Genomic DNA, 144,179 nt, shown 5'->3' with positions numbered 1-144,179 from the left:
CTTATCATAAATTCTTGGGATACTTGATTCATAATGGTTGTATTCACAGTTCTTGTTACTATTGGCAATTATTTTGAATATGTGGTCTTTAAAAACAGTGCTAGTATGAACATCTTTATATACAAAGCTTTTTCATTTTTCAGATTGCTTACTTAAGTTGGAATTTGTCCTATTTAATACCATCTGCTGGATATATTGTATCTACACATGTTAACTGTTAACCTGGGAGATCCAAGGGCTGGTCGTGACCCTTGCACTTCTCTTGAGTAGGGGGTGCAAGTGGAATTACTTCTCAACAACTTAAATCTAAGGCACCAAATGCACCTGTATTCTAATGGCATTTTTCTTTTGCTTCCTTACTAGCTTCCACTGCGATTCCAAAGACTTGGGCACCTAGTGGCTCTGATGGCCCTACTGTGTGGGGACCCAATGAAAGAGGTGGCCGAGGAGGCTGCAGAGGGCACGCACTACCTGCTGCATATTATCCTGAGACTGAAGTGTAAGGCACTGCTGAAGGCAGCGAGGCCCTGAGTTAATTCTCCAGCATAACACGAGCACCAGCCCTCCTTGTGCACTCACTTCCCACATTCTAGAAAGACTTTTACAGTAGTACATAAAGAGAAAGGTACATACTCCATAGGCAAAGATAGAGCAACACTGACTTAATAATTCGAAGCATAACACTGGATCAGACCCAGCAGTGTCAGCCACCTGCGCAGCCACGGAGTTGGAGTAGTAAACACGTGGCCCTGTGGACAAGCTGGAATGATTAGTTTGGTCGGAAGTAGAAGTTCTTGCCATCATTTGGGCCTGAATTTATTTGTTTATCCCATAAATGTTTACTGAGTACTTACTCAGATCTAATAGTAACCAGAAAATAAGTGGTCCGGTCCTTACGTAACACATAGTCTAGTGCAGGAGTCAGACAATCAAAGTATCAACAGATAACTCTTCTTATAAACAAAGATGGCTGCTATGAAGGGAAATTACAGAGGCCATGAGTAAGAGTCAAATCTAGTTGTGGGGTTCAGAAAAGGCTTTTCTGAAGATAACTTAAAAAATAAGGGACATTTAGCCAAGTGAAGTGATAAGAAGAGCATATTAGGCCGAAGGAACAGCATGAACAAGGGCACTCAGCAGGTATGAGCTTGGGGAGTTTGAAAAACAGAGCGAGAGCCACTGTGGTCAAGGAATGAATCACTGACGCCCCTTCAGTTGGAAGAGACTTCAGAAGATATCTAACCCAGCATTCCCCCGGTGTTTGAGTCTTAGTCTACTCTATCCCCACCAAGGAGTTGCCCTGCCTGGGCTTGCTCATACCAAGGATAAGAAAGCTCTGTTCTTCCCAAAGCAGCAGTATCATCTCTGGGCAGCTCTGAGTATGAGCTTTGTCTACCAAGACATATAGCCATGGATATACGACTGGTTGTTCATTCAGCAAATATTTATGAAGCACTTCTTGTTCGAGGGATGCATTGGTGAGCAAGACAGGCAAGGTCCCTTCCCCCAAAGAGCTTATAGTTAGAGAGATGGTATCCTTAACCAAGGGCTCAAATACTTCCTATAGATAAATTTCCAGTGAACATGAGTCACAGTAAAACATGAGGAAAACAAGGCACTGTGAGGGAGTCTGGGCAGACTCAGTAACCAGCAAAACTAGACACATGGAGAGTTCTGATAGCAGAATTATCAGACAGTACAAAATTGTGTAATTTTTTATGGGGACCTAAGCTTCATAGGGAGACTGCTCAAAAGTCATCACCAATGGGGAAATGAATGGTTTAGCTTGCCTTGTTTATTATACTCCCAAATCACTCAGAAGTTCTGCTCTTACAAAAAGCTCTTTTCTTTTTCTTTCAGCTCTTTTTATATATTGCTGTACCACAGAGGGGAAACATATCAGATAAACACACACTCCTTCCCCCAGGCATTTTTATTCAAGTGAAAAAGACAAGAGTGAGACTAGGGATTCACTTCAACCTGGAGATCAACCATACTTGCAAAATCAAGAAAAAAGAAATAAGCCAGAAAGTATAATATTTTATGTTTTTTCTCAGATATCACTCATGACAAGAAAAATCACCAAAGCTTGAAAAGAACAATGAAAAAATGTCAAGAACTCCTAGAACTCTACAGTATTAAACGGTTCTACAGTTGTCCTTTCAAAATTGCCCAGGTAATCAGAATGGCTAAAATTATAAAGACAGACAGCTTGAAATGTTGGAGAGGATGGGAGACAACCAGAAGTCTCATACATTTGTTCATGGGAAAGTGAAATGGTAAAACCACGCTGGGAAGAGTTCCGTTAACTTCTTATAAAACTAAACATACACGATTGCCCAGAGAATTTGCTCTCTGAATATTTCATAGTTTGGAGACGAGACACCATGGCTATGACTCTTACACACCTTGCCCTGTGAGTTTAGTGGTTTATGTCAGCCTGTCAGTGAGGCCAGTATCACTGTTTGGATATCTCTTCAGTCAAGCTTTGCTCTCATTGATTGCTGTCCTAACCCTAGCCAGCCTCTTGCAAATGTAAACCCTTGTCACAAAAAGGAACTTAAAGAGAGTGTAGTTGATCCAACAAGCCTTACACTTTTTAATTAATTAAGGTATTTATTCAATATCCCACAAATATTAAGCATCTACTAGGGACCAGGCACTATGCTAGGTGATACAGAAAAAAACTTACAGATCTTACTCATGTAGGGTCAAAGGTTTCAGGTAATTTAAATTGTCTTTACATCAGTTTCCTCAACTGTATGATGAGGATCTGTAAAAATTGGGATAATTCAATTGTTATAAGAGTTAAATGAGATACAGTATAGAAAATGGTTTGCTTAGTGCCTGTCACATAGTAAATGCCCAGTAGATTATACCTATTATAATTATGTGAAAGACTTTATACACTGCCAAGTATAGTGAAAAGCAGAATGACACATTCTTTTAATATATTATCTCCAGGCAAAGTATTTTAGCTAGGCGTGGGTCCCTGTCAGCCGTATAGCATTAGGGCCTTTCCTTAATTCCTATTCCTATAAAAGTGTCACATGTCACTCTTTCTGAGGATCTCAGTAATCAAGGTTTTTTTTTTTTTTGGCCTCACCGCTCACCTTGCGGGATCTTAGTTCCCCAACCAGGGATTGAACCCGTGCCCCCTGCAGTGGAAGCACAGAGTCCTAACCACTGCCAGGGAAGTCCCTCAAGCTTCTTTCTAAAAGTCAGAGCTGTAAAAGACCATGCATATTCCCTAGCATGGGACATTTGGGTTGCTTTGAGTTTTTCACTTTTGTAAACAGTATAGAAGTAAATAGCCCTGTACAGGTTTGTATGCTCCTCTGATTGTTGACTTAGAATCTATTCCTTGTTCAGGACTCTTTCTGTCATACCGTGTGTCTTTAAAGTTCATTTTCCCTAAATCATCTCAGGTCTTTGAAGTTTTTCTCAATTCAAATGAACTCTGCCAGTTTGTAATGACTACATTGGATGGCCTGAAAAACCTGAAACATCCCTGCACCCAGCAGTCAGCGGGGGAATTGCTGATAACATTGGTGAAGAATGCAGAGTCCTGGTTTGAGAAGGTAAACAGCTCAGTGATCATTTCCTGGGTTTAAAATGCTGGCAAGAACTCTCCCCTCCTACAGATGCTGAGGTCTCTCCTGCTGCTCCTATGCAGCTGAGAACAACTACTGAGGGGGACCAGGGTCAAAGCCTTAGTGTGTTTGGTCAATGTTGAACAATCATTCATTCACCAAGCATATAATTAACAACCACTGTGTATGCAACTAGGGAGGGCAATTTTTAAAAATCTAGGGTGTGGTCCATATTTTCCAAAAGAATATAGTTTTTCTGGGAGGAAACACATATGAGAATGGTAACTCCAATTTAGATCCTCATTCAGGTTAGAGGTATATAATCTTTAAAAAGTCAAGCCATCAGTGATCCTAGAAGGAAGCCAACTTTGTAAACTTAAAATCAAGAGAATTTATTTAAATGTATCTAAAATTGATACATGAAGAAATAGCAATATGGTTATACCATCTAAAAATATGGAAGGACATACTGGAAGAGGTAAATGGATGAAAGTAGTTGTCTCTGGAGAGTGGACCTGGGGAATAGGCAGGAGAGATCCTTGAAATACCACTGGACTTTTTAAATTGTGTGCATGCTGCACTTTGATAAAAATAAAAAACAATTTTAAAATGATGAAAACCCATTTTTTAACCTATTAAAATAGCAAAGATGCAAAAAGATGAGTACTGTGGTGAAATGGGCACTTGTATCATTTGGGTGCTTTCAGTTGTAAAAAAAAAATCAATTATGAGACGCTTAAACAAAGGGTTTATCATCTCATACATTAAGAAGTCTGGAAGTAGAGTATATTTTCTAGGATTGGTTCAGCAACTCAACAGTGTTATCAGAGAGCCAAGGGGTTTTCCATCATTCCAGCTTTACCTGTTCATATAGTCATAAGATAGTCACCACAATTTCAAACTTTATGAGCAGATAAGACAAGACTACCCAGCAAAGAAGAGAGAGGTTGCCTCCCTTTAATCAGAGAGAAAAATCTTTCCCAGAAGCCCTGGTAGATTTTCCCTCATGATTCACTGGCCAAAATTGCATCACCTGCCCATACTCAAACCTGTTTCTGGCAGCTGGTGGTAATGATGGCCATTTTATATGAGGCTGCTAAGGACCGCCTCTCTGAGAAGGTGACATTTCCACAGAGACCTGAAGCCACGAGTCTATGAGCAGGAAGAGCAGTCCAAGCAGAGAAATGGACCAAGGCCCTGTGGCTCCTGTTTACTTTACCTGAACATGATAAACATCTCCAGGAGGAAGGCGTGTATGACTCCTCTGCCATTCTCAGAGTCAGAGTGGAAAAAACCCAGCTTCCTTCCAACACTTTCATTAGTTTGTCTTATTATAAAACGACTACAGGGACTTCCCTGGTGGTCCAGTGGTTAAGACTCCAGGCTCCCAATGCTGGGGGCCCGGGTTGGATCCCTGGTCAGGGAACTAGATCCCATGTGCCACAACGAAAGATCCCACATGCCAAAACGAAGATCCCACGTGCCGCAACTAAGACCCAGAGCAGCCAAATAAATAAATAAATATTAAGAAAAAAAACAATACATAATCTTTAAGGAAAAATTAGAAAAAATATATAAGCCAAAAAATAAATATCCCATCACTCAAAGACATTAATATCTTTGTATATATGTATATATATATGTATGTTCTTCCAAATCCTTTTATATGCATATACATTCATACAGGTATATTTTAAGTAGTTTTGATAATAATACACTTTTTAAAAATAATAAACATTCTGTTTTAAAAGTCGCCCCGAGGACCTTTTAAAAATAGCCACAGTATCCTCAGTAACTATCAGTGTCCTACAGCATTAAGGTCTTAGTGATTTCTTTTCTTTCTTCAGGTGCCAGAAATTATGGGAGTTATCTGTGCCCTGCTATCCATAATCAGCCAGCCTAGAGTCTGCCAGCAAATCATAAATACTGTGAGTATGTTTATCTCCAGGCCCAAGTATACAGATATAGTGATCAGCCACCTTCTGTGTCACCCAGGACCATATGACAAGTAACAGAATCTGATACAGCCTCTAGCTTAAATTGGGGTGTGTGATACAGCTCTGAATATTGTGGAACGTGGTTGCCCTCAAAAATCTAATGATGTTCTTATAAGATACAGACAGCTGCCTTCAATATAAATCAGAATATAATGCATAAAATAAGGAAACAATCTGGAAAATCCAGAATGAAGAACATTTTACAAGATAGTTGGACTGAACTCTTCAAAAACGTTAATGTCATGAAAGAAAAAATTGTGCTGAGGGCACCGTTCTAGGTAAAAAGACACTAAAGAGACATAACCAAATACAATACATGACTTTGATTGGATCCTGGAAGAAAAACAAAAACTGTAAAAGAAAATTCTGAGGAGATTTAAATATAGACTCTATACTAGATTACTAAATTAACATAATTTTCTTAGGTGTGAAATGATAATATAGATATATAGAAAAGTGTCTTTATTCTTAGAAGATAGATAATTTAAGAGACAGAGATTTAGAGGTGAATGTCATGATATCTACAAAGCACTTGAGAAAGATTTAGCCAAAAAATAACTGTATACAAAGAAAAGAAAGTATAAATATATACATAAATAGGAACAGAATCATAGAAAGGAACAAACAAGAAGCTTCTTTTAGATTAGTGGTTTTGAATTGGAGCCACCTTGGAAGTTCCAGGAAATGCCTTATGGGGAAGGCAGTGAGGCATCAGGCCCTTCTATTTATCTGCTTTATATAGTACTGTGATTCTGGGTAATTATCATATTGAAGGAAAGATTTCTCAGCTTTTTTTTTTTTTAAAGTATAGTTGATTTACAACATTGTGTTAGTTTCAGGTATACAGTAAAGTGATTCAGTTTATACATACACACACACACACATATTCATTTTCAGATTCTTTTCCATAATAGGTTATTCCAAAATATTGAATAGAGTTCCCTGTGCTATATAGTCAGTCCTTGTTACTTACCTATTTTATATATAGTAGTGTGTATCTGTTAATCCCAAGCTCCTAATTTATCCCTCCCCCCTCACTTTCCCCTTTGGTAACCATAAGTTTGTTTTCAGTGTCTGTGAGTCTATTTCTATTTTGTAAATAAGTTCATTTGTATCTTTTTTTTAGATTCAATATATAAGTGATATCATATAATATTTGTCTTTCTCTGTCTGACTTACTTCACATAGTATGATAATTTTTAGGTCCACCCATGTTGCTGAAAATGGCAATATTTCATTCTTTTTTTTTTAAATTTATTTATTTTTGGCTGCATTGGTTCTTCATTGCTGCACGCAGGCTTTCTCTAGTGGCAGCAAGCGGGGGCTACTCTTCGCTGCGGTGCGTGGGCTTCTCATTGTGGTGGCTTCTCTTGTTGCAGAGCACAGGCTCTAGGTGCATGGGCTTCAGTAGTTGTGGCTCGCAGGCTCAGTAGTTGTGGCTCATGGGCTCAGTAGTTGTGGCTCACGGGCTCTAGAGCGCAGGCTCAGTAGTTGTGGCACACAGACTTAGTAGCTCCACAGCGTGTGAGATCTTCCCGGACCAGGGCTTGAACCCATGTCTCCTGCATTGGCAGGCGGATTCTTAACCACTGCGCCACCAGGGAAACCCTCATTCTTTTTTATGGCTTAGTAATATTCCATTGTATATAAATACCACATCTTCTTTATTCATTCATCTGTTGATAGACACTTAGGTTGCTTCCATGTCTTGGCTATTGTAAATAGTGCTGCTATGAACATTGGGGTGCATGTATCTTTCTAAATTAGAGTTTTTGTCTTTTCCAGATATATGATCAGGAGTGGGATCACTGGATCATATGGTAACTCTGTTTTTAGTTTTTAAGGAACCTCCATATGGTTTCCCATAGTGACTGCACCAGTTTACATTCCTACCAACAGTGAAGGAGGGTTCCCTTTTCTCCACACCCTCTCCAGCATTTATTATTTGTAGACTTTTTGATGATGGCTATTCTGACCAGTAGGTGTGAGGTGATACCTCATTATAGTTTTGATTTGCATTTCTCTAATAATTAGAAATGTTGGCCATCTGTATGTCTTCTTCTTTGGATAAATGTCTATTTAGGTCTTCTGCCCATCTTTTGATTGGGTTGTTTGATTTTTGGTACTGAGCTGTATGAGCTATTTGTATATTCTGGAAATTAAGCCCTTGTTGGTTGCATCGTTTGCAAATATTTTCCAGTCTGTAGGTTTTCTTTTTGTTTTGTTTATGGTTTCCTTTGCTGTGCTACAGCTTTTAAGTTTGTTTAGGTCCCATTTGTTTATTTTTGCTTTTATATACTTTTGCCTTGGGTTACTGCTGTAAGGGAATATTGCTATGATTTATGTCAAAGAATGTTTTACCTATGTTCTCTTCTGGGAGTTTTATGGTGTCCTATCATATTTAAGTTTTAAGCCATTTTGAGTTTATTTTTTTGTATGGTATGAGGGAGTGTTCTAAATTCATTGATTTACATGCAGCTGTCCAGCTTTCCCAACACCACTTGCTAAAGATTCTCAGCTTTAAACTGTTTGAAAACTGTTTGAAACTGGTTTCAATGAATGGTTCTCATATAACGTCTTGGTGTAGCTCTGATGTTTTCTGTAAGCTGAACTTAGACATTTAACCACTAAATCAAATAAAGGAGGACTTTTACCCATCCAGGGGAAAAATGAGTTAATATAGATTTTTTTAAAAACGTTCTTACTTTTGTGTATTTCTCTGATACATTGTTTTTACATCTTTACTACTTACCTCAGCTTACCTACACTAGAGTGTTATGTACAATATATGATTTGGTACAAAATATTAAATATGTCCAGTTGTTTTAAATGTAATTTTAGCATTATTTTATTTTTGGGGTTTGTTCTAGCTCTTGAAGAACTTTGAAAACTACAGCTTTAGATCATATGAGAACTGTGGAATCTGTTAGAAATGGAAAGGACTTAGGAAACTTCATTCTGATTATATTTTTGGTTATTTACCTGAAGACGTTAGTTGATTTACATGCAGATTGGGTGATTGCTCTTAGGAGTCTGTTCAGATCATCTACTATGTACATGTAGATGGGGAAATGATGGACAGGACATGGACCCTGTCCTTAAGCAGCACAGAGTCTGGTAGCAGACATAGACAAATAACAGGATTCCAAAGCAGAATAAGAGACTTCTGTGGAAGCCCCTATGAGGGGACGGGACTCAATTTGATGAAGGATTGGGGAAGGATTTCTGAAAGACGGGCTGTCCCAAGCTGAGTTTCTAGTGTAAATTGGCCAAGTAGACAGTGGGATGGGGGAGTGTAAAAGGCATTCTAGACAGAAGGAATAGCAAAAATAAATGTAAGGAAGGTATGAAACAGCTTGGTGAATATTCATTCTCAAAGGGATGATGGTCAAACAAAAACCATGTCACATCACAGAATCAGTATCACTGGAGGTGAGACCTGTTCCATATTTTTTACAAACTCTCCAGTTGATATTTTTCACACTAAAATTTGTGAACCATTGGCTTATAGGCCAATGTGTGTGTTTTCCTAATTCCTAGCACACTTACAAATTTGCAGCAGTCCAAAAGCATTTTTGAAACACTTCTTTCACAATGAATAGCTTCTCAAAGTACTTCATTTACTCTTTAGGAATTCAGAGAAAAAAACAAGGGTAGGTAGATATAGGAATTTCCTAATTTTATCCCAGGAGTGACTGTTCATATTCTACAATCTATTTCCCCAGCTATGAGCCTTTACAGCATCCCACGTTGCCTCTCTGTCCTTCCCTTTAGGAGTCCTTTAAGATCATCTACTTTGTTTTATTCACAGAGTGGAAATACCAGAGCAGGGAGTGAAATGTTGGAATAGCCTTTAAGCCTCTCAATTTTTGTAGTGATTCTGATGCAGGTAATTGGAAGACCAAACTAAAGTAAAAAACACTGACTCTCGCATGCAGAGACATCTAGGTAGATTCCAAAAATAAGACAATTGATTAAAAGCATGAGTAACTCCCAGTCTTCCCCCTGTAATGCTCCTCCACAATGTTTACATAACTCTCAGGCCCTACCTTTAGGTCGATGATGGAAGAGAAGTTATTACATGCTACCTTTCTTTAAGAAGAGATCTCTTCTAAGTAGGATCAAAGCTTTATTTCAGGGCTTGACCTTAGCCAAAATTTGAGGACCATAGAGTAGATTGAATAAATACGTCTTTGAATGTCTTCTGTGAGCCTGGCATGGTGCTAGCCCCTAAGAGATCCATAGGAGAAAAGCTGGACATAATCCCTGCCTTCAGAGGGAAGAGATAGACACACACGGAGAACCGACAGTAGCACATGTAAGATTGAGGCAACCTCTATAAAGAAGAAATTTTTAAAGTGTTAGGGGAACTCTCATGAGTGACATGGTAAAGAAGCAGCAAAGACTTCACAGAAGACATGACATTGGAGCTCGACCTTGAAGGATTTTGATGGGCAGAGAAGAGTTTTGGAAAGGGCCTTCCAGTTTAAAGAAATGACATAAGCAAAGATATAGGGTTTTCAAAGTCCATTGTTCGTTTGGTAAAGGTGAATAGTCTGGGGTAGCTAGAACACAGAGTATGTGATAGGAAAGTTGTGAGACTGAAAAGGTAAGTTAGGACCAGTTTGCGAATGGTCTTGAAGTCCATGCTGAGGCCATGGGCACTTGCATTTATGAAACCTTGGGAGTTACTGTTATGACATCAGATAGTAAGTCTTGATACCCTGAAGAACCAAGCATCAGAGAGGAAAACCTCTTATAGAGTAGATTCCAGACAGATTCTAGGAAGCTTGTGGTCATGGTTGGCCTAGGATAAGCCATTCTCCTGAACCCTCTTACTCTGGGATTCTAGGCATCTGGCTGAATTGTGGAGAACTCTGGAGGTGGAGCTGCCCAGCACAACCTGGATTCTCTGGAGGCTCGTGAGGAAGCTGCAGAAATGCCCTGATGTGCCCCCCCAGGAGAAGATGCCCTATGTGGCTGTCACTCTAAGCCACTGGGCCCTGCCCCGCCAGTGTTAGCCCACCATGGCCCCTCCTGGGTGACTGACCCAGCACCCCATCTCAAGAGTGTTCCTTTTGCTTCCTCTCGAAGTTTGCTTGTCATCCATTTATAAATCTACCAGTGTCTCCACCAAGGGATTGATGTGGAGGGGGCTGGGATGAGTGAAGGAGTCAGTATGGTTTAATATGTTTTAAACACTCCTTTCCTCATCCTTTAAAAAATGTATATCATCACAGTTAAGAGAATGCAAACTTGTAAAAAAAATTTCAAATAATATAGAATATAAAATAGAAACCAAAGGTCCTGCTTGAGCAAAGTTTGGCAAACTTCTCCTGTAAAGGACCAGATGGTAAATATTTTAGGTTTTTCAGGTCACCTATAGTCTCCACCACATATTCTTTGGATATATTTTAAAATAATCCTTTAAAAATCTAAAAACTATTCTTAGCTCATGGCTATACCATCTCCCTGAAAATGAACTTTCTAGAAGTGTTTATAATATATAAACTTGTTTTGTGTGCACTTGGCATACTTTTTCCCTCCATATTTTTCCTTTTAAATAAACTTTTTTAGAGCAGTTTTAGGCTCATGGCGGAATTGAGCAGAAAGCACAGAGAGTCCCTATACATCCCCTGCCCCGCTACATGCACAGCCTTCCCCATACCCACGTTTATTTATCTTATTGGAGTAGAGTGGATTTACAGTGTTGTGTTAATTTCTACTGTACAGCAAGTTGACTCAGTTATACATGTATATGCATTCTTTCTCATATTCTTTTCCATTATGGTTTATCACAGGATACTGAATATAGTTCCCTGTACTATACAGTAGGACCTTGTTGTTTATCCATTCTGTATATAATAGTTTGTATGTGCTAATCCCAAACTCCCAATCCACCCCTTCCCCATCCCCTTCATGACTACTTTTTACTTTATTTTCTTCCCTACCAGTTTATGGTTCGTCTTTCTCTGGCCTAAGGTATTATCATACTTTTTTTTTTTAGCTTTCAAAATTACTTTGTCTCTATTCTGCTATTGTCTCCTCTCTTATTCTCTCTGTTCTTGTGAGTTTATGCCTTTTTAAAAATCCCTGTAATGTCTTTTTAGTTCAGTTTTAGGAGTTAGGGCAGATAAAGCTATATATTTAATCACATTAGTCTATAAAATTATACACATGTATTAATAAGATCATAGTACATATAGTTTGATGACCTGCTGTTTTTCATTTAACAATATATGAACTGCTTTCCCTATCAATATATAGGGCTCTCAGTTATCCTTTTCTTGGCTGCATAGTAATTTGTTTAGTTTTAATTACCTTTTAAAAAATAGGTAATACATGATACAGAACTATTTATTTCATTATTAAGTTTCTTATTAGTGAACATTTTGACAATTTTCAAACTTTTGCCATTAAAACAGTGCTGTAGCAAACTTAATCATGCATGCATAAATTTTGTTATACATACCCAATTATTTTCTTAGGCTAAAGTCCATTGAAGGGGAATTTCTGGGCCAAAGGGTCGGCTTATTTAAACTTTTGATAATGTTCCCAAATGGCCCTCTAGAACACTGCCCTTCTACCGTTGTGTGTGAGCATGCCCATATACCCTCACCACACTGAGCATTGTTGTCTAGCCAATAGGTGAAAAAGGAACATGTTTTAATTATAATTTCATCATTGGTGAGGTTGAACATTTATATATGTTTTTCAGTTGGTCATTTATGTTTCTTTTTCTTCATGTCCTATACACCACTGCTTCTCAATTTTCATATACACACAAACCACAGTCATCTGAGGATCTAACTGAAATATACATTCTGATGCGGAAGGTTTGGGGTGGGGCTTGCGATTCTCCATTTCTACCAGCTCCAGGCGATGTCAGTGCTACTGGTATGTGGCCCACACTTTGAGTAGCAAGACTTTTCATTTTTTCTTCCTGATATGTAAGGGCATTTTATATATTAAGAATATCACATTGATGCAAATTATTTGTTGTCCAGGTTTGTTTATGAAAAATTTTGCCCTGGCTTTAAATTTGTATGTGGTCAAATATGTTAATAGTTTCTTTATAGTGTACTTCTGGATTTCAGGATGCCCCTCACTCTGGCAACTTTTAGTGACAACTTCACTCCTATTCCTTTTCCCCCTCACTTTCATGTCCCTGCATTGATTACCGCTACCATTCTGCCTGTGGGATAGTAGAACCAGAAAGCATGTTCTGGCACAAGCAGAAGTAAAACAAAAGTAAGGATTAGGGCTAGCGGGTGTTCAGTTCTGCTGTGTGCCTTTTCTCCCACAGGCGACAGATGCCCTTTATGAGGTGTTTGTGGGAAACAGGCTCCGAGCAGCTACGTTCCGACTCTTCCCTCAGCTTCTCATGACACTGCTCATCCAGATTCACCACAGCATTGGCCTCACCATGTCTCATGTCGCCATCCCAAGTGGCCTGTACACAGAACAGGAAGTGTCTTCAGAGGTCACCCCTTGTGGTACTGCCCATTGCGATTTCACATTCACTCGATTCTTACTAAGCACTGGGCACTGTGGTGGCTGCAAAGATAGCCAAGATGTGGCCTCAGCTGTGGGAGAGCTCCCGTCTGCTACCTTCATGAGACATCAAGATGAAATGCCCGGGAATCATTCTGGGCTCTCATTGGTTGTCTTTGGTCTTACTGGTACCAAGGCAAATTTGGCTAGCTGGGTCCAGATGCCCTGCAAAATAATGTGTGATAGTATGCCAGCCCTTTCTTGATAAATCAGGTAGAGACAGAGACAAGCGAAACAGCCTTAAACCTACCTCCAAGACCATACTGATCCACAGTTGAACATTTTCTCATTTCTGCTTCATTGCGTGGAGAGGTATTTTTAGTTCCCCATTAGGGTTTCAGTAGAAATTTCTCAGTGTTGCTGGAGCAACATGGATTTCTTTCCATGTTGGATACATGGATTTCTTTCAGAGGAAATGCTATAATGTGGAATATTTAAGAACACCTGACTAAGAGGCAGGAGAACTGAGTTCCAATTCTCATTCATTTAAATAACTATGTACCCTGGGCAAATCTTTCTGTTGTTCCATGCCTCAGTTTCCTTATCTGTAAGTGAGATCAGGCTAGATGTTCTCCAAGGACCCTTCCAGCTTTAAGATTCTCTGATGTTGGGCTTCCCTGGTGGTGCAGTGGTTGAGAATCTGCCTGCCAATGCAGGGGACACGGGTTCGAGCCCTGGTCTGGGAAGATCCCACATGCCGCGGAGCAACTGGGCCCGTGAGCCACAACTACTGAGCCTGCGCGTCTGGAGCCTGTGCTCCGCAACAAGAGAGGCCATGATACTGAGAGGCCTGCGCACCGCGATGAAGGGTGGCCCCCGCTTGCCGCAATTAGAGAAAGCCCTCGCAGAGAAACGAAGACCCAACACAGCCATAAAATAAATAAATAAATAAATAAATAATTTAAAAAAAAAAAGATTCTCTGATGTTATGTCCAGGATACTAGTTCAATAAGTAATTTTAAAAAGCAGTGGGGGTAAATTTCATAGGGGGTAAATTCTATCTAAATAAAGCTTAAAAAGAAAAGCAGTAAAAAAAAAAAAAAGAAAGAAAAGCAGCGAATATCAGTTTAGCATCCTATATCATTTGTTTTATCATAGATTTCTTTCCATACTCCCAGGGAAACAAAATTTAGTTAGATTTCTTTATGCTTAGAATTTGTGTGAAGGACCTTTCAAGTTATTAAAGCATTGAGTCTTTTGGGAAATCTAGAAAGAAGAGAATTACAGTCCAGCAGCTATCAATGCATGGCCCTCCTCAGTAAGAGCAGGGTGATTTTTTTTTTTTTTTAATATTTACTTATTTGGCTGTGCTGGGTCTCAGTTTCTACACGCGGGATCTTTTTAGTTGCGGCACACGGGATCTTTTTAGTTGCGGCATGCAGAATCTCTAGTTGCAGCATGCAGGATCTAGTTCCCTGACCAGGGATTGAACCCCGGGCCCCCTGCATTGGGAGCATGGAGTCTTAACCGCTGGACCACCAAGGAAGTCCCAAGAGCAGGGTGATTTTATGCTCATAAGTTAGAGGGACCTGCACTGTATTCACTTGTACTGTTTTTGTTTGATTAGCTTTGCCATACAGGCTACAAAGACTCTCCTCCTCAGAACATTCTGCTGGCAGGAATTCAACATCATGGAAAAGAATAAAGGATGGACTCTCCTGGAAGGAAAAGATTGCCGTCTTCAGGGAATATCCCTCCTTGCCAAGTAAGGCTCCCTTGCCATGCATACCTGCTCTAAATCAGGAGTGTCTTAAGGTATTTTTTTTTCCCTTTTAGTTATCACAGCCACCAAGGTTGAATAACCTTCTCATCACAGGGTGGGCAAATGCCCATAATGCCCACCAAATTGTTCAGAGGCGCTGGCCCTGCCATATCCTCCTGTGCACCTGAAGCTGAGCAGAAACTTCAGAGGGTGCCCCCCGACCCTGGGAACAATGTTCTCTGAACAGGAGCATTTCTAAGAGTTGTTCTGTCGGTGTTCTGTTTTACAGTGCATTGCCGGAGGGAAATCACCTCCTTGCACATAAGGTCATGTACCTGCTAGTCCCTCTTCTTAACCGAGGGAATGATAAACATAAACTCACATCTGCAGGCTTTTTTGTGGAGGTAAAACTCATTCTTTAGAAGCTGGATTCAGGAAGCCTATAAAGCAGCAGCACCTGCCTTCCTAGGCCTTATCCAACTTAGTGGCAGGCTGGGATCCTATTCAGACATGGGATAGAAATAGTTTCAGATTTAATCCTATTGAAATTCTTCTGCCCACATATTCAGCGTTCCTTATGTACCTACAGTGTAAGCATCACCCTGTAATGCATGTGCTGTATAGTAGAGGATTCAAAGGAAAGTATGTGTTTTGGAGTTGGTGGGAAGGTGGCTCCCCTCATGAAAAGGGCTTAAAGGTAACTTCTTTGGCTGATTTCTGGGTTCTTTCAGCTTTTCCAGAGTCCAGTGGCTAGGAGACTGCCCAGCATATACTCTGTTGCCCGCTTGAAAGACTGGCTACTTCATGGAAGTAATCTCTTTAAAATTCTTGCCCTGAGGGGACTGCACTATCTTATCAAACACCAGGAGATGGTAGGACCCCTGATTCTTCAGTCACAAATAAAACATACCCCAGAAATATACCCAGGAAACTGGTAACAGCCGAAAAGGAAAATTGGGTAGCCTGGGAACAGGAGTGGGTGGGAGTCCATCCTCTGTACATTGAATTGGGAGTACAATTGAATTTTATGCCTAGGAAATATGGAAGTACCGACAATTAAACATTTAGTGAAATTAAAAGAAAGTAGAAGTCCAAGTCACATATATTTATAATTTTTGAAACCTGCAGTTTGTATAGGAGGTATCCTCATTATCTTCACAACCTGGGCAACATTCAGGTGTCCTTTTATGCTTTGTACCATGTTGCCCTATGGTGTAAATTTGGTAGGCCATTGTACCAGTTCCCAAGATGCTTATCATCCAAGACAAAGATCACCCACATTCATGTTGGAAGTTTTCCACAAGCCTAGCTAGAAACTATTGATAAAACTAGGTCAGAAGAGAAGATTAACCCCTGAGCCTTCAATTTTATCACTTGAGTTCTCTTTCTTTTATGTAAAAGATAGACAGATCTGAAACAAAAATGGCAAATGTTAACATAAGTTAATTCTGGTTGATTAGATACTTGAATGTTTGTTGCCTTATTCTATTTACTTTTTAACATGTATGATTTAAACTTTAAAATGCTGAGACTGCCTCCTTTTGGGGGTTTCAGAAGAGCAGAATCCCAATTCAGAATTTAATTAAGAATGAATTAAAATTCAGTTAATTTCTGCTTGAATTCCTACAAGGAGTCTTTTAGCCTCTGTTTGGATACACCTTCCATGTTCAGGAATTGCTATGACCTGAGCTAGCCATTCCACTTTCTCTCACTGTTAGGAGAGCAATTCCTTATATTAAGCCCAAGTCCGTGTTGCTGGACCATCTCCACCTAGTCCCACTTCTGTCCTGTGAGGCAACTCACAACAGCTCTGCTCCCTTCTCTACATATCAGCCCTGCCAATACTGAGAGAGGGCATCAGGCCCTCTTTACTCCTTCTCTGTTCTTGACTGGCCAGCACTACCAAAAACTCAACAAGCACCAGGTACAGGGTACAGGCGGGAAGCCCTACTTTGGTACCAGATGAAGTGCTATCAAGAGGGGTGGTGATATGCTCCCTTTGGGCACACAGAGGGAAGACATCAAGAGTTTATTGCCGTGCGTCTTAGACTTCTTATATGAATCCGACGAGAAGATTGTTTGTTGGCCATTCAGATACTCCTGCAGTTCGTCAGGATGATGGATTTCACCACCCCAACTGCCATGATGAGGACCCTCTTCTCCTTATTTGGTGATGTAAGACAAGGGGAGAGGAGAGACTTTCCTAGGGGGAAGGTAATTGGCATAACAGCAAATAGAAGTTGGTAATAAATATTCTCTATTTTAGATAGTACTTTTATGTTCAGAGCACTTTCAAATCTCCTCTCTTAAGACCCTTCCAGGTAACCCATGATGTTGTTAGGGCTGGTGTTACCGTTTTTCAGATTTAAAAAACTGAGACATAGAGACTTCCCAAGGTACTCCCCTGCTTCATGGGATGAGGAAGGAGTTTATATAAGAAAAGACATCGTCTTTCCTTTCAAGGAACAATCAGAACTGCGTCAAGATGGTGGACTATATGTATGTCTCCATCCCAAATCCCAAAGACTTCTCAAAAAGAAATACATGGGGAGACTTCTCTGGCAGTCCAGTGGTTAAGACTCTGCACTTGCACTGCAGAGGGCGCGGGTTCGATCCCTGGTTGGGGAACTAAGATCCTGCCTGCTGCAAGGTGCGGCCAAAAAAAAAAAAAAAAAAAGAAACACATGGGGCACAGTGAACCACATTCTGAAGAGTCAAATATGCCAAGGCTGGGATTTTGAATTTCAGCAAAACAGCTTGCATGAATGGTTAATATCAGGAGCAGGTACAAGCTGTGATGACTACAGGTAGGAGTGACCTGTTTCTCATTTGTAGAGTGAGAGATCAAGTCGTGCGAAGCAGCAAGTATGGCTATCTCCACATATATTTGGTTTCTTATCCTCAGCTACCGACAGCTAAATATCCTTATGTTGGGACTGACATTTCAGCTGACCTAAAGCTCTTACACGTTAAGCATGAACACTTTCAGTGAGTCGCTTCCCTTTGAACACTCCCTTCATAGGTAAGACCTGATGTTCGTCGTTTCTCCATGACCCTCTTTGGAGCCTCCATAAAGTCTGTGAAATACACAGATAAGAAGGGTGTAGAGAGCCAAGTCCTGGACAGCTTGGTCCCACTTCTTGTGTATTCTCAGGATGAAAATGATGCAGTAGCTGAGGTAATGTCTACGGTCAACTTCTTTCGGCCCTGAAGAAGTTCAAATCCAGAGCCAAATGTGCAAGCAGGTTTTCATGTCTTTGAGGGCAGGGACTTTGTGGTACCATCTTTATCTCCCATTTCCTCTGGCACAGGCTTCCTTTCAACTATTTTACCTAAGTGAACAGCGTGAAAAATCTTACTCCTTATTTCTGTATAGCAAATCATGGCCCTTTGTGGGTAAGAATCATGTATTATACCTTTTTGTAGCCCCTCCCCAATATTCAACCTAGCACAGAGCCCTAAACACACTGCCCAATTCAAAAAACTCTTTCTGTTAATGATGATAATATTCTATTGTCTTTCCTCTTTTGTTCAAGAACTGTCTCGTGGCCTTGAGACAAATAGACTTGTGTTGAGGCTAAGCCAGAAACAGTAGCTTCTCTGACAATCTGGAGACGGCTTTACCTCACCTTAATCTTTCTGCCATAAGAATTGTGGGAGGGATGTCATCATCCCACTTGCTTTAGAAGCCCACTTGCTAAATTTTGCTCAAGTATGGCGATCAAGAAAGGATCAAGAAAGGATTGGTACTCTCCAAAGTTTCTTCCAAGCTAGAGATTTCACAAGGACTGTGAGAATGGGAGCTACCCTCCCCTGTGTAGAGTGAGAGGAAAATGACATAGGAGCAGCAAGTGGGCGTAGGAGCCCTATCTCCAGAGCATGGGGTAGTGGGAACTCCTGCCCAAATCTCTGGTCTGGGTAATACACTTGATAGCTCTCACTTTTGCCCTAGACCAGTGGTTTCTACATCTTCCCCAGAACCCTGCAGATTTTATGGGTTCTCTTTAGGGACTGTTTGGGAAAGTTGAAGGAGGGCAGAACTCTGGTTCCTTTCCATCTCCCCCCTCACTTCAACCAGGATAATTCTGAGTTTATTAGCTTTTCATATTGGACTTCAGTGTCAGTTTTATTCTAAGAAAGGTAACCTCAGCTGAAAAATACTGATCTCTGATAATCCTTTTCATAGGAGAGCAGGCAAGTCCTAACTATATGTGCCCAGTTCCTGAAGTGGAAGCTGCCCCAAGAAGTGTACTGCAGAGATCCCTGGTACATCAACCCTAGTGAAGCTGGAACAATCTGCAGGTTCTTTGTATGTGAACAATATGGCTTTGCTAACTCCTTAATATGCTGACATGCTTATTTTTTTCAGACATAGTTTTTAATGGAGGAATATGACATAAAGGAAACACTTCCCATCCCTTCTCACATCAACAGTTGATATCTATGAACTGTCTTGTTCTGTGAATCCATTTTTCCATAGCTTCCTCCCAAATGAATCAAAATTCACTTTCAATTACCACCCTTCCTCACAAAAAAGACTGGTGAACTCTTAGGAACTCCACTAACCTGGGTCAGAGGCTACAGAGTCAGGGTGATAGTATATGCTCAAAAAACTACTTATGGAGTGAATGGAAATGAGGTTATGTATTGCCTTTGCAATGATCTCTAATCCTTTCCTTGGATATAGTGGATTGTTTACCCCCCATCAGAGCATGAGCCCCGAGCAAGGGATGCCGTGCTGTTGTACGCCATGCAGCACGACAGCAGCATGCCACTGGCTCTGCCAGGACCCAGATGGCATCCTTTCTCTTCACAAACTTGACAGAGGCTACTGTGGCTGATCTTAGGGGCAGGTTTGAGCCAGGGCAGCCCAAGGAGGCCCATCCTTGGTTTTCTAGACAACTGAGTCTAGAACCACTGGGATCCTATTATGAAGTCCCTAGGACTGACTATTCCCAGGGATCTTCCATATGTGTAGCCATTTAGGACCTAGTATGGGCTCCTCTGACCAGACTTGCAGGAAGCCCCACAGTGCCGTCATGTCAGGCTCTCCACTGGGGATTATCTCTCTGACCTGCAACCAAACCTATAGCTGATATACTGATGACAGCATTTGCAGCAAGAAATTCAGTGCTCTCAATGGATGAGACTACAGCTTGTCCATGTTAAATTGTAAGTTCTATGAGAACGAATTCCTGTCCTCCTCCTTCTGTCCCTGAGGTGCCTATCCTTGTAAGAGATCCACTGAGGGGTGAATTCATTCATCCAGTAAGCATAACACATCCAATGTGCAACAGGCCGTGGAGAACCCAGAAATGTGCCAAGGATTAAATCTTCTTAAGCGGAGCTTACAAGCTAGTGAGGGAGATCAAACCTCTGTGAAACACTGAATGGAAAGTCAATGTGGAAAATTGGTATGTGCCAAGAGAGGAGGACCTGCAAAAAGCTCAGAGCAGGGTTAGGTCAGGACAGCAAGAGCTGGCGGGGAAGAGCTCATAGGGAGGCAGAGCTCAAGGCTGAGCTTAGAGGCCCGAGAAGACTTAGGTAGAGAAGTGAAGGCAGATTAGAGGCAGTACAGGCACAATATGCAGAGTGAGTGGGTGTGAGCAAGATGTGTTCAGAGGATTTAACATTGCCGAGGGCCTTGGTATTGTGGCATGATACTCGCTGAGCAACTGTAGTTATTTCAACGACGATATTCTATATGTGTATCTGACGTTGTCCCTGACTCTAGAAACTGTAGTGAGGCTGACAATAATAGTGCTGCTACTTCACTCCTTTATACTCTGACTTTTTTTCCCCACTTAGGGAAAAAAATGCAAGGGGAAGGTTAACATCTTAGCCCAAACTTTGACGTTCTCCAAGAATGCAAAACTTCCTATCAGAAGAGCAGCAGTCTTGTTTGTAGGTACAAAGAAAATCCTTTCATTTTTACAGTCACTTTTATCCTGCACTTTCCCAAATGGTGTTTCTGATTATCCCCATTCTTTATGAAGATGACCTTGAAAATACTTCTTTGGAGAAAGGGGCTATGTTATCTATAGGTAACTATCAGGCACTTGGAGGAGTTCAGTTTTTTTTTTTTTTTTTCAAACATCTTTATTGAAGTATAATTGCCTTACAATAGTGTGTTAGCATCTGCTTTATAACAAAGTGAATCTGTTATACATATACAATATGTTCCCATTTCTCTTCCCTCTTGCATCTCCCTCCCTCCCACCCTCCCCATCCCACCCCTCTAGGTGGTCACAAAGCACCGAGCTGATCTCCCTGTGCTATGCGGCTGCTTCCCACTAGCTATCTATTTTTCATTTGGTAGTGTATATATGTCCATGACACTCTCTTACCCTGTCACATCTCACCCCACCCCCTCCCCATATCCTCAAGTCCATTCTCTAGTAGGTCTGTGTCTTTATTCCCGTCTTGCCACTAGGTTCTTCCTGGCCTTTTTTTTTTTTTTTTTTCCCTTAGATTCCATATATATGTGTTAGCATACTGTATTTGTTTTTCTCTTTCTGACTTACTTCACTCTGTATGACAGACTCTAACTCCATCCACCTCATTACAAATACCTCCATTTCATTTCTTTTTATGGCTGAGTAATATTCCATTGTATATATGTGCCACATCTTCTTTATCCATTCATCTGTCGATGGACACCTAGGTTGTTGCTTCCATGTCCTGGCTATTGTAAATAGAGCTGCAATGAACATTTTGGTACATGACTCTTTTTGACCTATGGTTTTCTCAGGGTATATGCCCAGTAGTGGGATTGCTGGGTCGTATGGTAGTTCTATTTGTAGTTTTTTAAGGAACCTCCATACCGTTCTCCATAGTGGCTGTATCAATTTACATTCCCACCAACAGTGCAAGAGTGTTCCCTTTCCTCCACACCCTCTCCAGCATTTATTGTTTCTAGATTTTTTGATGATGGCCATTCTGACCGGTGTGAGATGATATCTCATTGTAGTTTTGATTTGCATTTCTCTAATGATTAATGATGTTGAGCATTCTTTCATGTGTCTGTAGGCCATCTGTATATCTTCTTTGGAGAAATGTCTATTTAGATCTTCTGCCCATTTTTGGATTGGGTTGTTCGTTTTTTTGTTATTGAGCTGCATGAGCTGCTTGTAAATCTTGGAGATTAATCCTTTGTCAGTTGCTTCATTTGCAAATATTTTCTCCCATTCTGAGGGTTGTCTTTTGGTCTTGTTTATGGTTTCCTTTGCTGTGCAAAAGCTTTTCAGTTTCATTAGGTCCCATTTGTTTATTTGTGTTCTTATTTCCATTTCTCTGGGAGCTGGGTCAAAAAGAATCTTGCTGTGATGTATGTCATAGAGTGTTCTGCCTATGTTTTCCTCTAAGAGTTTGATAGTGTCTGCCCTTACACTTAGGTCTTTAATCCATTTTGAGTTTATTTTTGTGCATGGTGTCAGGGAGTGTTCTAATTTCATACTTTTACATGTTCCTGTCCAATTTTCCCAGCACCACTTATTGAAGAGGCTGTCTTTTCTCCACTGTATATGCTTGCCTCCTTTATCAAAGATAAGTTGACCATATGTGTGTGGGTTTATCTCTGGGCTTTCTATCCTGTTCCATTGATCTATATTTCTGTTTTTGTGCCAATACCAAACTGTCCTGATTACTGAAGCTTTGTAATATAGTCTGAAGTCAGGGAGCCTGATTCCCCCAGCTCCATTTTTCGTTCTCAAGATGGCTTTGGCTATTCGGGGTCTTTTGTGTTTCCATACAAATTGTGAAATTTTTTGTTCTAGTTCTGTGAAAAATGCCAGTGGTAGTTTGATAGGGATTGCATTGAATCTGTAGATTGCTTTGGGTAGTAGAGACATTTTCACAATGTTGATTCTTCCAATCCAGGAACATGGTATATCTCTCCATCTATTTGTATCATCTTTAATTTCTTTCATCAGTGTCTTATAATTTTCTGCATACAGGTCTTTTGTCTCCTTAGGTAGGTTTATTCCTAGATATTTTATTCTTTTTGTTGCAATGGTAAATGGGAGTGTTTTCTTAATTTCACTTTCAGATTTTTTGTCATTAGTGTATAGAAATGCAAGAGATTTCTGTGCATTAATTTTGTATCCTGCTACTTTACCAAATTCATTGATTAGCTCTAGGAGTTTTCTGGTAGCATCTTTAGGATTTTCTATGTATAGTATCATGTCATCTGCAAATAGTGACAGCTTTACTTCTTCTTTTCCGATTTGGATTCCTTTTATTTCTTTGTCTTCTCTGATTGCTGTGGCTAGGACTTCCAGAACTATGTTGAATAATAGTGGTGAGAGTGGGCAACCTTGTCTTGTTCCTGATCTTAGTGGAAATGGTTTCAGTTTTTCACCATTGAGGACAATGTTGGCTGTGGGTTTGTCATATATGGCCTTTATTATGTTGGGGAAAGTTCCCTCTATGCCTACTTTCTGCAGGGCTTTTATCATAAATGGGTGTTGAATTTTGTCAAAAGCTTTCTCTGCATCTATTGAGATGATCATATGGTTTTTCTCCTTCAATTTGTTAATATGGTGTATCACATTGATTGATTTGCGTATATTGAAGAATCCTTGCATTCCTGGGATAAACCCCACTTGATCATGGTGTATGATCCTTTTAATGTGCTGTTGGATTCTGTTTGCTAGTATTTTGTTGAGGATTTTTGCATCTATGTTCATCAGTGATATTGGCCTGTAGTTTTCTTTCTTTGTGACATCTTTGTCTGGTTTTGGTATCAGGGTGATGGTGGCCTCGTAGAATGAGTTTGGGAGTGTTCCTCCCTCTGCAATATTTTGGAAGAGTTTGAGAAGGATAGGTGTTAGCTCTTCTCTAAATGTTTGATAGAATTCGCCTGTGAAGCCATCTGGTCCTGGGCTTTTGTTTGTTGGAAGGTTTTTAATCACAGTTTCAATTTCAGTGCTTGTGATTGGTCTGTTCATATTTTCTATTTCTTCCTGGTTCAGTCTCGGCAGTTTGTGCATTTCTAAGAATCTGTCCATTTCTTCCAGGTTGTCCATTTTATTGGCATATAGTTGCTTGTAGTAATCTCTCATGATCTTTTGTATTTCTGCAGTGTCAGTGGTTACTTCTCCTTTTTCATTTCTAATTCTATTGATCTGAGTCTTCTCCCTTTTTCTCTTGATGAGTCTGGCTAATGGTTTATCAATTTTGTTTATCTTCTCAAAGAACCAGCTTTTAGTTTCATTGATTTTTGCTATTGTTTCCTTCATTTCTTTTTCATTTATTTCTGACCTGATCTTTATAATTTCTTTCCTTCTGCTGGCTTTGGGGTTTTTTTGTTCTTCTTTCTCTAATTGCTTTAGGTGCAAGGTTAGGTTGTTTATTCGGATGTTTCCTGTTTCTTGAGGTAGGCTTGTATTGCTATAAACTTCCCTCTTAGCACTGCTTTTGCTGTGTCCCATAGGTTTTGGGTCGTCGTGTCTCCATTGTCATTTGTTTCTAGGTATTTTTTGATTTCCCCTTTGATTTCTTCAGTAATCACTTCGTTATTAAGTAATGTATTGTGTAGCCTCCATGTGTTTGTATTTTTTACAGATCTTTTCCTGTAATTGATATCTAGTCTCATAGCGTTGTGGTCGGAAAAGATACTTGATACGATTTCAATTTTCTTAAATTTACCAAGGCTTGATTTGTGACCCAAGATATGATCTATCCTGGAGAATGTTCCATGAGCACTTGAGAAAAATGTGTATTCTGTTGTTTTTGGGTGGAATGTCCTATAAATATCAATTAAGTCCATATTGTTTAATGTATCATTTAAAGCTTGTGTTTCCTTATTTATTTTCATTTTGGATGATCTGTCCATTGGTGAAAGTGGGGTGTTAAAGTCCCCTACTATGATTGTGTTGCTGTCAATTTCCCCTTTCATGCCTGTTAGTATTTGCCTTATGTATTGAGGTGCTCCTATGTTGGGTGCATAAATATTTACAATTGTTATACCTTCCTCTTGGATCGATCCCTTGATCATTATATAGTGTCCTTCTTTGTCTCTTGTAATAGTCTTTATTTTAAAGTCTATTTTGTCTGATATGAGAATTGCTACTCCAGCTTTCTTTTGATTTCCATTTGCATGGAATATCTTTTTCCATCCCCTCACTTTCAGTCTGTATGTGTCCCTAGGTCTGAAGTGGGTCTCTTGTAGACAGCATATGTATGGGTCTTGTTTTTGTATCCATTCAGCCAGCCTGTGTCTTTTGGTGGGAGCATTTAATCCATTTACATTCAAGGTAATTATCGATATGTATGTTCCTATTCCCATTTTCTTAAATGTATTGGGTTTGTTATTGTAGGTGTTTTCCTTCTCTTGTGTTTCTTGCCTAGAGAATTTCCTTTAGCATTTGTTGTAAAGCTGGTTTGGTGGTGCTGAACTCTCTCAGCTTTTGCTTGTCTGTAAAGGTTTTAATTTCTCCATCGAATCTGAATGAGATCCTTGCTGGGTAGAGTAATCTTGGTTGTAGGTTTTTCTCCTTCATGACTTTAAGTATATCCTGCCACTCCCTTCTGGCTTGCAGAGTTTCTGCTGAGAGATCAGATGTTAACCTTATGGGGATTCCCTTGTGTGTTATTTGTTTTTTTTCCCTTGCTGCCTTTAATATGTTTTCCTTATATTTAATTTTTGACAGTTTGATTAATATGTGTCTTGGCGTGTTCCTCCTTGGGTTTATCCTGTATGGGACTCTCTGTGCTTCCAGGACTTGATTAACTATTTCCTTTCCCATATTAGGGAAGTTTTCAACTATAATCTCTTCAAAAATTTTCTCAGTCCCTTTCTTTTTCTCTTCTTCTTCTGGTACCCCTATAATTCGAATGTTGGCACGTTTAATGTTGTCCCAGAGGTCCCTGAGACTGTCCTCAGTTCTTTTCATTCTTTTTTCTTTATCCTGCTCTGTAGTAGTTATTTCCACCATTTTATCTTCCAGGTCACTTATCCTTTCTTCTGCCTCAGTTATTCTACTATTGATCCCATCTAGAGTATTTTTAATTTCATTTATTGTGTTTTTCATCATTGCTTGGTTCCTCTTTAGTTCTTCTACATCCTTGTTAAATGTTTCTTGCATTTTGTCTATTCTATTTCCAAGATTTTGGATCATCCTTACTATCATTATTCTGAATTCTTTTTCAGGTAGACTACCTATTTCCTCTTCATTTGTTAAGTCCAGTGTGTTTTGAGCCTGCTCCTTCATCTGCTGTGTGTTTTTCTGTCGTCTCATTTTGCCTATCTTACTGTGTTTGGGGTCTCCTTTTCACAGGCTGCAGGTTCGTAGTTCCCGTTGTTTTTGGTATCTGTCCCCAGTGGCTAAGGTTGGTTCAGTGGGTTGTGTAGGCTTCCTGGTGGAGGGAACTAGTGCCTGAGTTCTGGTGGATGAGGCTAGATCTTGTCTTTCTGGTGGGCACGTCCACGTCTGGTGGTGTATTTTGGTGTGTCTGTGGCCTTATTATGATTTTAGGCAGCCTCTCTGCTAATGGATGGGGTTGTGTTCCTGTCTAGCTAGTTGTTTGGCATAGGGTGTCCAGCACTGTAGCTTGCTGGTCGTTGGGTGAAGCTGGGTCTTGATGTTGAGATGGAGATCTCTGGGAGATTTTTGCCGTTTGGTATTACGTGGAGCTGGGAGGTCTCTTGTGGACCAGTGTTCTGTAGTTGGCTCTCCCACCTCAGAGGCACGGCCCTGATGCCTGGCTGGAGCACCAAGAGCCTTTCATCCACACGGCTCAGAGTAAAAGGGAGAAAAAATAGAAAGAAAGAAAGAAAGAGGCTATAATATAGTGAAGTAAAATAAAGCTATTGTAAAGCAAAGCTATACAGACAAAATCTCACCCAGAAGCATATACATATACACTCACAAAAAAAAGGAAAAGGGGAAAAATTAATATCTCCTGCTCCCAGAGTCCACCTCCTGAATTTGGGATGATTCGTTGTCTGTTCAGGTATTCAGCAGATGCAGGTACATCAAGTTGTTTGTGGAGCTTTAATCCGCTGCTTCTGAGGCTGCTGGGAGAGATTTCCCCTTCTCTTCCCTGTTCGCACAGCTCCCGGGGTTCAGCTTTGGATTTGGACCCGCCTCTGCGTGTAGGTCGCCTGAGGGCGTCTGTTCCCCGCCCAGACAGGACGGGGTTAAAGGAGCAGCTGCTTCGGGGGCTCTGGCTCACCCAGGCCGCGGGGAGGGAGGGGTACAGAGGAGGCGGGGCGAGCCTGCGGCGTCAGAGGCCGGCGTGACGTTGCACCAGCCTGAGGCGCGCAGTGCGTTCTCCCGGGGATGTTGTCCCCGGATCCCGGGACCCTGGCAGTGGCGGGCTGCACAGGCTCCCGGGAGGGGAGGTGTGGAGAGTGACCTGTGCTCACACACAGGCTTTTTGGAGGCGGCAGCAGCAGCCCCAGCGTCTCACGCCCGTCTCTGGGGTCCGTGCTGATCGCCGTGGCTTGCGCCCTTCTCTGGAGTTCGTTTAGGCGGCGCTCTGAATCCCCTCTCCTTGCGCGCAGCGAAACAAAGAGGCAAGAAAAAGTCTCTTGCCTCTTCGGCAGCTGCAGACCTTTTCCCGGTCTCCCTCCCGGCTAGCTGTGGTGCGCCAACCCCTTCAGGCTGTGTTCACGCCGCCAGCCCCAGTCCTCTCCCTGCGATCCGACCGCAGCCCGAGCCTCAGCTCCCAGCCCCGCCCGCCCCGGCGGGGGAGCAGACAAGCCTCTCGGGCTGGTGAGCGCCGCTCGGCGCCGAGCCTCTGTGCGGGAGTCTCTCCGATTTTCCCTCTGCGCCCCTGTTGCTGTGGGATCCGCGCTGATAGCCGCGGCTCGCGCCCTTCTCTGGAGTTCGTTTAGGTGGCGCTCTGAATCCCCTCTCCTTGCCCGCCGCGAAACAAAGAGGCAAGAAAAAGTCTCTTGCCTCTTCGGCAGCTGCAGACTTTTTCCCCCGGACTCCCTCCCGGCTAGCTGTGGTGCGCTAACCCCTTCAGGCTGTGTTCACGCTGCCAGCCCGCCTGCGATCCGACCGAAGCCCGAGCCTCAGCTCCCAGCCCCGCCCGCCCCGGCGGCTAAGCAGACAAGCCTCTCGGGCTGGTGAGTGCTGCTCGGCATCGAGCCTCTGTGCGGGAACCTCTCCGCTTTGCCCTCCGCACCTCTGTGGCTGCGCTCTCCTCCGTGGCTCTGAAGCTTCCCCCCTCCGCCCCCCGCAGTCTCCGCCCGCGAAGGGGCTCCTAGTGCGTGGAAACCTTTCCTCCTTCACGGCTCCCTCCCACTGGTGCAGGTGCCGTCCCTATTCTTTTGTTTCTGTTATTTCTTTTTTCTTTTGCCCTACCCAAGTACGGGGGGAGTTTCTTGCCTTTTTGGAGGTCGGACGTTTTCTGCCAGCGTTCAGTGGGTGTCCTGTAGGAGCAGTTCCACGTGTAGGTGTATTTCTACTGTATCTGTGGGAAGGAATGTGATCTCCGCGTCTTACTCTTCCGCCATCTTCTCTCGGAGTTCAGTTTTTAGAATCTAATTATCAAAAGGCCAGTTCTACCAGCTGCTTAAAGCCACATCCAGATCACAGACTCACTGACTTTATCCTGCATTTAGGGCTCTTATCAAGGTACATGGATCACAGTGAGCTCAGGATGAAGGGCACTGACTGGATAGAGGATGGTAAGTGATAAACACTTGGGTTTGGGGTGCCCCATACTTTGGAAGGTATCTGAGGCAGTGACTGTGGGCAGGCTCTGTGGCAGAGCTGAGCCTCTGGGAACCAGAAAGCCTGACTTTTGTGGTAAAAAAGCCCTTGAAGAATTTAACTGAATGCCAATACAATTCCTGAACTTTGTCAGAAAATAAGAAACTATGTGGAAATACTATCTTAGTAAATTATGATGACACCCTATAAGTACCACAGAAATTGACTGCAGCACTATTGTCTATAAGTGGCAGTTGTCCTGTAAGGTGGGGGGACTTGCTAAGAGAGAAGTTTTGTAGTCATGTAAGGCAATCATCATGCAAATGATTTTCTATAATTGTACAGCCTTGAGGATTTAACACTCAAAGAATTATCTATTTCCATTGAATAAGTAGTCCTACAATTAGAAAGTGCCATGAAATGCTAAGTCTCACTCTCCAAAAGCATGTACTTTGAGAACCAAATTAAAGTCATGAGCAATTCACTTCTTTTAAAATAAAAAAATGTAACTGGTAAAAGAGGCAGAAGCTAAAACTTATTTAAGAAAGATCATGCCACTTTTCTCTAAGGTCTCCTACTTCCTCACAGATATCAGAAGCAAAAAATAAAGTAAAATACAATAAAATAAAATAGGAAAAGTCAGATTATCTTATTCTATGAGGTAGTTTTCCACGTGGTTGATTCTGGTCAATTAAAAGGAAATTATTTTCTAATCTAAAACACTGGGGAAACAAAGTTCCTTTTCCATTCTAAAGTTATCTATATAGAAGATTTAGAATATGTATATTTAGGATATGAGCCACAGAAAATTGCCATTTTGTAAAGCAAAAACAGTCAAGTATCAGCAATCTCACATGGTTAAACCTAATGGAATAATCCCACCCTCTTTATTCCCTAACAGTGGTTTATCTGTCTTAGAAATAGGGTAGAACATCCTAGCACTCTATTTTGAAGAAGTTTATGTCATTTATCACAGGTAATTTTAAGTTAAATTTAAACAAAAATAACAAAAATTTAAATATGACTTTAAATCAATTTCATGACAAAATAGGTTTCAGTTCCTTTGGATTCCAAAATTGACTTCTGCTCTCTTGTGTTCTGCGGAACATGGAGACAGATATTAATGCAAGAACTGAAAGAAACTAAAGACTAGTCAGATATTCCATTTTGGAAATAAACGTGATGAATGTAAAGACTAAACTACTACTTAAATTAAAAACTCCATCTATGGGGCTTCCCTGGTGGTGCAGTGGTTAAGAATCTGCCTGCCAATGCAGGGAACACGGGTTCGAGCCCTGGTCTGGGAAGATCCCACATGCCGCGGAGCAACTAAGCCCGTGAAGCACAACTACTGAGCCTGCGCGTCTAGAGCCTGTACTCCGCAACAAGAGAAGCCACGACAATGAGAAGCCTGCGCACCGCGATGAAGAGTAGCCCCCGCTTGCCGCAACTAGAGAAAGCCCACGCACAGAAACGAAAACCCAACACAGCCATAAATAAATAAATAAATAAATAAATTTATTAAAAAAAAAAACAAAACTCCATCTATGAAGAGGTCCTGAGCACTTTTGAAATCTTGGAAAATTAGAAATTAAAAAGAGAGCTTTTTGTAGTATGATACAAACACAGATGCATAAGGTAAAGGAATGATAAATTTGTCTATGTAAAAATTTTAAAAACCAATTTTGAAAAAAAAAGAAACATAAAATTGAAAAATTATTAATAATATGGGGGGATATATTTGCATTATAATAAAGGGTTAATATCCTTCAAACAAATCAGTACTTCCTCAAAAGAAAAGTGGCAAACAGTATGAATAAGTAGTTCATAGAAGACAAATAGCCAATAAGTATATGAAAAATATTCAGTATTACTAGTAATCAAGTTTGCGAAACGAAACGATGATGAGATAATAGTTTTTGTTTTTCTTTCAAAATGGCAAAGATTACTAGTTAATACTCAACATTGGTGTGTTAAGGGAAAACTGACATTATCATACACTGTGCTAGTATGAGCATAATTTGATACAACTTTTTTACAGGGAAGTTTGGCAAATATGTATCAAAACCCTTTAAATAAACATATACTGGACTTCCCTGGTGGTGCAGTGGTTAAGAATCCGCCTGCCAATGCAGGGGACATGGGTTCGAGCCCTGGTCCGGGAAGATCCCACATGCCGGAGCAACTAAGCCCGTGCGCCACAACTACTGAGCCTGTGCCCTAGAGCCTGCGAGCCACAACTACTGAGTCCACGTGCCACAACTACTGAAGCCCGTGTGCCTAGAGCCCATGCTCCGCAACAAAAGAAGCCACTGCAATGGGTAGCCCACACACCACAACGAAGAGTAGCCTCCGCTCGCCGCAGTAAGAGAAAACCCTCACGCAGCAGCAAAGACCCAACGCAGCCAAAAATAAATAAATAAATTTTATAAAAAAATATATATATACTATGACTTATCAATCCCACATCCAGGAATTTAAGCTATGAAAATAAGCAAAAATTGTTATAGGAATGTTCATTTAAGTGCTATTTAAAATAGCAAAAATAGGAAACATCCAAGATTAGAAAAAATAGGAAATTAGTTAAATAAATTAGAGTATATCCATATTGTAGAATCATGTGTAACCGTGAAAAATATTGTAGAAAAATGTTTAAATGACTTGGATAAAAGATGATGCAATATTATTAAATAAAATAAGCAGTGATTAGATAATATGTATAATATGGTTCCATTTGGACAAAAAATAAAAGCATACCTGTGTGAACGAATGAATAGAGAAAATACCAAAAAGGTAACAGTGGTTTTCTCTGGTGGTAGGAATATCAGTGACTTTGATTTTCTTCTAGTGCTACATGTATGTATTGTCTAAATTTTCTACACAATGAACGTGTATTTCTTTTGCAATATGAAAACATATACAAAATTTTTTAAAGAAAAATTAAAAGGGAATAATGATTTAAGAGTAACCTCTAGGACCAACACAGGAACTCAGAAATTAACATTGTTACACATAGCTTGGCAGGTCCATATTATTTGACTCTAGACTACTTGGCAGTGTGATTATTGTAAAGGAGTAAAATATTTGGCAACTCGGAAACAAGTAAGTTTTGTAGGTCAAAAATTGGAATTGATCTACAAATGTACAAACTTTCACACAGAGGCTTGGAAAAAGTTAGGCCTTCATCTCAGCTGCTCTAGGCATATTGGCTGTTGTGTCTGGACCAGTGATCATTTCCATAGATCTTCACCTCCGGCCTGGGTTTTCTTGCCACTTTAGATCTGAGAAAGCTGCTACATGACCCTGAGCCCTCTCTACGCATCATCGCCTCCCAGGCTCTGTTCCGAGTCCAGAAGGTGGGGGCTGAACCAGATCCCAGGCAGACAGTTTGCAGGTTGAGGAAGCTCATAGGTTGTGTTCCTACCTAGAAGTGCAAGGCAAGCAACAACAGGTAAAAACTAATCCTTTCAGAAGCCACGGAAGCAACTGGTGCTCCATTAGCAAGAAGCTTCCTCCAGCAATTTAATTACCTCAGAACGTATTTTTTGCTGTCAAAACCTTTAAGGAATTACAATATATAAGAGAGAGCAGCTCTTGGTTTACATTTGCAAAATGCACTGAGTTTATGAGGCATGCCAGAACATCTGTAAAGTTCTAGTCTTCATAAACACGTCTAGGACAACTTCAAGAGATTCTAAATCAATGTTAACGTTGCAGTGTTTGTATTGTTGGCTCTTTTATCAAGGCCCAGTCTACTTGTCAATAATCTTAAGAATAAAGTAACAACCAGCTCTTATAATATGATACTAATGATGATTTTTATAAAATTCCTTACGGCCTTTCTCCTTCCTTTCTCTTTCCCTTAAAAACATTCAAGCAAGAAAAATTTTCTGAAGCGGTGTAATACTAAATCTATTCCAATATATGTGAGGTTTCCACTCCTTACTTTCCCTTTTTTATTTTCCTGATTCCTCTCCTACAACTGCTGTCATCAGATCCTCAAATGGCTCTAGGATGGGAACTATTATTTGTTGAGTACCCACTGTCTGCTTGAACCTGTAACCATAGTTGGAGAAAACTTTCTTACAAGTATAAATTTTCTGAGGAAGAGATTAATTTGTACTGTGTGAATACTTTGATAAGCTGCAGGTGGAAGAGTGGAAACTCCCTGAGAGGTATGCTGGATTAATTAGAAATGGTCTGTAGTGGTCTAATTCCCGGGCTTTTGTTTGGTTGAGGAACGTAAGTAGAGAATCGGAGCTGAATTATTTAAGGCAAGGGAGAGGCCTCTTGGAGGCGGTATGGGAAAAGAGAAAGGAAATGAGGCAACTGGCATATGTAGAAGAGACACATCCAATGGTGAATTACTAAAGTTTTTGCTGTAAAGTGAGCAGTATGAATCCTTACCCCTATCCCCCCACCTTTCACCCCATCCCTCTGCTAAGACATCTTTAGAAACAAATTTCTCCATGATTCATGGTAAGTTGGATATGTTTTGAGGGATGTGACAGAATGCCAAGGGTGGCTTCAGGAGGATTCCTGCCCAAGAGAGGTCTTCATATTTGGGACTAGCAGGAGTTTTGAGCTAAAATGCAGGCCGTGCCCGGCTGCCTATGGACTAACTCTCCACCCTTGAGCAGAGCTAAGAGTACACCTTGAGGTTGGCCATTGATGCTAAACTTCAGTGCAACGAGCACATTTGAGTTACATGCATCCCTCACCGCTTTCTCTTTGGTCTTGCTGCATGCAGCCAACTCCACTCTCCACTTTTGAACTATCCATTTTGTGGATCATGCAATAAAAATGACTAACGTTTATTGAGTGCTTACAGTGAGCCAGACTCTAAGTACATTATATGGTTAACTCTTTTAATACTCCAACCACTCCATTATTGGAGTGTGTATTATGTATTATTATTTCCATTTTGCAGGTGGGGAAGCTGAGGGACAGAACGTGAAGGTGACTTGCCCAAGGTCACACAACTAGTAAATGCCAAACGCAAGTAGTCTGGCTCCAAAGCCCACATCCTTGGCTGGTCTGCTCTGTTCCTCTCCAGTCTGCTTTCCCTTTAGTGTGAATAAAGGTTTCCTCTACATTTCATCTCAGTTGCTGAATTCATGCCCCAAACTCATGTAATCAAACAAATGTTGTAAAATGTCATTGAGCCTCAAATTATAAAGTTTGAACACTTCTTACCTAAAAGTTAGTGCACCTCATTTTATTTTTTAATGGGATAGAATGCACATGCTACACTGTAAAGAGTGGAGTTAGAGCAAAAAGTGGTGGTTATTCTTGAGGAATATTTTTGAGTCCTTGGTTTGATTTCATGAACTATCTGTGTCTCACTGCAGGAAAGAGACCTTTAGTTTTAGGATGCAGCTTAAACCTCCAGTGACATATAAGAGGTTCAGTGAATCCTTTCTCTTTACTCATATTTACATTGGTGTCCCTTTCCCTCCAGGTGGTATGTTATTTTCTGAGTAATACCACTAACAGGGAGTAGCAAGCACACCAATGCTTATTCTATTTTATTTATGCTTTATTGTGTTAAAATTCACAGAGAGAAGCATCCATTAAGAGACAGAGGACTGCTCTTTACTGAACTACCTCAGCAGTTTGGGAAGGGCTGAAGAAGCGCTTAATAGTGATTGTGTTAACAAGTCTATTCTAAATATCTCCATTACTTTTATATAAGGCTCTCCTCAGAGACAGGTTTATGTTTTTATGGAATTTTTTTTTTAATTTTTATTTTTTATTTTTTTTAAATGGGGATAGTAGTTCTTTTATTTATTTATTTATTTATTTATTTATTTATTTATTTATTTATTTATGGCTGTGTTGGGTCTTCGTTTCTGTGCGAGGGCTTTCTCTAGCTGTGGCAAGCGGGGACCACTCTTCATTGCGGTGCGCAGGCCTCTCACTATCACGGCCTCTCTTGTTGGGAGCACAGGCTCCAGACGCGCAGGCTCAGTAATTGTGGCGCACGGGCCCAGCTGCTCCGTGGCATGTGGGATCTTCCCAGACCAGGGCTCGAACCCGTGTCCCCTGCATTGGCAGGCAGACTCTCAACCACTGCGCCAGCAGGGAAGCCCTTTATGGAATTTTTTAAACATACAAAACAAATATTTCTAGACATTTAATTTTGTTGTAATATGTTGATATAAAAGTTCATATAATTAAATATCATTTTGACTTTATTTTCATCATATACTATTAAAATGTATTGTTCGTCATCTATTACTGGCCCAACAGTGTCTTTATTATTTTATATTTTCCCTTTTTTAAAACTTTGAGTATAGCTTTTCCTCCTTATACTGAGATACCTATTTTATAAATTTTTCTTCTCTTATTGAAAGATTAAACTATCATCTAAGTAAAAGATGGGATTGGGGAAGGGGAGAATCTTACAGGCATCAGCTCTGGCAAGTAAAACTGTAGTAGATAAAGTTGTAAAACAGGTCAAATCTCTGCGCCTTCCAGCTTTCCCTTCTCCCTTCTCCCAGGTTCTGTGCTCCATGCTCTTTTTTTCTCTCTCTCCCTCTCAGGAAATAATCTGATGAACTTACTGTTGTGTAAGTGATTAATAATGTGAGACTTAATGAGGTTAACTCTTCCAGAGACTTTTGCTTTTTAACAAAGCAGAGTTCTTAAGCTAAGGGCATGAACCTCTAATTGAGAAAGTTTAGGCATTACTGAGCAGGATGCAGAGGGGAGGTATTTGGAGATGAGGTTGGAGGTGATGGTGGGGAACAGAGATTTTTCCTGTCATCCCTGAAACCATATCACATAAGCAGCTGCTTTCCCTACTTCTTCCCAAACTGTCCTCAGAACACGGCAGAGGAAAGGGTAGAAAGAATAATTAAGAATATGCAAAATACAAAGGGAAGTGCTGGAGTCTATCGTTCCTGAAAAATGGTGATGACTTCCCCTTCTTAAACACCAAGTGCCAATTGCCAAATGATTCCATTATGTCTTCTTCACTTCACTTCTCACTTTGTAGTTTATCGTTTGATGTACAAGGAAGACAGAACTGATTTAAAATGGTTCTTATGGATACTGATAAAGTTAATTTATATATAAGGACCCACAAAATGGAGGCCACCCCAGTGGCCTGACCCACATCACAAATCCTTGATACCTGTCAAGGAATCCTAAGATGATGTACCAATTACGATCTTCCAACTCAACTTTAGCTAGCTTAACCTTATCCTAGAAAATAGGACCTGCTAGCCTTATAAGGAAATCCCCAACCTCCTAGTTAATCATGCTGTTTCCACGTTGCCTCTGCTAATTCTATAAAACTTGCTCTTGCCCCAAATCCCTCAGGAACGGTGCTCTACTACTGTGAGGCACTGTACTCCTCCAATCCATGAGCTGTTTTCCCTTGAATAAAGGACATCAAACTTGTTGCTAAATTGTGTTGTTTTTGTCACTTGACAATACCAGAGAATCTTTATGAGGGAAATGTCACACACACACACACACACACACACACACTTTAACAGAAATGGTGGCGTGAATATAGAACGGGAAAATTTATTTTATTTTATTATTTTTTTAATAAATTTATTTTATTTATTTTTGGCTGTGTTGGGTCTTCGTTGTGTGTGGGCTTTCTCTAGTTGCATCAAGTGGGGGCTGCTCTTCGTGCCGGTGCGCAGGCTTCTCACTGCAGTGGCTTCTCTTGTTGCGGAGCATGGGCTCTAGGCCTGCGGGCTTCAGTAGTTGCGGCTCGTGGGCTCTAGAGCGCAGGCTCAGTAGCTGTGGCGCACGGGGGCTTAGTTGCTCCACGGCATGTGGGATCTTCCCGGACCAGGGTTCGAACCCGTGTCCCCTGCGTTGGCAGGCGGATTCTTAACCACTGCACCACCAGGGAAGTCCCAGAAAATGAAATTTTAAAAGAGAGCAGGAATATGGGAAGAGGTTTGAGGAAGATGGAGCTGGGAATCTAGAAAGGATGTCCCCCTGTGAATGAGATTAAAAGGTATAAAGTTTTGATACTATAGAAGAGACATCAAAATAGAGTCTAGCCTTATTTTCAGTAAAATCTTACCCCAGACCACATCAGAAGGGTGGGTAAAGACTGCTTATATGGCATGGGTTTAAAAGATTAGGTCACAGTCCTACACATGCCATTTAAGGGTGCATCTCCTGAGCAAGTCTTTCAACCAACCAAACCAAACCCACTAAATCCTGCTGAATTTAAGTTCTGATTGTGTATTACTTGATCTCAGGAAATCATTTTTGTGGCCAGAAGGGCATGACACTAAAAAGGAAAAGAATTTATAGGCAGTTAAAGTGTTGTGACCTTAAAACTAAAGAAGTTGATTTTTCCAAGAAAGACCTCAAAGCTTTCCCCTGCGATAGCCTTGGTGATTTCTAAAGAGTCTTTGTGTTGTATTATTGCCCAGATTATGATTTCAGCTCAAGACCCCTTAGAATTATAAAGTCTGGCCAACCAATCCCACTGCATTTTAGTAATTTTATATGAAAAAATTTTTTGCAAATAGGTTTTAAGCCAAACACATTTCTGTAACTTCCTTTGTGGTAATCTGATTTAGAGCTTCAAATAGTCTTGTCAGGGACTTACCTGGTGGTCCAGTGGCTAAGACTGCATGCTCCCAATGCAAGGGACCTGGGTTCAATCCCTGGTCAGGGAACTAGATCCCACCTGCCGCAACTAAAGATCCGCACGCGGCAACTAAGAGCCCGCATGTAGCAACCAAAAGATCCCACATGCTGCAACTAAAAAAAAAAAAAAAATCCTGCATGCCTCAACTAAGACCCCACCCAGCCAAGTAAATAAATAAATAGATATTTTTTTAAAAAATAAATAGTCTTGTCAGGTTGTTGTTGTTAAGATTTCTAAGCCAAAAGTTCCTTGCAAAACCATTTCTATCCACTGCATTATTAAAATAATTGAAATTATTATTTAAAAAATTATAAAAGGATTTTCTAATTCAGACCTTCAAAGTTTTTACTATTTAACAAGTAATGAGATTGCTACAGCATCCTTATTGCTAAAAGAACCTTTTAAGATGTTTGAAATATTATACCACCCAGGCCTCATCACTGCCAAAAGTGAAATAAAAGCATGAAATAGACATTAGTTAAGTGGTCTTGTGTTGAAACAAAATCAGTAAATGACTGAATCTGAAAATAATCTCAAGTAGTCATCTCTGCATCTGATTCCCTGTATGAAAGCCCTGACCTCAACATTTTGTTTTGAAATCAGAATATTAAGTCAGTTAGGGTTATTTAAAATGAAAATACAGTACTTAAAAAGCGAAAAAGAGAGAAGTTCAGAAAACACTTTTGTTTTTCTTATTACAGATTTATTAAAGTGGTAATGCGTATATATGTTCAAAATGCAAAAGCTATAAAATATTCCCAGCCATCTACTTCATCCTCCTGAAGCAATTATACTCCAATAAAGATTTTAAAAAAGACATAATTATGCATTTATGAGCAAATATGTACATTCTCTTCCCTACTTTGTTTTCACAGATTATAGTATTTTATATATACTGTTCTGTACCTTGCACCTTTTCTCCTTAATATCTGAAATTTTTCCATGTTAGTCCAAAAAGAGATTTCATTCTTATTTCCTGCCCAGTACGTTGCCTTTATTATATTACTGGACATTTAGGTAACTTCCAATCTTTGGCACAAACAATACTATAGTGACTACAGACATATGTATGTCATACATGGCCAAGTGTATCTTCGGGATAAAGTCCTAAAAGTGAAATTACCAAGTTAGGATATGTCATTTGTATTTTCAAATTAAAATATTGCCAAATGACTTCCATGGAGGTAGTTAGGGTTACACCCCAGGGATGTAAGAGCGTGCTTTTCTCCCCACATTCTGGCCAGCACAATGTGATATTCATTCACTCTGCAAAGATTTATTGGACTCTGGCTATGGGCCAGGCACTGTCCTGGGTAATTAGGAAACATCAAGGAATAAAAGAGAACGAAATCCCTGCCCTAGTGGGGTTTATATTCTAGCAGGAGGAGAGAAATAATGTATAATAATATACAATACAAACCAAACATAACATCATACAGTATGTTAGAAGCTGGAATATGCTCTGGAAAAAAGAGCAGAGTATGTAGAATCAGGAGTGTGGTGGTTGTGGGGAGGAGGGGCTGGAATTTTAAATAGGATGGTTAACAGTAGGCTTCATTGAGAAGGTGATATTTGAGCAAAGACTTGAAGGAAGTGAGGGAGGTGGCTATGCAGATCTAGGGAAAGAACATTCTGGGCAGAGGAAATGGCCATCTCAAAAGTCCTAAGGCACTAGGGTTGCCTAGGGTAGTCAAGGAACCACAAGAAGGCCAGTATGACTAGGGTGGGGTAAGAAAGGAGAGAGTAGCAAATGAAGGCAGAGGGAAGTGAAGTTATATAAGGGACCAGGGTCCAGATCCTTAGTGACCTGTAGACCATGACAAAGAGTTCACCTTAACTCTGAAAGAAATGGGGAGTCACTGAAGCATTTTCAAACTTTTGGATTTTTGCCAATTGAATAGTTTAAAAAAATGGCTTTTCAGTGGTTTAAGTTTGCATTTTTTATTAGAAAGGTTGAGCACCTTTTCGTGTCTACATGCCATCTATATTTCCTTTTCCTAGACTGTATTCAAATCCTTTCCCCATTTTGAGGCGATTTGTTAGTCTTTTTCATGTTGATTCATAGGAGCTTTTCATATTCAGGAAATTAGCCTTTGGTCTGTTACTTTAGTTACAAATTCATTTAACACCTGAAATGGTCTGACCACATGGGTTTTGCTTTTATGTGTTGCATTTCAAACTTTAGGACCTTAGCAATGGCACTGCGATTGTAAATGGAAATTAATTCATGATTCTCCACCCCTGTGTCAAATCAAATATACAGAGAAAAATCCTTTCTTAAATGACAAAATGCTAAGAAGTTCCTAGGTGCAGTTTTTAATTAACTGAGCTTATCAGTAAAAACAGGTATAAAAAAAGTATCTGAAGTATCATAGCATACATATGTGATGGTCTCTTCCCTTTATTTTATAGCATTCATTTTATTTATTAAGTTAGTTTTTGGTGTAACTACAAAGTTCAAAAGATAAAAAAAGATACACAGTAAAAGTAACTTTATTTTTATCTCACCACTATTGAATTCCTCTTCCCTTACGCAACTACTGTTCCCACTTTCTCATGTATCCTTCCAAGTATTTTATACAGATACCTATGTATATATAATCTTCGTCTGTTTGCTCTAAGGGAACCCATTCCTAATCTCAGTTAATCTGCATTTAGGAATCAGTTATATTGATTGAGATGACACACTTCAAGATGTGGAAACAAAGTAGGTTAGAGTTGGTTGTAAAGCAGCCACTTGTTTCTGGTGCAGTAGAAAAACAGTAGAGGAAATAGTTATAATTGTTCTTCGTATAGAACTTTCATGTTATTTTTCTACCTTGCATTAATTATGTAATTTAGTTATTATTATCGCAATTTTACAGATGAGGAAACAGGCTCAGAGAGGTTAAATAACTTTCCAGAGAGCACAAAATCAGTAGGCAGCAGTGCTAGGACTTCTTAGACTCAAATCTCTTGATTCCAATCTTCTGTACCTTCTTCAGTAGCTCCCTAGGTAATAGCCTTAGCTGTTTCAAAGAAGAAAAGGAAAATACCAATTTCTCTAAACTGAATGAGGAAATCGAAATGAGGAAAAAAGCAATAGGGATAATCTCGCAAAGACTGTTCCTGCTGTTGCTATCTTTGGGTGTTACATATATCCCTCTCATATGAATGACTTTTCCACCAAGACCTTCTGATTAAAAGGCTATTCTCTGGGGGGCGGTAGGGGGTAGGTTAAACCAGTGTTCACTTTTCCAACTTCTCTGAGAATACAGGGGAGCAGGATTAACATAAGTATGTATACATTCAGGAAACAAAAGTGATCCTAAGTTTTGGTTCTAGGTAGAATGAAGTCTGTGTCAGGACAGTCTCTTAGAGGAAAACTTAAAAGAAAATGCTATTCTGAAATATCTTCTTGTGACTAAATCGAGTGCCCTGGACATAGATTTTGATGGATAAATGCCTTAGAATTAACATTAAGTTAAATTGGGCTTTTTGGTTTTTAATTTCTTTATCTAAAGTCTAAGCGAGGTAGAAAAATCATTAATTATCCTTTTGAGTAGGGCTGGCATTACTTTCTCTGTAGGGACTCAGCTTAAGGACCACCACGTTAGTTTTTCCTTTGAGGAACAAGAACCATAAGAATGATGAGGGCTGGTCTTGCCCCTCCCTGACAACTATTAACTGCTTTTTTTTGACAGATAGAAGGTTAGCTGGTAGTAGTTTTTCCTAAGAGGGGCATGTGCAGACTAAGTAGTTGCTTAGGGCAGAACAAAGTTTGGGAAAAAAAAAAAAAATTTTTTTTTTTTTTTTGTAAAGAATTTCAAAATGAAATAGTCATGTTGGGAAAAATAATCACAACTTTGTTGTACTTTCTTACCCTTATTTTGGGGTTTGGAATTGTTTATATTTTGAATTACATTTGGAAGGGTGTATACTATCATCTTTTTAGTCTTGGAGCCTCTAAAGGTCTTCATCAGGCTCTCGACACATGCTCTGGGGAACTATGAAATACTAAACCACAACTGGGAGGCTAATCATAGAGGCACAATGGGATCAAAATAGAAACAACCTTCATGATGTATCTGGATCAGAAATGAAGGGCAGAGTAAATCTATCTCACCACCCATACTTCATTTTCTATTCAAAAAAGCTCAGTTGAGTGTTAACACGGCAGGCCATTGGATAATAATGAAAAATAAAACCCAACATGTACCCTGAGAAAAAGTAGGGAGAGCATATTGACAAAAGAAAAAAAAAAAAAGCATGCAGGTGAGGCTGGACCTGACAGATGTGCTTCAATGCTTAGCTGCCTAAATTTGATTCAACTGGTAATAGTGAAGCCCTGAAGAGTCTTGAGAAAGAGACACGTTACAAATGCTGCTTGAGAAAGACTAGTAAGTAAACATAAGATGGACTGTAAGAGAAAATATAACATGTTGAAAGACAGCTAGAAATCTGGTGGAGGAGGAATCCACAAGATTTAGTAATTAGGTATAGAGGATGAAGGAGCAGGGGAGTCAGTGATAACAAAGAGGACAGCATGGGCTGGGTTTTTTTTTTGGTGAGTTTGGCAGTACTGTTTACTAAAAACCAATGATATAATAGCAGAGGGAGGAACACTCCCAAACTCATTCTATGAGGCCACCATCACCCTGATACCAAAACCAAAGATGTCACAAAAAAAGAAAACTATAGGCCAATATCACTGATGAACATAGATGCAAAAATCCTCAACAAAATACTAGCAAACAGAATCCAACAGCACATTAAAAGGATCATACACCATGATCAAGTGGGGTTTATCCCAGGAATGCAAGGATTCTTCAATATATGCAAATCAATCAATGTGATACACCATATTAACAAACTGAAGAATAAAAACCACATGATCATCTCAATAGATGCAGAAAAAGCTTTTGACAAAATTCAACACCATTTATAATAAAAACTCTCCAGAAAGTGGGCATAGAGGGAAGCTACCTCAACATAATAAGGGCCATATGTGACGAACCCAAACCAACATCATTCTCAATGGTGAAAAACTGAAACCATTTCCTCTAAGATCAGGAACAAGACAAAGGTGCCCACTCTCACCACTATTATTCAACATAGTTTTGGAAGTTTTAGTCTCGGCAATCAGAGAACAAAAAGAAATAAAAGGAATCCAAATCGGAAAAGGAGTAAAACTGTCACTGTTTGCAGATGACATGATACTATACATAGAGAATCCTAAAGATGCTACCAGAAAACTACTAGAGCTAATCAATGAATTTGGTAAAGTAGCAGTATACAAAATTAATGCACAGAAATCTCTTGCATTCCTATACACTAACAACGAAAAATCTGAAAGAGAAATTAAGGGAACACTCCCATTTACCAATGCAACAAAAAGAATAAAATACCTAGGAATAAACCTACCTAAGGAGAAAAAAGACCTGTATGCAGAAAACTATAAGACACTGATGAAAGAAATCAAAGACGATAGAAACAGATGGAGAGATATACCATGTTCCTGGATTGGAAGAATCAATACTGTGAAAATGACTATACTACCCAAAGCAATCTACAGATTCAGAGCAATCCCTATCAAACTACCAATGGCATTTTTCACAGAACTAGAACAAAAAGTTTTACAATTCATATGGAAACACAAAAGACCCCGACTAGCCAAAGCAATCTTGAGAAAGAAAAATGGAGCTGGAGGAATCAGGCTCCCTGACTTCAGACTATACTACAAAGCTACAGTAATCAAGATGGTATGGTACTGGCACAAAAAGAGAAATATAGATGAATGGAACAGGATAGAAAGTCCAGAGGTAAACCCATGCACATATGGTCACCTTACCTTTGACAAAGGAAGCAAGAATATACAATGGAGAAAAGACAGCCTCTTCAATAAGTGGTGCTGGGAAAACTGGACAGCTACATGTAAAAGAATGGTATTAGAACACTTCCTAACACTATATACAAAAATAAACTCAAAATGGAGTAAAGACCTAAATGTAAGGCCAGACACTATAAAACTCTTAGAGGAAAACACAGGCAGAACACTCTATGACATACATCACAGAAAGATCCTTTTTGACCCACCTCCTAAAGAAATGGAAATAAAAACAAAAATAAACAAATGGGACCTAATGAAACTTCAAAGCTTTTGCACAGCAAAGGAAACCATAAACAAGACGAAAAGACAACCCTCAGAATGGGAGAAAATATTTGCAAACGAAGCAACTGACAAAGGATTAATCTCCAAAATATACAAGCAGCTTATGCAGCTCAATTAAAAAAAACAAACAACCCAATCCAAAAATGGGCAGAAGACCTTAACAGACATTTCTCCAAAGAAGTTATACAGATTCCCAACAAACACATGAAAGGATGCTCAACATCACTAATTATTAGAGAAATGCAAATCAGAAGCACAATGAGGTATCACCTCACACAGGTCAGAATGGCCATCATCAAAAAATCTACAAACAATAAATGCTGGAGAGGGTGTGGAGAAAAAGGAACCCTCTTGCACTGTTGGTGGGAATGTAAATTGATAGAGCCACTATGGAGAACAGTATGGAGGCTTCTTAAAAAACTAACGATAGAACTACCATATGACCCAGCAATCCTGCTACTGGGCATATACCCTGAGAAAACCATAATTCAAAAAGAGACATGTATCACAATGTTCACTGTAGCACTATTTACAGTAGCCAGGACTTGGAAGCAACCTAAGTGTCCATCGACAGATAAATGGATAAAGAAGATGTGGCACATATATACAATGGAATATTTCTCAGCCATAAAAAGAAACGATATTGAGTTATTTGTAGTGAGGTGGATGGACCTAGAGTCTGTCATACAGAGTGAAGTAAGTCAGAAAGAGAAAAACAAATACCGTGTGCTAACACATATATATATGGAATCTAAAAAAAAAAAAAAAAAAATGGTTCTGATGAACCTAGGGGCAGGACAGGAATAAAGATGCATATGTAGAGAATGGACTTGAGGACACAGTGGGGGCAGGGGAAGGGGAAGCTGGGACGAAGTGAGAGAGTAGCATGGACATATATACACTACCAAATGTAAAACAGATAGCTAGTGGGAAGCAGCTGCATAGCACAGGGAGATCAGCTCCGTGCTTTGTGACCACCTAGAGGGGTGGGGTAGGGAGGGTGGGAGGGAGACGCAAGAGGGGAGGGGATATGGGGATATATGTATACATATAGCTGGTTCATTTTGTTATACAGCAGAAGCTAACAAAACATTGTAAAGCAATTATGCTACAATGAAGATGTAAAAAAACAAAACAAAACAATGATATAGTTTAGTTACAGTCCAAAAGAGGAAAAAAAAAAAGAGTACTGCTTAAATCTGCTTTATTTCATAAGGGAAATAAGGGAACTCAAGATTTTTTTCCTTTTATCGTGACCTCATTTCCAAGGCCTGCACTTCCTAATAATTCAATTCAGGACAGTCTGAGAATTACAACATGGCAAAAGGAAAAGTCATAGACGTGAGTGGTTAATTGGATGTAAAGGGTTACAGATCAGATGAATCAAAACATAGGAGGGGAAAATGGAAGGCTTTACATATAGGATATGACTTACTGAAAATCCAAAGTTAGAGCCCAGATTCACTCCTGAGGAGAAAACAACAACAGATAGTGTTTCTCAGTTTTTGTTTGTTTGGTGGATGACCTTTGAGAGGTGTTTCTTCTGTTCTTGGATCATTTTCAAGCCAGCAATGCCCCTCAGTTCAAGTCTGGATGATCTGAAAGTCACAGCAAAGGAAGAATCAGTATCTTACACATAGCAGGCATTCAGTAAACATTTTTGGAATGGAGAAATGAAGGGTTTTCAGGACTTAGTATGCATGAAGTGGGACAAGAATCAGGAGAATCAAATCCAGCTGCAAAGAAGAAATGGGCTATAGTACGTACTGCAACTCACTGAAAACCCACTTACTAAAGGGATGAAAAATGGGGCAATGAGTCTCAGGTTCTATTTGATTTATAATTCCTGAGAGCTGTTTCCTTTTATCTTGGTTTCTTTTCAAGGCCAGAATGACCCTCTGAAGTTCAGATATGGATAAAAAGGAGATTGATTAGTTATGGCAAAGGCAAAAAACTTGAGGCTTCTCAGCTCTTGTGATCTTGTCCAGGACTAGCTACGAAACCCAGGATCTCATGGGGTAGACTTACTTTTACTGCATTTTTCCTCAAAAAATTCCAACCATGATGTCTGCATTTGACAGAGCCAGTGATATTTCTCAAGTTGTTCCAAACCTTTCCCACTCTCAACTCCCAACGCATGTTGCTATTTTGCTCTCATCAGAGCACCTAGGAGTTCTGCTTAATCTAGATGTGAGGTGACCCCCTTCCAGACAAGAGCTATGAAGAGGAAGGGCAGGCTCTGGATCCCCGGCTTGGCCACTTTCTCCGGAGCCTGACTATATTGATGATCTTTTTTTATTTTCAATCTCTGCCTGCTGCCTGTCTCTGATTACTCGCATGCTTGCGTTTCCCAGTCCTAGAAAACACCCTTCCATTTGGCTCTCTTCCACCAGACTACTTAAAGAGAAGTTTTTACTTCCTACTTCAACTTTCTGACCTTCCTCCCATTAGCCCCTCAATCACAGTAATCTGGCTTCCATTCCCACTGTGCTAAAGGCAGCTGCTTCTGGCAAAGGTCACTGAAAACATATGAAAGATAATACATGAGGTCTTCTTTGAATTCCTCATCCTATTTGAATTCTCTGTAGTGTTGGTAGTACTCTATGGAGTACTTCTTTCCTGGCCTCTGAAATATTGCTCCTTGTTTTTATACCTCTCTGGACAGTTTTTTTTTTTTTTTCATTCACTCCTAAAATTTTGCCCATCCCTGAAATGTTGGTGTTCCTAAAGGTTCTACCCCTGAGTCTCTTCTCATGCCAACACATTCCCTGAGTGATATGAACCTGCTCCCTTAGCTTCAGGTACTGCCTGAAAATTCCCAAATCTTCATGTCTAGGCTGTCTCCACTCCTGGAGCTCTCTCTTAAAGAAGCACAGTAGGTTAATTAGAAAACAAATGAGCCAGTACAGGAAGACCTTCATCCATGTCACCTCCACTAATCCTGACATTTTTTTGCTGACAGGAAAGGAAGTTAGGAGGAGGGACGATAAGCCCTGTTACAGAACCCTTGGCACTGGCAATAGACCTTCCCTTAACGGCCCATAACCTCTAAGTAAAATCTCATGGGAGGTAAGTCTCTGTACGGACACTATGTGCCAACATCCCTTTCAGAAAATAATAATGAGATGGCCCTGAAGTCAGCTAGAAGAAAGCAGTTGCAAGTACCACATGGGTGGTTCAGTTTGCGTTTGAGTTTTTAGGGGGAGTTTGAGTTTTTACTCATTTGAGACCCAGCTTGCCACTGGTTCCCAAGTCCCACCCCTCCCCACGTGTGGAGAATGTAGAAGACTGGGAAATTGCCCAGGAGAGAGGGGCTACGCTCCACGGTCCAACAGCCTCCTTTTAAACTGCCTGCAAGCATCCCATACACAACAGTTCCAGAACTGATCCTATCCCTCTGGCTGTACTCCCATTCTAGTTGACAGTATCACCTTTCACCCTCTTGGCCCAGATGGAAACCTGTTATTGGAGACTTCTCCTCTTCAGTAGTGCCCCCTTCAGTTCTAGGACACAGATGTCTCTCCAGACTGGCTCCTTTCTACGCTGGACCAACCTCCCACCATCTTCATCCCTCTACTCTCTACCCCATCCAATCCACGTGTGACACTGCAGCCAGAGGAACCTGTCCAAAACACATACCGATCATTCACCTCCTTTCATTAAAACCCCCACTGATAATGTGCACACTTTTACCTTTATGAGATCCTTTGCAACCTAACTTGACCTGTCTTCCATTTTCATCTCTGGTGACTCCTTCCCTCATCCAAGCAACAAAGGTTTTCTTTGTAATTTTTCAAACACACCATGCTAAGTACTGAGTGCCAACTACAAGTTGGCCACTCATCTATAAACTTTGGAATACAGTGAACATGAAAGGAAGGCCCCTGCTCTCATGCAACTCACATTTTAGTAGGAAGAGCCAGCGAATAAACAAATAGGATAATTTCAGATAGTGATAAGATGCTATGAAGACAATGAAATGGGGTGGATGGGGGGAGATGCGGGTCAGCTATTTTAAATACAGTGCTCAGGGGTGGCCTGACAAGACGACTTTTAGCTAAACTTGAAGGATGAGGAGGAGCCAGACAAGCAAAGATCTGGCAGAGAGTACGTGGGGCTGTTTGAGCAGCTCGAGCAAAAGGCTCTGAGGCAAGAACTAGTTTGGCAGCTTGGCATTTCCAAGGTTCCAAAACAAAGCAGTGAGGTTGGATCTTGTTATATACCTGAGGAGGGGGACTATGCCCTAGATGAGGTGAGGCCAGATCACATGGGGCCGTATAGGCCAGGTCAAGAAGTCTGGATATTATTTTAAGGGCAAAAGGAATCTACTGAAGGATCTTGAGTGAAGTACTGACGTGCGCTTATTTACCTTCTCAAATGATCACTCTGGCTCTTCTCGGAGAAGGTGTTTTTGGTGAAGCGGAAGGGTAAGCCTCGAGACCAGCTCCATGCCTTCAGGCTTGTGCTCAGGCCATTCCTAAGTCTGGAATAACAGTCTTTACTGGGTTCCAGGGTCCCAGCTCCCAGGAAGCTGAGAAAGTGGCCCCTTACTGCATTTCTTTCAGCCCAGGTCAAGCCTCGTTTAGCGATCAAGAAGAGATGGACAGGTATCCCCCAATAAACCTTGCCTCACCAACCCTTCAGTCATTCAAAAGACCACTCACTAGGCGCTGGAGACACTGAGAGTCCGACGAGGCCCTCCCCCGCCCTCGCTGTCGAGAGACCACTTTTTTCAGGTCCCTCCTCCATCTCCTAACTCAAGGGGCAATTCTCGACCAGACTGTGTTTGGCGTCCCGGGGCAGGGACAAACCCAGGCCCGTGGGTTGGCCGGGCAGAAGAGGCTTCTCCCTAAGATGAACGGGGCCGCCTCGCAACTGGCAGCCCAGCAGGGCCCAAACCAAAGAGCCACCAAGAAAGGGCGGCGCAACCGGCTCCAAGGCAGGATACGGACTACAACTCCCAGCAGATCCTGCGCGCGGACCGCCGATCCCTCCGCTCCCAATTTGCCCTGCCGGCTGTGTCCACCGCTGTCCGCCAAGAGCCAAGTCCAGGTTTTCTAGGCCCCGAAGTCCGCCTTCTTATCACATTTCCGGAGAGGGACGGCTGGGAGCCCTGGAGGAGAAACGGACCTTTTTGAGGAGAAACGCGGATGCAGACCATCGAGGAGACGTCGTGCTGCGGTCCCCGATTTTCGCGCGCTTTTGGCGCGGGGGGTTGTGGGTAGCGCGCCCAGGAGGGAGAAAGGAGCTGGGGGGCCTGTGATCGCGCCGCCCGCCGGGCCTGAGGGGATGGACGAGGACGATCCCCACGCTGAGGGGGCGGCGGTGGTCGCCGCGGCCGGGGAGGCGCTGCAGGCCCTGTGCCAGGAGCTGAACCTGGATGAGGGGAGCGCGGCCGAAGCCCTGGACGACTTCACCGCCATCCGGGGCAACTACAGCCTAGAGGTGAGCGGCGGCAGGTGGGGCAGCGGGACCGAGCTCGCCAGGCCCCACCCCCGCCCCGCCCCTACCCCACCCTGTGGGGCGGTGGGAGTTTCCCCACCGGGAAGGGTCTCTGCCCAGCCCCGCGCCGAGGAGTGCGGAGCTGGAAGGGCGAGTGTAGATCAATCTCTCCATTTATTTTGAGGCGGGAAACCGAAGTCCGGAAAAGGAGTGGCTTGTCCAAGGTCACACGCCACTCAGGGGTCCCCTAGTCTTCAGACCAGTGCCGCAAACGTCATGGGACTGCCCTTAAATCTGCTTAAACAGTTACTCTAATGGCAGAAGCTTACGTGAATTGTGTGCCCAGACGCCACTGCCCAGCGCTTTAAATATGTCATCTCACTTGGTTCTCGGCGCCACACCTCTTCGAACATGTTGTGATCCCCGTTACACAGATGGGGAAGCTGAGCCCCAAAGAGGTTAAGCGCAAGGTCGCACCGTTAGAGATGGAGCCGGAGTAAGGAGTCTGAGCCATAATCTCTCCACCCTTCCGCCTCGAGGTGTGGGTTGCTCTTTCGGCAGTATTGCCGCTGTACAGCAGTTTGATCAGAGCCAGTGTGCACACAATGCTTATCTCTCGGCCCCAGCTTCCTCCTCTCTCAGATGAGGATAATTAGGTTATCCTGATGCTAAGCACAGTGTCTGTCTCTAAACAAATTAAATGTAGGCTATCATTAGATTTTCCCCAACCGTTCTTGCATTAAGTCCTCACAACAGCCCTGTGAACATGGCAGGGCAGCGAGTATTAAACCTGCTTTGCAGGCAATATTATCAAGGCCCAGAGGATTGTCTTGCCCAGGGTCGTTCTGCTAATTGTCCTAGGAACCCAGACAAGCATAAGCCCAGTATAGAGGTAGAATGGTGGTGGAATGTATTTGCAATTGCTCCAGCAGCCTTATGGTCAAAGGTTTTCGTGATCCAAGAGGGCTGGACTCACCCAGAGTGCTCTGCTGACTCATCACCTGGTGAAATAATTAATCGGTGGGCTCTAAGGCATAGAGTTGGAAATTTGGAGGTGTGCGTGCGTGTGTGTGTGTGTGTGTATGAGGGAGAAGAAGAGAGACTCTTGCATGTCTCCAGGGTAGGACTGGATAGACTGGATGAAGGACAGTGATGTGCATCTCTGGGTGACACGAGAGGAAAGCTGAGGAAAGAATAAGAAACTAAGGGAGATTATAAATTATGTCCTCTAGATTGGAAACAAACTTTTTAAAAGTCTGAGAAAGCATTTCTGACATCGAGTCCTCATTTGGTCTGTCACTGAAAAGCACTGCTGAGTGCAGACGGTGGTCAAGGTATTAAACTGGGCACCTCTTTCAGATTCTTGAATATGCCCAGCTTGTTCCTACTTGTGTGCTTTCTCCATGCCAATCCCTCTGCCTGGAAACTTTTCCCTCACTCCCGACTCCAGTGAAAGTTGAAGAGCTGAATCTCCAGTTAGGCTGAGTTGATCAGGATATCTTAAATGTTTGACCGAATTCACAGCTGTGTGAATTAAGATTTTGTGAGTGTTTATTCTATCTAGAGTGTTTTATTTTCCTCTTCTTTTATGCTTTGTTTTTGGTGGAGGGCATTTTTATATATCTGCTGCTTCCTAAGAACCCCTCTGCCCAGCCCCTGTCCCCTCTAGTCTACCTGACAAGCTCCTGCTTACCCACCCCACTTCCCCCGTACATTTTGGTGATTTTTCACCACTTACCACTTTTGTCTCCCTCTGTGAACCCTTCCCTGACCCCCAGTCAAAATCAGTAACTACACTATATTCTCCCGTAACACTTTCTCTTCAATTCTTTTTAAAACATATATCTCACCAATTATAGATAATAGTATAATATCTGTTCCTCTTAGCTCTACACTTGGAGTACCCTGAGGTTAGAAACTGTTTTTGTATTTCTAAGGCCTAGCATAAAGGAACTAAATTAAGTACTATAGGTGCTTTTTTTTTTAAAGGAAAAAAAATCAAAGCAGTAATTTTGGTTCTTAAATTTTCTCTGTCTTAATAGTGTTTTCATCTAGTAGCCTGTATCCAAAAGCTGTAGAGTACTTGGATGCTATACCCAAACAGTTAGTTCATCAAGGCTTCGAAAAGTATTCAACCTTAAGCTTACCTGCCTCCTTTAATGCCTTGAGCAAAGGAGACTTTTCACTATAGTACTTTAGGGTAGGAACATTAGGTAGCTTTATTGGTGGCTACCCATTTCTACCCACCCCTTTTGGATTATTGCGAGAAATCTTTATCAATCATTTTATTCTTTTAGAGTCTGATCTTAAAGAGGATCTGCACAACAGTATTGTGTTGTGCTATGAGATTTGAGTCTAGCTCTTAATTTTATGTAAAGCTCAGCAGTGAAGTCATAAAGTGAATCTAGCTTGGATATCTCAAGCCTAAAGCAGAGAATTAAGTGTTGAATTCCCAAATGTCACCTTTTTTGTAGCATTGTAAATTGAAGTGTCTGCTAAGATAGAGAGCCATACTTACTATTTTAAAGATTAGGGTAAATAATTCCCCAAATTTTTACCTCACAAAACTGACGGTCTCCTTTGTGTTGTGATGGGTATTAATTTTTTTTTTTTTTTTTTTTTTACAAATCTATCAACGCGAAGTTAGCTTTATTTATTTATTTTTTAAATTTTTATTTATTGATTTATTTATTTATGGTTGTGTTGGGTCTTCGTTTCTGTGTGAGGGCTTTCTCTAGTTGCAGCAAGTGGGGGCCGCTCTTCATCGCGGTGCGCGGGCCTCTCATTATCGCGGCCTTTCTTGTTGCGGAGCACAAGCTCCAGACGCGCAGGCTCAGTAATTGTGGCTCACGGGCCCAGTTGCTCCGCAGCATGTGGGATCTTCCCAGACCAGGGCTCGAACCCGTGTCCCCTGCATTGGCAGGCAGATTCTCAACCACTGCGCCACCAGGGAAGCCCCTGGGTATTAATTTTTATATGTGTAATTCTCTTGCCATCTTCTACTCTGTTCTTTCCTTTCTCTGCCAAACTGGTTAAAAAAGAAACCTAAAACTAAAATGGTAGGAACTTCAGCATCATCAAGGCCATGACTGGTGTTATAATATTGAGAAAGCTTATGCTGAGAAATTGAAAACTCTTCAATAATATTAGATTTGGGGTATAGGTGAGAGATCTATCTTTAGATTAATACGGATTTAGCATGTTACACAGGACTAAGAGTAAGGAGTTTTATACCCATTACTGCAACCAACTAAGTCTTGTGACCTTGGGCAAATATCTTCATTTCTCTGGCCTGTTAATTAATACAGGATGAAAATTAGACCACATAATTCTAAGATGTCTTTTGATTCTAGAATTCAAACGTTTTAACGTAGTATATCCATTTTGCTGTTTTATCTTTTCCCTGCCAGGGAGAAGTTATACACTGGTTGGCATGTTCATTATATGTTGCTTGCCGCAAAAGCATTATTCCCACAGTTGGAAAGGGTATCATGGAAGGAAATTGTGTTTCACTTACCAGAATACTACGTTCAGCTAAATTAAGGTAAAGCACTTTGATTTTTCAAACATTATTTTATAAGTACTAAATTTAATTTTAGGATTTAATTTCTCTCTATTTTAAATCATTTAGCTTCATCCCATTCGAAGTTTGTTATCCATATAGGTATCCTTTCCCAATTCTCACATTCTTTCTCTGCCTTTCTTCCTTAAATTCTAACTTCAACCAGAGGCCTCTAAATCTTTTTAGATTTAGAGGTTCTAAATCTTTTTTCTCTGTAACTTTTTCATTAATATTTTAAATTTGAGAATAATTTCAAGCTTTCAGAAAAGTTGCAGAAATAAGAAAACTACAAAGAACATCCATGTACCCTTGACCTAGACTCACCTTTTATTGATATTTTACTCCATTTGCTTTATCATTTGATCTTTTTCTCTTGAATAGTATTTTTTTTCCTCAGCTATTTCAATTTAAGTGGTGTCCATTATTAGCCCTTTACCCCTAAATACTTCGTGTGTATTTCCTTAAATAACTGCAGTACAGTTATCAACTTCAACAAAGTTAACATTGATACAGTAATTTTATATAATCTAGCATCTGTATTCTAGTTTTATTGGTTGCTCCAGTAACATTCTTGATAGCATTTTTTTCCTTCAAGATCCAATCTTAAAAAAAAAAAATCCAATCTAGGATCAGGTATTGCATTCACTTACCATGTCTTTTTAGTCTCCTTTAAACAAGAACATTTCCACAGCCTTTGTCTTTTATGACATTGACATTTTTGAAGAGTATAGTTCACAATCACCCTGCCCCTCTTTTTAATAGATTGTTCCTCGTTTTGGATTTGTTTCATGTTTCCTTATGATTAGGTACAGGTTTTACATTCCTAGATGGAAAACTACATAAGTGATTTTGTGTCCTCAGTATATCACATCTAGAGGCACATGATATCCTTCTGCCTCTCATTGGTGATGTTAATTTTGATCATCTGCTAACGATGTTCTCTTGTTTCTCTACTGTATGGTTAATATTTTGTCCCTTGCAAATACTAAGCAATTGGTGGGTCTTAGCTATAGCTTTTACTCGCTCTGGTATCAACTGTATGGAACTATTTGCCTGAATACCAAACAACAGAAATGGAGTGATTCAGATTTGGATAGTTGCTAATGTTCATAATGACTATTTGAGGTCATTGTCTATTTGCTATCCTGGGTTTCCAGGACAGAGGCGAAAGTGTAAAGCCCTATCCAGAGAGGGTTAAGTTTCACTTCATGCTAAATTAAAAAAAAAAAAAAAATCCTCAGAACAATTTTGGTTTCTATAAATGGAAAAAGAATTAAGTCAAGACAATTTTTAAAACTTTAGTAAATATAATTTTTGTCGTTCATGATAAAAACAAAATGAAAATATAAGATAAAAGGAGTTAAGGTAATTTTTTTAAATTGAGTAAAACCTTGTCCATTGTCATATGATCTTTTTCTATTGATGTTTCTCTTTTAAATTTATTTATTTATTTATTTATTTATCTATTTATTTATTTATTTATTTATTTTTGGCTGTGTTGGGTCTTAGTTTCTGTGCGAGGGCTTTCTCTAGTTGCGGCAAGCGGGGGCCACTCTTCATCACGGTGCGTGGGCCTCTCACTATCGCGGCCTCTCTTGTTGCAGAGCACAGGCTCCAGACGTGCAGGCTCAGTAGTTGTGGCTCACGGGCCTAGTTGCTCCGCGGCATGTGGGATCCTCCCAGACCATGGCTCAAACCCATGTTCCCTGCATTGGCAGGCAGATTCTCAACCACTGCGCAACCAGGGAAGCCAGGGAAGTGATGTTTCTCATCACTGACCATATTAAATTTTTAAATCTTTGTAATAATAAGTTGTTGCGGAAACTGAACAGTACAAGCTCATGATAAAAATTTCAAATAATGAAAAGAGTTCTGGAGGTAGATAGTGGTAATGGTTAATGCCACTGACCTGTACACTTAAAAATGGTTAAAATGGTAAATTTTATATTGTATATACTTTTACTACAATAAAAAAAAGGTTTAAAAATTTTCAAATAATACAGGAGGGTTGAAAATAGAAAGATATCTCTTTCTTTTTCCATCCCCCAGAATTTACCACTATTAGCAATTTACTGTTATTAAATTGTTAAGCAGGAAAAAATCTGTTTTTCAGTTTTTTGCGTTTATTTGTAAGCATAAATGAGATCATTGCTATATGTATTTTTCTGTTGGTTTTCTTACTTTATATTCTGGAAATCCTTCTATATCACCATGTATAGCTCTACCTCATTAATTTTTTTTAATGACTGTGGGATATTTTAAGTTATAAGGATGTTTTATATATTTAGCCAGCCCCCTTATTGATGAGCATTTAGATTATATCCAGTCCCTTGTGATTACAGACAAGTGAACATTATTGTAAGTGTGTATTTCAGATAAATTCCTAAAAGTGTAATGATGAGTCAAAGATACTTTTTAAAATGTGGATTGGTTTTAAAAAAATTGTTTAAGTGTCACATTCCTAATTGCTAAAAGAGCAGTTGACCAACACCAATATGTTCATTCAGACAAATAAAAAAGAATTTCAAGTGATCATTATTATTTACATTGATTTATAATAATTTGGACTATTTTCAAAATTTCAACTTTAAATGTAATTTTAAATGACTAGATCTTTATAAATATGGGAGAATATCCATCAAATATTGTTAATAAATTATACTGCAAAATACTGTTTAAGTATAGATTTATACATACACATGTAAAACTAGCAAATTTTTATTGAATATTTACCTGTGTGACAGACAATATGTGCTAATAGTTTGCATATCTTTATTCATTTAATCCTCACAGTAATTGTATTAAATAAATCTCATTTTAAAGATGAGGAGGGCTTCCCTGGTGGCGCAGTGGTTAAGAATCCGCCTGCCAATGCAGGGGACACGGGTTCGAGCCCTGTTCCGGGAAGATCCCACATGCCGCGGAGCAACTAAGCCCGTGTGCCGCAACTACTGAGCCTGCGCTCTAGAGCCCGCGAGTCACAACTACTGAAGCCTGTGTGCCACAACTACTGAAGCCCGTGCGCCTAGAGCCTGTGCTCTGCAACAAGAGAAGCCACCACAATGAGAAGCCTGCGCCTCGCAACAAAAGAGTAGTCCCCGCTCGCTGCAACTAGAGAAAGCCCACGTGCAGCAGCGAAGACCCAATGCAGCCAAAAATTAAATAAATGAATAAATAAATTTATTAAAAAAAAAAAATGATGAGGAAACCAAGTCACCAAGAGATTAAATTACTTCCCAGAGGTTATATACCTAAGAAAGTGGCGAGCCTCCCAAGTCATGCTGTGTTACATATGTATCTATATACAAATATACATTAGTATGTCTCCTTTTGAACTGTATCTATATTCAGCTTCAGTCTACAAAACAAAAAAAATTTAATCAAAGCAACTTCCAACTTAAAAAGAAAGTTTCATGTAAAAATTTGTTCTGCTATTAAGGGTATTAAAAAATTATATCTATTTTATAATTTGAATTTTAAATTCATTTTAATAAAGCAGTTAGTTGTCTACATCTTATTGTTTTAAGTATTGAGAACTAATTTTTCCATATTTTTTACAAGTTTTTCAGTAACTTAAATCAAGACAACTTTCATTCATTCATTATTTTGTAGTATAATAATACAACCTGAATGAAAAATGAGTTTTCATAATTTTAATTGGAACATTGATGATACTAATTTTTACAGAGTAATTTTCTTTTTTTTTTTAAATTAATTAATTAATTTATTTATTCTTGGCTGTGTTGGGTCTTCGTTTCTGTGCGAGGGCTTTCTCCAGTTGCGGCAAGCGGGGGCCACTCTTCATCGCGGTGCGCGGGCCTCTCACTATCGTGGCCTCTCCCGTTGCGGAGCACGGGCTCCAGACGCGCAGGCTCAGCAGCTGTGGCTCACGGGCCTAGCCGCTCCGCGGCATGTGGGATCTTCCCGGACCGGGGCATGAACCTGTGTTCCCTGCATTGGCAGGCGGATTCTCAACCACCGCGCCTCCAGGGAAGCCCCCAGAGTAATTTTCTCTTTTATCTTTTGCCATTAAAATTAGGTATTGTGCCACTATTGGAACATATATTCCATATTACCATCCCTACTCTATACTTTGCTTTTGGTGGCCGGGTTTGGGGGAAGTGTATGTGTATGTGATAAGATATGCATTACATAAAATTTACCATTTTAACCAATTTTAATTGTACAGTTCGTGTCATTGAATACATTCACATTGTTATTCAACCCTCACCACCATCCATCTCCAGAACTTTTTCGTCTTCCCAAACTTAAACTCCATACCAGTTAAACAATAACTTCCCTCTTCCTCCTCCTCCTAGCCCTCGACAACCACCATTCTGCTTTCTGTCTCTCTGAATTTGACTGTTCTAGGTACCTCACATAAGTGGAATCATACAGTATTTGTCTTTTTGTGACTGGCTTATTTCACTTAGCCTAATGTCTTCAAATAACAGCATAATATCGCCAAGGAAGGACACAACAAATGAATACTTAGCCTAATGTCTTCAAAGAAATGGCTGATTCAGAAGCTGGGGCAGACCTATTTTTCTAACAAACCTGGAACAACTTATGCCAGAAAGTAAGGAAGTGCTCAAAAAAATGTTGGGGACATGTCCAGGGGACAAAGGAGCTAGTTTGAAAAGGCTCCCATTTGTAACCATACCTGAGATAACTTGAGCATCAGAATGAATAGGGACAGTAATGGATTATAACTCACTGAATAAAATCTATACTGATGATAAATAGGGGAGAAGGGAAATCTCTTCCTTATATTAGAATGCCAACTAAATATTTACATAATTGTAGAGTATCTCCCGACAAGTCACTTATCAATTACAAAGGGAAAAATAGTAACTTTGAAGTGGAAAACCTGGCAGATACCACCTAAATCAAGTACAGAGTTATTATCAATGATGGGACAAATGGTTATGACCCACTGAGAAGGATATAACATCACTTATGTAGTACTCTGTCAAAAATACATAGCCTAAATCTAATAATGAGGGAAGCATGTAGTGACATACTATAAAATAACTGACCTGTCCTCTTCCAAAATGTTGGTGTCACAAGAGACAGTCTAACGAACTGATGTAGACTGAAGGAAACTAAAAGGAAATAACACATAAATGCAGTTCATGCTACTAGATTACACCCTAGATTGGGAAATTTAAGATTGCTGTGAAGAACATTCTTGAGACAGTTGGTGAATTTTAAATTTAAATATGGACTAATAGTATTTTATCAATATAAAATTTTCTGATTTTGATAATTGCACTTAATCATGTAAGACCTCTTTCTCAGGAAATAGAAACTATATTTTTGAGTAAATACATTTTCTCTTTATGAAAATAGAAGAGAGGGCACGATATCTACACCTTACTCTCAAATGCTTTAGAAAAAAATTATATGTATGTTATATTAGGGTTTACCAGAGGAACAAAACCAATAGAATGTGTTAATATGTGTGTGTGTATATATATATATGGAGAGAGAGAGAGCGCGCACGCACGCAAAAGAGCATGTACACACACATGCACAGGTTGGGAAGAGGAGAGGGAGAGGGATTTTAAGGAATTGGCTCACATGGTTGTGGAGACTTGGAGAGTCTAAAATATGGGGTAGGCCAGCAGGCTGGCAACCCAGGAAAGAGTCGCAATTTGAATCCAAAGGCAGTCTGCTGGCAGAATTCCTTCTTACTTGGGAGGAGGTCAGTCTTTTTCTGTTAAGACCTTCAAACTGATTTGATGAGGCCCACCTACATTATGGAGAGTAATCTGCTTTACCCAGAATCCACCAATCTAAATGTTTATTTCATTCCAAAAAATACCTTAATGGAAACATTGGAATAATGTTTGACTGAGTATCTGGGCGCCCATACACATCTCCTTACGCCATACTTAATCTGCAAATAAAAGCCATAACAAGATCATACATTAGCCTAACATGACATAAGTATCCTTTGTACAACCAAAAATGTCTTAACCCTTTCCCCAAAAGAGGATGCAAAATCCTTGGGTGATGTTTACTCTTCTTCTTGATATCCTGTAACTTAAATACTCGGAAGTAAAGTTAACAATACTGTGGTATAAAGTCAGTACATGCTATGTTACGTAACAAGTGGGTAAGAGAGGAAGGAATACAAAGATTTAATACATGCACACAAACACTTGTAGCAAAATAAGAAATACTCATTACAATTAGAGTCCTCGTTTTGTAGCTGGTCACGTGGTTGTAGTTGGTATTAATAACCTTCTTCCACTGCCCGCTCCATATTTCCTTTGCCTTCAGCAAGCACCTCAGCTGGTTGTGGTTTTTTACCTGGTGAGGTGACCCGAAACCTTCATTCCTGAAGAGTCTGGGCCATTAGTAGTCCTGCCTGGATTAGATTGTTGTAGTTTTCCATTGACTTCAGTCACAGGGCATGGTAATAGTAAGAGCTACCCTAAGGGATTCCTGTATTCTATTCTTTACCTCCATTCTGGAGTAGCAATCCAATTTCTCCTTGGTCATCAGGATCAGTGACTCCAGCCAGCATAGTAACTCCCTTCTTTGCCTGTTGCTTTAGAGGCATGAGGAGCCCAAAGTGGTTGGATGGCAGTTTTAACTTCTAGTTCAATGGATTATTGTTGTATCTCTTGGTGGAAGCATTACTCTCTCTGGAACTAAGACCTCTAGGCCAACAGAGTATAATGTGACAGGGACAGGAAGCAAAAATTTTGCTGGTGGGTCAATAGGGGTAATAGTGAGTGGTGCCACTCTCCCCCCACCTCTTGTTTCCTGGACCTGTGAATCCTGGCTATGGAAGAAACAGCACTATATTGTTTGCTGATTCAGAGCATATACAGCCTCCTAAAGAACCTTGCTCTGCTGCTGGCTGATTGGGCACTCAGCAGTGACTGTAGGCAGATTGGCTTTGGTCCAGATTGGCAGTGGAAATCCATGAGCCCGTACATAACTTTTCTAAAAAATTTTAATCTCATCAAAAAAACATCTTCACAGAAACATCCAGAATAATGTTTGACCAACTATCTGGGCACCGTGGCTCAGTCCAATTGACACCTAAAATTAACCATCACATGTGGATACATATACAGATGATGATTCGACTTAAGATTTGTGACTTGATGGTGTGATACTGTCTCATGATGCTGGGCAGCAGCAGTGAGCCATAGCTCCCAGTCAGCCATGCAGTCAGGAGGGTAAACAACCAATACACTTACAACCATTCTGTACCCATACAACCATTCTGTTTTTTACTTTCAATAGAGTATTCATTAAACTACATGAGACAGTCAACACTTTTTTTTATCAAATAGGCTTTGTGTTAGATGATTTTACCCATCTGTAGGCTAATGGAAGTGTTCTGAGCACATTTAAGGTGGGCTAGGCTAAGCTATGATGTTTGGTAGGTTAGGTATATTAAATGCATTTTCAGCTTATAATATTTTCAGCTTACAGTGGGTTTGTCGGGATGTAACCCCATGATAAATCAAGGAACACTTGTATGCACATATATACACAGAGAGAGAGATGGATGACAAAGCAAATACACAAAATGTTAATTATTGGTGAATAAAGGAGTTCTTGTATACTATTCTCACAACTTTTTTGTAAGTTTGATGCTATTTCAAAATAAAAAGATTAAGGGATAAAAGGGAATGTTTAAATACATTTATGGTACATTCATATAGTGGAATAAAATGCAGCTCTTAAAATTATGGAAGGAGTATAACATGAACTGATATAAAAAGATCTCCAAAATAAATTACAGGGAAAAAAATGAAGTGCAGAGTATTGTAGGTAGTATGGTATCATTTGAGTGGGAAAAAAGTTTAAGTAGGTATATGTTTATAAATGCCTTAAAAAGCTCTGCAAGGATAAATAAGTAACTAGTAACAATGTAATTAGTCACTAAGGCAAAGTTGATTGCTTTAGTGGAAAAAAACTGGGAGGGCGGTGATAGCAGACATCATATATCCTTTAGTACCTTTTAAATTTTGTAATTATGCATATTACCCGTTAAAAAAAGAAAGCCAGAAAGGAGAATTCTCACACACAGGGTATCATGATATACTTTTTTTTTTTTTGGCTGTGTTGGGTCTTCATTGCTGCACGCAGGCTTTCTCTAGTTGCAGCGAGCGGGGGGCTACTCTTCGTTGCAGTGCGGTGGCTTCTCTTGTTGCGGAGCATGGGCTCTAGACGCATGGGCTTCAGTAGTTGTGGCTCGCGGGCTCCACAGCGCAGGCTCAGTAGTTGTGGTGCACGGGCTTAGTTGCTCTGCGGCATGTGGGATCTTCCTGGACCAGGGATCGAACCCGTGTCCCCTGAATTGGCAGGCAGATTCTTATCCACTGTGCCACCAGGGAAGCCCTGATAAAGGTCTTTTTAAAAAACTCAGATTCTTAGATTTCAATCAGCATGTCTGGAGTTTGAACACCTATGGACGACTAGCTGATGATTTCTTCCACCACCTTTTTAAAAAACAAAAATTACAAGTATCGTTCTGTATATAGCGGTAGACACTTAAATGAGCTTTAACACTACAAAATTTCAGTCTAAGACCATACTAACATGAGGACATAAAAAAAAATGCACTCATAATTAAATAAGCCAGAAAGGTAGAGCCATTACCCATTAAGTGATATTCTGGGTATGTACTACCTTCTTAGTTTATATTTGGTGGTAGAACCACACGTTGGAACACAAACATTTGAATTTTATTCCTGCCCTGTAACAGTCTGGTGCTTTGTGATCAAATTCCAGAATCCAGTATTGGGAGATTCTGTCTTTCCTCAAACTAGTTTTGTGAACTCATCAGTCTGCTGCCTAACATTTACTTTGTAATTTATATGCAGAGTATTGTATAGGTGCTGCAGGGAATAAAAGAAATAGATAGGTACTCCCTGCATACTAGAAGGTATTTTATGTATTGACTACTAATTCAAAATCTACATTCCCACAGTGATTCTGGGAACCAAAGTAATTTCATAGCACTTGGAGTGAGGTTTTTGTTTTTTCTCTCTCTCTCTCTTTTTTTTTTTTTTTAAATAAAATCAGGCATTTAATAAAGATTTTTAGGCATAAGTAGTGTCTTCTTTTCCTTCCCTTATGTGGACTCATTTTAAAGTTGCTTTTTTTCTGTTTTTTTAGTTTAATACAGTTTTTTAGTAAAATGAAGAAGTGGATGGACATGTCAAACTTGCCACAAGAATTTCGTGAACGTATAGAAAGGCTAGAAAGAAATTTTGAGGTGTCTACTGTAATTTTCAAAAAATTTGAGCCAATTTTTTTAGATATATTTCAAAATCCATATGAAGAGCCACCAAAGATACCACGAAGCAGGAAGCAGAGGTGAGACACTTAATCCTCATATAATTGACATAGAAATTATGATACAAACTTATTAAGGGAATTTGCATTTTTAAAAGTCTACTTTTTAATTCCATTTAATAAAACATAGTTGTCTGTTCTTTGTGAATGAGACTTTATATGTAATTTGACTTTACTATTTGTTATATTTGCTGTTTCAATTTAAGTGACAAATGTGGAATGATATTTAGTAAGTTAGTCAGATAAAAAGTACATTTTTCCGCCTTTTTAGGAGGATTCCTTGCAGTGTTAAGGAGCTCTTTAATTTCTGTTGGACACTCTTTGTTTATACTAAGGGTAAGGTGACACTTTCAGGTGTTTTACATTTCTACTGTGGGAACTTGGTGCTATTTGACCTGAAAGGTTTCTGGGTTTTATGTCTCTTTTCTTCTAAAGGTAATTTTCGTATGATTGGAGATGATTTAGTAAACTCTTATCATTTACTTCTGTGCTGCTTGGATCTGATTTTTGCCAATGCCATTATGTGCCCAAATAGACGAGACTTGCTAAATCCGTCATTTAAAGGTAAGACCTTATTTATTTTTGAAAACTGATTATCAATTTTTAGAAAAAGAGTTTCAAAAATTGACCATATTCTCTTTTCCCTCCATTGCTCTTTATACCCTGTCAAATTAGGTTTACCGTCTGATTTCCATACTGCTGACTTTAGGGCTTCTGAAGAGCCTCCCTGCATCATTCCTGTACTGTGTGAACTACATGACGGACTTCTGGTAGAAGCCAAAGGAATAAAGGAGCACTACTTTAAGCCATATATTTCAAAGCTCTTTGACAGGAAGGTACTATACTTACAATTAAATGACTCAGATTTTGGGGGGTCAGCAGCAGCAGCCTCAAGGGGAAAAGCAATATTTTAAGCAAGTTCTTAACATTATAAGACTCAGGGTCAAGATTCCCAGGTTTCAGTCTCTGATGTGATGTGGAGTTGTCCTGTGATTTTCTGTGATGTGCAAAACTGAGCTGTTGAAGAATGTGACCATCTGTATGTACTGTCAAGTAAATGCACTGTCAGAGGCAACTATAAGAGGTTCTGATAGAGAATTATAAAGAACAGAACATCAGAGTAAGCCTGATAAAGAATTATGAAAAGCAGGAGGTCAGAGTTAGCTAGTTTACTGCCACAATTTGAATAACTGCTGACTGTTTACTGAAAGTAGGATGATGTATCAATATAACAACTGTAGCTTTAATTCAATATGAGTAGAGCAGAAAATCCCTTACAGTTGTGGGCTACCTACATGCATTCTGGATTTTTTTCTCAGTAATTTACCTCGCTATTTCTATATGTTTGAGTTGGCTTTTTCCTTTGGGTCTCAATTTATTTCTCCAATGCTGAGCCATTTAATCCAGCTACAACTTGAGTTTTCTCTTTGGTTGGGAAAAAAAAAAAATAGGAATATGGATTAATTAGGTCATTATTATAGTTCCCCTCTTTGCAAATACTATTATGAGATTTTCCTCTGAGCATAAAGTCTTCCCTAACTGGTTTCTTCTCGTACACATACTTCTTCTTCTTTTTTTTTTTTTTAATATTTATTTATTTATTTAATTTTATTTTTTGGTAGCATTGGGTCTTTTTTTTTTTTTGAATATTAGAATTTTATTTTTTACACATATTAGTGTATATATGTCAATCCCAATCTCCCAATTCATCACACCACCACACACCCTGCTCCCCACCACTTTCCCCCCTTGGTGTCCATACGTTTGTTCTCTACACCTGTGTCTCAATTTCTGCCCTGCAAACCCGTTCATCTGTACCATTTTTCTAGGTTCCACATGTATGCATTAATATACAATATTTGTTTTTCTCTTTCTGACTTACTTCACTCTGTATGACAGTCTCTAGATCCATCCACGTCTCTACAAATGACCCAATTTTGTTCCTTTTTTATGGCTGAGTAATATTCCTTTGTATATATATATACCACATCTTCTTTATCCATTCGTCTGTTGATGGGCATTTAGGTTGCTTCCATGACCTGGCTATTGTAAATAGTGCTGCAGTGAACATTGGGGTGCATGTGTCTTTTTGAATTATGGTTTTCTCTGGGTATATGCCCAGTAGTGGGATTGCTGGGTCATATGGTAATTCTATTTTTAGTTTTTTGAGGAACCTCCATACTGTTCTCCATAGTGGCTGTATCAATTTACATTCCCACCAACAGTGCAAGAGGGTTCCCTTTTCTCCACACCCTCTCCAGCATTTGTTGTTTGTAGATTTTCTGATGATGCCCATTCTAACTGGTGTGAGGTGATACCTTGTTGTAGTTTTGATTTGCATTTCTCTAATAATTAGTGATGTTGAGCATCTTTTCATGTGCTTCTTGGCCATCTGTATGTCTTCTTTGGAGAAATGTCTATTTAGGTCTTCTGCCCATTTTTGGATTGGGTTGTTTGTTTTTTTAATATTCAGCTGCATGAGCTGTTTATATATTTTGGAGATTAATCCTTTGTCCGTTGAATTGTTTGCCAATATTTTCTCCCATTCTGATGGTTGTCTTTTTGTCTTGTTTGTAGTTTCCTTTGCTTTGCAAAAGCTTTTAAGTTTCATTAGGTCCCATTTGTTTATTTTTGTTTTTATTTCCATTACTCTAGGAGGTGGATCAAAAAAGATCTTGCTGTGATTTATGTTGAAGAGTGTTCTTCCTATGTTTTCCTCTAAGAGTTTTATAGTGTCTGGTCTTAAATTTAGGTCTTTAATCCATTTTGAGTTTATTTTTGTGTATGGTGTTAGGGAGTGTTCTAATTTCATTCTTTTACATGTAGCTGTCCAGTTTTACCAGCACCATTTAGTGAAGAGTCTGTCTTTTCTCCATTGTATATCCTTGCCTCCTTTGTCATAGGTTAGTTGACCATAGGTGCCTGGATTTATCTCTGGGCTTTCTATCCTGTTCCATTGATCTATATTTCTGTTTTTGTGCCAGTACCATATTGTCTTGATTACTGTAACTTTGCAGTATAGTCTGAAGTCAGGGAGTCTGATTCCTCCAGCTCCATTTTTTCCCCTCAAGACTGTTGGCTATTCGGGGTCTTTTGTGTCTCCATACAAATTTTAAGATTTTTTGTTCTAGTTCTGTAAAAAATGCCACTGGTAACTTGATAGAGATTGCATTGAATATGTAGATTGCTTTGGGTAGTATAGTCATTTTCACAATATTGATTCTTCCAACCCAAGAACATGGTATATCTCTCCCTCTGTTTGTATCATCTTTCATTTCTTTCATCAGTGTCTTATAGTTTTCTGCATACAGGTCTTTTGTCTCCCTAGGTAGGTTTATTCCTAGGTATTTTATTCTTTTTGTTGCAATGGTAAATGGGAGTGTTTCCTTAATTTCTCTTTCAGATTTTTTGTTGTTAATGTATAGGAATGCAAGAGATTTCTGTGCATTAATTTTGTATCCTGCAACTTTACCAAATTCATTGATGAGCTCTAGTAGTTTTCTGGTGGCATCTTTAGGATTCTCTATGTATAGTATCATGTCATCTGCAAACAGTGACAGTTTTACTTCCTCTTTTCCAATTTGTATTCCTTTTATTTCTTTTTCTTCTCTGATTGCCGTGGCTAGGACTTCCAAAACTATGTTGAATAATAGTGGGGAGAGTGGGCATCCTTGTCTTGTTCCTGATCTTAGAGGAAATACTTTTAGTGTTTCACCATTAAGAATGATGCTTGCTGTGGGTTTGTCGTATATGGCCTTTATTATGTTGAGGTAGGTTCCCCCTATGCCCGCTTTCTGGAGAGTTTTTATTATAAATGGTGTTGAATTTTGTCAAAAGCTTTTTCTGCATCTATTGAGATGATCGTATGGTTTTTATTCTTCAGTCTGTTAATATGGTATATCACATTGATTGATTTGCATATATTGAAGAATCCTGCATCCATGGGATAAATCCCACTTGATCATGGTGTATGATCCTTTTAATGTGCTGTTGGATTCTGTTTGCTAGTATTTTGTTGAGGATTTTTGCATCTATGTTCATCAGTGATATTGGCCTGTAGTTTTCTTTATTTGTAGTATCTTTGTCTGGTTTTGGTATCAGGGTGATGGTGGCCTCATAGAATGAGTTTGGGAGTGTTCCTTCCTCTGCAATTTTTTAGAAGAGTTGGAGAAAGATAGGTGTTATCTCTTCTCTAAATGTTTGATAGAATTCACCTGTGAAGCCATCTGGTCCAGGACTTTGTATGTTGGAAGATTTTTATCACAGTTTCAATTTCATTACTTGTGATTGGTCTGTTCATATTTTCTATTTCTTCCTGGTTCAGTCTTGGAAGGTTATACCTTTCTAAGAATTTGTCCATTTCTTCCAGGTTGTCCATTTTATTGGCATAGAGTTGCTTGTAGTAGTCTCTTAGGATGCTTTGTGTTTCTGTGTTGTCTGTTGTAACTTCTCCTTTTTCATTTCTAATTTTATTGATTTGAGTCCTCTCCCTCTTTTTCTTTTTTTTTTTTTTTAAATTTTATTTATTTATTTATTATTATTATTAATTTTTGGCTGTGTTGGGTCTTCATTTCTGCGCAAGGGCTTCCTCTAGTTGTGGCAAGTGGGGGCCACTCTTCATCGCGGTGCGCGAGCCTCTCACTGTCGCGGCCTCTCTTGCTGCGGAGCACAGGCTCCAGATGCGCAGGCTCAGTAGTTGTGGCTCACGGGCCTAGTTGCTCCGCGGCATGTGGGATCTTCCCAGACCAGGGCTCGAACCCATGTCCCCTGCATCGGCAGGCGGATTCTCAACCACTGTGCCACCAGGGAAGCCCCTCCCTCTTTTTCTTGATGAGTCTGGCTAATGGTTTATCAATTTTGTTTATCTTCTCAAAGAACCAGCTTTTAGTTTTATTGATCTTTGCTATTGTTTTCTTTGTTTCTATTTCATTTATTTCTGCTCTGATCTTTATGATTTCTTTCCTTCTGCTAACTTTGGGTTTTGTTTGTTCTTCTTTCTCTAGTTCCTTTAGGTGTAAGGTTAGATTGTTTATTTGAAATTTTTCTTGTTTCTTGAGGTAGGCTTGTATTGCTATAGACTTCCCTCTTAGAACTGCTTTTGCTGCATCCCATAGGTTTTGGATCGTCGTGTTTTCATTGTCATTTGTCTCTAGGTATTTTTTGCTTTCCTCTTTGATTTCTTCGGTGATCTCTTGGTTATTTAGTAACGTATTGTTTAGCCTCCATGTGTTTGTGTTTTTTACGTCTTTTCCCCTGTAATTTATTTCTAATCTCGTAGCGTTGTGGTCAGAAAAGATGCTTGATATGATTTCAATTTTCTTAAATTTACTGAGGCTTGATTTGTGACCCAAGATGTGATCTATCCTGGAGAATGTTCTGTGTGCACTTGAGAAGAAAGTATAATCTGCTGTTATTGGATGGAATGTCCTATAAATATCAATTAAATCTATCTGGTCTGTTGTATCGTTTAAAGCTTGTGTTTCTTTATTAATTTTCTGTCTGGATGATCTGTCCATTGGTGTAAGTGAGGTGTTAAAGTCCCCCACTATTATTGTGTTACTGTCGATTTCCTCTTTTATAAGCTGTTAGCAGTTGCCTTATGTATTGAGGTGCTACTATGTTGGGTGCATAAAAATTTATAGTTGTTATATCTTCTTCATGGATTGATGCCTTGATCATTATGTAGTGTCCTTCCTTGTCTCTTGTAACATTCTTTATTTTAAAGTCTATTTTATCTCATATAAGTATTGCTACTCCAGCTTTCTTTTTTTTTTTTAAATGATTTTTTTGTTTTGTTTTGTTTTGTTTTGTTTTTAATTTTTATTTATTTATGGCTGTGTTGGGTCTTCGTTTCTGTGCGAGGGCTTTCTCTAGTTGTGGCAAGTGGGGGCCACTCTTCATCGTGGTGCACGGGCCTCTCATTATCGCGGCCTCTCTTGTTGTGGAGCACAGGCTCCAGACACGCAGGCTCAGTAATTGTGGCTCACGGGCCCAGTTGCTCCGCAGCATGTGGGATCTTCCCAGACCAGGGCTCGAACCCGTGTCCCCTTCATTGGCAGGCAGATTCTCAACCACTGCGCCACCAGGGAAGCCCTCCAGCTTTCTTTTGATTTGCATTTGCATGGAATATCTTTTTCCATCCCCGCACTTTCAGGCTGTATGTGTCCCTAGGTCTGAAGTGGGTCTCTTGTAGACAGCATATATGTGGGTCTTGTTTTTGTATCCATTCAGCAAGACTGTGTCTTTTGGTTGGAACATTTAATCCATTCACGTTTAAGGTAATTATCGATATGTATGTTCCTATTATGATTTTCTTAATTGTTTTGGGTTTGTTTTTGTAGGTCCTTTTCTTCTCTTGTGTTTCCCACTTAGAGAAGTTCCTTTAGCATTTGTTGTAGAGCTGGTTTGGTGGTGCTGAATTCTCTTAGCTTTTGCTTGTCTGTAAAGCTTTTGATTTCTCCATCGAATGTGAATGAGATCCTTGCTGGGTAGAGTAATCTTGGTTGTAGGTTCTTCCCTTTCATCACTTGAAGTATATCATGCCACTCCCTTCTGGCTTGTAGAGTTTCTGCTGAGAACTCAGCCGTTAAACTTATGGGAGTTCCCTTGTATGTTATTTGTCGTTTTTCCCTTGCTGCTTTCAATAATTTTTCTTTGTCTTTAATTTTTGCCAATTTGATTACTATGTGTCTCGGCCTGTTTCTCCTTGGGTTTATCCTGTAAGGGACTCTCTGCGCTTCCTGGAATTGGATGGCTGTTTCCTTTCCCAGGTTAGGGAAGTTTTCGACTATAATCTCTTCAAATATTTTCTCGAGTCCTTTCTCTCTCTCTTCTCCTTTTGGGATCCCTATAATGCGAATGTTGTTGCGTTTAATGTTGTCCCAGAGGTCTTTTAGGCTGTCTTCATTTCTTTTCATTCTTTTTTCTTTATTCTGTTCCATGGCAGTGAATTCCACCATTCTGTCTTCCAGTTCACTTATCTGTTCTTCTGCCTCAGTTATTCTGCTATTGATTCCTTCTAGTGTAGTTTTCATTTCAGTTATTGTATTGTTCACCTCTGTTTGTTTGTTCTTTAATTCTTCTAGGTCTTTGTTTAGCATTTCTTGCATCTTCTCGATCTTTGCCTCCATTCTTTTTCCGAGGTCCTGGATCATCTTCACTATCATTATTCTGAATTCTTTTTCTGGAAGGTTGCCTATCTCCACTTCATTTAGCTGTTTTTCTGGAAGTTTATCTTGTTCCTTCATCTGGTACATAGCCCTCTGCCTTTTCATCTTGTCTATTTTTCTGTGAATGTGGTTTTTGTTCCACAGGCTGCAGGATTGTAGTTCTTCTTGCTTCTGCTGTCTGCCCTCTGGTAGATGAGGCTATCTACGAGGCTTGTGTAAGTTTCCTGATGGGAGGGACTGGTGGTGGGTAGAGCTGGCTGTTGCTCTGGTGGGCAGAGCTCAGTAAAACTTTAATCCGCTTGTCTGCTGATGGGTGGGGCTGGGTTCCCTCCCTGTTAGTTGTTTAGCCTGAGGCGACCCAACACTGGGGCCTACCTGGCCTCTTTGGTGTGGCTAATGGCAGACTCTGGGAGTGCTCATGCCAAGGAGTACTTCCCAGAACTTCTTTTGCCAGTGTCCTTGTCCTCACGGTGAGACACAGCCACCCCCCCCACCTCTCCAGGAGACCCTCTAACACTAGCAGGTAGGTCTGGTTCAGTCTCCTATGGGGTCACTGCTCCTTCCCCTGGGTCCCGATATGCACACTACTTTGTGTGTGCCCTCCAAGAGTGGAGTCTCTGTTTCCCACAGTCCTGTCAAAGTCCTGCAGTCAAATCCTGCTAGCCTTCAAAGTCTGATTCTCTAGGAATTCTTCCCGTTGCTGGACCCCCAGGTTGGGAAGCCTGACATTGCGCTCAAAACCTTCACTCCAGTGGGTGGACTTCTGTGGTATAAGTGTTCTCCAGTTTGTGAGTCACCCACCCAGCAGTTATGGGATTTGATTTTATTGTGATTTTACCCCTCCTACCGTTTCACTGTGGCTTCTCCTTTGTCTTTGGATGTGAGGTATCTTTTTTGGTGAGTTCCAGTGTCTTCCTGTTGATGATTGTTCAGCAGTTAGTTGTCATTCCGCTGCTCTCGCAAGAGGGAGTGAGAGCACGTCCTTCTACTCTGCCATCTTGAACCAATCTCCAGCCTTGGGTCTCAGTTGCGGCATGAGGGATCCTCCACTGCGGCGCGCGGGCTTCTCTCCAGTTGTGGTGCATGGGCTCCAGAGTGCATCGGCTCTGTAGTTGTCGCCCGTGTGCTCAGTAGTTGTGGCGCACAGGCTTAGTTGCCCCACGGCATGTGGGATCTTAGTTCCCCGACCAGGGATCGAAACCCCTGCATTGGAAGGGGGATTCTTAACCACTGGACTGCCAGGGAAGTCCCTCTTGGACATCCTTTTGTATTTAGTCTTATCTTTCAGCAAACAAACAAGTATTTATTTATGTGTATATATACACAGTATATATTTTTGTGTGTATATGTATGTCTATGTAAAATATCTCTTTGTAGAACTTTAATCTCCAGCAAAATAAACTTTTAAAGGAACTCAAGGATTATGTCTATTGTGCTTTCCCGAAGCAAGGCACTAGTGGCCCCTGGCTATGATGACCATTCATCTTGGTTTGCCTGAATTATCTGGGTTTTGGCTGTTGTCTTGGCATAATTATTATAATGTCTTATTTCACTCCAAAAGTATCCTGGTTTGGACAGTGGTTCTCCTGCCCATGGGCCAGATGCTTTATTTGGCCTGTTTAGGGTGTTTTAATTTTTTATTTCATTTTTATTTTGTTCAATTTTTAACTTACACATAAAGATCTTTTGTATGAAAATTTTTTTAAAATCAGAAGCTATGGCAATACTGGTTTGCAATTTCTACATGGTAACTGTTGTCAAGCTAAATGATGGCCACCTCTTTTGGCCACCTCTTTTGGGAAGGGAAGTGTGCTTTCTGCCCTTTTCATTTATGTATGTTGATCCCTGACCCCTGAAATCATCTGAGTTTGCAACCCTTGTTACGTAGTAATCTAAGTATAGTGTGGATACACAGAAAGTATTGCTAACAGTGTAGTTTTCCTCTGTCACCAGTAACAGTACCTATATTCCTTTCAAATCTTTTGCTTGCCTGACATACATTATCATTCAGTAACTGTTAGTTTCCATTTTCCATAGACCAGTGTTTAAAATTGGACAGTTTTCATGAGAATCACTTGAGGAATTTGTTAAAACTGCTGCCTTAGTTCAGACCTTGAGGTCTGTCAGTCTGCATTTTTAACAAGTTCCCCTACATGATTGTTATGTCACTAAAATTTGGAAACCACTGCTATAGACTACAAAGTATTTTCAAAACTTGACTTTAAATGTTTTTTAATATTTTATTTGCATACTAAATAGGATTTACAGGTCTGAAAGAAATATTTAGTAATTCTATTTTGTGTGTGTGTGTTATTTATAATAACTACCAATGTGAAAATTTAGATAAATGTAGTATTTTTGTGTGTATGTTAATATGCTTACTTACATGAAGTCACAAAATGGCTTTTTTCCCCCAGATTTTAAAGGGAGAATGCCTTCTGGACCTTTCTAGTTTTACTGATAATAGGTAAGTGTCTAGCACTGATGGTATCTGGCATATCATAAGCTGACAATATGATTTGTTGCACTTTGTTAAGTGAAATGTTGTATGAAGGTAACTGCTCCAAATTCAAGTTCCTTCTGTTTTGGTGGCATTGAGTAGGTGTTATCACTAAGCCTTGCTGTCTTTACGTACATTTATTTTAAGATCCCATTGGCTCTTAAAACAGCTGCTCTCCTGAGAAACTCATAAACAGACCCAATGACTTCTGTATTTGACTTTACATTCTTTCATTAATCAAATATTGGCAAATTCAGAATGTGCTTATATTTCAAGGCCACACACAGTTGTTTCCTCAATGATCAGGTCTTAATTAGGTTCAACTAGTTTCCAGATTAAGTGTATATTCTTTTCACTCACCTTTCAAAGTAATTTATTGCCATGTATGTGAATGTGAAGAATGTCTGTGATCTGATAGAAACCTCTGATATTGTTAGATGGGCAAAGTTAATAAAAACTAGAAAGTCATGAGCTTTTCTAGTCTGTGGAGTCAAAATCTATCAAGTCAAGATAAATCCATTGTGTAACTTAGTTTTATTCTAGCAGCTTAAAATAATTCTCTTTTCAGCAAAGCAGTGAACAAGGAGTATGAAGAATATGTTTTAACTGTTGGTGACTTTGATGAGAGGATCTTTTTGGGAGCAGATGCAGAAGAGGAAATTGGAACTCCTCGAAAGTTCACTGGTGATGCCCCATTAGGGAAACTGACAGCACAGGCTAATGTGGAGTGTAACCTTCAACAACACTTTGAAAAAGTAATTAACCTAGCCTGGCCTCAGTCTTGAATGATCTTTTTCTCTGTGTGTGTGATTCTACTAACAGCAAAAGCATCTTTCAAGTTAAATCTTGAGTTTCTTCTACTAATTCATATTTCCCATGAAAGCCTTAAAAGGTATTTTTCAAAACTATGGCATTTAGTATTTTTACCTCATTTCTTGCAATTTTTCATATTTGGATATTTTCCCAGAATGCCTGGGTTTTCAGTAGAGTATGTGTCTTTGGATATGAAGAAAGATTTATGCTTTCTTCCTATTTTTTCTTTGCATCACTTTAGCCACTCTTCTCTTGCTTTAAAATTTAGTTTGCTTTCCTACCCATGACGAACTATGTGCTCTTCCCAAACTTCAGCCATATAACTCTGGATTTGATTGTTAATAGCCACGGCTTAATTCTGTATTTATGTGTTAGGTGGGTTGGAAGATGAGGTCTAATGGAAAATTCACTGGTCCAGAAGATAGAAACCTAAGTTTTAGTCCCAGCTCTGCCATTACCTTTGTCAGCTTAAACAAGTTTTTTAACTTCTCTGTGCCTATTTCCTCATATGTAAAATGAAAATGTGCCTGTTATATTTCAAATGAATGTTATGAAGATAAAATGAGATTATGGATAGAAAGCACTTTGGGAAAGTGTTATTTAAAGGTAGGATGTTATTAGCATAATATTGCTAAAAATTTGGTGGGTAACCAGAAGAGGGGGAAAAAGTAACCTACTAAACATGAATAGAGAAGATGGTATATGTACTGAATTAAGCACATAATGGGGAAGAAGGTAGCTTTTTAATCTCATATAATTTTCTTTTCTGACAGAAAACATCATTTGCACCTTCTACACCACTGACAGGACGACGATATTTAAGAGAAAAAGAAGCAGTCATTACTCCTGTTGCGTCAGCCACCCAAAGTGTGAGCAGGTTACAGAGTATTGTGGCCGGACTGAAAAATGCACCAAGTGAACAACTTGTAAACATTTTTGAGTGAGTACAATACTAGTATTTTTCCAAATGTCTCTTTTAAATTAGATTCTGTATTCCATTCTGTTTTCAGTACTTCCAAATTCTGGAGATAGTGGGTATACATCTGGCAAGTTTTACTGTACCATTTCAATCACAAAGTATGTTGACCTAAAATCAGATAGAAGTACCTATTAAAAATTATATATAAATTTTATTTCATATTACTATAGACTTTCAAGGTTAAATGCATCTTAAAGGTTATTTAGCTCCAACATTCCATTCTGGTAACACCCCTAATTTATGCATTACTGTTTTTCTTTTTACATTGATTTTAAATGGGTTCAATATAAATGGCCATCAAATGGGAGACTGGTTACATATTGATGATACAGCTGGAAATGGAATTTTATGTAATTGTCTAAGAAAAAGAAGCATATTTCGTAGTAAAGATGATAAAGTCAGGCCAGATTAGAGAACCTTATTTCCTAATACCTAATGAAATAACAGAATAGTAAAAATCAGCAAACTATCTATCAGCAGAAACCAAATGAAGAGAGGGATATGATTTCATGCTATAATTTTCCAAAGTGGTGGTCAGGAAAGGAAATGGATGCTTCTGGTATGCCCATCCCCAAGAAGCGTTACTGGGGGAAAAGGGTATGTTGATGGGACTTTTTTATTTATTTATTTATTTATTTATTTATTTATTTATTATTTTTGGTTGTGTTGGGTCTTTGTTGCTGCACGTGGGCTTTCTCTAATTGTGGCAAGCGGGGGCTACTCTTCATTGCGGTGCACAGGCTTCTCATTGCGGTGGCTTCTTTTGTTGCAGAGTGTGGGCTCTAGGTGCGCAGGCTTCAGTAGTTGTGGCACACGGGCTCAGTAGTTGTAATGCACGGGCTTAGTTGCTCCATGGCATGTGGGATCTTCCCGGACCAGGGCTCGAACCCATGTCCCCTGCATTGGCAGGCAGATTCTTAACCACTGCGCCACCAGGGAAGTCCTATTGATAGGATCTTGAAAATACTCATTAATACCCCAGATGTGGAGAGAAACAAATGGAGTGAGTAGGCAGATGAGTAAAAAGTCATAGAAACCTCCCCAAGTGAAAGTCCCTGTATACCACCAAGATAGCAGTCCCTATCAAAATCCCAATGGCATTTTTACAGAAATAGAAAAAAAAAAAAATCTAAAATTCATAAGGAATTTTGAAGGACTTTTAATAGCCAAAATAATCTTGAGAAAGAAGTAAAAAGCTGGAGGCCTCACATTTCTGATTTCAAAACACATTCCAAAGCTACAGTAAGCAAAACTGTATGGTATTGGCATAAAGACAGACATGTAGACTAGACATGGAATAGACTAGAGTCCCAAAATAAATGTTCACGTATATCATTAAATGATCTTTGACAAGGGTGCCAAGACTACATTATGGGGAAAGCCAGATATCCACAGGCAAAAGCATGAAGATGGACTCTTATCTTACACCATATACAAAAGATACTTTAGATACCTGTTATAGGTGGAATCATGCAGTATTTGTTTGTGTTTGGCTTAATTCACTTAGTATCATATCTTTAAGGGTCATCCATGCTGTAGCATATGACAGGATTTCCTTCTTTTTAAGCCTGAATAATATTCCATTGTATATATATACATACCACACTTCCTTTATCCATTCATTCATCAGTGGACATATAGGTTGCTTCCACATCTTGGCTGTTGTGAGTAATGCTGCAGTGAACTTGGGTATGCAAATATCTCTTTGAGATATCCACATGCGAAAGAATGAAGATGGACTTTTATCTTACACCATATACAAAAGTTAACTCAAAATTTGTTAAAAACCTAATAAGCATGAGACCTGAAACTGTACAACTAGAAGAAAACATAGGTGAAAAGCTTTATGACACTGAAATGGGCAGTGATTTCTTGGATGTGACATCAAAAGTATAGGTAACAAAAGCAAAAATAGAAAAATGGGACTATATCCCACTTAAATACTTCTGTACAGCATCGAAAATAATAAGATGAAAAGGCAACCTACTAGAATAGAAGAAAGTAATTGCAAACCATATATAGATAAGGGGTTAATAGCCAGAGTATATAAGAACTCCTACAACTCAAACAACAAAAAACAAAACAAAACAAAAAAACAACAAACACCTGATTTGAAAAAGGGGCAAAAGACTTAAATAGACATTTCTCCAAAGAAGACATACAAATAGCCAATAAGCATGTGAAAAAATTCTCAACATTACTATTCATCAGGTAAATGCAAATTAAAACCACAATGAGATATCACCCGTTAGGATGGCCAATATCAAAAAAAACAGAAAATAACAAATGTGTTGGTGAGTATCAGAATTGGCACTCCACTGGTGGGATTATAAATGGTGTAGCTGATATGGGAAACAGTATGGAGATCTCTCAAATAATTAAAAATAGAATTTTTATGACCTAGCAATCCCACTTCTGGGTATATATCCCAAAGAGTTGAAAACAGGATCTCAAAGAGATATCTGCACACCCAAGTTTATTGAAGCATTACCCGTAAGAGCCAAGATATAGAACCAACCTAAATGTCCACTGATGAATGAATGAATAAAGAAAATGTGGTATGTACAACAGAATATTACTCAGCCTTAAAAAGAAGGAAATCTTGTCATATGCTATAATATGGATGAATCTTGAAGACATTATACTGAGTGAAATAAGCCAATCACAAAAAGACAAATACTGCATGATTCCACTTATATGAGGTATCTAAAGTAATAAGACTGATAGAAACAGAAAGTAGCATGGTGGTTGCCAGGGGATGGGGGAGGGGGGAAACAGGGAGTTGTTGTTCGATGGGTATAGAGTTTCATTTATGCAAGATGAGAAAGTTCTAGAGATCACTATACAATAACATGCACATAGCTGACAATAATGTACACTTAAAAATTAAGAGGGTAAATTTGTTACGTGTTTTTACCACATAATAAAATTTTTAAAAGACAACCTAGTTGGAAGAAAATATAACTCAAGAGGCACAGCTTTGCATTAGAAGAACTGGATAAGAACATAAAATGTTTTTGCCATGTATGCTACATGGCACATGATGCTGGTCTTTTTGAACATGGGACTGGGAATTCTGAACCCTGCACTAGTTATTTGGCTTTGGGCAAATCACATTGTTTCTCACAGTCTTGGATTTGTTTGTCATTTCTGAATTAAGACCTGTATTCTGTGTTTTATTGATAGAAAGTTAACAGAGTTAATAATTAACAGGATTAATTGCTTCTTGCCAAATGTCTTTCTTTTTTTTTTTTTTTTTAATTTATTTATTTTTGGCTGCGTTGGGTCTTCATTGCTGCGTGTGGGCTTTCTCCGGTTCCGGTGATTAGGGGCTACTCTTCGTTGCAGTGCATGGGCTTCTCATTGCGGTGGCTTCTCTTGCTGTGGAGCATGGGCTCTACGCACGTGGGCTTCAGTAGTTGCGGCTTGCAGGCTCTACAGTGCAGGCTCAGTAGTTATGGCGCACGGGCTTAGTTGATCCGCGGCATGTGGGATCTTCCTGGACCAGGGCTCAAACCCATGTCCCCTGCATTGGCAGGCGGATCCTTAACCACTGTGTCACCAGGGAAGTCCTTTTTTATTTTTTTTAATTTTTGGCTGCGTTCGGTCTTCACTGCTGCAAGCGGGGGCTACTCTTTGTCATGGTATGCGGGCTTCTCATTGCGGTGGCTTCTCTTGTTGTAGAGCACAGGCTCTAGGCGCACGGTGTTCAGTAGTTGCAGCACTCGGGCTCAGTAGTTGCAGCATGTGCACCCTAGAGCGCTAGTGCTTCAGTAGTTGCAGTGCGTGGGCTCAGTAGTTGCAGCGTGCGGGCTCTAGAGCGCAGGCTCAGTAGTTGTGGCACACGGGCTTAGTTGCTCTGCAGCATGTGGATCTTCCCAGACCAGGGATCGAACCCGTGTCCCTTGCATTGGCAGGCAGATTCTTAACCACTGTGCCACCAGGGAAGTCCATCTTGCTTTTTAATGCTACATTTTTTTTACTTGTTATTCTTTTGGCTTTGATAAGAACTAAATGCAGTTTATTGTTCCAGCACAATATATACATAAACACTGTCTATCATTTTTCTTAAATCAGATGAAGAAATCTTTCTTAAATCAGGTTTATTGAAGTATAATTTATATACAAGAGTCATCCTTTTTACTGTACAGTTGTATGAGATTTGACAAATGTATACAGTTGTATAACCATCACCACCATGATCAAAACATAGAACAGTCCCCCCAAATTTATGCCCCTTTGTAGTCAATCCCTATGCCATCCCCAGCCTCTGGAAACCACTGATATGTTTTCTGTCCTTAGAATTTTGCCTTTCTAGAATTTCATATAAATGGAAGCATAATAGAGATAACATTGACTCCCCTAATGTTGAAATTCCAAAACAATATGCCAAATGATTATATTTAAAGGCTGTAGACTGGTTTGAAATATGCTGTGTTTACATATCTAGGTTTACACCTGAGAATAGAACTTCGGTCACTAAAAACTAGACTAATTCTTGACTGAAGAAATGTTGGTACTCTGGAATTTTTTTTCTGTTAATTAGGTTCCTTTTGTATTTTTTAGATCTTGTATGCGTAATCCTATGGAAAACATTATGAAAACAGTGAAAGTAATAGGAGAGACTTTCTGCCAACACTATACCCAATCAACAGATGAACAGCCAGGATCTCACATAGGTAAGAAGACAAAACTGAAACTGATAAAGCATTGAAAGTAGATAGATTGTTCCAAGAAAAATAGAAACTCAAGTTTTTTCTTTCCCTGCAATTTTTAATATATCTGATTGTAGCTTATATAAGTTTTGTTCTTTAGTTCTTAACAGCTACATTTATTTAGCACATGTTTTCCCCTTGTTTCCCCCCATAGATTTTGCTGTAAACAGACTAAAGCTTGCAGAAATTTTGTATTATAAAATATTAGAGACTGTAATGGTTCAGGAGACACGAAGACTTCATGGAATGGACATGTCAGTAAGTAAATTCACTCTCCCAGCCACTGGCAAGGTCTACAGAACCTAAGCCTGGAAGCAATGTGTTGAGAGCCTCTGTAGTTCATTGTGGGGCTCAGCAGTTAATGGCAAACTTACCCATGATGACATATGAATTGGCCTTAGTTGTCTTTGGCACACCCAGTGCTAGCCACCTCTAGGCAGAAATGTGAAATTTGTAAAATTTTTCTTTGATGCACCATCATTATCCTTTCCCTTTGGTCGGTTTTTTTGTCCTTCATTCCTAGCTAGCTAATAATGAAGTCCTCCAACTATTAAACCAACTGATAATTAAGATATCTAGCCATACCGCTCAGGGAGTTTTGAGGAATAAAATGTTGATGGCTTTTTTTTTTTTATTGCTTCATTTTCTTTGGACATTTGATCAAGTCTGATCACTCTCTCCAATAGCTATGTAAAGGAATTTTTCTAAGAAGTCAGACTTATCATATGGTCTTTGTTTCCTCCTCCTCCTCTCTCTTGTCACTCTTGGAGCCTTCTGACCTTCAATTCCAGTAAGAAAAGTTGATGTTTGGAGGTGCTGCTTAACTAGTGTAATAAAATTTCTCTGTGTTTGCACCCTGGAAGTTTTTTTCTGTGTTGGTTCCCCATTTTTCCTGTATGCCACATCTTTCTTTTTCATGATTTACTAATACTTGATAGAGCATATGCTCCCATAGCTTCCGGAGAAAGAAGTAAATTTTCAACTTTTTATTTTGAAATAATTATAGATTCACAGAAAGTTGCAAAAGTAGTACAGAGGGATCCCATATATCCATTTGCCCCCAGTGGTTACATTTTACATAGTATATCAAAACTAGAAAATTGACATTAGAACAATGTATGTGTCTTGCTCTTTACCCTTATATCACATGTGTAGATTAGGTAACCACCACCAAAATCAAGATACAGAACTGTTCTGTCGCCACAAAGATCTCCCTCATACTACCCCTTTTTAAGTGACACTCAGTCTCTTTAGCCACTAATTTGTTTTCCATATCTAAACTTTTATAATACACTCCTATGAGTTCTTTTTTTTTTTTTTTTGAAATTTCATGTAATGTCTGAAACATTTATATTAACATATTTCCATACAAATATAAGATTTTTAGAAATTTCATGTAATGTCTGAAACATTTATATTAACATATTTCCATACAAATAACCCAATGAAAGTTTAGTATTAGTTGTTTTGTTTGTTTTTTTATACTGCAGGTTCTTATTAGGCATCAGTTTTTTTTTTTGTTTTTTTTGTTTTTTTTTTATTTATTTATTTATTTATTTATTTTTGGCTGTGTTGGGTCTTTGGTTCGTGAGAGGGCTTTCTCCAGTTGCGGCAAGCGGGGGCCACTCTTCATCGCGGTGCGGGGACCGCTCTTCATCGCGATGCGCGGGCCTTTCTCTATCGCGGCCCCTCCCGTCGCGGGGCACAGGCTCCAGACGCGCAGGCTCAGCAATTGTGGCTCACGGGCCCAGCTGCTCCGTGGCATGTGGGATCTTCCCAGACCAGGGCTCGAACCCGTGTCCCCTGCATTAGCAGGCAGATTCTCAACCACTGCGCCACCAGGGAAGCCCAGGCATCAGTTTTATACACATCAGTGTATACATGTCAATCCCAAACGCCCAATTCAGCACACCACCATCCCCATCCCACCGCAGTTTTCCCCCCTTGGTGTCCATATGTCCATTCTCTACATCTGTGTCTCAACTTCTGCCCTGCAAACTGGCTCATATGTACCATTTTTCTAGGTTCCACATACATGCATTAATATACGATATTTGTTTTTCTCTTTCTGACTTACTTCACTCTGTATGACAGTCTCTAGATCCATCCACGTCTCAACAAATGACTCAATTTCGTTCCTTTTTATGGCTGAGTAATATTCCATTGTATATATGTACCACAACTTCTTTATCCATTCGTCTGTTGATGGGCATTTAGGTTGCTTCCATGACCTGGCTATTGTAAATAGTGCTGCAATGAACATTCGGGTGCATGTGTCCTTTTGAATTACGGTTTTCTCTGGGTATATGCCCAGTAGTGGGATTGCTGGGTCATATGGTAATTCTATTTTTAGTTTTTTAAGGAACCTCCATATTGTTCTCCATAGTGGCTGTATCAATTTACATTCCCACCAACAGTGCAAGAGGGTTCCCTTTTCTCCACACCCTCTCCAGCATTTGTTGTTTGTAGATTTTCTGATGATGCCCATTCTAACAGGAGTGAGGTGATACCTCATTGTAGTTTTGATTTGCATTTCTCTAATAATTAGTGATGTTGAGCATCTTTTCATGTGCTTCGTGGCCATCTGTATGTCTTCTTTGGAGAAATGTCTATTTAGGTCTTCTGCCTATTTTTCGATTGGGGTGTTTGTTTCTTTGATATTGAGCTGAATGAGCTGTTTATATATTTTGGAGATTAATCCTTTGTCCGTTGATTCATTTGCAAATATTTTCTCCCATTCTGAGGGTTGTCTTTTCGTCTTGTTTATGGTTTCCTTTGCTGTGCAAAAGCTTTGAAGTTTCATTAGGTCCCACTTGTTTATTTTTGTTTTTATTTCCATTACTCTAGGAGGTGGATCAAAAAAGATCTTGCTGTGATTTATGTCAAAGAGTGTTCTTCCTATGTTTTCCTCTAAGAGTTTTATAGTGTCCAGTCTTATATTTAGCTCTCTAATCCATTTTGAGTTTATTTTTGTGTATGGTGTTAGGGAGTATTCTAATTTCATTCTTTTACATGTAGCTGTCCAGTTTTCCCAGCACCACTTATTGAAGAGACTGTCTTTTCTCCATTGTATATCTTTGCCTCCTTTGTCATAGATTAGTTGACCATAGGTGCGTGGGTTAATCTCTGGGCTTTCTATCTTGTTCCATTGATCTATGTTTCTGTTTTTGTGCCAGTACCATATTGTCTTGATTACTGTAGCTTTGTAGTATAGTCTGAAGTCAGGGAGTCTGATTCCTCCAGCTCCATTTTTTTGCCTCAAGACTGCTTTGGCTATTCGGGGTCTTTTGTGTCTCCATACAAATTTTAAGATGATTTGTTCTAGCTCCGTAAAAAATGCCATTGGTAATTTGATAGGGATTGCATTGAATCTGTAGATTGCTTTGGGTAGTATACTCATTTTCACAATGTTGATTCTTCCAATCCAAGAACATGGTATATCTCTCCATCTGTTGGCATCATCTTTAATTTCTTTCATCAGTGTCTTATAGTTTTCTGCATACAGGTCTTTTGTCTCCCTAGGTAGGTTTATTCCTAGGTATTTTATTCTTTTTGTTGCAATGGTAAATGGGAGTGTTTCCATAATTTCTCTTTCAGATTTTTCATCATTAGTGTATAGGAATGCAAGAGATTTCTGTGCATTAATTTTGTATCCTGCAACTTTACCATATTCATTAATTAGCTCTAGCAGTTTTCTGGTGGCAGTTTTAGGATTCTCTATGTATAGTATCATGTCATCCGCAAACAGTGACAGTTTTACTTCTTCTTTTCCAATTTGTATTCCTTTTATTTCTTTTTCTTCTCTGATTGCCGTGGCTAGGACTTCCAGAACTATGTTGAATAATAGTGGTGAGAGTGGACATCCTTGTCTCGTTCCTGATCTTAGAGGAAATGCTTTCAGTTTTTCACCATTGAGAATGATGTTTGCTGTGGGTTTGTCATATGGCCTTTATTATGTTGAGGTAGGTTCCCTCTATGCCCACTTTCTGGAGAGTTTTTATCATAAATGGGTGTTGAATTTTGTCAAAAGCTTTTTCTGCATCTATTGAGATGATCATATGGTTTTTATTCTTTAATTTGTTAATATGGTGTATCACATTGATTGATTTGCGTATATTGAAGAATCCTTGCATCCCTGGGATAAATCCCACTTGATCGTGGTGTATGATCCTTTTAATGTGTTGTTGGATTCTGTTTGCTAGTATTTTGTTGAGGATTTTTGCATCTATATTCATCAGTGATATTGGTCTGTAATTTTCTTTTTTTGTAGTGTCTTTGTCTGGTTTTGGTATCAGGGTGATGGTGGCCTCATAGAATGAGTTTGGGAGTGTTCCTTCCTCTGCAATTTTTTGGAAGAGTTTGAGAAGGATGGGTGTTAGCTCTTCTCTAAATGTTTGATAGAATTCACCTGTGAAGCCATCTGGTCCTGGACTTTTGTTTGTTGGAAGACTTTTAATCACAGTTTCAATTTCATTACTTGTGATTGGTCTGTTCATATTTTCTGTTTCTTCCTGATTCAGTCTTGGAAGGTTATACCTTTCTAAGAATTTGTCCATTTCTTCCAGGTTGTCCATTTTATTGGCATAAAGTTGCTTGTAGTAGTCTCTTAGAATGTTTTGTATTTCTGCGGTGTCTGTTGTAACTTCTCCTTTTTCATTTCTGATTTTATTGATTTGAGTCCTCTCCCTCTTTTTCTTGATGAGTCTGGCTAATGGCTTATCAATTTTGTTTATCTTCTCAAAGAACCAACTTTTAGTTTTATTGATCTTTGCTATTGTTTTCTTTGTTTCTATTTCATTTATTTCTGCTCTGATCTTTATGATTTCTTTCCTTCTGCTAACTTTGGGTTTTGTTTGTTCTTCTTTCTCTAGTTTCTTTAGGTGTAAGGTTAGATTGTTTACTTGAGATTTTTCTTGTTTCTTTAGGTAGGCTTGTATAGCTATAAACTTCCCTCTTAGAACTGCTTTTGCTGCATCCCATAGGTTTTGGGTCATCGTGTTTTCATTGTCATTTGTCTCTAGGTATTTTTTTATTTCCTGTTTGATTTTTTCAGTGATCTCTTGGTTATTTAGTAACGTATTGTTTAGCCTCCATGTGTTTGTCTTTTTTACGTTTTTTTCCCTGTAATTCATTTCTAATCTCATAGCGTTGTGGTCAGAAAAGATGCTTGATATGATTTCAATTTTCTTAAATTTACTGAGGCTTGATTTGTGACCCAAGATGTGATCTATCCTGGAGAATGTTCCGTGCGCACTTGAGAAGAACGTGTAATCTGCCGTTTTTGGATGGAATGTCCTATATATATCAATTAAATCTATCTGGTCTATTGTGTCATTTAAAGCTTCTGTTTCCTTATTTATTTTCATTTTGGATGATCTGTCCATTGGTGTAAGTGAGGTGTTAAAGTCCCCCACTATTATTGTGTTACTGTCGATTTCCTCTTTTATAGCTGTTAGCAGTTGCCTTATGTATTGAGGTGCTCCTATGTTGGGTGCATATATATTTATAATTGTTATATCTTCGTCTTGGATTGATCCCTGGATCATTATGTAGTGTCCTTCCTTGTCTCTTGTAACATTCTTTATTTTAAAGTCTATTTTATCTGATATGAGTATAGCTACTCCAGCTTTCTTTTGATTTCCATTTGCATGGAATATCTTTTTCCATCCCCTCACTTTCAGTCTGTATGTGTCCCTAGGTCTGAAGTGGGTCTCTTGTAAACAGCATATATATGGGTCTTGTTTTTGTATCCAATCAGCCAGTCTATGTCTTTTGGTTGGGGCATTTAATCCATTCACGTTTAAGGTAATTATCGATATGTATGTTCCTATGACCATTTTCTTAATTGTTTTGGGTTTGTTTTTGTAGGTCCTTTTCTTCTCTTGTGTTTCCCACTTAGAGAAGTTCCTTTAGCATTTGTTGTAGAGCTGGTTTGGTGGTGCTGAATTCTCTTAGCTTTTGCTTGTCTGTAAAGCTTTTGATTTCTCCATCGAATCTGAATGAGATCCTTGCTGGGTAGAGTAATCTTGGTTGTAGGTTCTTCCCTTTCATCACTTTAAGTATATCATGCCACTCCCTTCTGGCTTGCAGAGTTTCTGCTGAGAAATCAGCTGTTAACCTTATGGGAGTTCCCTTGTATGTTATTTGTCGTTTTTCCCTTGCTGCTTTCAGTAATTTTTCTTTGTCTTTAATTTTTGCCACTTTGATTACTATGTGTCTCGGCGTGTTTCTCCTTGGGTTTATTCTGTATGGGACTCTCTGCGCTTCCTGGACTTGGGTGGCTATTTCCTTTCCCATGTTAGGGAAGTTTTCGACTATAATCTCTTCAAATATTTTCTCTGGTCCTTTCTCTCTCTCTTCTCCTTCTGGGACCCCTATAATGCGAATGTTGTTGCGTTTAATGTTGTCCCAGAGGTCTCTTAGGCTGTCTTCATTTCTTTTCATTCTTTTTTCTTTAGTCTGTTCCGCAGCAGTGAATTCCACCGTTCTGTCTTCCAGGTCACTTATCCGTTCTTCTGCCTCAGTTATTCTGCTATTGATTCCTTCTAGTGTAGTTTTAATTTCAGTTATTGTATTGGTCATCTCTGTTTGTTTGTTCTTTAATTCTTCTAGGTCTTTGTTAATCATTTCTTGCATCTTCTCAATCTTTGCCTCCATTCTTATTCCGAGGTCCTGGATCATCTTCACTATCATTATTCTGAATTCTTTTTCTGGAAGGTTGCCTATCTCCACTTCATTTAGTTGTTTTTCTGGGTTTTTTTCTTGTTCCTTCATCTGGTACATAGCCCTCTGCCTTTTCATCTTCTCTGTCTTTCTGTAACTGTGGTTTTTGGTCCACAGGCTGCAGGATTGTAGTTTTTCTTGCTTCTGTTGTCTGCCCTCTGGTGGTTGAGGCTATCTAAGAGGCTTGATGGGAGGCTCTGGTGGTGGGTAGAGTTGACTGTTGCTGTGTCTTATGAGTTCTTTTTGTTTATATTTGTTGAGGTTTATTTTATGACCCAGGATATGGTTTTTCTTGGTAAATGTTCTGGGCACTTGAAAAGAATGTGTGCTGTTGTTTGGGTGGAGTGTTCTGTAAATGTCAATTCTATCTTGTTGGTTAATGGTGTTGAATTCTTCTGTATCCTTGCTAATTTTTTGTTTAGTTCTATCAGTTATTGAGAGGAGAGAAAGGTATTGAAGTCTCCAAATAAAATTGTGGATTTGTCTCTTTCTCCTTTCAGTTCTATCAGATTTTTTTTTAATTCATATAGTTTGAAGCTCTGCTGTTTGATGCATAGACATTGAGGATTACTATGTCTTCTTGGTGAATTAATCATTTTATCATGACAGAACATCCCTCTCTGAGTCTGGTAATTGTCTTTGTTCTGAAGTCATCTGACTGATGTTTATACAGGCATACCTAGTTTTATTGTGCTTCACTTTTTTGCGCTTCACAAATAGTGACTTTTTAATAAATTAAAGGTTTGCAGCAACCCTGCATCAAGTCTGTTGGTGCCATATTTCTAACAGCATTTTCTCACTTCATTTCTCTGTGTCACATTTTGCTAATTGTAGCAATATTGCAAACTTTTTCACTACTATTGTATTTGTTATAGCGATCTGTGATTAGTGATCTTTACTATTGCAAAAAGATTACGACCCACCGAAGCCTCAGGTGATGGTCAGCATTTTTTAGTAAGAAAGTACTTTTTAATTAAGTTATTTTTTTAGATGTAATGCTATTGCACACTTAATAGATTATAATATAGTGTAAGCATAACTTTTATATGCATTGGGAAACCAAAAAATTTTGTGTGACTCACTTTATTGCGATATTTGCTTTATTGCATATTCACTTTATTGCAGCGGTCTGGAACCTGGTATGCCTGTATATCTTTTTCCATTCTTTTACTTTCAATCTACCTGTAACATCCTTTGAAATTAGTTTCTTGTAGGCAGCATATAGTTGAGTCATGTTTTTTTTAATCTACTGTGTCAGGCTTTTTGTTTTAATAGGTAAATTTAATTTACCTATTAAATTAAATTAAATTATTGATTTGTTAGGGCATAAGTCTGCCATTTTATACTTTGTTTTCTGTTTTGTTTTTCTGTTTTCTTTTTCCTACCTTCCTGTGGGTCACTTTGAACATTTTTAGACTGTATATCTTTGTATAGATTTTTTCTTTATTGGTTGCTCTAGGTATTACTTACACATACATAATTTCACAATCCAGTGGTATAGACATTTTATCGGCTCAAGTAAAGCGTGGAAACCTTACCTTGCCTTAAGTGTCTTTTTTAAAACTGCATGAATGTCTTTATTTTATTTTATTTTTTAATTTTTTGGCCACACCACGCGACATGTGGGATCTTAGTTCCCTGACCAGGGATCGAACCCACACCTCCTGCATTGGAAGCATGGAGTCTTAACCACTGGACTGCCAGGGAAGTCCAGAATGTCTTTATTTTAGACTCACACTTGATTAATAGTTGTCTGTGTATAATTTTATGATTTAAAAGGCATTGCTCCATTATCTTCTAGATTCCAGTATTGCTAATTAGAAATCCAGTGGCATTCTAATTCTTTGTATTGGTATGTGACATGTTTTTACTTTCTGGAATCTTAGTTATTCTTTTATCACTAATGTTCTGAAATTTATAGTAGAGTGCCTTAATCGTGGGTCTTTTCATTCATGTGTTGGGCATTCCTACAGAGTTGCTCTTTTAGCCTAGAAATTTATGTCCTGCAGTTCTGGGTCATTTTATTGCATTATTTCTTAGATAATGTATTGCCCACAATTTTATCTTTCTGGAGCTTTTATGATTCAGATAAAGAACCTTCTGGATTAATCCTCTTATTTTCTATTTCTTTGTCTTTTTGTTCTACTTCTAAGGATATTTACTCAATTTTTCACCATCCAATTCTAAAGAATTTTTTATTTTAGCTATATTTTCATTTCTAAGACTTATTTTTTGAGGTTAATTTAGATTTCTTTGAGGTTTTCTTCTGATGCCTGCATTGTCTCTGTTTCCTCTGAGTTTCTTTTCCATTTGTTTTGATCTTTGTTTTTCAGTTGGAGGCTTTCCTCAAATGTTGGATTATTCCTCAAATGTTGGATTACACCTTTGTCTTTCAGTTGGAGGCTTTCCTCAAATGTCTACTTTTTGAATGAGTCACTAAAAATGAGACATTAATAAACCCTTATGTTGACAAAACAGTTTGGCTCAAAGCTCTGTGTGCAAGAGTGAGAATAAAAGTCCAGTAGCCTCAAGTGATCATGTAGTATAGGGACCCTCAGCTGTTGGTGTCTTTAAGACTTCTCTGGAATATTTCAGTTTCTTTAGAAAAGTATCTGCCTGGCTGTTGGTGTTACAGAGCAGAGCAAGGAAGGGAAACTTGGTCTCACAATTCAGTCTGCAGACTTTCACCTTAAACCACGGTCTCTTCTATACCTGGTGTTCTCAAGCTCTGATTCTCTCTAGTTCAGTTTCTGTAGAGAATAATTCTCTAGATCCTTGTTGGGATAGACTAGAGACCTATCATCTGACTCCTTAGAGTGGTTGTTGGGTGGGGACCTGAGGACTTCTAACTACCATAAACTTAAAAATCACCCATCCATGTCAGCCCCTGCCTAACCTCTACTTTCCATTCTGCCTGTGCCTTCAGTTGCTGTGTTTTTCCCAAGTTGAGTGGAGCAGATTCATTTGTTTTAAGTGTCTCTCTTCAGGCCCTTATGTTTGACTATCCTACTTTCTGCTGAGTAATTTGTCATCCTTTCATCCAGTTTCAGTTTTCATATATGGTTTGTGGTTACAGTTAACTCCTTGTTCTATCCAAGATATTTTCTATTGCTTATTCTCTTTGTTGATTTGGAATGGTATTTGAAAGAAGGATGGCAACAAACACCATTTATAGAACTGAAAACTTATGTTAAATTTTAAACTCAGTGGCGAAATAGGACTTTATCTTTTTCTTTTTTTTTTTTTTTTTGCCACGCCCCGTGGCATCGGGATCTTAGTTCCCTGACCAGAGATCGAATCCATGCCCCCTGCAGTGGAAGCATGGAGTCTTAACCACTGGACTGCCAGGGAAGTCCCAGGACTTTATCTTAGTAAAATATTTCTTTCTCTGAACTTCTAAAAATCTTAACTGTGATACACTACACCTTTGATTTTAGTGTTTTGATGAATAAACACTGCCCTCATGTTGACAAAACAGTTGACATAAAACTGTCATTTAAATAAAGGAGCCCAATTCTTATGCTTTTCTCTTGGCAGGAATATTAATTATTTTATTATTTACTCCAGTTTCAAAGTAGATTGTTGTTTATGCCTCATTTGAATTTAACATCTATCACTGAGCAAGATTATATCTTATAAGAAAATTATCAGTTTAAGAACTCAGATTTTTATCTCTGGTAATCTAGTATAATATAATGTGCACTTATATAAGTTGTGGTTTATAACTTATATAAGATATAAGTTTTTTTCTTGTTTCTATAGTCTTCTTTATATAATGGCAGAGGCTAAAATTGCTGAGAAATTTATTAAACTGTGGTCTTTCTCTTCCCCAAGGTTCTTTTAGAGCAGGATATATTTCATCATTCCTTGATGGCCTGTTGTTTGGAAATTGTGCTCTTTGCCTATAGCTCACCTCGTACTTTTCCCTGGATTATTCAAGTTCTTAATCTGCGACCATTTTATTTTTATAAGGTGAGATGAGAGCAAAGTTCTGTTATGGTGTGCCTCAGGTAAACATTCTGTTTGTCTTAATGCTGAAGAAGTGAGCTGTAGTGATGTCTGGAAAATATTTCCAGAGGTATTGTGAAAGCATTCCTTTTAGGGTGGAATCAAGGACAAAAGGGAGAGGAAGAGAGGGAATCAGTAAATTAAGCCAATCTCACAGCTTCAGTTTTTCCATCACTGACTTGCAAATGTGGCCAGGAACTAAATAGTTAAGTTTGAATTTCCATATTATGAATGAAAATCATAATCCTGTTAAATAGATGTATGATGAAGAACAAAAACTCTTTCTCTCAGGAGAAAGAAAAGGTCTAAAATTAATTGTGGTCATGGTCTAGCTAATGAGGCTGTAATAACAGATGGTGCTCCTTCCCCAAATTTGAGCTAATTCGTTGTGGATGAATCTTACTTACTTACCCTTTTTTACCTGCTAGAACCTTTTTCTTACAAAACACAGAGGTCACAGCTGCAGTAACATTTAATGTTACCTGATGTCTGAATTTAAGACTGATGCTATTATTATACTGGTTGGCATAATTTAGTTAATATTTTGTCATCTGTGTTACTTGCAAATTATGGATTATAGAAAAGTTAGTTTGATGAGTTAAATTTTTATACCTAAATATACCTAAAGTTACAGAAATGCAGATCACTGAAAACCCTATCCATTTTAATTGTTGACTGAGTGGAATTTAAATTCTTTTTAGTTTTGTAAGGAAAATTGCTTCTCTATATTTACTTTAATGTTTATGTATGTGTTTCCAATTTTCCATTAGGAAATATATGTAGTTTTATCTGAGGAAAAAGTTTAGTTTTTGCCCTCACCTAATAACAATTCATTTTTATTTGTAACATCCTTTTTTCATTCACGAAGTTAAATACCACATAAATAATATATACTCCTTGAAGAAAAACAGAAAATACACACAAATGTAGATATTAAAGTCATACATTATAATCCTAATTACAAATAATAATCACTATTAATATTTTTATATATATGCTTACAGACTTTGCTCTAGATATTTACTCTTATTAAAATGGAACTATAGTGTATATAAGCAAAGTTCCTTTTAAATATGATATTCATTCTTTCTTTTGAGCTGTTGGGAGGAATAGTCTGAGAAGGGGCAGTGAATTCAAAATAGCACTGGACTGGGAACCCAAGACCTGACTTCTACCACTATTGGGCTGTTGACCACTTTCACCTATCATTGCCTCTGTTTTCTGTGTATAAAATAAAACATGAAAACCAGAAATGTATGTGAAAGTATTTTGAAGATCTTAAAAACTTCTTTATAAATTAAAAATATATTAATAAGCCATAGAATTATGGTTCAAAGGTACTCTTGGTTCTGTGTCATTAATAACAGCAGAGCTACCCATACATGTAAGCCTAGTCTAGAACTGACTACTTGAGACCACATGACTTTCTCAGTTTTCTCTTCTCCAGGTTATTGAGGTGGTGATCCGCTCAGAGGAGGGACTCTCCAGGGACATGGTGAAACACCTGAACAGCATTGAAGAACAGATTTTGGAAAGTTTAGCATGGAGTCATGATTCTGCGCTGTGGGAGGCTCTCCAGGCTTCTGCAAACAGAGTTCCTACCTGTGAAGAAGTGAGTTAGGGCAAGGCTAATAATCCCATCATTTTATGAAAGCAGCTTTATTGAGACGTGATTCCCATACCATACAATTCACCCATAAGTATACAATTCAGTGGTTTTTAGTATATTCATAGGTATGTGCAATCATCACCACAGTCACTTTTGGAACACACCACCTCAACAAGAAACTTTACGTATCGCTTCCCTAACCTCCATCTTCTTGACCTAGCCCCTAAGCAACCAAGTAATCTACTTTCCATCTCTATTGATTTCCCTATTCTGGACATTTCATGTAAATGGAATCATACAATATGTGGTCCTTTTTAACTGACTTCTTTTTTTTTTTTTTTAAACATCTTTATTGGAGTATAATTGCTTTACAATGGTGTGTTAGTTTCTACTTTATAACAAAGTGAATCAGCTATACATATATCCCCATATCTCCTCCCTCTTGCGTCTCCCTCCCACCCTCCTTATCCCACCCCTCTAGGTGGTCACAAAGCACTGAGCTGATCTCCCTGTGCTATGCGGCTGCTTCCCACTAGCTATCTATTTTACATTTGGTAGTGTATATATGTCCATGCCACTCTCTCACTTCGTCCCAGCTTACCCTTCCCCCTCCCCGTGTCCTCAAGTCCATTCTCTACATCTGCGTCTTTATTCCTGTCCTGCCCCTAGGTTCTTCAGAACCTTTTTTTTTTTTAGATTCCATATATACGTGTTAGCATATGGTATTTTGTTTTTCTCTTTCTGACTTAGTTCACTCTGTATGACAGACTCTAGGTCCATCCACCTCACTGCAAATAACTCAATTTCATTTCTTTTTATGGCTGAGTATAACTGACTTCTTTTATTAGCATAATGATTTTAGGTTCATCCATGTTGTTGTATGTATCAGCACTTCATTCCTTTTTACGGCTTACTAATATCCCATTGTATGTATATACCAGTTTGTTTATTCATTTATCAATGGATAAACTTGGGTTGTTTCCACCTTTTGACTATTATGAATAATGCTGCTATGAACATTCATGAACAAGTTTTTGTGTGGACATATGTTTTCATTTTTCTTGAGTATATGGCTAGCAGTGGAATTGCTGGGCCATATAGTAACTCTCTTTAAGCTTTTGAGGAACTGTCAGACTGTTTTCCAAAGTGGCTGCACCACTTAACATTCCCACCATCAGTGTATAAAGATTCTAATATCTCCACATCCTCTCCAGTGCTTATTATCTGTCTTCCTGATTCTAGCCATCCTAGTAGGCATGAAGTAGTATCTCACTGTGGGGTTTTTTTTGCATTTCCCTGATGGCTAATGATGTTCAACATCATTTCATGTGCTTATTGGCCATTTCTTTATCATCTTTGGAGAAATATCTATTCAGATCCTTTGCCCATTTTTTATTTGGGTTGTCTTTTTATTATTGAGTTATAGGGTTCTTTATATATTTTAGATACACTCCTTTATCCGATATATGATTGGTAAAACTTTTCTCCCATTCCATGGGTTGTCTTTTTACTTTCCTGATGATGACCTTTGAAACACAAAAGTTTTAAATTTTGATGATATCCAGTTTATCTATTCTTTTGTTGCTTGTGCTTTCAGTATCAGATCTAAGAAACCATTAATCCCATCATTTTTAATTTTTTAAATATCCATATAAAGAATTAAACACTTTTAATTAGTAGTATTTACAATAAAAAGATCAAAAGCTTCTGCCTAATGCACACAAATTGCACATTTAACAGTTTAGTATCATGAGAAATTGAGTTTTTTCCCTTCACCTCTGTGTTATTCTTTTTTAACTCTTGTCTATACATCCTTCTTTGCTTTTCTGTGTCTCCTTATACTTCATTAATCTTCTTGAGTTTTCCCCTAATCTCAAACAACTGAAAGAACTATTTAAGACTAGGAAGAACTGAAAAGATGATTTCTTAAAGCCTCTCTTCCATGCTTCTTTGGTCTTTTGCAGCAGACAGTGATTAATTGGGCAATCTTCAGTATTCATCAATATTTCCATTATGGAATCCATTGGGAATGGAAAAAAAAGCTATGAACTTAAAAGAGAAGGATTTGGGTTAGAAGCCCTCGCTCTAATATTTAGTAGTAGTGTGTCCTTGGGCAGATTTCACATTTTTGAGCCTCAATTTTCTCATCCATAAGTGAAGAATAGCAGTGCCTACCTCATAGGTTTACTTCTAGTGGTCAGTAAACTTTACTAGATATATTATAAGATTAAGTGAGATGAACTCTTTACATATCTTTAACAACGTTAACTATTGAGCACTTTATGCAAGTTGGTATATTTTGTGAAGGACAGGGAAATAAAACAGTAAAAAAGTTAAGACTTTCTCATTTTTTCTGTTATGTTTTGATCAGTGGGTTTATCTGTGTGTAAAGCAGAGGGTTTTTGTTTTCTACAGGTTATATTCCCAAATAATTTTGAAACAGGAAATGGGGGAAATGTACAGGGACATCTTCCCATGATGCCAATGTCTCCTCTAATGCATCCAAGGGTCAAAGAAGTTCGGACTGACAGTGGGAGTCTTCGAAAGGGTAGGTTCAACATTGGTAAAACAATGAAAAAATAACAAAGATCTTTTTTTAGAGAAAATTTCAAGTCTTGCCTAACATATTATTAAGAAATACAATTTTTTTATCAAGATTTGAAAGGGGATTAATGTTTATGCCAACACCCCGTGTGGCTCATTGTATACTTTTTATATTAAAGTAGTAAGATTTCCACTCTGATTTTGAATCTAATCTATTTTTTAAATTGCAATGTCTATTATTGTGGAAATAGTATTTTGGCTTTTTCATAAATATACACAGCTTTTCCTCAATGCTAATGGAAAACTATTTAAGCTAAATACCTACTTTTCCAAATGTGACAAAAGTTATATTCTTTATCTCTATGTCTTTAAAGAAAAAGAAACGTTTAAAGCAGAACAAAGAACTCTATGGGATACTTAAATTGATCTAATAAATTACTTATCTATACTCTCTCAAAATAGTTCATTTGAGCCTTACTAATAGGAAGATTTTAGTGCATTATTCTTTATTTTCTCTTGTGATGTAGCAAACTGATGTGTGCATCTTCTGGATTATTTAACTCTTGGATTTTTAAAAATCACTTAAAATCTTCTGATGACAATATCCCTGCATAAACCTCAGATGTACAAGTATTCAGGTTACATAGCAAGGTAGCTCAAGACCCACTTTTGGACTATAATTGTGTGTGTGTGTCTTGCTTTACATGTAGTATAAGGTCATAAAAATGTGCACGCTGTGCATGCAAAACAATCTTCATTAAGCAAGGGGAATAATTAGGATTATTTTATGACCTTTAAAAATCTTGTCAAACCTAAAAACTCTCTTACTGTCAATTATTAATATTTAAACAAATTTAAAAATAGTAAAAATATTTACTTAGTACACTACAATTTAAAACATTGGAAACATTGAGAATGAAAATGTTTTGTTTTTAAAAAAGTCATAAAGAATCGTTTACATGGTGCTTGCCACTTTCTTAAATAACTTACAATACTGAGTGAGCTTCTTTCCTGTGCCTTGGTGAACTGTCATGTTTCTTTCTAAGTTTGGACCAGCTCTTAACATTTTATCCTTTGTGGTTTCAGTGTTGTGAAATATTTCTGAGAGTTCCTTTAAAGTGAAGTTTTTTGCCATCATAACTTCCTGTTGGATGTCTTCATCCTATTCATCTTAACAACTTTTCGCATTTATATCAATAAGTCTCATCTTCACACAGTTCTTCTGGCTGTATATCTAATCTCTTGAATAGCAGCAGCGTCAACATTCCTAGGGTCAGCTATTTCTTCTATAACTTCAGTAACAATTTTAATTTCACTTTCAGCATTATCACTTTTCATTTCTTTGTTGGACTTTCACTTTTATGGGGGGGCCATTCCCTCTTCATTTGTCTATTTTCATTTGTCTATTTTGTAAAATGCGGGTTTATCACTGGGAAATAAGGAGACAACATAACCATATGCTTTGCTGCCTGCATGAATTGAACCAGCAGATTTGCCCTGACCAATCACCAACAGACTTTGAAAGAAGTAACAGGATTGGTCACTGATCATGATGCACATCTATTTTTCACACAATGATTTATGTAAATCCTCATGGGAAAAGTTTGTAGTTTATGCAGTTACTCACAGTTAATATACCATGGCAACTGAAATCTGAACCTTTTTGTTAAGGCTGTTGTTAATTTATGCTATGGTAACTGAAACTCATGCATACTTTAACTGTACAAAGCATGAACTCTGTGCGTATGCATGTGTGTGTATCTGACTATAATGTGTATGTGTATATAATATATATTATATATATATAATATATGTTATATGTGTGTGTGTGTGTGTGTTTGCAGCCTAGCTAGAGATCTCAGAACTAAGATCATGAAGAAATGGTCACTAAAATGTAATTCTGTCCTGGTGGTGGAATTTTGAGTGTTACCTTTTTCATTACAGTTTTTTGGTATCATTTGAGTTTTTTCAGTGAGCCTTTAAAAATTGAGATATAATTCACATCCCATAAAATTCACCCTTTTAAAATATACAATTCAGTATATTCACAAGACTATACAACTATCACCATTATCTAATTCCAGAACATTTTTATCACCCCTCCAAAAAAACCTGTATCCAATAGTAATCGCTCTCTATTTCCTTCTCTACCAAGACCCTGGAACTACTAATCTATTCTTTGTCTCTATGGATCTTCCTGTTCTGGACATTTCATATAAATGGAATTATATAATATGTGACCTTTGTGATTGGCTTCTTTTACTTATCATGTTTTCAAGGTATATATATGTTGTCGCATGTGTCAACACTTCATTACGCTGAATAATTTTTCATTGTATGGATATACTGTATATTGTTTGTTCATTCGTTTGTTAATGGACATTTGGATTATTTCCACTTGTCTTTTATGAATAACGCTGCTGTGAACATTCAGGTGATATATTATTTTTATAATTAGAAGAAAAAGGTATTTTCTTATAGGGGTTCAGGCAAGAGAATCAAATAATGGAAAATCCTTAGAAAACAATAATATTGAGCCTTTACTCTGGGAGAAAAAAGACAATTTATTAACTTATATATTTGTTAAATTTTTATTGTCTACTGCAGCTTTTCCAGTACTGTGCTAGGCAGAGAATCATTTCAAGGGTCTTGCAGCTAACTTCATGGCTATAACATGAGTTTTCCCTTGAAATGTCAGCTCTGAACATTCCAAGTCAGATTCAAGGGCTGCATTGGTTTTCTTAGATATAAGGTATCCAGGTAGACTTCTGCTAAGGGGTAATGGGAGCTACAATAGAACTTTCCACTTTTTTTACTAAGACTGGAAGTCAGAGCTGCTTTTTTAACCTCCAGAATTATGGAGAGATTTTTATTAAACCATGACTATTCCCCACTTACCTCAGTAATACAGAGAGCTATCAAATTATTGCCAGAGGTAATTTTTATACCTTTTAAACATGTTTTGAAAATAGATGACATGGCTATCTAATTATCTAGTAATTGTAAAAATAATTAGTGAAATATTTTTACTTTAAAAACATGTTATATACCTGTAAAGAAACAGTGGGTTGAGGGAAGTAGGGGGAAAATGGTGGGAAAAGATGTAGGATTGGCTAGGAGAGGCTTTGCACCTAGTGGAGATGGAAAGGAGAGCAGTTTCTGTAGAAGGATAGCACTGGAAAAGAGGTTTAATCCATACCTTACTTTCTTTTTGATTAACACACTAATGCCTCAGATTAAGGCAAGTTAAGCAGAGTCATAACACTTCTACTCATCTTTATCTTCTAGTGGACTTATAAAAGATGATTCTACCTCTACTAAATTAGAAAGCCACAGCTACTGCCTTAAACTATTTGAAGTGTGGGCATGTGGCGAAGGCAAAATTGTGAACCAAATCACTGATTTTTCCTTCTAATCAGGAGTTATTTACTAGATAAGATTTGGAGACAGAAGCTAGTTGGACTACTTTTGAAATTTAGCAGTCACCACATTCTACCTCTCACCTTCTACTTTACCCTTAATATTTTGCTTCTTTAATATAGGCAGAGGTTCAAGAAACCAGGAAGGTGAGCTCTCATAATTTTATTTTAAGATTTACTTCATTCTCCTCTCTCCCACTAGACTCGATTATTCCATGAGGACAGAGGCCATGTTATTAGCATAGTAACTCAATCTCTATTTGTTGAATGAGTGAGTAAACCTGACTTATTATTTTGGAATACATGTCAAACTGTTATAAATTTTTCTCTTTATTAGATACGCAACCATTGTCTCCAATTTCTGTCCATGAACGCTACAGTTCTCCTACCGCTGGGAGTGCTAAGAGAAGACTTTTTGGGGAAGACCCCCCAAAGGAAATGCTTATGGACAGGATCATAACAGAAGGAACAAAATTGAAAATTGCTCCTTCTTCAAGCATTACTGCTGAAAATATATCAATTTCACCTGGGCAAAGTCTTCTAACAATGGCCACAGCCATAGTAACAGGGACAACAGGACATAAAGTTACAATCCCATTGCATGGTAACATTTTGATGCATTTATTTTATATTTTTTCTGAGTTGGATGAAAATTTAAGAAATGTCTTATTGGATTGATCACATGGTCTTATTATTCCAGTATTTTTTCTTGAACCTATATACTTTTTTTTTTCTTTGGCTGCGTTTGGTCTTCGTTGCTGTGCACGGGCTTTCTCTAGTTACAGGGAGCAGGGGCTACTCTTCATTGCAGTGCACGGGCTTCTCATTGCGGTGGCTTCTCCTGTTGCGGAACATGGGCTCTAGGCGTGCAGGCTTCAGTAGTTGCAGCACACGGGCTTCAGTAGTTGCGGCATGAGGGCTCGGTAGTTGCGGCTCGTGGGCTCGAGGGCACGTGGGCTTCAGTAGTTGTGGCTTGCGGGCTCTAGAGTGAAGGCTCAGTAGTTGTGGCACACAGGCTTAGTTGCTCCGTGGCATGTGGGATCTTCCCAGACCAGGGATCAAACCTGTGTCTCCTGCATTGGCAGGCAGATTCTTAACCACTTCGCCACCAGGGAAGTCCCTGAACCCATACTTTTTTTTCTCTAAGAGCAGTTTTAGGTTCATGGCAAAATTGGGCCTTCCTTGCCATCGACATCCTGCACCACAGAGACACATGTGTTACAATTGATGAACTTTCATGGACACATCATTATCACCCCAAGTCCATAGTTTGCATTAGGGTTCACTCTTTGGTGTTGTACATTCTATGAATTTTGATAAATGTCTAATGACACATATCTACCATTATACTATTATACAGAATAGTTTCACTGCCCTAAAGATCCTCTGTGCTCCACCCTTTTGTTTTGTTTTGAACCTATAGAGGCATTCCTAGTATTATTGCACTTTGCTTTGTTGCACTTTACAGATACTATTTTTTTTTTTTTACAAATTGAAGGTTTCTGGCAACCCTGTTTTGTCAAATGATGATTAGCATTTTTTAGCAACAAAGTATTTTTTAATTGCGGTACGTACATTGTTTTTTAGACATAATGCTATTGCACACTTAATAGACTGCAATATAGCATAAACATAATTTTTATGTGCACTAGGAAACCAAAAAATTCATGTGACTCACTTTATTATGATACTCAATTTATTGTAGTGGTCTGGAACCAAACTCGCAATGTCTCTGAGGTATGCCTGCACTGTTTTTTGAATTTTCACATTCTATAAATTTACAACCCTCTTTGTTAGGACTTATTTTATTTTCTTATCTGAGTTTTACAAATAAGTGCATTGAGCAAGAATTTTGTTTATTGATTAAAAACATCTCCTTTAGAGCTCAAAAGAAAATAATTTTATTGTTTCAGAGCAGAAATAGAAAATAAGAGTATCATAACCTAGAATTACTATTTTTGTGGCTTTCTTCTAACATATTCCTATGCATAGATAGATAGATAGATAGATAGATAGATAGATAGATAGATAGTAAAGAAAGGAAGGGAGGGAGAGAGGGAGGAAGGAAGCAAGGAAGGAAGAATTGACAACTTTTCTGGGGCACATTTCTAAAACTAAGAACTCTTGCTTGTACATTCAGGTATTGCAAATGATGCTGGAGAGATCACACTGATACCAATTTCCATGAATACAACTCAGGAGTCCAAAGTCGAGAGTCCTGTATCACTTACGGCTCAGTCATTAATTGGTGCTTCTCCAAAACAGACCCATTTGACTAAAGCACAAGAGGTACATTCAGTTGGAATAAGCAAACCAAAGAGAACTGGGTCCTTAGCACTGTTTTATAGAAAGGTACGTGTTTTTATAGCATCTAAAAAGGTCTCCTTTAATCAATGCAAGAAAGATTGAGTAACAGAGGGCAGCTTTAGCCGTCTTTTTTTGTGTGTGGTAAAATATACATGAAATTTACTATTTTAACCATTTTTAAGTGTACAGCTAAATGTCATTAGTACATTCACGTTGTTGTGCAGCTTCCACCACCATCCATCTCCAGACTTTTTCATCTTCCTAAACTGAAACTCTGTACCCATTAAATAGTAACTCCTCATTTCTTCCTGCCACCCCCAGCCCCTGGTAGCCATTATTCTACTTTCTGTCTCTATGAATTTGACTACTCTAGGTACCTCATATAAGTGGAATTATATAACGTTTGTTCTTTTTTGACAGGCTTATTTCACTTAGCATAATGTTTTCAAGGTTCTTCAATATTGTAGCATGGTCATAATTTCCTTCCTTTTTAAGGCTGACTAATATTCCATCATATGTATATACCATATTTTGTTTATCCATTCATCTATAGATGGACATTTGGGTTGTTTCTACCTTTTGGTTATTGTGAGTGAATAGTGTTGCTATGAACATTGGTGTACAGGTATCCAAGTCTGCTTTCAATTCTTTTGGGTATATACAGAAGTGGAATAGTAATTCTAAATTTAATTTTTGAGAAAATGCTATACAGTTTCCCACAGTGGCTGCACCATTTATATTCCTGCCAGCAACATACAAGGGTTTTTCACAATATTGTGAAATACAAGTGTTTTTCTCTTTCTGACTTACTTCACTCTTTATGACAGTCTCTAGATCCATCCACCTCACTACAAATAACTCAATTTCGTTTCTTTTTATGGCTGCGTAACATTCCGTTGTATATATGTGCCACATCTTCTTTATCCGTTCATCTGTCAATGGACACTTAGGTTGCTTCCATGTCCTGGCTGTTGTAAGTAGAACTGCAGTGAATATTGTGGTACATGACTCTTTTTGAATTATGGTTTTCTCAGGGTATATGCCCAATAGTGGGATTGCTGGGTCATATGGTACTTCTATTTTTACTTTTTTAAGGAACCGCCATACTGTTCTCCATAGTGGTTGTATCAATTTACATTCCCACCAGCAGTGCAGGAGGGTTCCCTTTTCTCCACACCCTCTCCAGCATTTATTGTTTGTAGATATTTTGATGATGGCCGTTCTGAAGGGTGTGAGGTGATAACCTCATTGTAGGTTTGATTTGCATTTCTCTAATGATTAGTGATTTTGAGCATCCTTTCATGTGTTTGTTGACAATCTGTATATCTTCTTTGGAGAAATGTCTATTTAGGTCTTCTGCCTATTTTTGGATTGGGTTGTTTGTTTTCTTGATATTGAGCTGCATGAGCTGCTTGTATATTTTGGAGATTAATCCTTTGTCAGTTGCTTCATTTGCAAATATTTTCTCCCGTTCTGAGGGTTGTCTTTTCGTCTTGTTTATGGTTTCCTTTGCTGTGCAAAAGCTTTTAAGTTTCATTAGGTCCCATTTGTTTATTTTTGTTTTTATTTCCATTTCTCTAGGAGGTGGGTCAAATAGGATCTTGCTGTGATGTATGTCATGGAGTGTTCTGCCTATGTTTTCCTCTAAGAGTTTTATAGTGTCTGGCCTTAAGTTTAGGTCTTTAATCCATCTTGAGTTTATTTTTGTGTATGGTGTTAGGAAGTGTTCTAATTTCATTCTTTTACATGTAGCTGTCCAGTTTTCCCAGCACCATTTATTGAAGAGACTGTCTTTTCTCCATTGTATATTCGTGCCTCCTTTATTAAAGATAAGGTGACCATAGGTGCGTGGGTTTATCTCTGGGCTTTCTATCCTGTTCCATTGATCTATATTTCTGTTTTTGTGCCAGTACCATATTGTCTTGATTACTGTAGCTTCTTAGTATAGTCTGAAGTCAAGGAGCCTGATTCCTCCAGCTCTGTTTTTCTTTCTCAAGATTGCTTTGGCTATTTGGGGTCTTTTGTGTTCCCATGCAAATTGTGAAATTTTTTGTTCTAGTTCTGTAAAAAATGCCAGTGGTAGTTTGATAGGGATTGCACTGAATCTGTAGATTGCTTTGGGTAGTATAGTCATTTGCACAATGTTGATTCTTCCAGTCCAAGAACATGGTATGTTTCTTCATCCGTTTGTATCCTCTTTGATTTCTTTCATCAGTGTCTTATAGTTTTCTGCATACAGGTCTTATGTCTCCTTAGGTAGGTTTATTCCTAGGTATTTTATTCTTTTTATTGCAGTGGTAAATGGGAGTGTTTCCTTAATTTCTCTTTCAGATTTTTCATCATTAGTGTATAAGAATGCAAGAGAGTTCTGTGCATAAATTTTATATCCTGCTGCTTTACCAAATTCATTGATTAGCTCTAGTAGTTTTTTGGTAGCATCTTTAGGATTCACTATGTATAGTATCATGTCATCTGCAAACAGTGACTGTTTTACTTCTTTTTTTCCAAGTTGGATACCTTTTATTTCTTTTTCTTCTCTGATTGCTGTGGCTAACACTTCCAAAACTATGTTGAATAATAGTGGTGAGAGTGGGCAGCCTTGTCTTGTTCCTGATCTTAGTGGAAATGGTTTCCGTTTTTCACGATTGAGAACGATGTTGGCTGTAGGTTTGTCATATATGGCTTTATTATGTTGAGTTAAGTTCCCTCTGTGCCTACTTTCTGGAGAGTTTTTATCATAAATGGCTGTTGAATTTTGTCAAAAGCTTTCTTTGTATCTATTGAGATGATCATATGGTTTTTATTCTTCAATTTGTTAATATGGTTTATCACATTGATTGATTTGTGTATGTTGAAGAATCCTTGCATTCCTGGGATAAACCCCACTTGATCATGGTGTATGTTCCTTTTAATGTGCTGTTGGATTCTGTTTGCTAGTATTTTGTTGAGGATTTTTGCATCTATGTTCATCAGTGATATTGGCCTATAGTTTTCTTTTTTTGTGACATCTTTGTCTGGTTTTGGTATCAGGGTGATAGTGGCCTCAGAGAATGAGTCTGGGAGTGTTCCTCCCTCTGCTATATTTTGGAAGAGTTTGAGAAGGATATGTGTTAGCTCTTCTCTAAATGTTTGCTAGAATTCTCCTGTGAGTCCATTTGGTCCTGGGCTTTTGTTTGTTGGAAGATTTTTAATCACAGTTTCAATTTCAGTGCTTGTGATTGGTCTATTCATGTTTTCTGTTTCTTCCTGGTTCAGTCTTGGAAGGTTATACCTTTCTAAGAATTTGTCCATTTCTTGCAGGTTGTCCATTTTTTTGACATATAGTTGCTTTTAGTAATCTCTCATGATCCTTTGTATTTCTGCAGTGTCTGTTGTCACTTCTCCTTTTTCATTTCTAATTCTATTGATGTGAATCTTCTCCCTTTTTTTCCTAATGAGTCTGGCTAGTGGTTTATCATTTTTGTTTATCTTCTCAAAGAACCATCTTTTAGTTTTATTGATCTTAGCTATTTTTTCCTTCATTTCTTTTTCATTATTTCTGATCTCATCTTTATTATTTCTTTCCTTCTGCTAACTTTGAGGTTTTTTTGTTCTTTCTCTAATTGCTTTAGGTGTAAGGTTAGGTTGTTTATTTGAGATGTTTCTTGTTTCTTGAGGTAGGATTGTATTGATTGCTATAAACTTTCCTCTTAGAACTGCTTTTGCTGCATCCCATAGATTTTGGGTCGTCGTGTTTTCATTGTCATTTGTTTCTAGGTATTTTTTGATTACCTCTTTGATTTCTTCAGTGATCTCTTGGTTATTTAGTAGTGTATTGTTTAGCCTCCATGTGTGTGTATTTTTCACAAATTTTTTCCTGTTATTGGTGTCTAGTCTCATAGCATTGGGTCGGAAAAGATACTTGATACAATTTCAATTTTCTTAAATTTAGCAAGGCTTGATTTGTGACCCAAGATATGATCTATCTTGGGAAATGTTCTATGAGCATTAAATGTATCATTTAAAGCTTGTGTTTCCTTATTTATTTTCATTTTGGATGATCTGTCCATTGGTGAAAGTGGGGTGTTAAAGTCTCCTACTATTATTGTGTTGCTGTCGATTTCCCCTTTTATGGCTGTTAGCATTTGCCTTATGTATTGAGGTGCTCCTGTGTTGGGTGCATAAATATTCACAATTGTTATATCTTCTTGGATTGATCCCTTGATCATTATGTAGTGTCCTTCCTTGTCTCTTGTAATATTCTTTATTTTAAACTCTATCTTATCTGATATGAGAATTGCTACTCCAGCTTGCTTTTGATTTCCATTTGCATGGAATATCTTTTTCCATCCCCTCACTTTCAGTCTGTATGTGTCCCTAGGTCTGAAGTGGGTCTCTTGTAGACAGCATATATACAGGTCATGTTTTTGTATCCATTCAGCCAGTCTATGTCTTTTGGTTGGAGCATTTAATCCATTTACATTTAAGGTAGTTATCAATATGTGTGTTCCTGTTACCATTTTCTTAATTGTTTTGAGTTTGTTATTGTAGGTCTTTTCCTTCTCTTGTGTTTCCTACCTAGGGAAGTTCCTTTAGCATTTGTTGTAGAGCTGGTTTGGTGGTGCTGAATTCTCTTAGCTTTTGCTTGTCTGTAAAGGTTTTAATTGCTCCGTCAAATCTGAATGAGATCTCGATGGGTAGAGTAATCTTGGTTGTAGGTTTTTCTCTTTCATCACTTTAAATATGTCCTGCCACTCCCGTCTGGCTTGCAGAGTTTCTGCTGAGAAATCAGCTGTTAACATTATGGGGATTCCCTTGTATGTTATTTGTTGCTTTTCCCTTGCTGCTTTTAATATTTTTTCTTTGTATTTAATTTTTGATAGTTTGATTAATATGTGTCTTGGCGTGTTTCTCCTTGGATTTATCCTGTGTGGGACTCTGTGCTTCCTGGACTTGATTGACTATTTGCTTACCCATATTAGGGAAGTCTTCAACTATAATCTCTTCAAATATTTTCTCAGTCCCTTTTCTTTTCTCTTCTTCTTCTGGGACCCCTATAATTTGAATGTTGGTGCGTTTAGTGTTGTCCCAGAGGTCTCAGAGATGGTCCTTAATTTTTTTCATTCTTTTTTCTTTATTCTGCTCTGTGGTAGTTATTTCCACTATTTTATCTTCCAGGTCACTTATCTGTTCTTCTACCTCAGTTATTCTGCTATTGATTCCTTCTAGAGAATTTTTAATTTCATTTATTGTGTTGTTCATCATTGTTTGTTTGCTCTTTAGTTCTTTTAGGTCCTTGTTAAATGTTTCTTGTATTTTCTCCATTCTATTTCCAAGATTTTGGATCATCTGTACTATCATTACTCTGAATTTTTTTTGTGGTAGACTGCCCATTTCCTCTTCATTTGTTTGGTCTGGTGAGTTTTTACCTTGTTCCTTCATCTGCTGTGTATTTCTCTGTCTTCTCATTTTGCTTAACTTACTGTGTTTGGGGTCTCCTTTTCGCAGGCTGCAGGTTCATAGTCCTCGTTGTTTTTGGTGTCTGCTCCCCAGTGGGTAAGGTTGCTTCAGTGGGTTGTGTAGGCTTTCTAGTGGAGGGGACCGGTGCCTGTGTTCCGGTGGATGAGGCTGGATCTTGTCTTTCTGGTGAGCTGGACCACATCCAGTGGTGTGCTCTGGGGTATCTGTGACCTTATTATGATTTTAGGCAGCCTCTCTGCTAATGGATGGGGTTGTGTTCCTGTCTTGCTAGTTGTTTGGCATAGGGTATCCATCACTGTAGCTTGCTGGTCATTGAGTGGAGCTGGGTCTTCACGTTGAGATGGAGATCTCTGAGAGAGCTTTCGCCATTTGATATTATGTGGGGCTGGGAGGTCTCTGGTGGACCACTGTCCTGAACTTGGCTCTCCCACCTCAGAGGCTCAGGCAGGACACCCGGCCATAGCACCAAGGCCCTGTCAGCCAAATGGCTCAGAAGAAAAGGGAGAAAAAAAGAAAGAAAGAAAGAGAAATAAAATAAAGTTATAAAAATGAAAAATAAAAAATATATTATTAAAAATAAAAAAATTAGAAAGTAAAAAAAGAAAAGAGAAAGAAAGAAGCGAGCAACCAAACCAAAAACAAATCCACAATGATAACAAGTGCTAAAAATTATAGTAAAAAAAAAAAAAGACAGACAGAACCCTAGGACAAATGGTAAAAGCAAAGCTATACAGACAAAAAATCACATAAAGAAACATGCACATACACACTCGCAAAAGGAGAAAAAGGAAAAAATTATATATATAAAAAAAGGAAGAGAGCAACCAAATCAATAAACAAATCTACCAGTGATAATAAGTTCTAAATACTAAACTAAGATAAACATAAAACCAGAAACAAATTAGATGCTGAAAGCAAACCCCAAGTCTATAGTTGCTCCCAAAGTCCACTGCCTCAATTTTGGGATGATTCGGTGTCTATTCAGGTATTCCACAGATGCAGGGTACATCAGTTTGATTGTGGAGATTTAATCCACTGCTCCTGAGGCTGCTGGGAGAGATTTCCCTTTCTCTTCTTTGTTCGCACAGCTCCTGGGGTTCAGCTTTGGATTTGGCCCCACTTCTGCGTGTAGGTCGCCTGAGGGCATCTATTTCCCTCCCAGACAGGACGGGGTTAAAGTAGCAGCTGATTAGGGGGCTCTGGCTCCCTCAGGCCAGGGGGAGGGAGGGGTATGGAATGCGGGGCAAGCCTGGGGTGGCAGAGGCCAGCATAATGTTGCAACAGCCTGGGCACAACGTGTGTTCTCCCGGGGAAGTTGTTCCTGGATCACAGGACCCTGGCAGTGGCGGGCTGCACAGGCTCCCGGGAGGGGAGGTGTGAATAGTGACCTGTGCTTGCACACAGGCTTCTTGGTGGCTGCAGCAGCAACCTTAGCGTTTCATGCCCGTCTCTGGGGTCCACGCTGATAGCCGCGGCCCGTGCTCATCTCTGGAGTTCGTTTAGGCAGTGCTCTGAATCCCCTCTCCTTGCACACCCTGAAACAATGGTCTCTTGCCTCTTAGGCAGTTCCAGACTTTTTCCTGGACTCCCTCCCGGGTAGCTGTGGCTGACTAGCTGCCTTCAGGCTGTGTTCACACAGCTAACCCCAGTCCTCTCCCTGGGATCTGACCTCCAAAGCCCGAGCCTCAGCTCCCCGCCCCCACCCGCACCGGCAGGTGAGCAGACAGGCCTCTCAGGCTGGTGAGTGCTGGTCGGCACTGATCCTCTATGCGGGAATCTCTCCGCTTTGCCCTCTGCACCCCTGTGGCTGCGCTCTCCTCTGTGGCTCCAAAGCTTCCCACCTGCCATCTCTGCCAGTGAAGGGGCTTCCTAGTGTGTGGAAACTTTTCCTCCTTCACAGCTCCCTCCCAGAGGTGCAGGTCCCATCCCTATTCTTTTGTCTCTGTTTTTTCTTTTTTCTTTTGCCCTACGCAGGTACGTGGGGAGTTTCTTGCCTTTTGGGAAGTCTGAGGTCTTCTGCCAGCGTTCAGTAGGTGTTCTGTAGGAGCTCTTCCTCATGTAGATGTATTTCTGATGTATTTGTGGGGAGGAAGGTGATCTCCATGTCTTACTCCTCCACCATCTTGAAGCTGTCTCCTTACTGTAGTTTTGATTCGCGTTTCCCTGATGATTAGTGATATTGAGCATCTTTTCATGGGCTTATTGGCAATCCTTCTACCTTCCTCAGAGAAATGTCTATTCAAGTCCTTTGCCCATTTTTTGAGTTTTTTATTGGTGAGTTGTAGAAGTTCTTTATATTGTCGGGATATTAATTCCTTATCAGATACATGATTTGCAAATATCTTCTCCCATTCCATGGGTTGCTTTTTCACTATGTTATATATTAGTGTCTTTTGACGCACAGAAGTTTTTTAATTTGATGAAGTCTAATTTATCTATGTTTTGTTTTGCTGTCTTGTTCTTTTTGGTTTAATATCTGAGAAATCATTGCACATTCCAGTGTCATGAAGCTTTTCCCCTATGTTTTCTTGTAGGATTTTATAGTTTTAGCAATTACATTTAGGTCTTTGATCCATTTTGAGTTAATTTTTTTTTTTTTTTTTTAAATCTTTTATTTATTTTTGGCTGTGTTGGGTCTTCGGTTCGCGCGAGGGCTTTCTCTAGTTGCGGCAAGTGGGGGCCACTCTTCATCGCGGTGCGGGGACCGCTCTTCATCGCGGTGCGTGGGCCTTTCACTATCGCGGCCCCTCCCGTTGCGGGGCACAGGCTCCAGACGCGCAGGCTCAGTAGTTGTGGCACACGGGCCCAGCTGCTCCGTGGCATGTGGGATCTTCCCAGACCAGGGCTCGAACCCGTGTCCCCTGCATTAGCAGGCAGATTCTCAACCACTGCGCCACCAGGGAAGCCCTGAGTTAATTTTTATATATGGTATAAGGTAAGGACCCAGTTTCATTCTTTTGCATGTGGATATCCAGTTTTCTCAGTAAGTCTTGTTGACAAGACTGCCTTTCTCCATTGAATGGTCTTGACACCCTTGTCAGGTTACTCATCACTATATATGTGAGGGTTTATTTCTGGGCTCTGTATTCTATTCATTGGTGTCTTCATGCCAGTACCACAGTTTTGATTAGTGTAACTTTGTAGTAAGGCTTGAAATCAGAAAATGTGAGACGTCCAACTTTGTTCTTCTTTTTCAAGAATATTTTGACTATTCAGAGTCCTTTGACATTCCATATGAGTTTTAGGATGGACTTTTTTCTATTTCTGCAAAAAAAAAAAAACTTTGGGATTTTAATATGGATTATATTGAATCTGTAGATTGCTTGGAGTAGTGTTGACATCTTAACAATATTAAGTCTTCCAGTCCATGAACATAGTATGTCTTTCCATTTATTTATGTTTTCTTTAATTTCTTTGAGCAATGCTTTGCAGTTTTCAGTGTACAAATTTTTGCCTCCTTGGTTAAGTTTATTCCCAAGTATTTTATTCTTTTTCATGCTATTGTAAATGGAATCATTTTCTTAATTTCATTTTTGGATTGTGCATTTTTAATGGTATAGGAATAAAAGTGATTTTTGTGTGTTGATTTTGTATCCTGCAACTTTGCTGTATTCATTTATTAGTTCTAACACTTTTTATGGACTCCAGGGTTTTTGGGTTACCTACACGTAAAGTCATGTCATCTGCAAACAGAGATGGTTTTACTACTTTTCTAATTTGAATGCCTTTTATTTCTTTTTCTTGCCTAATTGCTCTGGCTAGAACTTCTAGTATGGTGTTGAATAGAAGTACTGAAATTGGGCATCTTTGTTTTGTTCCTGATCTTAGAGGAAAAGCTTTCATTGTTTTACTTTGAGTGTGATCTTAGCTATGGATTTTTCATATATGGTATTTATTATGTTGAAGTAGTTTCCGTCTATTCCTAGTTTGTAACCAAAGGGTATTGAATTTTGTCAAATGCTTTTTTTCTGCATCAAATTTTGAGATGATTATATCATTTTTCCCTTCATTCTGTTAATGTAGTGTATTACACTGATAGATTTTCATATGTTAAACTATCCTTTCATTCCATGAATAACTCCTACTTGGTCATGGTGTATAACCCTTTTAGTGTATTATGTTCCATTCAGTTGCTAGGGTTTTGTGGAGGATTTTCACATCAATGTAATAGATATTGGTCTGTAGTTTTCTTTTCTTAGAGTGTCTTTGTTTAGCTTTAGTATCAGGTAATGTACCTTTAGCCTTTTTTAAAAACATATTTGACATTCTAAAAGAACATTATGATCTTGATGAGCTATGTTTGGACTCAGGCTCATAGAGTTTTAATTCCATTTCCTGCCAGCTTGTTTTACATAACTTTGATTAAGCAGTTGGCCATCCTGTGGAATTTACAGGAACTCCATTGTGTTATATTGCTTTAGATTGGAGTTTATTGTGGGACAGGTACATTGGATCTTATGGATAAGTTTAAGTTACTGAAGATTCATTATTAAGATTGGTGGGATACTGCTAGGAGTCTACATAATTTTTGTCATAAATCTAGTTTTTTACCTTTTACGAATTGACCAGTTCTCATTATAATGCCTAAATTATTTTAGTATTAATGCAAAGATTTAACATAGAAATAATTTCAGCTTATCCTGCCTAGCTTTTTTTTTTTTTTTTTTTTTTTTTAATAATTATTTATTTATTTATTTATTTATTTTTGGCTGTGTTGGGTCTTCGTTTCTGTGCGAGGGCTTTCTCTAGTTGTGGCAAGCGGGGGCCACTCCTCATCGCGGTGCGCGGGCCCCTCACCGTCGCGGCCTCTCCTGTTGCGGAGCACAGGCTCCAGACGCGCAGGCTCAGCAGTTGTGGCTCACGGGGCCAGTTGCTCCGCGGCATGTGGGATCCTCCCAGACCAGGGCTCGAACCCGTGTCCCCTGCATTGGCAGGCAGACTCTCAACCACTGCGCCACCAGGGAAGCCCCTGCCTAGCTTTTATAAGCACCATAAAGCTTTTATAAGCACCATAAAGCTTCTGATAAGATAGACATGTTAATCAGATATTTGTGACCAAACATGCCACTTCTCTAAAATAAATCCCAGAATTGGAAGATACCTCTCCAGTCTACCCTATAACTAGTGGCTATCTAGCCCACTCTGAAAAATTGTAAATGAAAAAAAAGGCACTGTTTTTTGTTTCTTTCTAGCATTATGATTAGGGTTTAAGGCTTAAAATTTTTAAGAAATTCATGTTTGTTTTTTCAAATTATCTCTTCATGCAAATTTATTTCATCTATCTAGTCTTTCTTAGAATAATTCTTGAGACACTTGCCCTTTTTTCCACCTCCCACTGCCTTCTCTACTCTGTCCCACCATCTCCACTCCTGCCTACATCTTGTGCCTAAGTCCTGTTTTAAAAACAGAGCTCCAAATGTAGTATTTTCCCCATTCATTCCCTATTTTTAATTTTCAAAATGACAAATTGCTGCCTTTGATAATGAATCTAAGATTGACAAAAATAAGGCTTTATTTATGAATTTTTAGTTCTGAATTTATTTCAGAATCTAGCTTGTCCTTTTCTTTTTAATTATAGCCTGCTTAGAAGCTAAAAAAATTTTACCCTAAAAGGGAATTGAAACGTCCATATCTATAATGAGTTCAAAATAACCATTTCTTGAGTAAATTGCAGATGTTATCCATGCTGAACTCAGTGTGATGCTGATATCCTATGCCTGAGTAGAATTTACTGTGAATTTTTTGTTAGAAGCCTTCCAGAGTATGTGTACCTTTAAGGCATTGGATTAGCTTTGTAAAAGATACTTAACAAATATTACTTTTTTAAAAAAATTTATTTATTTTATTTATTTATTTTTGGCTGCATTGGGCCCTCATTGTTGCACGTGGGCTTTTCTCCAGTTGCAGCGAGTGGGGGCCACTCCTCGCCACAGTGCGTGGGCCTCTCATTGCGGTGGCCTGTCCTGCTGCAGAGCACGAGCTCAGTAGTTGTGGCTCGCGGGCTCCAGAGCACAGGCTCAGCAGTTGGGCACACGGGCTTTGCTGCTCCGCGGCACGTGGGATCCTCCCGGACCAGGGCCCAAACCCGTGTCACCTGCATTGGCAGGCAGACTCCCAACCAGTGCGCCACGAGGGAAGCCCCACAAGTATTACTTAATGACATATTTCTTAATCCTTCTACATAGGACTGTATCTGTTATCTTCTCCTATCATGAATGTAAAGTTCCAGCATCTTTCCCACTGCTCTGACCCCAGTGGTTCCTGTTTATCTCTTGGCCAACAAGACCAGAAACAAAGGGTTGGGATGCAGAAAATGAGTTTGTTATAAAATGAATCACTGGTGGCTTTGGAGTCAACCCTTATCTCTCTTTCTATCAGATTAGTGTATTGGATGGCTAAAGTTCATTTTTCAGCTTTAATTTGTGGATTTTTTTCCCTCTCAAAAGATACTTTGCTATAAAGAATGCCTTACTCTTTTTCATTTTTTTTACCCTGAACATTTAGATTTAAAGACTTAGTTCACACAGAATAGTCTAGTTTAGGAATATCACAGTAGGATTACCAGTTCTTAAGATGATAAAACATAATGCTTTTTGGATGATCAGAAATCATTTTAGAATATTTCAGGACCTTTGGGGCATTTGCATTAGTATCAGTTCATATAAAAACTCTATATATGAAAGATTGAAGGCATTGAACTGAATTTACTCTGACATACTTAAAAACAACAACTTGACTGAGAAGGATAATACTATATGATATTTATATGTGGAATCTAAAAATCAAAAACAAGCTCATAAATACAGAGAACAGGTTAGTGGTTGCCAGGGGGCGAGGGGGTGGGTGAAATGGATGAAGGGAGTCAAAAGGTACAGACTTCAAGTTATAAAATAAATAAATCATGGGGATATAATGTATAGCATGGTGACTATAGTTAGTAATGCTGTATTCCATATTACAGTTGCTAAGAGACTAGATCTTAAAAGTTCTCATCACAGAAAAAAAAAATTCTGTTAACTGTGTAGATATTAACTAGACTTATTGTGGTGACCTTTTTACAACATATACAAACGTCGAATCATGTTGTACACCTGAAACTAATGTAATGTTGTATGTCAGTTATACCTCAATAAACAACAACAACAACAAAATCTGGTATCTCGTTTACTTAACATTCCTTTCATGTGCTCATAAAAACAATGTAGACTATTGGGGAAATTTTTAAATGATTTTGCTTTCTGACTCATTTTTGGAGTCAAACATTTTAGTGTATTATGTGACATTTTAGGCTTTCTGGTCATTTTACCTGAACCAAAAAAAGAGAGAGACTTCTGAACACTTGAAAAATTATGTATTCATAATGATCATGATGCTGGTAAATCAAACCATTTAATTTTAGTATTTCTCACTTTACATAGTTGACAGCATAGAATAATAGCATATAACATCTTTACCAAAAAAATGTTTAAGGTAGTTTTCCAAAGAGAATTTTGTTTTAATATATTTTCTTTTGCCATAGCAGTGAATTAGTACTATAAAATAAAAATTTTATGTAATTTAATGTATCAGCAGCCTTAGGTGTTTATTAATCTTGGCCTAAAAGCCCATGTTCATGGTAAGACATAAATTTGAGAAATTATTTACTTGTTTTTTTGCATCAATGTGCTATCTTTCATCTTAGGTCTATCATTTGGCAAGTGTACGCTTACGTGATTTATGTTTAAAACTGGATGTTTCAAATGAGTTAAGAAGGAAGATATGGACATGTTTTGAATTCACTTTAGTTCACTGCCCTGATCTGATGAAAGACAGACATTTGGATCAGCTCCTCCTTTGTGCCTTTTACATCATGGCAAAGGTAATGTATAAGTTGGGGGAAGCTCTTTGCCGTAGTTACCTGTATTTGAAGCCTGAGGTGAAAATCTGTTGCACTTGATTGTTAGTTTGCCTTAAATGCTATAAGCCAACAGTGGTAAATTCCAGCTACTATATCTATTTCTATAGACTCTTCATTACTTTCTTTTTTTTTTATTTTATAAATTTATTTATTTTATTTATTTATTATTTTTGGCTATGTTGGGTCTTCGTTGCTGTGTGCGGGCTTTCTCTAGTTGCAGAGAGCGGGGGCTACTCTTCCTTGCGGTGCACAGGCTTCTCATTGCGGTGGCTTCTCTTGTTGTGGAGCACAGGCTCTAGGCGTGCAGGCTTCAGTAGTTGCGGCACGCGGGCTCAGTAGTTGCAGCTTATGGGCTCTAGAGCGCATGCGCAGTAGTTGTGGCTCATGGCTTAATTGCTCCGTGGTATGTGGGATCTTCCTGGACCAGGGATCAAACCCGTGTTCCCTGCATTGGGAGGCGGATTCTTAACCACTGTGCCACCAGGGAAGTCCTTCATTTACTTTCATAATAATCAGCCTTCTCGCTTCATAAGAATTCACTGGTTGTAAAAAAAATTGGAAAAGATCTTAGAGACCATTTGTAGTAAAATGGTTCTCCACACTATTAATGGAGAACCATTTCCACCGTCACCCCGTGATACCTCTAATCTTGTACTTTAAAGTAAAATGATCGTTACATTTTAGGTGAGTAACTGAGGCCCAGAGCTGAAAGTAACTTGGCCAAAGTTACACAATAAGTGACAACCTATGTTCTCCTGATTCAGAATCTGGTATAAAATAGCTTCTATACTATATTGCTTTCCAGTGATTTATTCTGTTGCCTCAGAAAAGCAGTCTACTTTCTAGTTGCTACAATATATTTTAAGTCATAAAATGGCATATCTTACTTGTTTTTAAAAATTCTAATATGTCTGAAACAATCATCTGTAACTTTGGTCTTGATCATATTGGCCACACTACCAGTCCTAGCAGATGTACATGTTACAACCTAATTTTTCAGCTTTTTGAGGCAGAGGACATGTTTTCAAACTCCTTTGTGACTTCCTTCTCACATTACCTCTTTAAAATCTCTATACAAAACAGGTATTAATAAATGTTATTAACTAATCTTTTTTTTAAGCTGTTACTATTTTTATTATTTCTCTTAAGGATACCAAAACCCTAAAAAGCAGCCTTGGGTTTATAACTTACAGAGAGTTAAAAATATTTCCTTCTGTGGTTACGATTTTTATACATTTATTCCACAACAACTAAATAACATACAGCACGAAAAAGACCACGTAGTTACTCCCCTTTTATAGTCACATTCTACATTGGCATCCATACTAATAATCCTTTATATTGGTATCACTCTTTCCACTTTTAAAACCACACCATTTATTTTACCATTCCAAGAATCTCTAGGGTTAGGACTCTGCGCTTTCACTGCCGAGGGCGCAGGTTCAATCCCTGGTCAGGGAACCAAGATCCCACAAGACGCACGGCACGGCCAAAAAAAAATCTCCAAAGTCAAAACAGTAACAATAACAGCAACAACAAAACCAAAAGTTGTCCCAGAGCTAATAATATCACTGGGGCTCCCAGCAGAAGCAAACTACTTTGAGGTATGAAACACTCAACCCTGAAGCCATTCAGTATTCACACAAATTAAATCCTTATTAAAACAGAACTAAAAAATCCAAAATTATAAAACAATCAAGGAAATAAGCCAATGTGAGTATGTCAACAGATAAAATTTAGAGCAGGTTAGATATTCAAAAATTTCAGGCAATGGAATTATTGATCTCAAATTATGCAATTATATGTTTAAAATGATTCAATGTATAAAGGAAAATTCTTTTTATGAACAAAGGCCAAGTCACTTTAAAAAGGACCCGAAAGATGTCAAAAAGAACTGAATGAAGCTTGTAATGGAAACCAAATTCCAACCCAAAAGACTCAATGGGTTAGAATATAGAGCTGAGGAAATGAAAAAACAGCTGGAAAATACAAAAAATCAAGAGACATAGAGTTACGAAACATTTTTTCTTGTTCCCTTCCTCTTTTGTTCTCTTCTCTTGTGATTTGATGACTAACTTTAGTGTTGTGTTTCGATTCCTTTTTCTTTTTTGTATGTGTATTTATTGTAGATTTTCGATTTGGGGTTACCATGAGGATTTGATATAGCAATCTATATATAAACAAGATTGTTTTAAGTTGCTGGCCTCTTAATTTCAAATGCATTTCCAATATCCTGCATTTGTGTTCTCCCCTTCTCGTAATTGCTGGTTTTGATATCATATTAGCGTGTGGATGATTTCCTACCTTACTGTATGTTTGCCTTTCCTGGTGAGCTTTTCCATTCGTAAGTTTCTTGTTTCTAGTTGTAGCCTTTTCTTTTCTGCTTAGAGAAGTTCCTTCAGCATTTGTTGCAAAGCTGGGCGGGTGGTGCTGAATTCTCTTAGCTTTTGCTTATTTGTAAAGCTTTTGATTTCTCCATCAAATCTGAATAAGAGCCTTGCTGGTTAGAGTATTCTTGGTTGTAGTTTCTTCCCTTTCATCACTTTAAATACATCATGCCACTGCCTTCTGGCCTGCAGAGTTTCTGCTGAGAAGTCAACTGATAACCTTATGCAAGTTCCCTTGTATGTTATTTGTCGTTTTTCTCTTGTTGCTTTTAGTATTTTTTCTTTAGTTTTTGTCAGTTTGATTACTCTGTGTCTTGGTGTGTTCTTCCTTGGGTTTATCCTGCCTGGGACTCTCTGCCCTTCCTGGACTTGGGTGACTGTTTCCTTTCCCATGTTAGGGAGGTTTTCAGCTGTTATCTCTTCAAATATTTTCTCAAGTCCTTTCTGTCTCTCTTCTCCTTCCGGGACCCCTATAATGTTAATGTTGATGCATTTAATGTTTTCCCAGAGGTCTCTTTGACTGTCCTCATTTCTCTTCATTCTTTTTTCTTTATTCTGTTCTACGGCAGTGATTTATACCATTCGGTCTTCCAGGTCACTTATCCGATCTTCTGCCTCAGTTATTCTGCTATTGATTCCTTCTAGTGTATTTTTCATTTCAGATATTGTATTGTTCATCTCTGTTTCTTTGTTCTTTAATTCTTCTAGGTCTTTGTTAAACATTTCTTGCATCTTCTCTATCCTTGCCTCTGTTCTTTTTCTGAGATCCTGGATCATCTTCACTATCATTTTTCTGAATTCTTTTTCCGGAAGGTTGCCTGTCTCCACTTCACTTATAGCTGCTCTTCTGGGGTTGTATCTTGTTCCTTTATCTGGGACATATTCCTCTGCCGTTTCACTTTGTCTAAGTTCCTGTGATTGCGGTTTCCATTCTGCAGGCTGCAGGATTGTAGTTCTTCTTGCTTCTGCTGTCTGCCGTCTTAACTAATCATTTGTGTTTTTTTGAAAACTACCATAGCTCAGGCTTTGCCATTTCTGTGGAGAACATCATTATGGGGAACAGGTTTAGTGCTAATGGACAGTGAAGGAGAAGAAAAGAGTAATTTAAGTGAACTCTGTGATAATAAATAGACTAGAAGGGATTCCTATATGGATCACTAATTTATTTTCTTTCTTTTGGCCACCACTGTGACTTTTCTAAGTGTTAAAACCCTACAGTCTGTTCTGAACTATTAAAAGCCAATCCTATAATAACCTCTGTCTTATTGTGAATCACAAGACATTTTCTATCCTTTAGTATGTGGTTAATTTTAAATAAGTACTTAAAAACTAATACAACTGGAGACTGCAGGGGATTCAGCAGATCTGAGTTTTCTTATATCATTCTTTTTAATAAAGAAATGCATTTTTGGTAGTTATACCATAGCAATCTTAGTGCTTTTGATTAATGAAACTATTAGCTGAGTCCCCACAGGCCACAAAGCCTGAACTTTTAAGGTAGTAAAAGTCATAAATGGTAGTGGATTTTAGTTATTGAGTGGCCTGGGGTTAATGGCTTTCTGCAAGACTGCTCTCAATGCCAACCTGTAATTGAAGTTTTTGTTCAGAGCCATTTTTCTTTCAAAAGCAATTGATAAATGCAGTTCTTATTTTCCTTAGGTAACAAAAGAAGAAAGAACTTTTCAAGAAATAATGAAAAGTTATAGGAATCAGCCTCAAGCTAATAGTCATGTGAGTTACATTATTTTTCCTCCTGTCCCAAAATAGATTTGTACTATTTCTCTGCTGACAAGTCATGTAAAAGGTAAACTTCTTTTCTAGTTTTACTATAGATTTTTTGGTTTAATGGACACCGTTAAACTCGAGACAGCTTTAATTAAAAAACAGTTTCAGTGGAAGCCAAAAATCTTGCTGTTTCTGACTAATCTATATTATTTATTTGTTTATTTATTTATTTATTATTTATTTATGGCTGCATTAGGTCATCATTGCTACACACGGGCTTTCTCTAGTTGCGGCGAGTGAGGGCTACTCTTCGTTGTGGTGCGCAGGCTTCTCATTGCAGTGGCTTCTCTTGTTGCGGAGCACAGGCTCTAGGCACACGGGCTTCAGTAGTTGTGGCACACAGGCTCAGTAGTTGGCTCACGGGCTCTAGCGCGCAGGCTTAGTAGTTGTGGCGCACGGGCTTAGTTGCTCCACGGCATGTGGGATCTTCCCAGACCAAGGATCAAACCCATTTCCCCTGCATTGGCAGGCGGATTCTTAACCACTGTGCCACCAAGGAAGTCCCTATATATTATATATGCATATACTTCTCACACGTTCTCTTATTCCATTTGTTCATTTATTTGAGTGGGGACATTTTTCACTAATGAAAAATATTTATAATAATAATATTCCTTAATTGTATAAGACTTGATTCTCTGATGATGTTTAAATCCAGTGAAATTTGAGGATATATTAACTTAAGTCTAGCTTCTTTTTCCATCTGATAAGAATCTTAATGTTTGCATCTTTGAATAGATATCAGGCATTTCTGATATAATAGCCCTGGTGAGAATTCTGTACAACCTTTCAGTCATGGAAATATAAAATGTTAGCGTAGTGACCTGGCACATAGTAAGCATTTAATAACTGTTAGCTCTGTGTTATTGTTATTATTGTAGCTGAAGAACACAGGATTAGGTTACCTTAAGGCCTTGGTCATTCAAGAACCTGATTGCTCTGCTGTAAAGGAGCATAATGGCCTCTTCTCTGGCCCAGTGATCTGCCACCTTAGACAAAAAGAGAGACGTGGTAGCTCAGATATCCCTGGTCCCAGTACTAGTAGCCATACCCCCTTCTATGAGAGCCCCACAGATAGTTTCACTTCTTTACTTAAGCCCCAAATACACTGCTAGCAGTATAGAGATATTAGAAGAGCCAAGTATAGGCATTTCTTACATCCTGTGACAGGGTGGAAGAGGCCTGGTTTCCAGGCCTCTTCAGAAAAATCCCTTAGGAACAGAGCTTAGAGAGGTTCAGAGTATCCCTTAAGATCATTAAGGTGAAGTTAATATGGGTCAAAAATGGTTTAAGCCACAGCTTCCTAAATATTCTCTCAATACCAATATCCATAGGATGAGGGGGAATGGATCATTCCTTTCAGCTACCTTGGAGGTTAAAAACAGTTTAGGGGCAGGGAGGGGAACAGATTTTCATGTGGCCATCTGAAAGGAGATGGGCATGGGATGGGAGCAGGAAAACAAGCCCCAGTGAGATCAAATGAGTCTCATGTAAGAAATTAAAAAGAAGAAGGAATAGGTTCATATCTTTTAAGTTGCTTTTATTTGGCAAAATCTGCTCATCAGTGTTTAGTTGCTCCTTACTTAATTCTTCTATTTTGTAACCTTCTGCAGTGGCTATATTTCAGGTGGTAAGCTCTGTCTGCTTCAGTATCCCCTCTTCTAAGATGTTTGCCATAATCCGCATTTACCAAAGGCTACTAACATCCTGCCCTTGATTATCATCCATACAGACAAATACTTTTTAATTGGCTTGATATCTTGTCCTTATTTTGGTTTTGCTTAACCTGTGCCTCTTTGTGACTCAGCAGTCCTTTTTGTCCCCTCTGATCTATATAGGTTTACAGAAGTGTACTGTTGAAAAGTATTCCAAGAGAAGTAGTGACATACAGTAAAAACCTGAATGGTGATTTTGAAATGACAGATTGTGGTAAGTTGCCCAATTTAAGATTCTATATGTAGTACACTATTGGTTACATTGTATATAATACGGTGGATGTCCTGGAGTTAATTGTGTAGGTGGGGTGGATAATGCATATGTGTTAGGAAGAAGCAAATGACTTTGAGATAAGTATGGGTCAGGTACCTCCCTCCACAGAGGTTGTGTATTGAAACCATTAATTTATCCCATGTTAATTGTGTTTTAGAAGTTTTCTAGTATACTTATACACATTAATAAAAACTCATAAAAGACAATAAAATTCAAAAATAAATCTGAATGACAGGGAAAGTAAGATAGCTGTCAGTGATCTGCCTGTGGAGAACATTAAGGAAATGTCCTGTTCATTAATAAGTGTATAGGTATTCTGCCACCATCAGCAAAAGCAAGGTTGCCACCTTGTTACTTACCATCATGCTAAGACTTCAGGCACTAGTAATTTTTTTTAAAGAAAGAAGAATCAAATGTTCAGTATTCATATGTTGATAAGTTGTAAAAATGCCTTTTCAGCCCATCTCTTTTCCTTGTCTCATCTGTCTTCTTTTCCTTGTCTCACTTTCCATTACTTAATGTATATGTATGTGTACATGTGTATATAAGTACTGTAATTTATTTAATTTCACTGTGTGGGACTTTTAGGTTGTTTCCAATTATACACAGCTTTGTGAGGAACATCATTGTAGGTTGATCTTTGGTCCACATCCTTAGGGTAAATTCTTAGAGAAAATTGACTGGGTCAAAGACATTTTTTTTTAATTACCCAAATATCCATGATCATTATGGTATCTACTGGGATCTGAACTTTTAAGATCTTAGCAAAAAAAATTCTTTAATAATAATGTCCTAGAATCTGATCCCATCTAAGGTTACACAGGCCAAACTCAATTCTTTTTACATAGATAAATTATCCCTGAGCCTTTTCAAGGCAATGAGAAGAAGTACATTAGGAAGTAAACCTGACAAAATACAAAAAAAAAACACCTTCCTATTTTTGTTATACATGTTGCTCACCTGTCCTGGGTGGTTTTTCTGTCCTTGCAAAACCAGGCATCAGGTTAGCTGGGAAACTGTGTGTTCTATGAGAAACAAAGTAACTGCTGGCGAGAGTATTTGGGATACAAGGAGCAGTGAAGTTCAAGACAGAATTTGATAAGTTTGATGATAAAGTTTGAGGTAACTGAAGGTTAGCTACCTTCTCTACAACATAAAGGTTTCAGGTCTAGTTCTGTTTTGTATACATTTATTAACTAGATATTTATTAGCAGGCAAACAAAAAACCATTCTTAAGATCCTGTCCAGTGGTGATGGCACAGAGCAGGGAGAGTATCCAGTGACAGTAAACTGAGGAATTCTGGCACCAAAAAAGGGACAAAGTTATTGAGGAGCATACAGTCTCGCAGGTCTGTGTTCACATAAGACAAGTTCCAGTTCCTGGAGCTATGGCTAGATGCTATGACCTAGACTTGGACACACCAAAGAACACCACCTTGGGAAGAACAGTTCTGGTTCTATAAACAAATTCATAATTAGGAATAAAATAATTACTATTTTAAAAAACACACAGTTTATGCATCCTGTGCCACCTGACCAACCACCTCCTCACATAAAAGGTTCACTCAAAGTAGATGCCAAGATTCCAGAGCAGGATTCTGTTAAACTTAAAGCCAGGATCAAGCAGACAACATGCATCAGAGTTCAGGCCTGGGCATCATTCATAATAGTAAAGCCCCACAGACCTCACTGGATCTCTCATGTCTGTCATGCTGTTGTGGGTAGTGTCTCAAATATGTTAATCAATCTGCTTTTTTTTTTTTAATACATATATATTCTTTTTCATATTTTTTTCCATTATGGTTTATCATAGGATATTGAATATATTTCCCTGTGCTACACAGTAGGACTTTGTTATTTATCCATCCTACGTACAGTAGTTTGTATCTGACTTTGTTATTTATCCATCCTACATATGATAGTTTGCACCTGCTAATTCCACTCCCGATCCTTCCCTCCCCCACTCCCCCTTGGCAACCACAAATCTGTTCTATACATCTGTGAGTCTGTTTCTGTTTTGTAGATATGTTCATTTCTGTCATATTTTAGATTCCACATATAAGTGATATCATATGGTATTTGTCTTTCTCTTTCTGACTTACTTTGCTTAGTATCATAATCTCTAGGTCCATCCATGTTGCTGCAAATGGCATTATTTCATTCTTTTTTGTGACTGAGTAATAATCCATTGTGTCTATATACCACATCTTCTTTATCCATTCATCTGTCGATGGACATTTAGGTTGTTTCCATGTCTTGGCTGTTGTAAATGAACATATGAGTGCATGTATCTTTTCAAATTATAGTTTTGTCTGGATATATGCCTAGGAGTGGGATTGCTGGATCATATGGCAACTCTATTTTTAGTTTTTTGTGGAACCGCCATACTGTTTTCCATAGTGGCTGCAGCAATTTACATTCCCACAAGTAGTGTAGGAAGGTTCCCTTTTCTTCATAACCCCTCCAGCATTTGTTATTTGTAGACTTTTTTTTTTTTTTTTGGCTGCGCTGCACGGCTTGCAGGGTCTTAGTTTCCCAACCAGGGATCGAACCCGTGCCCCCTGCAGTGGAAGCGCAGAGTCTTAACCACTGGACTGCCAGGGAATTCCCCATACGTTGTCTTTTTGTTTATGGTTTCCCTTGCTGTGGAAAAGCTTATAAGTTTAATTAGGTCCCCTTTGTTTATTTTTGCTTTTATTTCTATTGCCTTGGGAGACTGACCTAAAAAAACATTGGTATGATTTATGTCAGAGAATGTTTTGCCTATGTTCTCCTCTAGGAGATTTATGGTGTCATGTCCTACATTTAAGTGTTTAACCATTTTGAGGGGTTTTTCTGTGTATCCTGTGAGGGTGTGTTCTAACCTCATTGGTTTGCATGTGGCTGTCCAGCTTTCCCAGTACCACTTGCTGAAGAGACTTTCTTTTCCCCTTTGTATATTCTTGCCTCCTTTGTCGAAGATTAATTGATCATAGGTGTGTGGGTTTACTTCTGGGCTCTCTGTTCTGTTCCATTGATCCCTATGTCTGTTTTTGTGCCAGTACTATGCTGTTTTGATTACTGCAGCTTTGTAGTATTGTCTGAAGTCTGGGAGGGTTATGCCTCCTGCTTTGTTCTTTTTCCTCAGGATTGCTTTGACAATTCTGGGCCTTTTATGGTTCCATATAAATTTTAGGATTATTTGTTCTAGTTCTGTGGAAAATGTCATGGGTTATTTGATAGGGATCATATTACATCTATAGATGTAATATTTGCTTTGGGTACCATGCCATTTTAACAATATTAAATCTTCCAATCCAAGAGCATGGGATATCTTTTCATTTCTTTGAATCATCTTCAATTTCCTTTATGAATGTTTTGTAGTTCTCAGCATGTAAGTCTTTCGCCTCCTTGGTGAGGTTTATTCCTAAGGTTTTTTTAATGCAATTTTATTTTTTTTAATTAATTTTTATTGGAGTATAGTTCCTTTACAATGTTTTGTTAGTTTCTACTGTACAGCAAAGTGAATCAGCTATGCGTATACATATATCCCCTCTTTTTTGGATTTCCTTCCCATTTAGGTCACCACAGAGCATTGAGTAGAGTTCCCTGAGCTATACAGTAGATTCTCATTAGTTATCTATTTTATACATAGTAGCAATAGTTTATATATGTCAATCCCAATCTCCCAATTCATCTTACCCACCCCCCTTTCCCCTTTGGTATCCATACACTTGTTATGTACATCTGTGTCTCTATTTCTGCTTTACAAATAAGATTATCTATACCATTTTTCTAGATCCCACATACATACATTAAAATATGATATTTGTTTTTCTCTTTCTGATTTACTTCACTCTGTATGACAGTCTCTAGGTCCATCCACGTCTCTACATAAGACCCACTTTCATTCCTTTTTATGGCTGAGTAATATACTACTGGATATATGTACCACATCTTCTTTATCCATTCCTCTGTTGATGGACATTTAGGTTACTTCCATGTCCTGGCTATTGTAAATAGTGCTGCAGTGAACATTGGGGTGCACATGTCTTTTTGAATTATGGTTTTCTCTGGGTATATGCCCAGTAGTGGGGTTGCTAGGTCATATGATAGTTCTATTTTTAGTTTTCTAAGGAACCTCCATACTGTTCTCCATAGTGGCTGTATAAATTTACATTCCCACCAGCAGTGCAGGAGGGTTCCCTTTTCTCCACACCCTCTCCAGCATTTATTGTTTGTAGATTTTTTTTTAAGTGAATGGTGGGTTTTATTGTTTTTTGTTTTTTTTATTTTATTTTTGGCTGCGTTGGGTCTTTGTTGCTGTGCACGGGCTTTCCCTAGTTGAGGTGAGCAGAGGCTACTCTTCGTTGTGGTGCGCAGGCTTCTCATTGCAGTGGCTTCTCTTGTTGCGTAGCACGGGCTCTAGGTGCGTGGGCTCAGTAGTTGTGGCTCACAGGCTCTAGAGCGCAGGCTCAGTAGTTGTGGCACACGGGCTTAGTTGCTCCACGGCATGTGGGATCTTCCTGGACTAGGGCTCGAACCCTTGTTCCCTGCATTGGCAGGCAGATTCTTAATCACTGCGCCACCAGGGAAACCCTGTTTGTAGATTTTTTGATGATGGCCATTCTGACCCATGTGAGGTGATACCTCATTGTAGTTTTGATTTGCATTTCTCTAATAATTAGTGATGTTGAGCATTGGTCATTGATGGAGATATGCCTAACAGAAACCCTTATAGTAGCCACCTGTGGAGAATGAGCTTCCTGATTAAAACACCAGCTGGATACTCATGGACTGTGCATTCATTATCATATTAGCAGAGCACCCCAGACTGGCATTCTTTTTTTTTTTTTTTTTTAATATTTATTTATTTACTTGGCCGCGCCGGGTCTTAGTTTCGGCACGCAGGATCTTCGTTGCAGCATGTGGGATCTTTTTTAGTTGCGGCATGGGGAATCTAGTTCCCTGACCAGGGATCAAACCCAGGCCCCCTGCATCGGGAGCACAGAGTCTTAACCACTGGACCACCAGGGAAGTCCCCAGACTGGCATTCTTGATTAGAACATTTGAGAGACGCAGATTATAGCTTAATCTAAGTAACACAAACATAATGCCCAAGTGTATGATAGTAAACTGAAAACTTTACAGTACTTCCTCAGAGGCTTGTTTTGAGAATTAAAAAAAAACTGATGCATGTGTGTGGTGTTTAATACAAGGCCTGCTCATAGTAAGGCCTCAGTAAGTAGTAGTTATTATTTATTATTTTGTTTATAAGCAATATAAAATTTATTGTATTTTATTCATGAGTATATGGCTCTTTAAATGTCTTTTTTTTAAGCTAATTTTTCTTTTTTTTTTTTTTTTTTAATTTTTTTTTTTTTTTTTTTTTTTTTTAAGGATTTTCTTATTTATTTATTTATTTATTTATTTATTTTTGGCTGTGCTGGGTCTTCGGTTCGTGCGAGGGCTTTCTCCAGTTGCGGCAAGCGGGGGCCATTCTTCATCGCGGTGCGGGGACCGCTCTTCATCGCGGTGCGCGGGCCTCTCTCCATCGCGGCCCCTCCCGTCGCGGGGCACAGGCTCCAGACGCGCAGGCTCAGCAACTGTGGCTCACGGGCCCAGCTGCTCCGTGGCATGTGGGATCCCCCCAGACCAGGGCTCGAACCCGTGTCCCCTGCATTAGCAGGCAGACTCTCAACCACTGCGCCACCAGGGAAGCCCCTAAGCTAATTTTTCTAAGGCCATATTCCTTACATAAAATCCTTTAAATGTTGAAAACTAGGTCACACACACAAAAGCAGTTAAAAGCAAATCCTCTCAAGGGACAAAAATTCTGTTTCCATGTGAGATGTATAAAATTGATAACTGCAAATTGATAATTAAGTGACTTTATTCACATTAAAACTATTTTATAGTCACCAGATAGACAACCAAGATGTGGATGGAGCACATTTTCTTTCTAGACTGTTTAATCTAAACAAGATTTACTTGGTTTTAGATTATAATGATGCCCTTTAGAGCTCATGAGAAACTGCCAAAACAGTCTAAAACCACTGTAGTAGTTTTAAATTGGTCTGTGGTCAGTGGCTTTTGCTAACTCGAGCTAAATGGCACTGCCCTCTCAATCAGAAAGCCAGTCTGAAATATTTACTGCACACTGTTAATGGTGAGGAGCAAAAACGGTAAGGAAGGACGTGGTAGGAGAAATATAAAACAAATAGTAAATGCTTACTCCAGGGAAGTACTGCTGTGCTGATCAAGCCCATCATATCTCAGCCTGACCCTTGGATTTATAAATAAATTGTGATCTTCTTTCTTACTTTCATCTTAAAATAATTTTGCTTCTTTACTTTCTCCATTTTTAAGTGGTAAGAATCACTATTTATACCTCTTCTCAGACTGAAGACTAATGACAATATACAAAGAAGCCAGCGTCAGTCACTTGAGCAGCTCCTCTGGGGGTGATGGATGGGGGTTTCATTAATTTGTGCATCCCAGACAATTTGGGTGTGCCCATCCTCTGAAACCAGTTCCCCTGAGAAATGGGTATCTACTGTGCCCTCAATGTCTTTTCTCCTGAATGCATTTATATTGTCCTGGGATATAAAATTAAGCATGTATTATGGTTGCAGTTGTTGGCCACCTGCAGCCCTGGGGTAATTTGCCTTCTCCCTTCCCACTTTCACTTCAGATCCTTGGAAAATTCTGAAGCCAGAGATCCAGGCTAAAAATTTCAGCATGTCTCTCTGGAGCTCTGCAGATAATATCTCCTTTTTTCTAAGGGCTAGTCTCATTCACTGGTAGTTTATATAAAACCACATTTTAATTGCTTGACAGTGTTGTATGATAATCCAAAAAAGACATTCCTCTTATTCATGGGAACAGTAGGGAAAATTATGAAACCATAATAGTTCATTTGTTCGTTTCATGAATGTATATCAAATGTATACCATGTGCCTCAAATTATGTTAGGCAGAGGTCCCTCCTGCCCTCTGAGGGGAAACAGATTTGAAAGAATTATAGCACCAGGCAGGGAGATCTCATTCTCTTTCCCAGTCTTTCATAAGTTCCATCTCCTAATGTATATGTGGTAAGATGGTCACCAGGCCTACTGAGGCTTTGATTTCTGAGTGCTAAAGTCCTTAAAGAGGTGGGAAGGTAGAGATCTTTTTCCTGCTTAAAGGACAACTGACATCTTTTTTTCTGTTTTGAAATGAAAAAATACTAAACAGCTAAATAAAAATAGCTAAATAAAATCATGTTTAGTTAGAATCCAAGGTCCCAGAGAGTTTTAAATGTTTGGTTCCTTCAAATTAAATATAGCTCCTTACCTTAGGTAACTATTAACAACTGGAATTGGAATAACACAGAAACATGAAGAAGTAACTGCCTCCAGAAATTTCTGATCCAAGGAGGACGTATAATAATTTTAATTCATCTGTATAACAAGAATAACCTACAACAGCTGTTATTAAGCCATTGTTTACTGCCTTGGGACAGTGTCCCCTAGGATGGTAGTAACTGTTATGGGGAAGAGCGACTGTGCGTAGAAAATTTGAGAAGTATGGAATTAAAGTGAACATGTGTTTTTTTCTAATTGCAAAAGTTCTCAGAACCTTTAATATACTAACATGTATTCTGAATTCCTAAGAGGAGGATATACTACTATGCAGCATTTTTTCAACTTATTTGATCACATAGCTTTTTTCTGCTATTAGGATGCTGCAAAAATAGGATGAGTAAAAAGGACATCCAAATGGAGATCCCTATGGAGGTTCCCTGTGGCTGCCTGGCCCTTGGACCATGTTTGAGTTTTCTGGTTTTCCAAAGGTGGAAGCATGTTTCTACCCATATTTTCAGTATTGAGAATGAGAAAGTTTTTTCACATGTTGAATTCTTTTTAATCACTGGTAGTTTTCTCAGCTCCTGTGCATAGATGATTCTTGTAGGTACAAGGAGAAGATGGTTTGTAATACTCTTTTCCAAAAAAGAATAGGATAAAGTTCTGCCTGGTGTCACAAGCTACTCCAGAATCACAGTAATAAACAGGAAAGTACCTTGGGGCAAGCTGTCATTTTACAACTGAGGACGCCAGTTATAGACAGCACTAAGGTTCCTGTTGTGCGTGGGAAAATAAGACTTTTTGAACACCTGTCATCTGCCATGTATTTGCAGAAAAATAAACATAAGCAATTCACCTTGCTTCTTCCTTAAACTATGAGGATACACTTTACCTTTTAGAGTCTTTCCACCTTTTTCAAAGAGTCAATATGAATATCTGCAGGCCCTTTTGTTATCTGAAACTCAGGGTTTGCCACTGCTACCCATACTCTGAAGCTCAGTTTAGGTAAACTTCAACCCAGGGCTGGTGCCCCTCTAAGAGCCACCAGTGACAGTGAGCTCAAAAGGTAGGGTTGTGAAAACATTCTTGCTGAAGTGATATCTAGAGAATAGAGTACCAGCTTAAGTTTACGTGTTTGCATTTCTAAGATTCCAATTTAATTTATCCATAATATAGATGGATTTCTGAACCTTTTCTAAAAACATTAATTGTCTTACATAAAGATTTGGGTTTATTTGATTTTTTTTCCTTTTATATTTTAGAGCGAGTTGTGATTCAAATCGCCAGCTTATAGGTTAAGGTACACCTATCACAACACTGAATTCTTTTTTTTTTTTTTTTTTTTACATCTTTCTTAGATTATAATTGCTTTACAATGTTCTGTTAGTTTCTCCTGTACAACAAAGTGAATCAGCTGTATGTATACACATATCCCCTCCCTCTTGAGCCTCCCTCCCACCCTCCCCACCCCACCCCTCTAGGTCATCACAAAGCACCGAGCTGATCTCCCTGTGCTATATGCAGCTATCTAATTTACAATTAGTAGTGTATATATGTCAATGCTACCCTCACTTCGTCCCAGTCTCCCCTTCCCCCACTATGTCCTCAAGTCTGTTCTCTACATCTGCATCTTTATTCCTGCCCTGCCACGAGGTTCATCAGTACCATTTTTCTAGATTCCATATATATGCGTTAATATACAGTATTTGTTTTTCTCTTTCTGACTTATTCATTTTGTGTGACAGACTCTAGGTCCATCCACTTCACTACAAATGACTCGGTTTCATTCCTTTTTATGGCTGAGTAATATTCCATTGTACAACACTGAATTCTTTTAACAGACTTGGAAGATGCTACAAAAACACCTGACTGTTCCAGTGGACCAGTGAAAGAGGAAAGAGGTGATCTTATCAAATTTTACAATACAATATATGTAGGAAGAGTGAAGTCATTTGCATTGAAATACGACTTGTCAAATCAGGACCATGTGGTATGTTTCATATTTTACTACTTTATTAATATCTGTACTCATAATTGGATTACTATGAGTTTATTTTGCTAGATAAGTGTTTCAAAGCTAAAGCCTTACTGATACATTTTATAGGAGAAAACATACTGGTAATTAGAGTGATTAAGGCTGTGATACAACAGAGACCAGAGGAAATCATGGAAATTTTATCCACACTGTGATTATGTTGTTAGAAATTATGGATGCATATGGGCAAGGACTAGATGGGAACATGGAAAAATGAAAACAATTCTGGTGGTTTTTTCCTTTGTTTTTGATTCCTATTGTTATATCTCTGAGATAAGTGTTTTTCTCAAGATAAAAAGAAAAGGAAATAAATAGGCTTGAATCAATAATAGAAGCAACACTAAGAAATTTTTATGCAGACTCTATATTTGACAGTACCAGCAGGCCTTTGAAAGTATTATCAGTGTATAAGCTGAAGTTGGTTCACAGGAGACCAGACTTCAGTTTTAAGAAAGAGGGACCTAGTAGAAGCTACATCCAGGCAGTAGCCATATATGTGTCTATGTATCTCTCTATATTTCTGTCTTTGTCCCTTTCAAGGAATATAGTCTATGATTATCCTCAGAAGCCATGACTACTCATTCTGTTCCCTCAGTTCCACCACCCCAACCATGTGCTATACTGTGAATATCTCTATTATCAGCCAATTAAAAAAAAAACTAGTTTTCCTAGCTTCAGGTGAAGATGATGAATGAAATATTAATTAAGGAGTCATCTCCATTTATTCTTGGAATAGAAACATTGTATAGATTATTAAAAGTGCAGTCCCTTCTCACTTTATCTCTAAATTTTTTGCATTTCAGTATAAAGTCTTAACCATTTCATTAAGAGATTTGTTCCATATTGGACTCATCCTGCTGGCCCACAGAATGCTCTGCCTCTCTTTTATTCTCTGTGCTACTAATTTGGTTGTGGGTATGTGCGTGTGGAGAGAGATTCTTACTGCAAGTGTTAGGACATAGATTACTCTTTGCTCCACTTTCTGAGCATTGACATAAGGTTCCTATGCTCCTGGCTTACTGCTTCTGGTGTCTTGCTCAGAATTCTTCAGAATTCCCTGAAAGATCCAGGAAAATAAATTTTAGTTTATCTATTAGTAATTGTTGACAAACAAGGGTTAATGAACCATTTTTTGATTTTCTTCAGCCATAAATAACCTCTTACAGTATAACTGACTCCTAACTAGGAGATAGCAATAAGAATAAAAACAGGGCTTCCCTGGTGGTGCAGTGGTTAAGAATCCACCTGCCAATGTAGGAGACACAAGTTCGAGCCCTGGTCCGGGAAGATCCCACATGCCGCGGAGCAACTAAGCCCGCGTGCCACAACTACTGAGCCTGTGCTGTAGAGCCCGCAGGCCACAACTACTGAAGCCCATGTGCCTAGAGCCCATGCTCCACAACAAGAGAAGCCACTGCAATGAGAAGCCCACGCACCACAACGAAGAGTAGCCCCTGCTTGCCACAACTAGAGAAAAGCCCGTGTGCAGCAACGAAGACCCAATGCAACCAAAAATAAATAAATAAATAAATAAATTATTTTTTAAAAAGAATAAAAACATGGCAAAGAAAAAGTTCCATGTTGACCCTTCACCTGGCTTGGGGCTAGGGTGGGACAGGGTGGATAGTGCAGAATAAAAATGGTGGGATTCAAAAAAAGAAAGAAAACCTTTTATCTTATAAAAACTTTACTTTTGTATTATTTCAGATGGAAGCTCCACCACTGTCTCCTTTTCCACATATTAAGCAACAGCCAGGCTCCCCGCGCCGCATTTCCCAGCAGCACTCCATTTATGTGTCCCCACACAAGAATGGGTCAGGCCTTACACCAAGGAGTGCTCTGCTCTATAAGTTCAATGGCAGCCCTTCTAAGGTAAGTTGCACACAAACTTTACTCCAAAACAATGATGTACATGTGTTAAATACTGGATTTCAGATTTCCAATTAGTAATCTTTAATCTTACCCCTTTGTTTGCAAAGTTACCGCTAATAAATATGAACTGTTACTATGGCAAGTTTCCTGTGATCAAGAGCAGCGTATTCAGTTGAGGTAGTTTAATCCTTTACGATTGATGTGGTATCGGGGGAGTTCACTCCAAGAGCCCAGTGTGTCCCTGCTCAAGCACGATCTTGAGAAGGACTAGTAAGGCAACACCTGCAAGTGGTCAGACATGGGGAACACTATGTGTAAAGAAAGGCCTTGGAAGTGAAAGTTCATTTGGTGGATGGCAACCAGGATAGTGAAAGGTCTGAAAACAGACCTCTTCTTACTTACACAGACAGCTCTGTGGTCGTCTCCATCTTTATTCCCATACAATGATGAAGATGTGATAGGGACATGATTGCTGTTTTCAGATAATTCAAGGGCTATCAAGTAGATATGCTCAGTATGTCTCCAGAAGCCAGAATCACTACTAACTGGAAGAAATTGTAGTGGGACAGATCGTAACTCAGTCCAAATACATGGCAGCTCCTTAACTCATAAGTTTCTCATTTAGTTCCACAGATATCTATTAAGTTCCTGCTATGCTTAGCAAACAAAGTTGACTGAGATATACTGCACAGGCTTGCATTTCTTCTTTATAGAAGTTGATTTCATATGAAGACTTTTAGAAGAAATTCTTGCATAAAATCAGAAATGGGACCAATTGAATTGTAAGGCAATGATTTCACAGTCACAGGTCAGAATCTGGGGAACTTGTTGAACACAGATACCTGTCCCATAGACTTCCTGTATCACAGAGCTCTGGCAGGCAGGTCCCCTAGACTGTTGTGATGCACAGCTTTCAGGAACAACTTCTCTAAGGCTGCCTTACAGACCAGCAACATCAGCATCACCCGGGAGCCTGTTAGAAACGCAGACTCTCAGGCCTCACACCAGCCCAACTGAATTTGAATCTGCAAAGTAACAAGATTCCCCAGATGATTAGTAAGCACATTAAAGGTTGAAAAGCATTGCTTCAGGAGGAGGATCTCAAACTTTAGGGAATATCAGAATCACCTGGAAGGCTTGATAAAATATAGATTGCTGGGCCCAACCCCCAGAATGTCTGATTCGGTAGGTGTAGGGCAAGGCTTGAGAATTTGCATTCCTGATAAGTTTCCAAATGCTTCTGCTGCTTCTGGTCTTATGTCCACATTTTGAAAACTACTGCTATAAGGTAAATCCAATTTTTAAAATCACCTGAAAAGATTAGTTCTAATCACCCTTATTACGTTGGCCTAGATTCAAAAAATAATCTCTACCCCGGTGTTTAGCTTTGGGTAGAGGATAAAGGGCAGGAAAAAGCAGTTAGCTTAGTTTTTGGCTGCTGTTTCTCCCTTTTCCCCTTTTACTCACACATGTCCTCTATTTTTGCACAGAGTTTGAAAGATATCAACAACATGATAAGGCAAGGTGAGCAGAGAACCAAGAAGCGAGCAATAGCCATCGATGGTGATGCAGAATCACCTACCAAACGCCTCTGTCAAGAAAATGATGACGTTTTACTTAAACGACTACAGGATGTTGTCAGTGAAAGAGCAAATCATTAGTGCCCTTCTCATTTCTATGATAAAAGCACTTTCGGTTGTTTTCCAGAAAAGTTGGGGCTCTGTCTTTCAAAACATTCAGCCCTGTAGGTAGTAAATATCACTGAGTTACAAGAAAAGTTACACCAAAGTTGGGTTTTTTTTTACATTTATCCAAAATGTAGTTGACAGATGTATTTTGAGTTGGATTGTAAAGGAATGTTTTAAGTGCCTTTTAAACATATTAATAGTCATAGAATTGTTAAAATATTTGTTCCCTGGGTTTTTCAGGTGAAGTAAGAAGAAACCTTATAATTTTTCAGCTCACTTTTTAAAATAATTAAATGTCTTCTTCTTCTGGGCTTTGTAATATGAGGGTGAATAATCTGGTTTTGGTAAGTGTCATTTGAGAGGTTTGTGTTCCTAATTTAGTATTGAGTAGGGGTTGGGTTCCATGGCATCTGGGCCAGAGGATGATGCCCAGCCTGTCTCTGACCCAGTGTGGTAGCTCCACATCCAGGTGCCAAGACCATTCTGGGTTGTCCAGACACTTCTCGTGCCCTTCCTCTCCTTGAGCGGAAGCAGATTTGTACCTGAACCCCTGCACTACCCCCACTCCTTGCTTTCCAGCCCTAAGCCCTCTTAGCCTGGTGTCACAACCTGATAAAAGAGATACTTGCTCCTTTTTAAAACTACTATCATTTTGTTTTCCAAACCATTAACTTAGTTATATATGATTATATTATGTCATATAATTCTCAAAATAGGAAGCTGCTTCTCAAGCCAGTAGAGTAAAATACAGAAAAGAGTTGTTAGAAACCATGTTCCTACTAGTAAGGTAGCACCATGATAATATGTGAGATACTGTTTTTGAGGTCATCATGAGATTGGTCATTCTCAATGTCTAATTGATTCCCTAAGAATAGTTGAAACCTTTTTCAAAACCACATTAATGTCCCCTCATGCCATATTACTTCCCCCTCTTTGTTCTCAGTATCATCGGTGCATTATGAGTTTCCCATTAGGGTTTGATCACTGGGCCCCCTTAAGGGTGTTTTCCGGGACTTGGGGTGCAACTTTCCAAAGAGTCGGCTGTTCGGTATCCACTTTTTCTAGTGTGTTTCCGGAATCTGGAAGGACATGGATAAGCCATTCTTAATTAATTTTGAGAAAATGTTATCAAATGTATGTTTTTTAAACCACAAACCTTATTTTTTTAAATGCAAAATATTTAACAAATATTTAACTTAACCTATGTCTAACCCTGGCTAATTTGAATTAGTCTGAGATTTGAGTATGAACTAGTAATTACAATTGTTAGGAATTTTATTTTTAAATTTTAAGATGAAAAGTGATTTTGGTCACATTTTACTTTTCTGAAAATTACATCCTCATTTTTTGTGTAGTATCTACACATGTTATAAGCCAAATAACATCGTCTGTTTGAATCCTTGTATATATTTTTATGTAGCTATAACTATTGTGTCATTTTCATCATCGTTATTAATGTGCAGAATGTAAATGAGCATTTGTACGTTGTCTTTATAAGGAACTCTGGACGTGTTTTTATCAGTTTTCAAGACTGAATATCAATGTACATAAAATGGTTAATAAAATAATGAAGTTTTTTGAGATTATTGAAAAAACTACACTTGAGCTCTTCTGTGTGACTAGATGCAATTGTGCAACCATCTAGAATCTGTATCTCTTTAACTATCTGCTTTATATCTTTAAAATATCTTAGTGTAACTTAAAAGTTAATGTTCCTGGTGCTTTCTAGGAGCTAGGAAGAGAATGGGGAGTGAATGACTGCTTGATGAGTATAGGGTTTTCTTTTGAGGTGATGAAAATAATTTTGGAACTTGATATAGGTGGTGATTGCATAACATTGTAAATTTATTAAATGACACTAAATTTTACACTTTAAAATAGTTAATTTTATGTTAGGTGAATTTCACCTCAATTGAAAAAATGCCTTAGACACATATAAAAAAACAGAATTATTTCAAAGCCTTGGAATGGACCAAATTATGATTCTGAATCAAGGAAAAGGCTTCTCTCTCAGGAGTGCTTTCAGGTGTATTTCTTCATTTGAGGATCATAGCTTAAAAGTTTTTTGGGTTTTTTTTAACATCTTTATTGGAGTATAATTGCTTTACAATGGTGTGTTAGTTTCTGCTGTATAACAAAGTGAATCAGCTATACGTATACATATATCCCCATATCTCCTCCCTCTTGCGTCTCCCTCCCAACAAAAGTTCTTTTCTAATTAAGATTTTTATGTGGTTAGGTTATGTCAAATCAAAAAAAAAATTTTTTAAAGAAGGTAATATTCCTGCTTGCTTTTATTTTGTTCCTTACAATATTTTCACTAAGTCAACAGACATTATTGGCTGTTTACTGTATGCCTGGCCCTTTGCTAGGTGCTAGGGATATAAAGGTGAACCAGGCATAGTTCCTGTCCTCAAGATATAATATTTGTAGCCTATTAATATACTGGAATAAATACAGTAATACAAGTCTACACAAAGACCGATGGTGTTAGCACAGAGAAGGGAATGATTCACTTTGCCTGAACGAGTTTGTCAGGGAAATCTAAAATCACTCTAGGGAATTCCCTGGCGGTCCAGTGGTTCGGACTCCACACTTCCACCGCAGGGGGCACGGGTTCGATCCCTGGTCGGGGAACTAAGATCCGGTGTGCTGCGTGGCACAGCCTTAATTAATTAATTAATTAATTAACTGTAAAGTGGGGGCTAAGTGGTAATTTAGTCGTTAGAGATGAATAACTGTTCGCCAGGGCAGTAGAAGACAGCATAACCAGTAGAAAGGCCCAGCGACTTGAAAGTACTATAGGTGTAAGAATTTCAGATAGTTTAGTGAGGCGGGAGTAAAGTGTACATACGTAAAAGTGCAGTGCAAAGCAGAGCCAGAAAGGGACCTTTCTAGTTGGGCTTTAAGCCAGGCTGAGGAGCTCAGGCTTGGTAATTTCCAGTGGTTCTCAACATTGGCTGCAACTGGGGAGTTTTAAAACACACATCAGTGAATGGGTTTCTCCCCCAGAGATTTCTGATTTAATTGGTTTGGGGAACAACCTAGTATTAGGATTTTTAAGTACTCCCTAGGTGAGTACCTAAGGTTGAGAACCACTGCTCCAGGTCATGGGGAGCCACAAAAGAGGTTTTAATTTTATGTGGATAATGACAAAATCTGAATTTTTTTTTTTTGGTGGCCAAGCTGCACGGCGTGCGGAATCTTAGTTCCCCAACCAGGGATTGAACCCAGGCCCAGCAGAGAAAGCGCCGAGCCCTAACCACTGGACCACCGGGGAATTCCCTAATGTTTATTTTGGCAGTTCCTTAACTTGCCCAAAGATAAGGATTACCTGAGACACATATTAACAATGCAGGCTCCTAGGCCCTACCCTTGACCAATGGAATGAAATCTCCAGGAGAAGGACTTAGGAATTTTGTTAACCTCTGTTCCAAGTGATATTAACCCTCAGGCAAGTTAGAGACTTTCTGGCAGTTCTTCTCAAACTTTAAGAGCATAGGAATCACCAGGGATTGTTAATCTTGTTAAAAATGCAGAGTTGGGCCTGAGATGTTGTTTTTCTAACAAGCTCTTATACCTAACACCAGTGCTGCTGGGCTAAGGACTATGCTTTGAACTGCAAGTTTTAGAAATCTGGAATCTATGCAGAGGATTGATTAGAAGATGTTTAGACTGACACGGGAGAGAAGTTAATCGTTCTTAACTTGGTTAATTTTGCCACCTTCAGGGACATTTGACAATGACTGGAGACATTTTTGCATTTTTGGTTGTCACAACTGGGCGTGGGAGGTTGGTGCTACTGGTATCTAAGGGTAGAAGCCAGAGAAGCTGCTGAACATCCTACAGTGCACTGGACAGCCCCCACAGCAAAGAATTTATCCAGCCCCAGTGTCAGTCGTGCCAATTAAGTAAACACCTGGGCAAGAAGAGCTACATGCTTTACTGTACTGATAATGGGGATAGAAAAGGAAACCACCAAGGGTCACCCAACTCTGGGCAGGTATGGGGTCCCAGTTAGGGATAGCTTCATAAGGAAGATGACTTTCCAGGAAAGATTAATGGTAATAGATTCCAGGTGGGGTAACTAATACACATGTGGGATTATTTGGCATCGATGACAGACCCTTAATATAAAAGAAAATGTTCCTGAGGTTTCAGATTCTGCATGTAGGCAATGGTTCCATCAAATTTCCCCGTGGTAAGAATCACCTTTGAGGGCTTATTAACTATGCAGATTTAAAAGTGTAGTATACAAACAGTTTTGTTAAGCATCCCAGGCTATTATTCTTATCCTGGAAACTTGGAATGTACCTGTATAATGGCCAAGAGTATAGAGATCCAGGTTCAAACATCCACCCTGACGCTGTCTCACCAAACCAAGTTGGGCTTATTTACTTACTTCAGTTAGGTCATCATCACTTCAATAAATAATTGATTAATTATGGAAAATAACATTCATTGTATAACATTCAATATATGTAAGCAAAAAATAAAAACTATATTCCCAACAACCAGAGGTCACCTGTTCAAAGTTTTTAAAATTTTTATTATTTTTTCACATGAAGAAAATGGTGTAAATCTTAAGTTTTATGATGAATTTTTTCCAGCTTCACTGAGGTATAATTTACATAGAATAAAATGTACCCACTCTAAGTGTATAGTTTGTATAATCATAATTATATATGATTGTATAACTACCACTACAATCCTCGTTTTATTGTGCTTTGCCTTATTGTGATTCACAGATACTGCGTTCTTTTTACCAAATTGAAGGTTTGTGGCAACTCTGCATCAAGCAAGTCTATTGGCGCCATTTTTCCAACAGTATTTGCTCACTTCATGTCTCTGTCACATTTTGGTAATTCTCACAACACTGCAAATTTTTCATTATTATTATATTTATGGTAATCTGTGATCAGTGATCTTTGACATATGATATCATTGTTTTGGGGTGCCATGAGCCACACCCATGTAAGATGGCAATGTTGTGTGTGTTCTCACTGCTCCACTGACCTGCCATTCCCCAGTCTCTCTCCCTCTCGTTAGTCCTCCCTATTCCCTGAGATGCAACAATATTGAAATAGGCCAAGTAATAAGTCTAAATGGCCTCTAAGTGTTCAAGTGAAAGGAGGAGTCAATCGATGTGGCAAACTTTATTGTTGTCTTAAAGACATCTCCACAGCCACCCCAACCTTCAGCAACCACCACCCTGCTCAGTCCACAGCCATGAACATCGAGGCAGGACCCTCCACCAGCAAAAGATTACAACTCACTGAAGGCTTAGATGATGGCTAGCATTTTTTGGCAATAAAGTATTTTTTAATTAAAGTATGTACACTTGTTTTAGACAATGCTATTGCACACTTAATAGACTACTGCATAGTGTAAAAACAACTGACTTTTGTATGTACTGGGAAGCCAAAAAAATTTGTGTGGCTCACTTTTTTGCAATATTTGCTTTATTACAGTGGTCTACAACTGAACCTGCAATATCTCTGAGGTATGCGTATATAGAACATTTCCATCACTTTAAAAAGTTTTCTTTTTCCCTCTAATATTCCCCACCCACCCCATATCCTCCCCACCACTTACCCAGGCAATTGTTGGTCTGCTTTTTGTTACCATAGGTTTGCCTTTTCTAGAATTTCATATAAATACATGTATGCACAGCATGTAATCTTTTGTATTTGAGTTCTGTCACTTAGTATAATGTTTCTGAAATTCATTCATGTGGTATGTATAAATATTTCTTTTTATTGCTGAGCAATTTTCCATACCTTGGTTATACTCAATTTGTTTTATGTCATTACCAGTTGATGGACATTTGGGTTGTTTCCAGTTTGAGGCTATTAATAATTATGAACATATGTATGCAAGTCTTTGAACATATAATTTTATTTCTCTTTTATTCCTTTATGAGTTGCACTGCTGGGCCAAATGGTAAGTACGTGTTTAACTTCGTAAGATATCCATGTCTTTTTTCAAAGTGGATCATTTTGCATTCCCACCAGCAGTGTCTAAGAGGTCCATTTGCTCCACATTACAGCCCCCCCTTTTTTTAAATTAAAGTATAGTTAACTTAGAATACTGTGTTAGTTCCAGGTGTACAGTAAAGTGATTCGGTCATATATTTTTTTCAGATTCTTATCAATTATAGTTTATTACAAGATATTGAATATAGTTCCCTATGCTGTACAGTAAATCCTTGTTGTTTATTTTATATATAGTAATGTGTATACATCAATCCCAATCTCCCAATTTATCCCTCTGCCCCACCCTTTTCCCCTTTGGTAACAATAAGTTTGTTTTCTACATCTGTGACTCTGTTCCTGTTTTGTAAATATGTTCATTTGTACCATTATTTTATTTAATTTATTTATTTATTTATTTATGGCTGTGTTGGGTCTTCGTTTCTGTGCGAGGGCTTTCTCTAGTTGCGGCAAGCGGGGGCCACTCTTCATTGCGGTGCGCGGGCCTCTCACTATCGTGGCCTCTCTTGTTGCGGAGCACAGGCTCCAGACGTGCAGGCTCAGTAGTTGTGGCTCACGGGCCTAGTTGCTCCGCGGCATGTGGGATCTTCCCAGACCAGGGCTCGAACCCATGTCCCCTGCATTAGCAGGCAGATTCTCAACCACTGCACCACCAGGGAAGCCCTGTACCATTATTTTAGATTCTACATATCAATGATATGATATTTGTCTTTCTCTGTCTGACTTACTTCATTTAGTATGGTAATCTCTAGGTCCATCCATGTCGCTGCAAAAGGCAATATTTCATTCTTTTTTCTGGCTGAGGAATATTTCATTGTATATATATACACCACATCTTCTTTATCCATTCATCTGTTGATGGACACTTAGGTTGCTTCCATGTCTTGGCTATTGTAATAGTGCTGCTAGGAACATTGGGGTGCATGTATCTTTTCGAATTAGAGTTTTCATCTTTTCTGGATATATGCCCAGGAGTGGGATTGCTGGATCATATGGTAACTCTATTTTTAGTTTTTTAAGGAACCTCCATACTGGTTTCCATAATGGCTGCACTGTAGCCACCTCTTGATGTGACTCTTCCTAGACTTTTTTCAATGCATATTGAAAAAACTCATTGTATTTTTAAGGTAAAAATGGATCATATATGTCACTTAATATATCATCTTTGCAATGTCTAAATGTTACCTTTCTGATAATTTTAATGCTTCTGTTCCAATGAATTATTTATGTTATCATTAAACAAGGAGAGATTAGTGCAGTCTCTACAGTCACCGCAGGAGGTGTCCTCAACAAGATGAAGCTCACCATCCTGGACTTCTCAGGCCAGTGAGTGGGTGGCCAAATACATCAGGAACTGCATCATCCAGTTTAGCCAAGGGCCAGACAAGTACTTCACCCTGGGGCTCCCCACTGGGAGCACCCCACTTGTCTGCTACAAGAAGCTGATTGAGTACTATAAGAATGGAGACCTGTCCTTCAAATATGTGAGGACTTTCAACATGGGTGAGTATGTGGGCCTTCTTTGAGACCACCCAGAGAGCTACCATGCCTTCATGTGGAACAACTTCTTCAAACACATTGACATCCACGCAGAAAACACCCACATTCTGGATGGGAATGCAGCTGGCCTACAGGCTGAGTGTGATGCCTTTAAAGAGAAGATCAAGGCTGCGGGAGGGATTGAGCTGTTTGTTGGGAGGCACCGGCCTTGGTGGACACATTGCCTTTTACAAGTCGGGCTCCAGTCTATTATGTAGGACCCGTGTGAAGACACTGGCCATGGACACCATCCTGGCCAATGCTAGGTTCTTTGATGGAAATCTCACCAAGGTGCCCACCATGGCCCTGATGGTGGGAGTGGGCACTGTGATGGGTGCTAGAGAGATGCTAATCTTCATCTCAGGTGCTCACAAGGCGTTTGCTCTGTATAAGGCCATGGAGGAGGGAGTGAGCCATATGTCTGCCTTCCAGTAGCATCCCCACACGGTGTTTATGTGCGACGAGGATGCCACCCTAGAGTTGAAAGTGAAGACTGTCAAGTATTTCAGAGGTTTAATGCTTGTTCATAACAAGTTGGTGGACCACTTGTGCACTATGAAAGAGAAAGAAACAGAGAAAAGCCAGTCTTCTAAGAAACCGTACAGTGATTAGCCTGTGCTAATCCTAGTGTCAACTACCTCACTGGGACAGGCAGGTCTTTATGGAAATTGTCTTTAGGAGGACAGAATTGTATTGCTTTAATCTAGTGTGGTTACTAGTTGAATGGGTGAACTTGTTGTTCCTGGCTGTTCAGTGTGGAGTCTAGTCATGGAATTTAGCTACTTATTTGTAACTTAATGAGAAAAAAATTCACTATATAATTTTGACGTCTGCCCCACAGATTAGGGGTTTTTAGCTTTTTGTTGTGCCTCTAACACTGTTCAGATGTACAATATACTCCCATCAGGAATTTCTGTCATTACATGCACTGATCTCAATTGAGAGGGAGTTTGGGGCTTATGTATATTGGACAAAACCTCTTTGGAGAGTCTTAAGAGCCCCTCTTGGGAAGGCCTTCCCCTTATTTGAGAATCAGTGTTCCAGATTAAGGAACAAACTCTCTCAATGTTTAAAGTCACTATAAGGAAGTAGTCACTCTGGTCAGTAACAAGTGCCACAGGAAGAAGACTATCCCTTACTTTCTTTCCCCACCTGTTTTTTTCTGTTCTCTCAGTTGGCCTTTCCATGAACTCAGAGCCTCCTTGGGGAAGGATTTGGGTGGGTGGGGCTAAAGAGAAAGTTTTGCTGATGAACTCAGAGCCTCAAGGGGCCCAGCCACATCAAACTCTTATCCCCCAGGGACCCTCCAGCACCAGGAGGAAGGCAGAAACCCTTTTCCCAAGAGAGCCCTGTGTTTTGTTCCAAGGTCTCACTGTGGCGCCTCTCTTATACATACTCATTCATAAGTAGGACGTCCACGGGAGCAACAGACACGGCCAAGATTCAATGTTATGTTCAGCCAAGGTGATGGGGTCAGGGCAAGCAGCTCAATTATGAGTTTAGAAACAACACTAGAGTGACGTGTTTCCTGTGTCCCTGAGAGTTGAGTGCCAAGAAACAGACCAAGTGCTTCTAAAGTTGACTAATATCCTTTCCCCACTTAAAAAACTGCCCTTCTAACCCACCTGTGTTCATGTGGCGTGGTCTGATGTTCCCAGAACATCAGGAAGTACGCTTTTACCCTTTTATCCTTCACCCCCCTTGTTCACAAGATAAGTCTATTGCTCTGTTTTTTTTGTACTCTTATGCCTTGATAGTTTGAATGCTGCCTCCTCCTTCTCCCAATTTTTGTGCCTCTTTGAAGCTGCTGCTGCCTCTATTTCTGGGCAAGATCTTTCAGAGCCTGGCTCAGGCCTCTCTTTAACTGCTGTGTTTGGTACCAGCGTTTCATTTTTAGGTTTTATAATGTGATTGTGCTGTCATTCTGTTTTAAGCGAATGGATCACTGGACTTGTTTACAATGTGATATTTTCTTTTAAATCTAGTATTTTCAAGAAAAAAAATACAGGAAAGATTAAAAGGTTTTGGATTTTTTTTATTTCTTTGCTGAATTTGTTTCAGATACTGGCATTGGGAATAAATTTTGTTTAGTGAGTCTAATGTTCGCAAAGTTAAGAATTAGGCAGTATTTAATCTATAACATTATGATACAAGGTTGCTAAAATAGTAGATATTCATTGCACAGTGGAGTACCCCACAGGCTCCTTACTTCATTTGGGTTCTGTTCAAGTGTAAGGCCACAGCACTTCCCAGCCTTTCCTATACTCTTAACATGTTTTATTTTTCTTCCCAGAATTTATAATCTACTCATGTATTATCTGAATCCACCACTAGTAATTAAGCTCCATGTAGGTGGAACATTTTTTCTGTAGTTTTCCCAGAGTGTAGAATGATGCATTGAAGGAAGTATGGGCTTGACATTTGTCAAATTCGTGAACTGAAGAAAGAGACTTAGGGACATTTTTTGTTTTTATTTTGGGGGGTGGTTTGTCTTGATTTTGGGGTTTTTTTTTTTTTGCCACACTGCGCGGCATGCAGGATCTTAATTCCCCGACCAAGGGTCAAACCCTCGCCCCCTGCAGTGGAAGCGCAGAGTCCTAACCACTGGACCACCAGGGAAGTCCCAGGGTTGCTTTTTATAATAATTATATCTCACATGTATTAAGCATTTTCTATGTGCCAGACTCAATTCTCATAAAGCCCTGTAACGAAACTTTACAGAGGAGGAAATTAGAGCTCATAGATTTTAAGTAACTTGCCCAAGGTCTGAAGAGTCAAACCCAAGCACTCTGGTTCCCAAATTTTTTTTTTTAATTCAATGAAATTAGGGGGTTTTTGTGTGGTAAAATATGTATAACATAAAACTTACCATTTACTCATTTTAAGTATACAGTTTAGTGGCATTAACATTCACATTGTTGTGCAACCAATCTCCAGAACTTTTTCAAAAATCTTGCAAAACTGAAACTCTATACCCATTAAACAACAACTCCCTTTTTCCCCTCCCTCCCTGCCCCTGGCAACCACCATTCTACGTTCTGTTTCTATTATTTTGACTACTTTAGATACTTCATCTAAGTGAAATCATACAGTATTTTTGCTTTTGTGCCTGGCTTATTTCACTTAGCATAATATCCTCAAGGTTCATGCATGTTGTAGCATGTGTCAGAATTTCCTTCTTTTTAAGGATGAGTAATTTGTGTGTATTGTGTGTATAGACAACATTTTGTTTATCCATTCACCCTTGGATGGACTACAGCTCAGTTTTAATCTGTAAGCTATACTGTGTCTTTTGATATTAATCTTGAGGTGACAGATTTATATCCGCCGTATTCTGGGAAGTCCTGGGCTGTCTTCCTTAAGCTTCTCTCTTCCTTTGCCATATGAAACATTCTCATTTCTTGTTTCTGTTTGTTTTGGCGCAGATCTTCTCACCTGCATCACACACAGAGGAAACTCAGCTTGTTGAAAGATTTCCTTTCAAAAAGTTGCTTACAACAAATATTTGGGGGGGGGGGGAAGGGGTTTTTAATGTGGTCCAATAACAATCTTCTCCCTTCACTCAATCCTTCTCTTCCAAACCCTCTCTCCCAGTTGCCTCCTGGGAGCCCTAGATTACTTGCCTTTAATACATCTTCCCTAAACTTTCCACCTTAGAAGCCTTAGCACCAGCTTTCACCAACGTCCTGAAGATTGAGTCAAGGTGGCACTGAAAAGGGTCTTTTTCTCCAAGGAACACTGCTCTCCTTCTCAGAATCTACTGCCAGCTTATTCCCAGATACTCAGAGCACAGTAGATAGGGGAAAGTTCAATTCCCTTGAAGCCACCTCACATGTAAATTATACTTCTCATTAGTAGGGATAATTGAGGTTTTCTCAGTCTTATAAACAATGTAAATAAAAGCATCTTAAACACTACTATGTGTATTGGTGTACTCTAACTCACGATATAGGGAACTACAATATATTTATTATGCAAATGCAACTCCAAAGACAACCCTCCAGTCCCACCCAGGTTACTGGCTTTAAACCCCACCTTTATAAAAATTCTAAAACTATTTTCCTTGTTAATCACAGTGATTAACAAGTCCCAAACACTAGAATGCCTTTAGACCTTCTCCTTGAGATAAGGGTCACGTTTTTTTTTTTTAAAGAGTGAAACAGAAAGTCTATTTATTTATTTATTTATTTATTTATTTATTTATTTATTTATGGCTGTGTTGGGTCTTCGTTTCTGTGCGAGGGCTTTCTCTAGTTGTGGCAAGTGGGGGCCACTCTTCATCACGGTGCGTGGGCCTCTCACTGTCGCGGCCTCTCTTGTTGCGTAGCACAGGCTCCAGACGCGCAGGCTCAGTAGTTGTGGCTCACGGGCCTAGTTGCTCCGCGGCATGTGGGATCTTCCCAGACCAGGGCTCGAACCCGTGTCCCCTGCATTGGCAGGCAGATTCTCAACCACTGCGCCACCAGGGAAGCCCCAGGGTCACGTTTTTAGATGAGAAGGATTACTATGTAACAAGATATTTAACTTTGAGGAAAGAATATTTTTTAAAAGATCAGGGGACTTACCTGGCAGTCCAGTGGTTAAGACTCCACACTTCCACTGCAGGGGGCGCAGGTTAGATCCCTGGTCAGGAAAATAAGATCGCACATGCTGTGTGGTACGGCCAAAATATTCAAAAAAAAAAAAATCAAAGCCTTCCTTAACATTGAATTAATATCTACTTTGTTAATGATAGCACACTCATAGTGGAGATATAAAGTATATATGAGACTTTATTTTGCATGATATCCAATAGCACAGGGGTTCCTGGTTGTAACCAGCTCCATAGTCATCAGAAGCAGAAGCCTGGGGCCCAAAGACTGGGAACCACTAAGTCAAAATGCCCAAACTTAGGCCATCAACTCAGGAGTAGATGTCACATAGTACAAACATGTTGGCTGTGTGTATCAGTCTGCTAGGGCTGCCATAACAATACACCATGGGCTGGGTGGCTTAAACAACAGAAACTTATTTTCTCATAGTTCTGGAGGCTAGGATCCCAAGATCAAGGTGCTAGCACAGTTAGCATTACTGAACCAGGTCCATTTGCCCAATGTGCAGCAAGCCAAACACTGAGATGCCAAGGTTTACAGCCAAGAAGGAGTTTATTCACAAGGCAGCCAAGCAAGGAGATGGGAGAACAAGTCTCAGATCCACCTCCCTGTAGGCAAGAGGATTGAAGTATTTATTGGATAAACAGGGTGGTCTTGAAACTGAGCAGGACACTGCAGGGCCCTCCTGGGTACAAAAGCCCTTCCATGTCCCCCACTTTTCATATGTAGGAAAAAGGCTTCAGCCTCCTAGACCTTCTCTGAGTTCCAAAGGGCAGATTCAAGCAGGTACTAACTAGAGAAATGAGGTAATGCAAAAACAAAGGAAAAGCAGTTAAGCAAGAAAAGTAATGACAACAGGCAGCAATAAAACAGAGTCCTAGTTCCTCCTCAAGAGATATTCATAACAATCTGATACATATCTTGAATTGTTCTATAGGAACTAAGGCCCCCCACTCAGGTGGAGGATGGTGACTTCATGCAGAGCACAAGATTCCTGGAACACCACACGTTACCTCACCATCCACCCATCAGAAGAAAGCTATGCATCCTGCAGCCCTCGCCCCAAAAGTTGCCTTTAAAAACTCTTCTCTGAAACGCATCAGTGGAGAGTTTGGGCCTTTTGAGCACGAGCCTCCCATGCTCCTTGTTTGGCACCTGCAATAAAAGCTGTACTTTCCTTCACAATAACCGGATGTCAGTAA

At 38.9% G+C, this 144,179-nt stretch overlaps 1 protein-coding gene, 1 long non-coding RNA gene and 1 pseudogene across 3 annotated transcripts; 2 read left to right on the top strand and 1 right to left on the bottom strand.

The window, feature by feature from the left end:
• Positions 1 to 36,102: 36,102 nt before the first annotated feature.
• Positions 36,103 to 48,326, bottom strand: LOC130704960 (uncharacterized). Of its 2 annotated transcripts, none has more exons than XR_009005553.1 (3): positions 47,666 to 48,326; positions 44,732 to 44,894; positions 36,103 to 36,478 (listed from the first exon to the last, which is right to left on the bottom strand). It is a non-coding gene; the product is annotated as an uncharacterized LOC130704960 (long non-coding RNA). The 2 variants fall into 2 exon arrangements; XR_009005554.1 differs by lacking the exon at positions 36,103 to 36,478 and adding an exon at positions 39,832 to 40,153.
• Positions 48,327 to 48,585: 259 nt separating this feature from the next.
• Positions 48,586 to 132,442, top strand: RBL1 (RB transcriptional corepressor like 1). The gene is made up of 22 exons (XM_007193160.3): positions 48,586 to 48,741; positions 52,149 to 52,282; positions 61,451 to 61,651; positions 61,902 to 61,966; positions 62,066 to 62,194; positions 62,306 to 62,466; positions 71,217 to 71,266; positions 71,868 to 72,054; positions 72,886 to 73,052; positions 77,658 to 77,770; positions 77,961 to 78,064; positions 88,364 to 88,501; positions 89,985 to 90,149; positions 92,562 to 92,694; positions 96,447 to 96,713; positions 98,250 to 98,461; positions 111,558 to 111,734; positions 115,820 to 115,891; positions 117,784 to 117,874; positions 127,100 to 127,248; positions 129,001 to 129,165; positions 130,656 to 132,442. The coding sequence occupies exons 1-22, from the start codon at positions 48,586 to 48,588 to the stop codon at positions 130,824 to 130,826; spliced, it is 3,207 nt and encodes a 1,068-aa protein (XP_007193222.3). The 3' UTR covers positions 130,827 to 132,442.
• On the top strand, positions 131,684 to 139,109 carry LOC103004379 (glucosamine-6-phosphate isomerase 1-like; annotated as a pseudogene).
• The last annotated feature ends 5,070 nt before the right edge of the window (positions 139,110 to 144,179 follow it).

This window comes from Balaenoptera acutorostrata, chromosome 15 (genome assembly GCF_949987535.1).
Source record: "Balaenoptera acutorostrata chromosome 15, mBalAcu1.1, whole genome shotgun sequence".
NCBI lineage: Eukaryota > Metazoa > Chordata > Mammalia > Artiodactyla > Balaenopteridae > Balaenoptera > Balaenoptera acutorostrata.
The sequence above is the reverse complement of the archived record's forward strand: the minus strand, read 5'-3'. Positions and strand labels throughout refer to the sequence as shown.

Excerpts from the sequence above, each read along its gene's own strand:
- RBL1 (XM_007193160.3), top strand. The coding sequence starts at position 48,586 with ATGGACGAGGACGATCCCCACGCTGAGGGGGCGGCGGTGGTCGCCGCG. Across the intron at positions 98,462-111,557 it reads TAGCACTGTTTTATAGAAAG|GTCTATCATTTGGCAAGTGT; the intron begins GTACGTGTTTTT and ends CTTTCATCTTAG. Across the intron at positions 129,166-130,655 it reads TCAATGGCAGCCCTTCTAAG|AGTTTGAAAGATATCAACAA; the intron begins GTAAGTTGCACA and ends ATTTTTGCACAG.